Genomic DNA, 119,816 nt, shown 5'->3' on the forward strand with positions numbered 1-119,816 from the left:
AGGGACATGTAAATGCTCCCTGGTGGTCCAAATATAAAAAAAAGGGGTGGCTCAACCTATATACATATATATATATATATATATATATATATATATATATATATATATATATATACACACACACACACGGGTGCTACTCTCAGGTATATCACACCAAGAAGAGTTATCACTGTACACAGCGCGCACCTATAGATCTAAAATTCATATATTATTTCTTTATTTATTGCACTCACGTGATTACAAAATATATAAACACTAGGGCATTAAAAACAATTAAAATAGCTCATACAGAGCAAAGCACAACATGGGAGAGGGGCCATGAACCCCCTCTCTCCACAGACCCCGTCCTCTAATGAATGATATGTTATTGCCGTTCCTCCCAAATACTGACAAATAATGGCATATATGTAAACTCATCAGTAAATAACAAGATACTAATAATTAACCTAATACACTGAGCAAAGGCTTTAAATGGTATAGCAAACCACAAACAGAGGAACAGCAAGATGTAATGGTGCATGGGACGGGAACCTCTGCATTGTTGTCCGTGGCTCTTCAGTTGATTGAGTCTGGCTAAGTAGGCTCAACCAAATGAGCACAGATCAATGTGGTTCTATGGAACTCCATTGATTTGTAGGAGGAGTCTAATGATTCTTCCTAAAAGTATCCTAAGGGGACTAATGAAGTGTAAAAAAAAAAAAGTTAAAAGTAAAAAAAATAAAAAACCATTAACCCCTTCCATATTAAAAGTTTAAATCACCCTCCTTTTCTTATATAAAAAAATTATAAAAATAAACATATTTGGTTATGTTTGTGATCCTGCACTGTGAACGGCATAAACACAAAAAAAATACTAAATGCTAAAATTGCTGATTTTGGTCTACAATGAAAAATTTTGGTACTTCGCTCACCATTTGGCCAAATAGTTTGGACCATCCCACCACGATAAGGTGACCTCATTGGGACGGACCCTACACTATGAATGTGCCTCTGTGCAGTCAGTTACCAGGCATGTAAGGTCTGAGACATCCAGCACCTTATAAGATGGGGGGGAGTGGCTACCTCCATTTTGGTTCCTGCACCCCACCCATCTTATAAGGTGCTGGATGTCTCAGACCTTACAAGCCTCGTAACTGACTGCACAGCGGCGCATTCATAGTATAGGGTCCGTCCCAATGAGGTCACCTTATCGCGGTGGGATGGTCCAAAATATTTGACCAAATAATGAGTGAAGCACCTCAGTTTTTCATTGTAGCAATATAGCATTTCATGTTTTATCTGTATCTTTGTGCTAGCAGTGTGCTGCTGTATTCTCCTGCTTGTGTGTATTTAGCCTAGCAGCGTGCACCTGTACGCCAGGTCCATGTAATAGTGTGGTATCAGTATGTGCTGGCCAACTAATCCATTTTTTTGTTATATATCTCAAAGTATTTGTATGTTTTAGCACCACTTCTGAAGACTTGGTTCACATAATTTTTTATATGTCAAATAAAAATATAGTACAGTTTAGGTATGTCCAGATACGGACAATCTCTGCAGCCCGAGAGTAAATTGGCACAGTTAGATCATATTTTACCATTATGTTGTTTAGATCTTCAGGACAATCACTACATGTTAGAGATGACTGACCACTCTGTGGGTGAACCTGACTGCTTGTCAGAAGAGGAAGAAGACTTCATGGCTGGAGGAGACTTGGGTGAGGGCTTCGGGAGGAAACCTGGTGGACTCTATGAGGGTCCGGATGAGACTATGAAGAAAGCCTTCAGAGTAAGGAAAGGATCCAGGTCTCTTCAGTATCACCTTCTCAAGAAGGGAGAAGATGATAGTAACACAAGACATCATTCTGGGAAAAATTGCCTGTCCGAGGAAAGAGAGACCGTGAGGCCTGCTAAGGAGGGTTACACCCGGTGCAGACAAAACAGCATAGGTAAGATGGACAGACTTGGATATAGCCTATGACAGATTATGGTGGATCCCCTTCTCTTTTCTGTGGTATAAGGACGTCATTTCTGCCAGAGATCTTGTGGCGCTGCTAGGACCACACAGGCTGCATTGCTGTCCTCATAGACGGCAATGCATTTCTTTTGGCGGATCTGCTCATAAATGCATTGCCATGTATGAGGACAGCAATGCAGTCTGTGTGATCCTAGTGCCGCCCGCAGGATCTCTGACCGAAATTAAGTCTGGAGATCCCGGCCTAAGAGTCTGACAACTGATCAGGTTAGAACCCTTACCATCCAGCACGCTAACTTGTCTTAAGCTGGGTTTACACTACAAAATTTCTGACTGGAATTGCGCTCTGGAATTTAAGTCGGAACGTCCTCTGCTAAAGAATTTGTTTTGGCAGAATTTCTGTCAGAAAATTCTGATCGAACAATTCCACTAGAACATTAACCCTGCTCAATGTTTTGATGGAATCCACGGTGCAGACATTGCTGTCTATTGGGACGGCAATGTCCGTGTGGTCCTAGCGCCGCTTGTGCACTCAGGATCTCCGGCCAGAAATTTTCCGCCCGTGGATTCTGTAGTAAGCACCCGGCCTTACTCTTCTTGTTCAGAACTAAAGGCAGAGAAGATACCATCATCTTTCTACGATTTTGGAGTGAATTTATCATTGGTTTTTGGTGGCAAAAAGTTGTTAGGCTCATGAAAAGAAACAACTGATGTTTTTGCAGCGGTTGGAGATTTTGTCTACTTCTACACTACTTTACTATTTATTTTGCACCTCTTTGATAAATGTGGGGGAAGTACACATGACATACGCCCAGGCAAATGGGGGGAGTCAATTTACATTGAATTTACACATTGGGGAAGATTTATCAAACTGTGTGAGAGAAAAACTCAAGAGATTTTTCCACAACAACCAATCACAGCTCAGCTTTCACTTTACCTCAGCTCTTTAGCTGTGATTGGTTGCTGTATAAAATCTCTCCAGTTTTTCTCTCACACAGTTTGATAAATGTGGACCATTGTTGCAAATTCTTGCAGCAAGAAACACATTGGGGGAGATTTATCAAAGGATTTAGACTGTTTTTTCCCGTCTAAATTTGTCGCACAGAAAGTCACAGTCTAAATATGTGCGACTTTTCTGAGACTTTTGCTTTAGAGGATTTTTAGAACATGATGCATGCAAGTCTATTTTAGATGGAAAAATGCATTGGTGCTGAATTTATCAAAAGCAACTTTCCACCGACAAGTCGCATCGGCTGAAAGTACGCCGAAATGTCAGACCATACTGGAGCAGGTTTGAATACAGTCTAAAGCATAGATCCCCAAGTCCGTGCACAGAATTTATCAAGAGCCATGCGCCTTTTGATAAGTTAAGCGTACAATAGACTGGCCTAACACTCTGTAGTTTGGTCTATATTGATGCGGGACATAGACAACTTTGATAAATCTCCCCCATTGTGTTTTATTATTATTATTATTATTTTTAATTTACATGATCTAAACACAAAGCTACAACAAATCTAATAATTAGGTGTAGATATGCTGCTGCTTGTCCTATCCTCACCCTCTTGCCCATCTCTAATCATTGTAATTACATGTATCAATATAGGAATGCAATCTATGGGAATTTTTTTTGCAGTTGGACATTTGGTGAAATATTCATACATTGGCCCTCATTTACTTAGAAAATCGGGTTGTAAGTCTATGTTGCTCTCGTACCCGACTGCTTTTTTCCCTTGGTATTTATTATTATGTCGCATCCTGTTTGTCGCACGTGGATTTTGTTGGTTTTGGTTTCCAACTCCTCTGAGTTGTCAGGAAAAAATCCACAACAATTCAACCTATTCGGGTTGGAAACCTTTATAAATACGTGGGAAAGCTCAGAAATGTCGGGTTACGCCCCTTTTTCGGGTTTGGGAGAATCCACATCGGGTCCGTCGGGAAAAAATGACGCATTGTGTCGCAGACTGGCGCACGATGTCTGCAGACTGGCGCACGATGTCTGCGACATGGCGCAGACAAAGATGCGACAGAAAAACCCGATTCGGGTTTAGAATAGTAAATGAGGGCCATTAACTTTCAAAGTAATTTCATTGATGTCCAAGCTCTACTCTGTGTGGACAGCAGTCCAGTAGTTTATCCTTTTGCTCTTTCTATTCTTGCAGATGCCAGCTCTGAAATCTCGAATGAAGATCTGAGGCAACGTCTCCAGGACTTATCTGAGGTCGGAGTACTTTCTAGTATAGCCCCAGCTATGTGTTATGTACAATATGTCTGTACCTCCTGCAGTGTGCTTTTTGTAGTAAAGTCCTCTTAAAACCTTTCATACCCTTGTGCTACATTTCTGTGTTTTTTTTTTTTTTTTTCACACTTTAAATGTGTAAGTCTGGTGTCGGATTGTACTTAACCAGTTTTGCAAGTTCCTCAACATAAATGCATTAGTGACAGTGAGAACGAGGATGCAGAAGTTCTTCTTGTTTCTAGTGGTAGACTCCCACAGATTTGAGCTATTAGAGTTAAACCCAAATGTAATGATCAGAAGATATGATATAGTTCAGCAGAGGCTGTACATTTGGACAGCCACCAATTTTCGAAATAAATGAGTCCTGACAGGCTCAGAGTGCTAAACATATCAGGGGTTTCAACAGCTGGAAATCTTTGGCACAATATTCTAAGTACAGTGATCCCTCAACTTCCAATGGCCTCAACATACAATAGTTTCAACATACAATGGTCTTTTCTGGACCATTGTAAGTTGAAACCAGACTCAACATACAATGCTACGGACAGTCCAGATCTGTGAAACGTGTCAATAGCCGGAAGAACTGATCAATCAGAATGGACATTTTACTGGTAAAACCCCTGTATTACTGAAGCGTATGCACTGCCTGATGTCTGGTAGCGCCTCCTACAGTACAGGCAGATACTACATGTTCTGTACACTTTACCTGTACCAGGGTTATCTCCTTTGGACACCAGGTGAGGGCGACTCCATGTTACTTTTTTAGGACATTGCCTGTACTGTACAGGACCCTGAAGAAGATCCTGTCCTCTACATAGACCAGTGTTTCCCAAGCATGGTGCCCCCAGCTGTTGCAAAACTACAACTCCCATCATGCCCGGACAGCCTTTGGCTGTCCGGGCATGCTGGGAGTTGTAGTTTTGCAACAGCTGGGGGCACCCTGCTTGGGTAACACTGACATAGACAGTGATTACAGCTCCCAGCAGCTCTTTATTACTTTTATATGTAAGGATTTGCTTTATCTCTATTAGTTATCTATTTATTTTTCTTTAATTCTCACTTTTTCCTAGTTTTGGATGACATTTTGGGTCTTCAGAACCAATTACCAGGTTTCCATAGAGTTATGGTCTCAACACACAATGGTTTCAACATACAATGGTCTTCCTGGAACCAATTAATATTGTAACTTGAGGGACCACTGTATACGTTCACATGGTATAAAGGGTGAATGTTTGCTATGATTTTTTATCTTATTGTTGTCAAAGCTTATTTATTTACGGTCGTTTTTCATACTGTTTTGCTGCGCAGTGTACATTTTTCTTTTTGGTGGGTTATTGTCCTAGCGTTAGGTCTGGGTCTGAAAACTCAGATCCCGACCAAGCAAAACTTCTTATGTGTCTGAATTTTTGAAAAGTGACAGATACACTTTAATCACAACTACTCTAATTTCAGGAAGTGGAAATTCTAAGAGTGGAGCTTGAAGCTTCTCAAAGACAACTTGACGGAAAGGATGAAGCACTGAGGATTTTACAAAACATGGTACATTAAGGGGCGGGATTTGCTTGAGCGGCATGAAGGTCGCAGTGTCACATTGCATCTCACTGTTCTCAATGTAGCCACGTTGTGACTTTAGACATACCACCCAACACTCGCCCCAAATCCAAATTTGATGATTTTTTTACTGTAAGTCTTTGCCAGCATTGACCCCAATGCATATCATGTGCAGCGCAGACCTGCTTTCAATTTTTCTGTGATTTGGCTTTTTTTTTTTTCTAATAAATCTAAAATAGCTGTAATAAAGTTGATTAACACCAAGTTGCAGACAAATTGCATTAATATTTCAGTCATGTAGTCTGGATGCGTGTTGTTGTGTGACCAAAGTCACGCTGTAGCTCTGGCCTGTCTGAACTGACCAATCCCTGTTTATACTCTTTTAGACCATATGGAGCTGATAGAGGGTCAGGTTTTACCCCCTTGATATTCAAAAATGTACTGTTGATTGAAAAGGCTGTTTTTAAAGTTTACAAAAAAGAAGGTTGCAGCAGCGCTCTTGGTAAAAAAAAAAAAAAAAAAAAAAATGGAGGATCTTAGCGCACTTTTTGATCAAAACGTGTCCCCCATCCACCACACGGAGATGGCTCCATTTCGGATGGGACCCTAACAATCATTTCACTCACCTCTGCTGGGCATATGGCCTCTGACTGGGTGACATGCTGGATCCAATATCAATTTATAAAACCTCCTGTGAACAGGGAGGGGTGCACGGCTACAGAGGGTGCCACTCCCCCTAAATTGCGCAACAAAAAGAAAAATAGCCAGCACAACTACCTAATACACGGGTGCACACTGCTGTGGCAAATAGGAAGTATACAAAAAAGAAGGTTACAGCAGTTGGACAAAGAGTGCTGCTGCAACCTTCTTTTTTGTATGCTCAGTATTTGCCACAGCAGCGTGCACCCGTGTATTAGGTAGTTGTGCTGGCATAGGATCTGGTCCACAGAGGCCAACAACATAGTTAGGTTTTATTGACAAGCTGTGAAGGCAACATTTTAGATAAGGTTTCTATGTACTTGTCCATAGCAACTTTGACTTTTGGATGGAAAGTAGAAATTTTGTCTCCAATACCCCATCTTTTTTTCCAAAATGAATGCTATGAGACTCTATACATACAAACCTACAATGCTCCCATAAGTGGCATTTTGGGTCAGTGGCAGTTTTTCAGAGTGTGCCCTAGTTATGTTTTGTTTGTTTTTTCACCTAGTTTATGGCATTTTTCTCCCATAGACCTCTATTGGTTAAGGGCTAAAAACATGTAAATGTGTGCATTTTTTTTCTTTTTTTCCCCTCACATTCTTTAAAGGGGTTATCCAGGCAAAAACTTTTTTATATATCAACTGGCTCCAGAAAGTTAAACAGATTTGTAAATTACTTCTATTAAAAAATCGTAATCCTTTTCAGTACTTATGAGATTCTGAAGTTAAGTTGTTCTTTTCTGTCCAAGTCCTCTCTGATGACACCTGTCTCGGGAAACGCCCAGTTTAGAAGCAAATCCCCATAGCAAACCTCTTCTAAACTGGGCCTTTCCCGAGACAGGTGTCATCAGAGAGCACTTAGACAGAAAAGAACAACCTTAACTTCAGAAGCTCATAAGTACTGAAAGGATTAAAAAAATTTAATAGAAGTAATTTACAAATCTGTTTAACTTTCTGGAGCCAGTTGTTATATATATATATATATTAAAAAAAAAGTTTTTGCCTGGAATACCTCTTTAATAAAAATCCTAAGACCACCTGACTTGTAAATAACATACTATACAAATACAATTTACATTTTTTTAAATTATTTTTTTTTGGGTGGGGGAGGGACACAAAAACTATATTATGGAGAAAAAAAGTTCAGTGAAAGGGGCATTTGTTTGTTTTTTTAGAGCAAAAAAAAAAAAACTGCCTCTATTTACCTTTCTCGCTGTTCTCCCAAAGCTAGTCCCGTGGCACAGCTCTTACTGTGTTGGGGGTCAGCGTGTGCACTGCCTGCCCTGCCAATTCATGGGCGCAGTGGTGTCCCACAACCAGCCACTGATTGGCTGAGCAGACAGTGCCCACACTGATACCAATCAAAGCTGAGCACATGAAAAAAGGATACAAAACACTGAGTATCCCTTTAAGTGACTTTACTGTATTATTTATCAAGCATTGTTGTTACCAGAATACAGATAATGATAGTAAGATGATGGGATACAATGGGATATGAAAGCATTGTGTGGTTTGTAATGCTGACACACAGATCTGTTGTATTGTCTACCATAGGCTGTGTTTGATAAAGCCACAAGTCACACTAAGGTCATGCTTCAGAAAGCAGAAGATCAGCGCAGAGCCATGGAAAAGGTCAGTGACAAACACACACATGCTACGTTATTGTCTGCCTCTTAGAAGAGCAGTGCAGATGATTTTGATCCCTTTTCCTGTAAACCTAAAGGTCTGCCTCTATACTGCCATCTGTAGTAGCATGAACCCGCTTTTGTAATGTTGTTTAAAGGGGTATTCCAATATCAGAAAATAGTTTTTAAATAAGACTCACCCCAAGACATTTAACTTAATAATATCGTGTTATCACAAATTGTACTAGCTTCAGCATATTTTTGTTTGATTCACCCCTGAAAGGAAGTTGTGTAGTCCTTTAATTTTCAGTGTAGTGTCAGCAGTTCTTTGGCTTCTCCATCCTGAGATGATACATCATCCTTTGCTGTCTTAAGAGGCTTGGCTGGATCTTGTCTCTGAGCATAATCCCCACCCTCTGAGTGATGGATTCGCTTCTACCTATATATATCTTTATTAGGAAGAAAATAAGCTGTCTCGTGACAAACAATGCCACAGGCAGAGGAACAGACAGGGAATGAATGTATCAGGTGCTGAAGAGTGCAGAACAATCTTGCACACAGTGATTATCTGACATAGGAAGAGAGCCACAGACACACAAGATTTTTAGAGGAATTTTTTTCCTGATGTTGGAGTACCCCTTAAAGTGTTATTTAGACATCCTATTTTATCTGTTTGAAGAGCTAAGTGACAATCAGCTATCACTTGTACAACTTTAGGTTTTCAGCTTTCTTGGGCTCCTGAATGGCAAATTTGCCTGGTGATGCAGCGCAACATCCCTGGCTTAGGTCTGCCTATCAGCCGGAAAAAGTGTCATTGCCGAGGCACCCACCTAATGCCCAGAGAGCATTGTGCATAGTCCCATTTATTAGGATAGGACATGTGAACAATACTTGCTGTGCTCAGGCAGTATCTTTGACAACCAGACCACCCAGCATGCAACTGTATGTCCCCATGCCTGATAACAGAGGGGACTAGGACAGTATGTTGAGCATGCCCTTTGAAGCACTTATATTTATTAATTTAAGGTAAAATATTATTTAAATGGTACTATCAATAATACTGCCAGAAAATAAAAAGTGACAGTGAGAGATTTTGCGGTCCAGTTGCTAAGGCAACCATATGATGTTGCCCAAGCATCCAGGCCTTGTACTATTAATTAAAAAATTTTGGCAGAAGACACAATGGGCCGAATAATTGGAGGTAACCGTAACAGGGGTTACCACTTGGAATCTGCACCTCTATTAACCAGAGTGTAAATCCTCTGCAAAGACCGATAGAAGATGCAGCTGGTCAAACATGAATAGCCAATTCATTCCAGTAGACTCCATTGAATACCTATGCTTGGATAATCGCCAGTTTTTGCCCATCCATAACAGCTGAACGCAGGTTCCCAGTAGTGGGACCTCCCAGGATCCATTGTTTTTAGGATCAGGAAAGTTATGTTATAAGGAGTTTTTAGAGCGAGACAACCCTGTTTTATAAAAGATTTTGCCAATACAGCCTTATGAGATCAGCTACCCCCTATGCATATGCCACCCCAAGTCCTGATCCAATGCTTAATGAAATTCACTTCCTAGAACACTAAATAATGGACTGTAGCTGTATACACAGATTTATTTTGCATTCTTAGCTTGTTGGTAGCACATTTATGGTTTACTTTGGCATAGAAGTCAAGTGGTTAATTGTTTAAAGACGTCACTGTAAGAGGTTGCGGAGGTAGCCTTGCATTGACTGCTCCAGGTGTTCTCCGTTCAGCTCCTGGGACAGGGCGACCACATTCACTTTTTTGACCTTCCAGGATTGTTCTCATGAGAGTCTCTTTTTTTACTTAACCACAAGACATGTCTCACATACCATAAACATGGCAGGACCGTCACCAATACATCATTTATCAAAGTTCACACTTTGCTGTATAGTCAATGAATAAAGAAAGCAAACAATAAATCTGTAGAATGCTGTGTGAAATATTAGAGTATAATAGACATTACTGAAGTATGACGTTTCAATATTTAATCTTTCCCATGTCTTTACATTCAGGAGATAAATGTTCTGCAGTGGGAAATTGAGTTTGATCAGGTGAGGCTTAAGAACATGGAGGAGTCCTGGAAGGAGAAGTATGAACGGTACGTCTGTAATGTGTCCACCATGTGAGATTAGAGAAGAAGTGATAAAACCAGCTTACACCCTGCATCCGTAAGGTTACATTATGAGAAGTGATTGGTGGGTTTGTTAGAATGAAGGGGTAAGACCCCCTAAATAAGCTTTAATAGGGTGTCTGGCTATGAGAACAATGTGCAATATACACTGGTCAGCCATAACACTAAAACCTAATATAGTGTAGCCCCCCCCCCCATTGTGCTGACAGAACAGCTCTGACGTGTGGAGACATGGACTCTGAAGATGTCCTGTGAAATCTGGCATCAAGACATTTGAATTAGATCCTTTAGGTCCTGTAAGTTAAAAGGTTGTGGCCTCCAATGATCTTGTTTTTCTAGGGAATTTGGATGCCAAGTGAAACCCTTGAACTCTTGGTCAAAAGAAAGACTCTGAAAATATTTGCAGTTTGATATAATGTAGATAATACCATTATATTTGTAATATACATTGATTAATTTTTATTTATATTTTTGGGTGGAAAATGCTGTCCCTGTAGCTATTGCCTGTAAGTCTCTCTAAGGAGTCAAAATATAGGATGTGACACAGAGCCCCGCTTGTTGTCAGTGCACAGAGCCCCGCTTGTCCACCCACACTTTCTGTATTTGGTCTCCTCACAGAGACACACAGGCAATAGCTGTAGAGACACAAATATTCCTATTTTTATTTATTTTTACAAATATACATATAATGGTATTATCTACATTGTATTAAAAGTTTTTGTAAATGACAGGTACACTTTCAGTTTTTCGTGACTTGAAAGAGTCACCTTCTATACAGTATATGTGTTGAGATATACAGTATATGTGTGTGTATATAATTTATATGGAAATTGACTTGACAAGTCATTTTTTTTTCTTAGCGTGCAGTGTGAAAATTCAGCCCTGAAGGAAAGTCTAGAGCAGCAGACAAATGAAGTGAAGATTCTGAAGTCTGAAAATACAAGTAAGAATTAAATGTGATACTGTAAATGAGAGTAGCCATACTGTAAGCTCGGACAGCATTAACCTATGAAATTATTGGTAGCAGTTGGCTTATGTTATTCTTGGCAGTCTCATGTATGACTTTAAAGAGAGCCTGTCATTACTTTCATGCTGCCTGAGTCATCAAGGTTATCCCCCTCAAGGGGCTTCTGCCTGCTCCACCAGCCTTGATTGATACATCTCCCTATACCCAAGTGGGAGTCATAAAAATCCATGCTAGTGGAGTTGGGGGGAGGGGGGGGTGGAGCTGCTGGGTACCACCCTGATGACTGATGGTTCAGGTAGCATAAGTGATAACCGGTTCCTTCCACTATGTATTCAGGTTCTTTCAAATTGGCACCTAACAAAAAGCTGGACAGATTTGCCCAGATTAACCACTTAAGGACCCAGGGCGTACCTGTGTGTGAAATCATTCAGCAGGCACCCCATGCAAACCCCTGGGGGGGTCCTGAGTCCCCCATGTCGTCGATCGCCGCAAATCGCTGGTTAATTCAGACCGGCGATCTGCGGCGATTCCGGGTCATACAGGTCTCCGCTGACCTGGAGAATAAGGGTGATCGAGGGTGTTTAAGACACCCCTGATTCCCCTGAAGGGATAGGAGTGAGGTGGCAGGGGTGCCACCCCTCCTATCCCTTCTAATGGTCGGTCAGAAGCAACCGACCAATAGCTGATCGGGGGCAGGGGGGTTGTTAAAGTTCAGTTCCCTGCTCTGCCCACCCACTGTAGTCCGGGTAGAGCGGGTGACCGGCGCCAGAGATGACTTACCGGCGGCATTGGGCGGCGAGGACGTGCGGCCATCCTACGGAAGCCGGTGAGTTGTTGCCTAGCAACGTCTGGAGGGCTACAGTTTGGAGACCACTATACAGTAGTCTCTAAACTGTAGCACTCCAGATGTTGCAAAACTACAACTCCCAGAATCCCCATACAGCTGTTTGGGCATGCTGGGATTTGTAGTTTTGCAAGATTTATAGAGGGGTACAGTTTTTAGATCACTGTGCAGTGGTCTCTAAACTGTGGCCTTCTAGATCTTGCAAAACTACAACTCCCAGCATGCCCAGACAGCTCTCTCTCCCCCAAAAATTTTTCATTTACACATCCAACTTTAACGAAAAGTCTTCAAACACCTGTGAGGTGTTAAGGCTCACTGTTCCCCTTGTTACATGCCTTGAGGGGTGTAGTTTCCAAAATAGTATGCCATGGTTTTTTTTTCTTTTTTTTTTGCTGTTCTGGCACCATAGGGGCTTTCTAAATGGGACATGCCCCCAAAGACCATTTCAGCGAAATTCTCTCTCCAAAAGCCATATGTGACTCCTTCTCTTCTGAGCATTGTAGTGCACCAGCAGAGCAAATGACGTCCACATATGGGGTATTTCCATACTCAGATGAAATGGGGTTAAACATTTTGGGGGGCATTTTCTCCTAATACCTCTTGTAAAAATGGTAAATTTGGGGGGAAAAAAAGCATTTTAGTGAAAAAGAAAAAAAAATGTATTTACACATCTGAATTTACCAAAAAGTCGTCAAACAACTGTGTTTAGGCTCACTGGACCCCCTGTTATTTTCCTTGAGAGGTGTAGTTTCCAAAATAGTATGCCATGTGGAGGTTTTTTTTTTTCTGTTCTGGCACCATAGGGGCTTCCTAAATGTGACATTTCCCCCCCCCCCCCCCCAAAAACCATTTCAGCTAAATTCACTCTCCAAAATCCCATCGTCAATCCGTCCCTTCTGAGCCCTCTACTGGGCCTGCAGAACACGTTGCGTACACATATAAGGTGTTTCCTTACTCGAGAGAAATGGAATTACAAATTTTGAGGGGCTTTTTCTCTTTTTACCCCTTACCCAAAAACTGGGTCTACAAGAACATGCGAGTGTAAAAAACGAAGATTATGAATTTTCTCCTTCACTTTGCTACTATTCCTGTGAAACACCTAAAGGGTTAACAACTTTCTGAATGTCATGTTGAATACTTTGAGGGGTGCAGTTATTATAATGGGGTAATTTCTAATATGAAGTCCTTTCAAATCCACGTCAAAACTGAACTGGTCCCTGAAAAATTCTGATTTTGAAAATGTTGTGAAAAATTGGAAAATTGCTGCTGAAGTCCTCTGATGTCTTCCAAAAGTAAAAACATATTAACTTTATGATGCAGATATAAAATAGACATATTGTATTTGTGAATCAATATATAATTTATTTGCTATGTCTATTTTCCTTAAAAGCAGGACGAAAATTTACCACTATGTTAAAGTAGAATGTGTCACGAAAAAAACAATCTCGGAATCAAATTCATAATTAAAAGCATCCCAGAGTTATCAATTCTTAAAGGGACAGTGGTCAGATGTGCAAAAAATTCTCTGGTCCTTAAGGTGAAAATGGGCTGGGTCCTTAAGGGGTTAAAGAAATGTGGTATCCTAAGATCAACAATTATCTCTTATTCATTTGCCAGGGGATAACTAGCTGTTCAAAGGTTGGGGGGGGGGGCCCTCAATGCTTGGACCCTCACTGATCACAACGGTTTGGAGTGAATCGAGTGGCAGTGTGCATGGTCTTCCATTACTCCCTTTATTCTCTTTGGGACTTGTAAACGAGGGCAGATCTTGGCAATATGCAGAAATTCCATGGACAGTGAATGCAGTGGAGGCCATGCATGCACATATTGGGGGAATGTTGACCTCCTTTCTTAGATCTGTGGGGGTCTCAAGAGTTGGACCCTCACTCTGAACAGTAAATTCTAATCTTGGAATAACTCCTTTGCATTTAGTTTATCCTGCATGTTGTATTAATCCATGATTCTCCACTTTTATATAGTTATAAACCATCAATGCCAGGAGCTGCTAGCAATGCTTGACGTGAAGCAGCAGAAGATGTTCCAGGATAATGTGTCCCTAGATAAGAGCAGTCTGACGGAAGTCACAGCTCTTGAAGTAAGTATATTATTATGGTGGCTATGACATGTTCCACTAGGCTGACATCCACAGACCCACCTTTTAAGGTGGATCTAATCTTACTTTTTCTTATCCTTCTACATGTTTTATTGGGAACCAAAGTATTACATAAAAGTGATGGTTATTAGAATCTCCTGCTGCAGAAGGCACAGTAAAGTGTTCAGTGAGGTAGATGGAATTATAGGATTGTGGGTACTTCACGGCTGTGATAAGATTGCTGGGTCATTGTGGTTGATAACCGAGAGCGGACAAGTTATAGGCTGTGGGAGGCCTCAATGTGGTCTTCAGACTACCTGTGTTAACAATACAGCTAAAGATCAAGATGCTTCGGATAGGTCAGGCACTTTTGGGGAATACTACCTTACCATAGTCTATGTTGGTGAAACAGTAAAGAATAACTAAGTGTTGTGTAATACGGAAGCTGCAATCATGAAAGGCTGATTCTGAAGTGTCCCCAAGACCTGCTGCAATCTGTAGGGATACCTAGCAGTATGTTTTTAGTTTCCCTACGTCATCCCCACAGGGATCAGTATTACACAGTGCACATTCATTATCACCATCCTATGCTTGTTTTGTGATGCTCTGATTTAGATCCATAGGGATCTCGATTTACATGGTCTGAGATAGTGGACACTCCAGAAATTGCAGTCCAACTCAGCCACCTTTTAATCCTCATTCACAGCAAAACTATTCGGTCAACACTGTGCACGGTATACAATGCAAATACCTGCTCAACTGAGCTCTGGAGAAAGAATGTACGGAGGGTCCAGCACTTCGTTGCAAGCAGCTTTATTGAAGATACATCACACCATAAAAACGACAGTCAGTCAGACCTAATTCGAGCACAAGCGCTCTTCCTCGGGGAAGAGCGCTTGCGCTCAAAACATGTCTGACTGACTGTCGTTTTTATGGTGTGATGTATCTTTAATAAAGCTGCTTGCAACGAAGTGCTGGACCCTCCGTACATTCTTTCTCCAATATTGGATGCCTTGCCGGGCACTGGTCCAAGCACCGTACATCAGGGAAGGTGAGCTTGATCACTCATTTGTTTGTCAACTGAGCTCTGCCTGAAACTGAGCTTTACCTAAACTATTCATTGACAGCATCTCTAGCTGTCTGAATGAGCCTAGAGCTCAATGCTATCAACGTCACATGTCACATACCAGAAAGTCTCCCACCAGTCTTTCTCTTGGCTCCTGCAGGCTTTGCAATGACTGTGTCTTCTCACACTGAGAGCCCCATTCTTGCACACCTAAGTGAGCCCAGTAACGATATTGCCTCCAGCAGCTATAACGTTAGAAGCTTACCTAATAATCTGGACTGGCCAGTAGGAGAATGAATGGCCCCACTACCAAACCTGCCTGTCAATCCATAAAAGTCAGGCCCACAAACAGTACTTGCCAAGGGTGCACTACCTCTGCCTGGAGGGAAAAAAATCCTAGTTTCCACGGGTGACAAGCCACATTTACCATGAGAATCTGTGTAACACACTACCTAAAAAGGGACTGTTAATAGCAAAAACACTTCAGGGCTTTAAAACAGGGTAAAATACATTCTTAGAACAAAATAACATTAATGCATATGCAGAAATATAGAATCATATCTCCACCCCTTCATCCACCCATACCCCTTCCCTTCAGCTTCCTACTTGCTGGGCATTTATTTGAATATTTATTTATTCAGCCAACTAACTATGTAACAACATATAGGGGGATATTTATGAAAAACATGTGCTGAGAAAAAGTTCCCCTTAGCAACCAATCAGATCGCTTCTTTCATTTTGCAGAGGCCTTGTTAAAAATTAAAGAAGCTAGTTGATTGGTTGCTATGGGCAACTGCACCACTCCTCCTCTCTGCAGGTTTTGATAAATCTCCCCCATAATGTTCTTCCAAACATTGGAGTACCCCTTTAATTAAGCTTTTAATATGAGTAAAGAAGTCATCATGTAATTCAAAAGCCATTTCCGATAAGACGAGCAAAGTACTGGTAAAATCTTTTAAATTGCTATTTATAAGTGCTTTTCTACTTTTAGACGGCACAGAGAACAAATAAATGTGTGAACCTTGTGTGGACCATAATGTTCTATTATGAGACTTGGTGTAATTGTGTTTAGCTTGCAGTCCTTGGAGCCTGTACGTGTTGTCCTGGAGGAGATCCCTGCTCGTGTGCTAAAATGTCAGCTGCTACTCGGAAACAGCTCCTTCAGCTCCGGCAAGAGGTAAATTATAGTAATTATGGTAATTCACTAGTCTATTCTTCACATTCTATCACATGAAACAGAGATGACCAAAATGACTACACAGATGTATTATCATTGCCACTTCTTAATTTGCTTACTTTACACTAATATTTTGTGGCTAAATAGTGGAGAACACCATTAATGAATATGGGGCAATTTTCCTCAAACACTTTGAAACTGTAGTGAGGTATGAAAAATAATGCTTACAGAGTTTGTACCCATTTTTTGTATGTACGTGAGCCAGAGTTCTGGTCTGGGTACACTCATTGGGAAAGAAAAATATATACCCAAAAATGTTGGAATGCTGCAAATTCTGACATACAGTTATATTATAGGCAGATTGGTAAATGCTTACAGGTGTGGTCTGATTAGACACTGGGTCTTACCACAAAACATTATCCACTGCTCAAAAAAATTAAGGGAACACTTAAACAACACAATGTAACTCCAAGTCAATGACACTTCTGTGAAATCACACTGTCCACTCAGGAAGCAACACTGATTGACAATCAATTTCACATGCTGTTGTGCAAATGGAACAGACAACAGGTTGAAATTATAGGCAATTAGCCAGACACCCCCAATAAAGGAATAGTTCTGCAGGTGGTGACCACAGACCACTTCTCAGTTCCTATACTTCCTAGCTGATGTTTTGGTCACTTTTGAATGCCGGCAGTGCTTTCACTCTAGTGGTAGCATGAGACGGAGTCTACAACCCACACAAGTGGCTCAGGTAGTGCAGCTCATTCAAGATGGCACATCAGTGCGAGCTGTGGCAAGGTTTGCTGTGTCTGTCAGCGTATTGTCCAGTGCATGAAGGCGCTACCAGGAGACAGGCCAGTACATCAGGAGACGTGGAGGAACAACTTAGCAGCAGGACCGCTACCTCCGCCTTTGTGCAAGGAGGAGCACTGCCAGAGCCCTGCAAAATGACCTCCAGCAGGCCACAAATGTGCATGTGTCCACTCAAATGGTCAGAAACAGACTCCATGAGGGTGGTATGAGGGCCCGATGTCCACAGGTAGGGGTTGTGCTTACAGTCCAACACTGTGCAGGGCATTTGGAACACCAAGATTGGCAAATTCACCACTGGCGCTATGTGCTCTTCACAGATGAAAGCAGGTTCACACTGAGCACTTGTGACAGAGTCTGTAGACGCCATGGAGAACGTTCTGCTGCCTGCAACATCCTCCAGCATGACCAGATTGGCGGTGGGTCAGTAATGGTGTGGTCTGGCATTTCTTTGGGGGGCCGCACAGCCCTCTATGTGCTTGCCAGAGGAAGCCTGACTGCTATTAGGTACCGAGATGAGATCCTCAGACCCCTTGTGAGACCACATGCTGGTGTGGTTGGCCCTGGGTTCCTCCTAATGCAAGACAATGCTAGACCTCATGTGGCTGGAGTGTGTTTCAGCAGTCCCTGCAAGAGGAAGGCATTGATGCTATGGACTGGACCACCCAGTCCCCAGACCTGAAACCGATTGAGCACATCTGGGACATCATGTCTCGCTCCATCCACCAAGGCCACGTTGCACCACAGACTTCCAGGAGTTGGCGGATGCTTTAGTCTGGGTCTGGGAGGACATCCCTCAGGAGACCATCCGCCACCTCATCAGGAGCATGCCCAGGCATTTTAGGGGGGGTCATACAGGCACATGGAGGCCACACACACTACTGAGCCTCATTTTGACTTGTTTTAAGGACATTACATCAAAGTTGGATCAGCCTGTAGTGTGGTTTTCCACTTTGAGTTTGAGTGTGACTCCATATCCAGACCTTCATGGGTTAATAAATTTGATTTCCATTGATAATTATGACTGAGGTGTGGGGAGCAATGGTTACACGAGGACATGCATACAGTGCTCTGAAAAAGTATTTGCCTCTTTCCTGATTTCTTATTTCACAAATGTTTCAGATCATCAAACTCATTTTGATATTACCCATATTACCCAAGTAAACACAAAATGCAATTTTAAACTGATTATTTCATTTTTTATGCAAAGAAGCTATCAGAACTTTTATGGTGCTATGTGAAAAGCTTATTACCCCTAATAACTGGTTCTGCCACCCTCAGCAGAAACGTCAAAAACACTTGATTGCAGTCAACTATCAATGAGTCCTGTATTAATTCTCCTTCAGGATTTTTTGGTAGAGAGCTGAATTCATGGTTCCATCATCAGCACCAGATCACCACACTACCCCCACCATATTTGACTGCTGGTATGAGACCGTACATTTTTGTCTTATCAGTCCACAGAAGAAATTTTCACAGCACTGTACATTGTGAAAAGGCTCTAGACAGATTGTTTGATCCACAGATAAGCACGAACAGCTCCCATAGTTTCCTTTTTCACCATCCAGACACAGTAGGCACCTTCAGTATGCACCTCTGTTTCTGCCCAGACCATTTCCAGGTGCTTAGCAGAAGGAAATTTAGTGTCATATCGCCTATTATGTCAGGGAATATCTTTGACACTGGGGCCTAATTATGTAGGAGACATCATCTCGGCAAGGCCTCCATAATGTCAGAAGAATAATATATCGCCATTATGAATTATTTACTATGGTCAACAAATATCTAAAATTATATTATCATCATGAATTGCCAAAAATGTACAAACAATGCAATTCACTTTATCTGGGCCTGCCTATTTACATAGATACGTTCTTTAGTGTCAGTAGTTCTACAAAGTACAATATAATATAACAGAAACAAAAAACTGAACTGTACCCTCTGTTATGGTAATGACAGCCTAGCTAGTTTATACGTTTGCCTGCAAGTGCTACAAAATAACTTTTGCAATATAATAAAATAACAGTTATTATAGAAATATGCAGGTTAATTGGGTATAATTGATTAACATAAAAGAGTATATGAACACACCATGATATATACAGTACAGACCAAAAGTCTGGACACACCTTCTCATTCAGAGTTTTCTTTATTTTCATTACTATGAAAACTGTAGATTCACACTGAAGGCATCAAAACTATGAATTAACACATGTGGTATTATATACATAACAAAAAAAGTGTGAAAATATGTCATATTCTAGGTTCTAGCCACCTTTTGCTTTGATTACTGCTTTGCACACTCTTGGCATTCTCTTGATGAGCTTCAAGAGGTAGTCACCTGAAATGGTCTTCCAACAGTCTTGAAGGAGTTCCCAGACATGCTTAGCACTTGTTGGCTCTTTTTGCCTTCACTCTGCGGTCCAGCTAACCCCAAACCATCTCGATTGGGTTCAGGTCCGGTGACTGTGGAGGCCAGGTCATCTGGCGCAGCACCCCATCACTCTCCTTCTTGGTCAAATAGCCCTTACACAGCCTGGAGGTGTGTTTGGGGTCATTGTCCTGTTGAAAAATAAATGATGGTCCAACTAAACACAAACCGGATGGAACAGCATGCCGCTGCAAGATGCTGTGGTAGCCATGCTGATTCAGTATGCCTTCAATTTTGAATAAATCCCCAACAGTGTCACCAGCAAAGCACCCCCGCACCATCACACCTCCTCCTCCACACCAGCACACCTGTGAAGTGAAAACCATTTCAGGTGACTATCTCTTGAATCTCAACAAGAGAATGCAAAGGAGTAATCAAAGTAAAAGGTGGCTACTTTGAAGAACCTAGAATGTGACATATTTTCAGTTGTTTCACACTTTTTTTGTTATGTATATAATTCCACATGTGTTAATTCATAGTTTTAATACCTTCAATGTGAATCTACAATTTTCATAGTCATGAAGATAAAGAAAACTCTGAATGAGAAGGTGTGTCCAAACTTTTGGTCTTTACTGTAGATATGAGTATATATAAAGAATATCAGTGACACAACGTCACATATGAATATATATGAAATCAATAACACATCAATAAGTTTAGTTAGTAACTACATTTTAGTATACCAACATCAAACATCACAGAAGTTGGTTAGTTCAGATATCATTGGTTTTATTCCAAAGAAAAATAAAAAATCACATTAAATGATATTTCATGGGCATCTAATCTCTAGATATATAAAATGAGAGTGAAAAGTAAACACTCCGCCTACTTCTTACTAACCACACATCTATCTTTTGATATTTAGATACAGTACTTAATATATGATCTACAGTACTCAAAGAATTAGGACTAAAAATAAGTCTTCTTGTGGGAATTATTAATATCAAGTAGTGGAGCAGAGAAGGATCTCATGGGCAAAGCTATATGCAACATGTAAATGCATTCATTTGGATAAAACCAGCCCCATTCTTCTGCAGTAGAAGGAGGATTGGCCCATATACTAACTTTTTACATTTCAACATGGAGGTTAAAGTAAGGCCTGTTCTGCTTAACTACATTTAAATGAGGTAAATTAAATAAAATAAGTGTATCTTACCGAAAGTGTACATTGTGGCACTTCTGGATAAAGGATGGCTGTCTGGGGTTCAAGGAAATGCCTTTAGTTGTGGCCAGTGATCAGAGAAATGAACCCTATGGGAAAATAGTTTCCCCCTGACTTTTCATGTCTCTGCCCCTTCAGGTAGGACAGACAATCAGAAATTCACTGTAACGGGTATATAGATATACAAGTTATGTGGCTATCTGTATTATGGCTACTTTATCACCTACATAATAGCCATGGATTCAATTCTCAGCCATCTCAAATAATACTTGAGATTCCGACACTAGTCACTTGACAAATAGAACCCAGTGTCATCTACCCACACGTATCCAGACTAAACCTTAAGTCACTTAGTATGCCATAAGGTATACAGAAGAGTTCTATAGTCATCATAACTAAATATTATCATATGATAATATAGCATTACAATACCAGTGGATACTACTATAAGGAATATAAGAGATCTATTTTAACATTTGCTCATTACCTGCATTCCATGACTAATTTTGAATAAGGCACACTGAGACTACTCATTGTTTACAAAGCAGACATCTCCCTCCCATGGGGTCATGTAACCTTGATAAAACAAAGACTTTCACAATCAGAAAACACATATGAACTCTGGTTTTTGAAACTTCCCTAAACCTGGTGGCTCTTGTGTTAACATACAGACTAACAGTGAAGATTAAAAGTGAGAACATATTTCGTCTTATGTTGGTCCGTAAACCACCTGTTGTTTACCTCAAACATTCCACTCATTATGGCACACTCTATAACCTAGTAGAATTAAATTCAATATTTTTGATTAAAGATGGAAGCTTGACACAATATCGTACTTCTCCTATTTTATCAGTACAAATGGCACAATTGCATATCCTGCCATTGGGATCCAACAGTGGTCAGCTTTGAGTATGGAGGCCTCATGGTGAGAGCTTCAATCCTGTCTTTACTGTGGAGTGACAAACTGCCCCAAATGCTGGTGTGATGACCTTTGAAGCAATTGCGACAGCCCTAGTAGCAATGGACACTAGCAGTTCATCGATATGCACTGGACATCTTGCAGCCTCATGTGTTGCCCCTCATGGCAGGGCTTCTAACTGGTATTTTTCAACAAGCTAATGCTCACTCACAAACGGCAAGGGTTTCCCAGGAATGTTTTCACCAGATTACACCACATCCTTGGTCTGCTTGGTGGCCATATTCATTGAGCATTTACAGCGAGCCAGCTTCCGCAATCTACGTTGGTGTACAGGATTTATAGGCTCAGCTGCAACATCTGTGGTTAACTGTGCCACAGTATGCCATACTGAACCTGTATGCCTCTATGCCCAACCCATATCCAGGCTAGAGGCGCCCAACATGTTTTTGGATACACGTCGTGGGGCCGTTAAGAAGGTTCTGACTCGAGCCCATGCCATACCAGTAGGAGGATGCCGCTTATAGCCGGCATACAGGGGAGGAGAAGGGTTATCATGTAACTATTCGGACCACTGGAGGGCTCACTTCTCCTTCCTTGCCCTTTGTGGGTAGAGCCTGGAGCAGGCTCTACCAACAGAGCGCAGAGTGCACAGATGAGTGAAGTTCAACAGAACTGCATTGATCTGTATGTGTAAATAATAATAAGAATAAGTGTAAAAAATAAGAAAAAAAAAATCTAATAAAAGTTTTACAAATATACACTAACACCTTTTAAAAGTTTTCCTATGTAAATATAAAAATAACCATATTTGGTATCACCGTTAGCAAAATTTTCAGAACTATTAAAATAAAACATTGTTGATCCCATTTTGGTTAATGATTTAAATGTAGAAAATAAGTTAGAGGTCGGAAATGGCAATTAAAAAAATATTTCTAAAAAGTTTTTAAAACAATACTGAAATTATACAAATTGGGCATTGTTGTAATTACACCGACCTAAAGAATCAGGATAACTTGTTAGTTTGAGCACATGGTAAACAACAATTCTTCAGTTTTAGTTACATTTTTTTTTGTTTCGGAACATATGTTATGGACAAATGAAGAAAGTCAAAGTACAATTGTTCCAGAAAAAAATAGAAAAAATGAGCCCTCATATGAGTGTGTAGATAAAAGAAAAAAAATAAGAATGATCAATTAAGAAAAAAACGAAAGTACAAAAACTGGTCCGATCCTTAAAGGGGTACTTCAGTGGAAAACAATTTTTTTTTTAAATCAGCTGGTGCCAGAAAGTTAAACAGATTTGTAAATTCTATTTAAAAATCTTAATTCTTTCAGTACTGATTAGCTGCTGTATGCTCCACAGGAAGTTGTATTTCTATCTGGAATTCTTCAGTCTGACCACAGTGCTCTCTGCTGACACCTCTGTCCATGTCAGGAACTGTCCATGTCAGGAACTGTCCAGAGTAGAATCAAATCCCCATAGCAAACCTCTCCTGCTCTGGACAGTTCCTGATATGGACAGAGTTGTCAGCAGAGAGCACTGTGGTCAGACTGAAGAGAAATTCAAAAAGAAAAGAACTTCCTCTGGAGCATACAGCAGCTGATACGTACTGGAAGGGTTAAGATTTTTAAATAGAAGTAATTTACAAATTTGTTTAACTTTGTGGCACCAGTTGATTTAAAAAAAAAATTTTATTTCCACCGGAGTACCCCTTTAAAGGATTATAGGAGAACTTCCGGGGCGTGGCCTGGCATTTGGTATGAGCAGTCGCATGCTGTTATTGCTCCCGCAGGCTATACTATTGACTGCAAATCCTGGCTTACCGGACCACTAAGCAGAGGGTCAAGACCGGGAAGATGGGCCCTAAAGTGGATCCGAACAGGAATTCCCATAAATTAGCGGCTGAGAAGCTCCGGGAGTTTGCGCGTGCTGATAAACAAAATGGCGCCGGCCCTCATGTGCTGCGCTCCTCTCCTGCACATACAGCGTAGCCTGGCTCCCTGGCTGAAAGTACCAAAGAACCAGAGGAACTTACCCTTAAGGAAGTGAGTGAACTCCTGCTATCCAAGCCTCCAATACTTTTCTGACGGGCAAACTGGAGGAGCTAAAGGTAGATGTGGGCCTACTACGCCATGATCTCCAGACACTGAGGAACTGGGTATTCGAGACTGAACGCCGCATCTCTACAGTGGAGGACACGGTGGCTCCGGTACCTGAATCCCTTGCTACCCTCGAATCCCAGGTGGAATTAGCGAAAAATTATGACCTGGAAAACCGGCTGCGCTGGAACAACCTGCGGGTGACAGGCCTTCCGGAGAGGGCTGAAGGACAAAACCCTAGTGCCTTCATGGAGTGGTGGCTGAAAGAACTTTTCCCTAATGCACTCTTCTCCTCAGCATTTGCAGTGGAGAGGGCACACAGGGTACCTGCCCGGCCCCCTCTACCCGGAGCTCCACCGAGGCCGTTTCTCGCCAGGCTCCTGAATTGTAACGACAGGGATGTGGCACTCTGGGCTGCCCGAAAGATCCCAGATCTCACCTTTGATAATGCACGGGTGTCCATCTTCCCCGACTTCTCCTCAGATCTTCAACGCCGACGTGCCACCGTTGCTGCTGTGAAAAGGTCAGCTGAGATCTAAAGGTATCCTGTACTCTATGGCCTATCCTGCACGGTTACGGATCGTTGATGGCGACCGGACGGTGTTCTTCACCTTCCCACAGGAGGCAGATGAGTGGCTGTCCCGCCGCCGGAGAGGTGACCGACAGATCATGGACCCTGCTCAGTCCTTCGTAACCTACACTTTATTTTTTTCTATTTGGATGGGAGCTGAGAGATCGTCCTGCCGTGCACTGCTGCGGACATGGTCTGTGAGTTCTTTTGAAGTTTGGGACTATTCTGCCCTTTTTGGCCCATGTCCCCCCCCCCCCCCCTTTATCCCAGTGACTTTCCGTGGCTACCCTGTCCCTCTATACCCCCCTGATCTGCTGGACAGAGATTCCTTCCCTCTTCTCTCACCCTGCCCCCTGGACCCGCCACTGCTGCTTTGTTCATTCCCCCCCCCCCCCCCCTCCATTCTTCTGGACTATAACTGGATGGATGGTGTGCTTGTCCATGTTCCTACGTTGGCCTAGTGACTCAGATGTGTCACCGTGAGTTCCTTCATGTACGGGACTGTCCTGCCGGCGAGAATTTTTCCCAGCTCTCGGAGATGGCCCCTCCTCACCCTCATCCCTGATTTTTGCCGCTGTTCTCCTGCCCTTCCATCTGCTGGACTGAGCTCCCTTCCATCTGCTGGACTGAGCTCCCTTCCCAGCCCCCTTCCCCCGCCTCAACACCCTGGACCTTGCTTCTGTTGCTGTTCTCCTGTTCATGCCCTCCCTCAATCCCTTGCCCATTAGGTTCTGATGGACTCCCTACCCAGGGATGCTCTGTGGTTTTAGGGCCCTGGTTATCCTGCTGCATTGACTGCTCCTCAAGCTCCCAGTTTGTGCCTTAGTTAGGTCTTCAGAGTTTATTATTATTGCTGCTGCCCCCCCCCCCCCCACACCCACCCCTCACTCTGATCCCTGTATGCTCCCGCCGACTTCTTCTTTATCTTTGCTCCCCTGAGACTTACTTCCCTTTCCCTTTTTCCCCCACTTCCATACCCTCCTTTTCCACTGCCTCTCTGCTCCCTTTACTCTCCCCTTGTGTCCTGGTCTGGTATAGCCTGTTCTAATGTGTCATAGCAGGTTCACCCCACTAGATGGTGCCATAACTATGTATAAGTTTATTGATCACCTTGTTCATTTTTGGTTTATTTTGTTCCTGCTCTCTCCTACCGTACTGGTTATGCGGTGGGATTTCCCATAATGTGATTTCTCCGTCCGGTCCTGCCTAATCTTTTTGTATGTTCCTTTTCTTCTGTTGCTAACCTGGTCAAGGCTGCCTGTGTTTCCCTTCCCCTCTCTGTCAGTTTGTATCCCCTGTAGTGTTATGTGGTGTTCCCGCTCATGGCTACCCTGAAGCTTATATCATGGAATGTGAGAGGTTTGGGTACCCCTAGAAAAAGGGCGTTAGTGTTTAACCGGATACGTACCTTTAACCCCCACATTGTTTCCCTACAGGAAACCCATCTCACCCTAGATAGGAAACACTTACTCTCCTGCCCGTGGATACAGTGGTCCCTACACTCTTTCTATACGTCATACTCCAGAGGTGTGTCTGTTTTGATTCATAGGTCACTCAGATGGGAGCCCTTAACTACTTGTAGAAACCCCCATGGTAGATATTTGTTTATACATTCTTATATACATAATGTCCCGCATGTTTTACTTTTCCCGCATGTCTTACTTTTTTATGTGCCACCTCCAGCTTCCCTGGACATAATACACATGGCAGTCGTTTTTGCGGCTGACTATCCCACTGCCAGGACAATTTGTCTCGGTGACTTTAACTTACTGATAGACCCCTTCCTAGATAGACATAGTCCACTTGCTCCGGCTTTTACCACACAGACCACACCATTCGCCTCTTTACTGGAGGAGGTGGGTTGGATCGATGTCTTTTGGACCCATCATCCTACTCTTAGAATTTACTCCTGGCCACTCCCCGGGTCGCAATGCCCTCTCTCGTATAGACTTAGGTCTTTGTAATGCTTTGGTTACTTCGTTGGTTTTTGATGTTGCTTATGCTCCTCGTGGTGTTTCTGATCACTCCACACTACAGCTGACGCTATCTGTGGGTTCGGCCTGCGGCCGTCCCCATTGGAATGTTCACCCCTTTTGGTTTGACCTTATTGGCCCCTCAGATAGGATCCCCGATCAGTTACAGATGTTTCTGCAGGCAAAAGTAGTTGATACCCCCTTGACATTGGTATGGGAAACCTTAAAAGCCTATTTGCGGGGCTGAATTAGCGGCCAGGTGCTCTGACTTGGAAGCATTGTATGTGGGGGACCCATTGGAGGCTCGTAAAGTGGCTTGGCTCTCAGCTGGCCACCAGTATATGCTACATTTAAATGAGAAAATGAATAGAAAGTTGTTGTTCACTAAACAACACTATTTTGAGCATGGTAATCAGTCTAGTAAACTATTGGCCCATTTGGTCCGTCAAAATTCTTCTTACTTATTTATTTTGAAACTTAGAGCCTCGGATGGGTCGACCCTTATCGATAATGAAGCAATTTCTAGGCAGTTCTCTTCATTCTATATGGATCTATATAGTTCTAAAGTACACTATGAATTTTTACAGTGGCAGGCCTACCTGGATGGCATCCAGTTCCCCACCCTCTCTGATACTCACCGGGAATTTTTAGATGCCCCTATCTCTCTTGAAGAGTTACAGCAAGCTATCTAGGATATGGCCACAGGTAAGGCGCTGGGACCCGATGGGCTCCCGGTTGAGGTATACCTTTGTTATTCTGAACTCCTTCTTCCGGTTCTGAATGACATGTATACCTCGGCCTTCCGTTCAGGTGCCCTTACCCCCTCTCTATGTGAAGCCACCATAGTGGTTATTTTGAAACCAAACAAGGATCCTATGGATTGTGGCTCCTACCGACCTATTTCCTTGTTAAACCTTGAATACAAAATTCTTACTAAAGTACTGGTCAATAGGTTGAATCAAGTCATTCTTACAATTATCCACCTTGGCCAATCGGGCTTCATGCCTGGCAAATCTACCTCGGACAACATCAGGAGGGTGCAGGTTGCTGTCCAGGCGGGTACTGTACCGCGGGCCTTTGGCGGCACTTGACACAGCCAAGGGGGACGCGTCAGGGGTGCCCACTGTCGCCGCTTCTGTTTGTGGTAGCGTTGGAGCCTCGCGCTCCTCATAAGGCAAGATGTTACATATGTGGGCATGTGTCTGGGAGGCAGGGACGACAGGCAGGGTCTATATGCTGATGATATGGGTTTTATTCATTTCAAGGCCCAAGATTGTTTTACCTTATGTCACTAACTTGATGGATAGGTTGTGTTTTTTCGGGCCTCTGCATCAACTGAGCGAAATCTGTGTTCATGCCTTTTTTGGAGGGGTATTGGCCTTCAGTAGTATGTGGCCTACCGGTTGTCCAATCCTTTAAATACTTAGGTATAATTATTAAAGGGGTATTCCATGAATTTTATTTTATTTGACTATGCTACAGGGGCTGTAAAGTTAGTGTAGTTCATAATATAGTGTCTGTACCTGTGTCATGGTTTTCTCAAAATTCTTCTGTGATTTTCACTCCAATATTTATTTTTACCAGCATACAAAATGACTGTTGTCTCAGATTTTCCCAGGTTGCAATGCGGCCGAGACCTGACTCACTAGTCGGCTGATGACAGGGAGCCTTTCTGCTTCAATGGGTGGAGTGATCGCTTGGTGGTAGAGAGATCAATCTGCAACTAATTCAACAGCTGTAGGCACCCTGATTGAAAACCACAGGTTTTTGAATGGATGCAGCTCAATTATGTTTCAATGGGTGGGGTGGCTGATATGTGGGAGGGAGGAAAATGGAATTGTGGGATTTGTAGTCAAAAAAAGAAAAGTCAAACAGGAAATACCAGTTCACAAAAAGCTAGCCACAGTATTATGGTAATCTCACAACATAGCCATTTAGCCCCAAGACAAGTGCAGATCCTTCCTAAGCATGTCCATTACTGTCTGCCAGGTATGTACTAAAATCACCTTATGGTGGATAACCCCTTTAATCGAGACCCTTCCTTAGATCTCCACTATTTTTCCCCTACTCCCTTTATGTACGTTCCAAATTTAAAATATGGGGTTCTCTCCTAAATCTAATTAAACTAATTATTCTCCCTAAATGTCTATATTGTCTGGAGCATTCTGCTGGCCCTGTTCCTAAGTCCTTTTTCAATTCTCTTCAGTTTCTGATGTCACCATTTATATGGGGTCCGAATAGACGGAAGGTGGCCTTATCGATCTTGCAGCGCCCTAAACAAGAGGCAGGGGCGGCGCTCCCAGACTTCTATGTGTACTACTTGGCCAGTCAATTCTGATACCTCAGGTCATGGGTCTTGCCCGACCCCTTGCCTGGTCCTGAACAAATCCTAGCTATATTTATACATGTCGCCTACCTGCGTCCCCTCTTGGAGTGTTCGACATTGGGTGGGCTGCTCCCTCTTCACCAAATAGCGATACAGGTTTGGAGGGCAGCTAAAGGGAAACATACTTTTACTGATGTGCCATCTGACCTGCCACTGTGGCATAACCCCACCTACCTCAGTTGCTGGGGTCTCTAGATTCCGGCTTCTGAAGTGGGTTGGGCCTTGTTTCTTTGTCTAATCTTTACACTGACGGAGTATTGATGTCCTTTGCCCAGCTGCAAGACTCTTACACTGTGTATAGAAATTCTTTCTACAAATATTTGCAATTGCGTCATGCTCTACAGGAACAGTTTCCTGCGGGATGTCCCCCGATTTCTGATTACCCCTTGATAGGAGTCTTGAAATCCCAGGGTCCCAGAGGCCTGATCTCTGTACTCTACATACACCTCATCTAGGCGAAAATTACTGCTCATCCTATCCCAGCTGAACGGCGCTGGCGAGATCATATACCTGAGATGCCAGCTGAACAGTGGGAGGAGGTTCAGGCATCTCACACCTTGGTATCTCCAGCGGCCAATAATAAATTGATTCAATTATATATTATACATTATAGCTATATTACCCCTGTTAGACTCTTGGCTATGGGTTGTTCAGCCTCAGCGAGATGCCATCGTTGTCATGCGCCTAGGGCGGGTTTTTGGCATCTCATCTAGGACTGTGCCTATGTGGTGCAGTTTTGGACGGAGGTCCTTCAGCTTTTGGTTTCTCTTGTACAACCTATGCCCCCTAGAGACCCTCTTATTTGTCTACTTGGTGTCCTGAATGAGGAGGTTTGGCCACATCATATCAGAATACTCCTCTGGGAGTCTCTGTTCCTAGCACGTAAAACGGTGGACCTCCATTGGATGGATCCCAGACCTCCCACATGTTCTAAATGGAAAAAATTAGTTAATAGAACTCTCCTATTTATGCATATTGTCTATAAGAATAGGAAATGTCCCGATAAGTTCTACGAGGTGCGGGGTGATTGGTACTCCTCCCTTCTCACACAATGTGCACCTGCATGCTCCTTGATACCGTAATTGTAAGCTCCCTTGTCTCTTGCTAGTATCTAAGTGTCTTTCCACAGCACCATTAGGTCTCCCCCCATAGTTCAGGCAGCCTTGACACAGACATCAGTTATGCTATGTACTCTGTTTTGCACGTATTGGGCAAGACTGAGATGATTTGCACTTTTGCAGAACTGCAATGTTATGTTCTATGTTTTTATGTTGTTAACGGAATCTCCTACATATTTCCGAGTATACAATTGGAATGTTTACTTTTATACGTCAATGCATGAACTGTATGCTGTACTTTGTCTGAAGTTGATGCCTTTGTATTGATGGTATCCCTTCTGTAAACCGGTGTTTTTTTATTGTTCCAATAAAATGAATTAAAAAAAAGAACTTCCACAAGTGTTATTTTCTCAGGTAGAACACACTGATGGCCTACCCAAGCACCAAACATTACTATAGTTGTTTAAGCCATGTTTATTTACGTTGGTGAGGATGATGATTTGGATCCACACAATGCTGACTGTTGGAACAGTTTAATACTCATAGGAAGGCAAAGGTAGAGAGTGTTAATATGTCAGTATAAATAGATGGCATGCTGACAGTCTGTGTAATCATTTTGGTATGTAGTTCGAAGTGGAAAAGAAAGGTAAAGAAGAAGCCTATGTGATGGCCGATGCCTTTCGTATTGCTTTTGAGCAACAACTGAAGCGCAGAAACGATGCAACCCTGCCTTTAAGTGAAATTGAGCGACTGTGCAAGAAAGGGAGCAAAAGACTAAACAACTGGAGACATCTTAAAGAGGATGGTAATAATACTTATTGTCTGGAGAGTTTGAAGTTACCCTTTATTATTGCTGTGAATATAACCTCTTAAAGAGGTTGTCCCATCCCTTTCCATCTGCTCTGTCAGTGCCCTGTAAAAGGGGTTATCCAGCCTTAAAAAAATGTATGGTCTAACCTCAAGATTGGCCATCAATATTAGGTCAGCCCCCTGTATCCCCACTGATAATCTATTTTGAAGAGGCCACAGTACTTTTGTGATCGCTGAGACTCCCCAGTGTTTACCTTTGTCCTTTCTTGCAACCACCATACTATTAGTAGCAGCAGTGCATGGTAGTGAAGCGTGGTTCCATTTAAGTGAATGAGCACCCTTGCCCCCTTCAAAATGCATAGAATTGTTGCAACCTACTGCTATTGAGAGCTTGATGCAATTACATATGACATTCCTCAGTCATTTGCTGGAATGGGAACCATGTAGTACTACATATCCCCTTCCACATATACCTGTAATAAAATCCACCAAAGTTATATAACATTTTAGTGAATAGTTAGATACTAAATTAACATTTCTGTATTCCATGTAGACTTGTAGTGAATTGTGCTCTGTTTTTTTAAGAATGTTCTATTTCAAGAGACAAAAAGCGAAGTTTGGGCCAGAAACTGAGAGGCATGATGATATCGGCATCTGATGGCATGACTCTAGATGCTGTGGATGACCCACAAGAAATCTTCAGGCTACTAATTGACCTGGTAAGTGGAAATAAATATCATATGTTATTTATTAAGGAGATAATACATTATATTAAAAGTTACAGTGTTACTGTTATTTAAAACAACAAACTTTTGACAAATTGAGATTGCACTATATCTCACTCCTGAGACCCACTGTAATTGTATATTATAAGCTGGTGAAATGCGCAGTAGCATGCTCCACTCCCCATCCAGCAAATCTGACCTTTTCATTGCATAGACTTATGCAGAGAAAAGGTCAGATTTGATTGACAGCTGGGAAGAGAGGAAGGCAGTGCCACGCATTTCAACCAGCTGTAACTCTGGATCACAGCGGTTCTCAAGTGTGATACCTGGTGTAATCTCAACTTTTTACCTGTCTAGGTAACTTGTCAAAAGTTGTTTTAAATCATGGTAATGCTTTAGGCTAGCAGGAAAGAATAGGCTTATGGCCTGGTCAGGAGAATTATGTAGTAAAGGCTCATAACCGCAATATTCAATAAATTGCCATTCAGTTCACCTGTACCTAATTTTTGCGTAGAGACAGTCCTTTTAAAATGTACTAAAGAGTCAGTGTTGGGCTACATAGTAACCAAAAATTGAATGCATGTTATTTTCTATGATGTAACTTCTGATTATGATGGGTATTGCATGCAATATCCACAATGTCAGGTTAATGCCATAGAGTACAGCAATACACCATTGCCAGACACACGTGACATTGATTCTCACGAGAGCAAAGAAAGGATTAAGCTACTCACAGGATCCAGTAACAATTCTCTAGTATGTATGTATGTATGGCCTGCTTATCTTTTTGTAGTTTGTCATGTAAGTGTATATTTACACAAAAAAAAAAAAATCAGCATGGGAACTGCTGTGTGATTTTTCATGCGGTTTTACATGCAACATAGGAAATAACAAGCTGATTGGTGGGCACCCAACCACTGTGACCCCCACTGATCCCAAGAATGAGGACAACATTGTCCCCGCAATGAATTGAGTGCTGGAACACACCATTCATTCAAGGGACAATTTTGTCTCCATTCTCTGTATCTGTGGGGATACTAGCAGTCAGACCACCACTGATCACCTTGTTATACCCTATCCTTTGAATACCGTATATACTCGAGTTTAAGCCGACCCGAATATAAGCTGAGGCCCCTAATTTCACCCCAAAAACCCAGGAAAAGTTATTGACTCGACTATAAGCCTAGGGTGGGAAATACATCATCCCCCCCCCCCCCTGTCATCATCCAGACCCCCGTCATTAACAACCTCATCATCATCACCCTGTCATCATCCCCTCTTCATCATCACTGCCTGTCATCATCCCCCCCCTGTCATCATCCCCCCCCCTTCATCATCACTGCCTGTCATCATCCCATAAAAAAAGTCGCACGTACTTGCTTAGACTTTTTGATTTTTGCTTATTCCAAAGCACATTTGCTCACGTAGTAATTTTATTTATTTTTTTTTTTTTTTTACTTTGCTGTGGTCATGTATTTATCAAATGTGATAGTCGCTATTTATGAAGAAAAAAAGTTGCATCTCCATTTAAAAGTGGCATATGTATTCCAGGTCCAACCTGGCTTACAGAAAGTGCATACTTCTGCAGAAAAGGACATTAACACCCACTTTAACAACTGTTCTTGTTCTGCTTCATGAAACAAAGCAACTACATTAATGTTAATTATAGAAAAAATTTATTATATAACTAATAACTATTAATTTTAAGGTTGAAAATACACATTGCACACCTTAATAATTTTAGGACATGTACATGCTGGCGTACCCACTAAATTTAAAAATTAATGTTGTGTTAAAATAGAGTAAGGCACAAAATAATTGTGTAAGAATTTTTACAGACTACGTAAATAACCCATATGTGGCACAAAAATTTTTCCTTAAAAAAAAAAAAGAAACATCCATAGTAATACAGCTTCATGCACATTTTGGGGTGGGTAACGTACCGAGCGTTTTTTTTTTTACATTTTTTTATTTTTATTTTTTTTGTGGCTTCACTATTGTTTATGTGCCTGTTGGTGCTGCGCTGTATTTCTTCCTGACATAAACTCTGGCCTCAACGCAGCGACGCAAGACTCCGCCCACCAACGTCACAAAATGTGGGCTCAAAATTAAACAAAAAAGCCTCCAGAGTACGGATATTCATGGTGCGGCATAGTATGTGTTTAATATTTTTTTATTTCTGAGGAGGGTGGATGGGTTGTTGCGGGATAGTTGGAGTACAGCTATTTAGTGCCAGGCCGGCCAGTCAGGGTGTCACCTGATGCGGTACGCTCCCCTCCTCCCTGTCACTCTCTAGCAACGCTACTGGTAATAAAGGATAGCTAAAGAATTTCAGCTATTAGCATAAAGGAAAACTTTTCTGCTTTAAAAAATGCTTTTGTAATCGGGGTTCCCGGTTTTTGCTTACGTGCGATTTATTTATCAAGGTTGTGCAACTATTTGATAAATAGGTTGCATGTAAGCAAAAGTAAGTAAAAAAAAAAAATTGTCATATAAAAGCCATACATTTGAAAAGAATGATAAATCTCCTTCTAGATCTTTACTGGCCTAAACTGGCTGCCAGTGAGACTTTTTGGAAAAATGCCAGGCCATTTACTGCCACAACACTTTGTAACTGGTTAAAAGACACTGCCTCCCATCATAGGATGAATGGATTCTACATTTGTTATTTTGGTTGAAACTGAGAGTCAAAACCGTACCAACCTGTTTTCCTTTTCACTGTTGCCCTCATTCATCCCCTGGTAGAGTTGCACAGTTTGTTGCAATTTAATGTTCCTTGTAAGGTGGATGCATACTAAGTTTTTTTTATATGTACAACTTGCATTTTACATCTTTAAAAAGGCCCAAAAATGTATGCCCCCGGCCCCCTCAATGGGCAAATGTCCCTTAGTTCCTACTCAGATTAGTTTTACATCTGTAATTGCTTTATATGTAAAGGTAAGTGGCAGAGACACCATTTGGGCTGTTTATGTGCCAAAAATATGTCCATATTACAGCAGGTGGTTTAGTAAAAGTCTGGAAAAAAAATGAGAACATGGCTATGAAGTTCTTCAGTGGGGATTTCAGGAAGACAGAAAACAAATATCTGCCCTTTGATCCCTTCTTTATCTCATAGTCCAGCATCAGATGACTTATTTGATGTCAGAATAAAGCAAATTAATTGTAATTTTACAAGTCAAACCAGTTGGCTAGGCACCTATGACTATGTGGCCTTCATATATGGCAACCTACTTAAATGATGTGAATACTAATATTTGTGTTATTTGGATTTACAGCTTAATGATAAGGAGGAGGCTTTAGCCCATCAAAGGAAAGTGAGCTATATGCTTGCACGAACTATAGAAGGGAAATTAGATCCAGCAACATGTGGTAATAGTAATCCTAAGGAAGAGTCTCCTGCCAGAGGCAACGAACACAACTGCTCTGATGTAGGAACAACTGAGGATGCCTGCCTGTGCCCGACAGACAAGGCACCAGAAGGGAGAAGCAGCCAAGAGCAGATTGTGGCTAGGACTCTGGAAACTTCATTTTCTTTGCTGCTAAAAGATGTCTATCCTCAACAAGAAGATAAAGGGGAGACTGCTATAAACCATGAGACTCTTTTGGACATTTCAGAACATCCTCAGACATAGCATTTATAAATCTATATTTTATAAAGTGGTTCTTAATATATAGTTTTTTTTAATCATTTTGTTATAATTTTGAGATGCTTCTTGGACTCTGTTTTAAAAGACCTGCAGCGGTTTATAACTTATCCTCTATCCGCAGGGGATCTTGGGGGATACGACCGCTGGGCCCCCCCCCCCCCCGCACGATTTCCTGTACGGGGCCCCGGCTCTCTCGTGCAGGAGGCGTGTCAGCCGCATCATGACACCGCGTTTCGACACGCTCCCTCCATGTATCTATGTGGGAGAGGTGGAGATGCAGCGTACGTGCATCCCCGCCTCTCCCATAGTGCTGAATGGAGGGGGTCTGTCTGTCAACCTCTTAGTGAGGTTGATGACACAAGCACCAGCCGTGCAGAGCCGCGGCAGTGTTGGGTCCCGTATGGGACCCCTGCGATCAAACATTTATCCCCTTTCCTGCGGATAAGGGATGAGTTATATACCACTGCAGATCTCCTTCAATGATGACTTTCAGCATTTACTAGGCTGCTATGAATGGTTGGTCATATTTATGTGTAATAAAAAAAATAAACACTAAAAATAAATTTTGTCACATTTTACATGTCTCTATATTTATGAAATGAGATTACTTTAATAATTTATATTAATCCTATTGTTTTTTTACAACACTGCGATTGTTAGCACCTGCAGGTAGCGCTTACGATCTACCGCTCACTGCAGGCTGCACCGGGACTCTATTTTTTCAAGCTGCAAGTCTAGGTGCCACCAAGCAGTTAGTGCTAAATCACAAGGGTACCCAAACTGTTGTAGAGTTTTGTTTAAGACAATGGCCCTCATTTACTATTGCAAACCCGACATGTTTTGTCGGTTTGTGCGCCAGATTGTCGCATTGCGCCAGAAATTCTATCTTTGCCAGATGTTGCGCCAGAATTGAAAAAAACCCCACCAACTCTCCATTTTGCTAAGAAAACCCGAAAAGGGGGCGTGACCGCCGGAAAAAAGGGGCGTGTTCCCGACATTTTCACTAAAACCCAACATATTTACTAAGGTTTCCACAAAAAATGTGTTGGATTTGAGCTGAGGAAAACCCGACAGATCAGAACATGTGTAAAAAAAAAAAGCAAAGTGTAGGGAAAGTGGAAAATGTAGGGAAATCTTAGTAAATACCGTGGAAAATAAATTGTAGGGAAGTAAAACCCACAAAGAAACCTACACAACACTCTTAGTAAATAAGGGCCAATGAAATTACAAGTGCAGGTATCACAGATTTGATAAGACTTAAATAGGCATTTAAACAAACTTTGCCTAGATTAATAGTTCAAGCGAATATAAGAAACATTGTAATATATTAGATAAAAAAAAAAAAAAAAAAAAATCTTTCTTCTGTTATCTCTCCCCCTTCACCTGAGAGACTGTAAATCAGCTTAGCTTTGCCCTTTGTCTGCAATACAAGCCAATACAATTCTATGGAAGGGGGAGGAAGGAGCTCTGGGAAAACTGCAAATTATAGATGAAACCTGCAGAGCAGAAATCTGATAAAATATGTCATATACCAGTTATATAATGGCCAGAAATAGTGCTGCTTCTCATGTACACCCATAGGGCAGCTTGGGCTACAAAGTCATCCGAAATGACAGGAATGCTTTAAGAAAAAATGGTCAGTGTGAAAACGACTTGATGACCTGAGATTTTTTTCTAGACATGGATGAATCTACAAAAGCCTACAAAATTATCCCTGAAGGGTGAAAACACATGACTGTATGCGGCCAAAATATGGAAGACAATCATTGCGTGAGTTTGCCAACAAATTCATGGTGATTGGCTGTTATGTTTTAGCCATGTGCATTGTGTTTTTTTTTTTTCATCCAAGGACCTGTGTATACATCCATGTACGGTTAGATAACCTATCTACAAATGTGAAAACTTCAGGACTGCTAATAATCTCTCTAGTTGGGGACAGTCTGTTTGCTGTTAGTGTCTGCACTCAGCGATTCGTTAATCGCCTTGCTGTAACACAGTGGTCTCCAAACTGTGGACCCCCAGCTGTTGCAAAACTAAGACTCCCAGCATGCCCGGACAGCCAGTGCCTGACCAGGGGCAGTATTTAGACTACACTGTGCAATGACTATGGGCAGCATTTGCATTACATTGACTATGGGAAGCATTTACACTACACTGCACTAAATATGAAAAGCATTTACACTGCACTGTGCACTGATCTAGGTAATCTTTACACTACACTGTGCACTGATCTAGGTAATCTTTACACTACACTGTGCACGGATCTGGGTAATCTTTACACTACACTGTGCACTGGTCTAGGTAATCTTTACACTACACTGTGCACTGATCTAGGTAATCTTTACACTACACTGTGCACTGATCTGGGTAATCTTTACACTACACTGCACACTGATCTAGGTAATCTACACTACACTGCGCACTGATCTGGGTAATCTTTACACTACACTGTTCACTGATCTGGGTAATCTTTACACTACACTGCACACTGATCTAGGTAATCTACACTACACTGCGCACTGATCTAGGTAATCTTTACACTACACTGTGCACTGATCTGGGTAATCTTTACACTACACTGTTCACTGATCTAGGTAATCTTTACACTACACTGCACTGGTCTAGGTAATCTTTACACTACACTGTGCACTGGTCTAGGTAATCTTTACACTACACTGTGCACTGGTCTAGGTAATCTTTACACTACACTGTGCACTGATCTAGGTAATCTTTACACTACACTGCACTGGTCTAGGTAATCTTTACACTACACTGTGCACTGGTCTAGGTAATCTTTACACTACACTGTGCACTGGTCTAGGTAATCTTTACACTACACTGTGCACTGATCTAGGTAATCTTTACACTACACTGTGCACTGGTCTAGGTAATCTTTACACTACACTGTGCACTGGTCTAGGTAATCTTTACACTACACTGTGCACTGATCTAGGTAATCTTTACACTACACTGCACTGATCTAGGTAATCTTTACACTACACTGCATGGATCTAGGTAATCTTTACACTACACTGTGCACTGATGTAGGTAATCTTTTTACACTACACTGCACACTGATCTAGGTAATCTACACTACACTGCGCACTGATCTAGGTAATCTTTACACTACACTGTGCACTGGTCTAGGTAATCTTTGCACTATACTGTGCACTGATCTAGGTAATCTTTACACTACACTGTGCACTGATCTAGGTAATCTTTACACTACAATGTGCACTGATCTAGGTAATCTTTACACTGCACTGATCTAGGTAATCTTTACACTACACTGTGCACTGATCTAGGTAATCTTTACACTACACTGCACTGATCTAGGTAATCTTTACACTACACTGCATGGATCTAGGTAATCTTTACACTACACTGTGCACTGATCTAGGTAATCTTTACACTACACTGCACACTGATCTAGGTAATCTACACTACACTGCGCACTGATCTAGGTAATCTTTACACTACACTGTGCACTGATCTAGGTAATCTTTACACTACACTGTTCACTGATCTGGGTAATCTTTACACTACACTGTGCACTGATCTGGGTAATCTTTACACTACACTGTGCACTGATCTAGGTAATCTTTACACTACACTGTGCACTGATCTAGGTAATCTTTACACTACACTGTGCACTGATCTGGGTAATCTTTACACTACACTGTGCACTGATCTAGGTAATCTTTACACTACACTGTGCACTGATCTAGGTAATCTTTACACTACACTGTGCACTGATCTAGGTAATCTTTACACTACACTGTGCGCTGATCTAGGTAATCTTTACACTACACTGTGCACTGATCTGGGTAATCTTTACACTACACTGTGCACGGATCTGGGTAATCTTTACACTACACTGTGCACTGATCTAGGTAATCTTTACACTACAATGTGCATTGATCTAGGTAATTTTTTCGACTACACTGTGCACTAATCAGGGCAGGGTTTACTATAGACTGCAGACTGACTGGAGGCTGTACTTAAACTAGATTAGAGCTTTCCAAACTTTGTTAGTGACACCCTTTTAAGTTGTGCATAGTTTGGTAACACACCTTGCCTTACCGCCAATTGTATGTATCACGGTTCGTGTCCTATGACGCAAGATGTGAGACCAGTATCCGGTATCTGCATTAGAAATATGGCTGCTACCTTCCCCCCCCCCCTGAGCAATTTTGTTCCCCCCCTTCATGACTACTGTGCCATTTTGTCCCTCCTTTATTTCCCCCTGTGCCACTTCATTCTCCCTCTTCATTCCGCCAATGCCACTTCATTCCTCACCCTCTTGAACCTCCCCTGTGCCATTTTATTCCCCCCTTTATCACCCCCCTGTGCCACATGGTTCCCCCCCTTGATCCCACCTGTGCCATTTCATTACCCCCTTTATCTCCCCCTGTGCTATATCAGTCCTCCCCTTTAGCTCTGCATGTGCCATTTCACCCCCTTTGACCCCCCCCCGTGACATTATATTCCCCTCTGATCCCCCTGTGCCATTTAATCCCCCCCCCCTCATTTACCCTCCCCTTATCGCCCTGTGCCATTTCAACCCTCTCTGATTCCCCCCCATGTGCCATTTCAATTCCCTCTGCGCAGCACTGAGGAGTGACGTCCTCCACTCTATGGCATGTCAGGGGTAGTGTTGAGCGGCATAGGCCATATTCGAATTTGCGAATATATGGACGAATATTCGTCATATATTCGCGAATATTCGCATATCCGTAATAATCTCGTTTTATTTTCGCATATGCGAATATTCGCACGTGCGAAAATTTACATATGCGAAAATTTGCATATAAAAAATTAGCATACGCGGAAATTCAAATATGCAAAAATGTGCGTATGCAAATTTTCGCATATGCGAATTTACGCACACCAGTCTCACACAGTAGTATTAGAGCCTTCTTACACCACACAAGCTGGAAGCAGAGAGGGATGATCACTGTGATGTGTACTGTGAAAACAAAAAACAAAAAAAAACGAATATTCGTAATTACGAATATATAGCGCTATATTCGCGAATAAAATTCAAATTGCGAATATTCGCGAGCAACACTAGTCAGGGGCATCACTCCTCAGTACCTGCAGCCACTGCTGTTCACGGATTTAAAGTGGCCAGAGCCCATGCTGCAGATCTTGAACAGGCCGCCGGCCCCGTGGCCACTTTATATTTGTAAGCAGTGAGACCCACTGCGATTAACAATGACATGTCAAAAGTTGCTTTTAATGACTATGATGTTTCAAAATCAATGAAACCTTGCAAAGTAAGGGTTAAATGTCAGGGTTTCATTGTGAGTACAGCTTTGTAGTTTCCCCTCCACATTTACTAAGGCTCAGTTCACACTGCACTTCCATCACAGGTACTGGTCGCTGAGAACAGGATGGCGATATATACATTCATACTGTATACATTTATATATTGGAAAGGGCCGCATGACCTTTATTTCAGTGGCTCTGAGTCACCTAGTGACTCCATTTGTGCCATATACTTTAAGTGTATTTGAAAGCGCGGTCTCCTGTGTTATCCAGTGCAGTTTATTTATTTCCAATAGATTCCCTTTTGGAATCCAAAAAAACCCTAATTTCCAATATACTACTTTATTGTAAATTAAAACTCCCATAAGCTTTATTATATACTACACACTTTTATATTAAAATCAAATAGCGCTGCTGCTCCATTTGCTCTTTTTAGGATTGAATTCCCAATGCAGACTTCTCTGCTACTTTTGTACTTCTTGTTTATAAATGGACAACACTATATGCCTGCAGGTCACACAAGGTTAATTAATAGGAGCAGCAGCGCTATCGTAATTAAAATATCCACTCTGCCCCCCTCAACATGTTTCGCTACGACATAGCGTTATCAAGAGGTAGCGGGCAACCTCTTGATAACGCTACGTCGTAGCGAAACATGTTGAGGGGGGCAGAGTGGATATTTTAATAACGATAGCGCTGCTGCTCCTATTAAAGGGGTACTCCGGTGAAAACTTTTTTTCTTTTAAATCCACTGGTGGCAGAAAGTTAAACATATTTGTATATTACTTCTAATAAAAAAATCTTAATCCTTCCGGTACTTATTAGCTGCTGAATGCTACAGAGGCTATTCCTTTCTTTTTGGAACACTGATGACATCACGAGCACTGTGCTCTCTGCTGACATCTCTGTCCATTTTAGCAACCATGCATAGCAGATGTATGCTAAGGGCAGCATGGTGGCTCAGTGGTTAGCACTGCTGCCTTGCAGTGCTGGGGACTTGGGTTCAAATCCCACTAAGGACAACAATAAATAAAGCGTTACTATTATTATAATAACGTCAACAGAGAGAACTGTGCTCGTGATGTCATCAAAGAGCATTCCAAAAAGAAAAGAATTTCCTCTGTAGTATTCAGCAGCTAATAAGTACAGGAAGGATTAAGATTTTTTAATAGAAGTAATTTTCAAATATGTTTAACTTTCTGCCACCAGTTGAATTAAAAGAAAAAAGGTTTTCACCGGAGTACCCCTCTTAACCTTGTGTGAACTGCAGGCATACAGGGTTGTCCATTTATAAACAAGAAGTACAAAAGTAGCAGAGAAGTCTGCATTGGGAATTCAATACTAAAAAGAGCAAATGGAGCAACAGCGCTATTTGATTTTAATATAAAAGTGTGTAGTATATAATAAAGCTTATGGGAATTTTAATTTACAATAAAGAAGTATATGGGAAATTAGTTTTTTTTTTGGGATTCCCAAAAGGGAATCTATTGGAAATAAATAAACGAAATTAACCCTCCATATACTGGTCTATACCAGTTATGGTGTATCCAGTGCAGTTTAACACAACATGTACAGCCATAATGGAGTCACTAAATAAATAGGCTGCAGTATATGTCGCCATCCTGTTCTCTGGGCCATACTAATGGATACCTGTGACAAAAGCATTAAACTCAGTGTGAACCTAGCCCAGTGTTTCCCAACCAGTGCGCCTTCAGCTGTTGCAAAACTACAACTCCCAGCATGCCCGGACAGCCATGCTGGAAGTTGTAGTTTTGCAACCTAGCCTTACAGTGCTTAGGTCAGAACCTGTGTGTTTCTTTTTGCAGACGCTCCCTTATCTGCAATTTTTATATATAAAATTTGTAGAGGGCTGGACGCTGCACATCACAGGAGTAGGAGGACTACAAGCTCCAGCAAGGCTCCACTCACTCTATAAAACAGTGTTACCCAACCAGGGTTCCTCCAGCTGTTGCAAAACTACAACTCCCAGCATGCTTGGAGTTGTAGTTTTGCAACAGCTGGAGGCACCCTGGTTGGAAAACAGTGCTATAAAGGGATTATGCGCCGCAGCAGCTCAGCGTGACGTGCTCACGCTGACAACACAAAGTCAAGGGGATCACATGACCCACAGCGACCACGTGACTACTACGTCGTCCACTCACATGACTGAGGGGCGGGCAGTCGTGACGTCAGAGGTGAAAGGTCCCCCGAGAGGCAGAAGCGCAGATAGAGGGGCAGGATGAGGCCGGGGTGACCCAGCAGGTGAGCGGGGCTTGTCTGTCAGGTGAAGCGCTCGGTGCCATCTCCATAAAGCCAATAAACTCCTTCCCCTAGACATGGGTGCGTGTGTATGCGAGTCTGTGTGTGCGAACAAGAACGTATGGGGAAGCCGGAGAAGAGTAGTCATTACCCCCCTCCCCTCAGGTGTGAGGGTATTTATACCAGGCTCTGACGTCACAGGGCTCAGTGCCCCCATAATAATGTTCTCACACAGGTAGCTCACTATGTGCTATGGTTGCCAGGGCAACAGCACAGCGCCTGACGCCCCCCATAAGCTACATTTTAGTTTTCGGAGAAGAAAATGTTCAATTAACCCCTTCTTGATGCAACCACTTTTTCATAAATTCTTCCTTTACTTTTAACCCCTCAAGGAGATGTTTTCATTTTTGTGTTTCTTGTTCTTTTTGTATCTCCTCGCCTTGTAAGGCTGGGATCGCACCACGTTTTTGTAATACAGTTCCCGTATCAGGTTTTTGATGAAAAACGGATTCCTCAAAACCTGATTAAACTGTGTCAAAAAGTGTGTACAAATTTTAATCCATATACGGTTGAAAACCGTATACGGTTGGAAAAATGACATCTAGCTGCATCCGTTTTTTAAGAAAAAAACGTATAAGTTTTTTACTTTTCACTCCATTTTGAATAAAGTTCTACTTGTTTGATTGAAATTCCAAGAAAAAAAACTGTGCAAAGTCAAAAACCGTATGGTGAAAACCAGATGGAACCGTAAGCATATACGGTTCTGTACGGTTCCCATTGACTCCCATGTTAAAAAAAAAATAATAATAATTTATATGGTTTTAATACAGTTTTTCACCCAGACCAAAAAAACGTGGTAGACTACGGTTTTGGGTACGGGTAAAAAAAAAACCCAGACAAAATCGTATAAGACACAAAACTGACTAAACCGGATGATGCGTTTGACATACGGTTTACAATGTTAAGTCAATGCATACGGTTTTCTATATGGTTCCATACGGTTTCCGTATACGGGAACTGTATAACAAAAACGTGGTGTGCATGCAGCCTTAGAGCCATAACTCTTTATTTTTTCATCCACAAACCCATATGAGGGCTTGTTTTATGCACAACCAATTGTACTTTGTAATGACACCTTTCATTTAAATGGGCACTGTCATTAAAACTAACGCAGCCTTATCCAATCAGAGCTCATCTCACACACCAGTGTTTCCCAACCAGGGTGCCTCCAGCTGTTGCAAAACTACAACTCCCAGCATGCCCGGACAGCCGAAGGCTGTCCGGGCATGCTGATAGTTTTAGTTTTGCAACAGCTGGAGGCACCCTGGTTTGGAAACACTGTCATACACTGAACTGTTCTGGGCTGTGTGTAGCAGAGTGAGGGAGGAAGTTCTCCCCTGTATGGCTCCAGATGATGTCAGAACAGTCAGACTTTGCAGAAAATACAGAGCAATATCAAGGTAGAAAACTAAAAAAATAATAAAAATAAGGGGGGGTTATCATGATGGGGGCAGTGAACTGGGAGGATTATAACATTTTACATGGTCGTGACAGGTACTCTTTATCCATAAAATAAAAATAGTATGAAATAGCACATAGTCACAGAAACTGAGCACTCACCCAGTCCAAAGATAATCATGCAGGAGTAGCTTTATTTCATACCGATAAGGTACAACACTTGGAGGTGGACAGATGTGACAGGTGGGGGTGTATAGATGGCGGGAGATGGTCCGTATCACGTTTTCCATGCTTCGTCAGGCCCTGACGGACTGTATGTTCTAAATAAAATCCCAGAAGTCACCAAGTATATTTAGGAAAAAGCTTATCCTTCAAATCAAACAGGACGTGTGTCGGCGGTAGCCTTCCTCTGCTGACAGCCAAAATCAGCAGTTGTTAGAGGGCATTAGGGGTGTGGCCTTACAACATAGTATACCTACTTTCCTGCCTTTTAGCACTTCAGTCTGTCCCTAAATGCTCCCCTCTGTCTTTTTTTAGGAATTCCAAGTGATTGTATGAGGACATAGGATATGTAATGAATTTATCTTTCCTGTTTTTGTCTGAAACATTGGTAGAGGTGTTGGCGGCTCTGTTTTTCTGTTCATCTGCTCTGTCATTGGAACAGAAGAATGAAAAAAATTGGAGCTTGTAGACCCACTGCATGACAGACACCAACGGAGCCCGGGACAGAGGTAAACATAACCTAAACATCAACTATTTGGGTTGCATTTGTGCTGCATGATGCAAAATGACAAGCAGTGCCATAGTTGGTCCTTTTGTGTTAATACTTAAGAGTACCTGTCATGATCTTGTTAAATGTTATAATCCTCCCAGTTCACTGCCCCCATCATGATAAACCACCCTCTGCCTTTATTTTTATTGTTTGTTAGTTTTCTACCTTGGTATTGCTCTGTATTTTCTGCTCAGTCTCAGGGGGCATTACCCAGCAGGTATGACATCATCTGAAGCCATACAGGGGAGAACTTCCTCCCTCACTCTGCTACACACAGGCCAAATTAGCTCAGTGTGTGAGATGAGCTATGATTGGCTAAGGCTGCTCACCCCCCCCCCCCCCCTCCAGCACTCCAGACTGCATTTCCTGATTTTTGGACTACAGCCAGGCCAGCAGGAGTCCAAAGTTTGTGCAAGAGATGGGCAAAAATGTGCTCTGGACAAGTAGGGAGACACCTAGTGGCAGCTTTTTTTTTTTTTTTTAACACAAATACAACATTTTTTTCTAAAGCAAAGTACATTAGAAAGATTTTGTCCAGAGTGCAATAGCAAATGAGTTTTAATAACAGTGCCCATTCAAAGAGGTTATCCAGTATCTAAAAATGTATCCTCCCATAGGGCGCCCGCTCTCTTCAATGGAGGCGTGGCATACATGCCATGTATCTCTATGGGAGAGCCGGAGATACAGTGTTTGGGTGTCTGTCATAGAGATGGAAGGAGAGGGGGTGTCAGCTACAGCTTTATGCTGTGGTTGACACACTCCATTAATACATAGAGCCGGGGTCCCGGTTACATTCAGAATTATAAATGTACTGTTTTATTTTATTAGGTATGATCATGAGTAGTCATTTTATTAGAAACCGTAAGTCTGTAAAATATTGTTGTCTCATTGCACCTCTCCTACATTGTATGAAGCAGAAGCTGATCACATGGCTGCGTAGCTGGTCTATTGGATGATACGGCTGTATAATTATGGCTGCTGTATGGAGTGAAGTAGAGGACACCCTGTTCACTTGTAAGCCACAGCCAACAGAGAGAGGGTGTGAAAGAATTTTCATTAAAAATGATTTACAGTACAAACTTTGATGGGAATATTCAGTAAATCTGTTTTCATTTTAAAATCCCCTTTTATTTCAGGTGCTAAAGAAAACTCATTTTGAATCCGTAGGAAGATGGACACCTACTTTCAGGCAGCGGTTGTTGATTTGGATAAACTTCTAGATGACTTTGAGCATAGTACAGGTGAGTTCTGGGATCATGGTCAAATGAATTTAACATATATGTAGTCAGAAAGCCTGATGCCCAGTCAATAGAATATTTCACAATTAACTCCTGGGCCGCGACCCCCATTTGATTCCCTTCCTAAAGTTGACCTTTTCGTTATGACATAATAAAAATGAAGATGCTCGAAATGAGTTAAAAATATGATCCTGTGATTTATCTTCCTCTACATTAAGGGGAATGTTATAGCATATGGTGCATACATCCCTATTGACCCGTGATATGGCAGAGTCTGCAGTTCTCTGCTAAATATACAAAACACAGTAACGCCTAAAACATATGATCATTTTACCTTATCTGTTTCAACTTCTAGATAGGTTTTCTGGATTGTCTGGACTTCGGTTAAATGTCACGAAATCTGAGGCTCTCTGTTGTAATGTTCCCCTTCCGACTCAACATCTTCTATCTTAAAATTTTGGCTTTCACAATTCTTCTTCTGGCCTGCCCTACCTAGGTGTTAAAGGACATCTGCAGCGATAACAACTTATCCCCTATTCACAGGGTAGGGGATAAGTGTTTGATCGCGGGGGTCCGACCGCTGGGACCCCCCGCAATCTCCCAAATGGGCCGTGGCATTGCCGCTCTGTGAGAGTGGTTAATGCGCGTGAGGTTGACGGTACATCCCCTCCTCATACAGCTCTATGGGAGAGGCATGGAGGCATGAATGCTGCAGAACTACATGGAGGAGGCGTGAGCCGTGGCCCGTGCAGGAGATCACAGGGGTGTCCCAGCGTTTGGACCCCACGTGATCAGACACTTATCCCCTATCCTGTGGATAGGGGACAAGTTGTTTTTGCTACAGATTTCCTTTAAACTTACCTCCACCCTTTCTACGTTGTATAGGGTGAATTATGCTCCCCTCAATAGTTAAATTTGGTCTGACTTAAAGAAATGGCACCTCCAGCGGGCGGGAGTATTAAAATGGTCATATTGCCACATTTACTCTATCTCTTTAGGTCAAATCCAATCCCAATACCTAAGCAGGACCTGGTCCTGTAAACGGACTCTCATTTCTAGAGCTATCATGTGTTATCATAAATGGATGGGTGGTGTTTCTGTACCTACTTTTCTTAAATATTATTATTACTATGCAGCCAGAGTAGCCCAACTCGCTCTTATTCATGTACGGAACAATGCCCCTAGGTGGGTGGGCTTGGAAGATTCAATGATTTCCTCCTTTTCTTAGGCTGGGTTCACACTACGTTTTTCAACTAAGGTTCCCGCATACGTTTTCTATCAAAAACCGTATGGGGAAAAAAACGGATGGAACAGTATGGGAAAAAGTAAACCGTATGGGTTTTTAAACAGTATACTGTTTTTAAAAGTGCATACTGTTCCGTCCGTTTTTGTAGAAAAAAACCCATACGTTTTTGAAAATTTTGTCCATTTTTAATGGGAGGGGTCTTGGGTGGGGACTTTAGGATTCAAATGCGCATGTGCAAAGTAAAAACGTATACGTTTTTCCCGTATGGAACCGTATACATGTGCGTTTCCCATTGACGTCCATGTTAAAAAAAACGTATGCAGTTGCAGTACGGTTTTTAAACCGGAGTCAAAACCGTGGTTGACCACGATTTTGTCTCCGGTTTAAAAACCGTACTGCAACCGCATACGTTTTTTTTAACATGGATGTCAATGGGAAACGCACATGTATACGGTTCCATACGGGAAAAACGTATACGTTTTTACTTTGCACATGCGCATTTGAATCCTAAAGTCCCCACCCAAGACCCCTCCCATTAAAAATGGACAAAATTTTCAAAAACGTATGGGTTTTTTTTCTACAAAAACGGACGGAACAGTATGCACTTTTAAAAACAGTATACTGTTTAAAAACCCATACGGTTTACTTTTTCCCATACTGTTCCATCCGTTTTTTCCCCATACGGTTTTTGATAGAAAACGTATGCGGGAACCTTAGTTGAAAAACGTAGTGTGAACCCAGCCTTATACAGCTCTTATGTTGTCTTCTTCACATCTGAACTCTTAGCAAATTGTCCTTTATTATGTCTTTGTGGTGTCTGGTGTGATTCAAGTTCTCTCTACAGTCACATGTTCACCCTAACCTCTGTTTTCTTTCTAATCCTCTTTTTTCTCCTGGTCTTATACCCTTGTGATTTCTCTGGTGGTCGGGGGCTAAACTTACATGTCTGAAGGACTTCCTCTGCAGAAAGAAGTTGATGATTATGGAAGCTTTACGCTCTAGGCACACTATAACTGCAGAGGAACACTATATGGCCCTTCAGATCCTATCTTTTTATGCATTACAGGCTCTGTGGGGATATGTGGTCCATACAACTTTCTTAGAGGCTTTTACACTCTACACCCCAGGTTCCCTAGGTCTCCTATATATCATTTATTCCCATGATACCTACTCTCCTAAGGATAAGAAGCTTTGGAGAGTGACATCCAGTATTCTCTCCTTACCTCAGTGGTGGGACTGCTTTAATGTACTTAGGATTGTTGCTAGAGACGTTACTCAAGATTCTCCATAGGATTTACATGGTCCCGACCCATCTACAAGCCATTTATCCTACAGTATCTCCTCTGTGTTTCGTAGGCTGCACTCTGAGAGGTACTATGTTCCATATTTGGTGGAGTTGCCCTGTGGTTGCAGCTTTCTGAATGCAGATTTTACATATGATGGACAGAATATTGTCTTATCAGATGCCTAGGACACCTGCTGTCTGTCTTTTAGGCTATAAACCCACTAGAATGAGGTACCGTATGTTCCTCCTTCATCAGCATGTTTTGCTAGTGGCCAGTATTTATGTAGCCTCCCAATGGAAAACTGCTGTTCTGACTGTTACACATTTGGTGTTAACCTCATTATGTTGTATGAGAAGCATAAAGGAGGACACAGTGGAACATTATAATGCTGTTTGGGAGCCTTGGGTGTCGTCCCCTCATTGCCCTGATGTACGCCACTATGTCATTGTATTAACCTTCCCTGTGTTACCTTTTATTTTTTGTTTCCTGTCAGGCTGGTCGTCATATTGTTTTATGTGTTTTGATGCTATATGATACTTTTAGTCCACAATTTTTGCATATCAACAACACTCTTATGTACCTTTTTATGTATGTAGATATCCGCCTTTACTGTTTTCAATTTGCCCTATAGGGCTCTGTTGTACTGGCTATCTTGTGAGACACAATCACATGTTTTAGGTGTTACTGTGTTTTGTAGTTTTAGATGCAGTATTATGGGTCAATAGGGATGTAAATCCCAAATACTATAACGTTCCCCCCCCCCTACAGTACTGTATAATACACACTTGAGCTGCTGAAGAACCTTTTCTTACAAAGCGACCTAACACAACAACTCGGCACAAGAGGAGAGACTTCCTTCAAAAATCAATCTGACATTTTTCTTCTGCAGGAAGGAAGCACCTTTCAGCTCTGTGTAATCTTTTCCTCCCTTAAGAATTTAAAGAATTTATAAAACTGGTTATTGCAGAAAATTTCCATTGACTTTTATTATAATAAATTGTAGAATACAAAATGTTTTGATTCTAAAATGGCAAATCAGTAGACTATTGCTAAAATATCTAAGGCTTGCATGTAGTGTGCAGTGTTATAGGGCCTGACATTACATGAGTAGCAGGAGCACAGAGGGGTTTACACTTCAATATTCTCTGTGTGTAATATAAATATATATACACACAAACACAGACACATAACACTCTTTTTGAGGCTTAAAAAAGTTACTTTCTTACTTTCTTTGTACAGATGAGTTGGAAACCTACCCATCACGTGATGCACCTCTCAACCCAAACCAAAGTGCTTTTTTCTCAGGGGACTTCTACTTGCAACCAGACTTGTCATCTCCGAGAAAACAGTCCTATGGCAGTAGTCCTGAAGAACCCCCGTCTCCTGTCCGTCTGAATGAAGAAGAGTTTAAAAATGTTACTCCTGTCTCTCAGGGTGAAAGAAATGTCACTGGGCCAGATCTCTTATCTTGTGTAGAGGAAGGAAAATCCAATGAAAATGAATCAAGCAATGGGAGGAGTAGTGTTCCTATATGTGACCTGATCAGTGACACTGGCAGCTTGCTTCATACAGCAAGTAGCAATGAGTCACTGATTCCTGATACTCTCCAGCCAAGTGCAAGTGCTGTCTCTGACCTGGAATTGCTTTCTGACCCAGCTTTCTTTACAGCTCCAGCTTCAGATCTGTCAATTTCATTAGGAAATGAAGAACTACATAGCGCAGAGGTCTCTACAAGTGAATCAGACTGGTTACCTGACACTGGATCAAATCTACTTGATCTAAGCCCTGAGGCTAGTAGTGCAAATATCAACATCACCACAGATCTTACGGGCAACATGGATGATGCAAGAGATGCTTCTGACATTGCGTCTAGTATTGACTCCTCTAGTACTTCAAGTTCCTCTAGCACTGATGGCTATGTAAGCGATGATATGTGTTATGAGACATTGCCTGAAGATCAGACTGCCCTGCAGTCAAAAGTACATGAGGTGGAACTGGACAGTGCATTAAGACCAACAAGTTTAGATGTTCTAATGTTATCTACTGAAAATCCAGACTTGGGATTAAATAGTGAAATTTATAGTAATTTAGGTGCATGCCAAAATGAATGTCTGTCTGCGGAGAAGCAAGAGATCAGGAGCGTGATCACCACCGAGTGCAGTGATGGCATATCTAAGGCTTCCACACCATTAGCACACATTGAGCAGACTGCTCACCCCGAATCTCTACCTTGTGCTGAGGGAGATTGTACTACACAAGATAGCGATTTGACTATGAAAGACAATTCAATGGAGCTTGATAACCAGGCCTCCGGTGAAAATCAAGCAAATGTCTCTCAAAATGATTTTGAGGTTCCAAGTTATAAAAATGCATCTTTACAACCCACACCTTTGTTATCTGTACCCACAGAGAAATGCCTAGCTAACGAAAATAAGTCAGTTGAGAAAGATTTCCCACCACAACCTGTTACGGAATTACCTGTAGTAGAAAAAAGCATGAACATTACCCCGACCCTGACCCGTCCAGACAATATTTATAGCCCGAATTTTGAAAATGCCATATTATCTGATTTCATAAGTGACCATAATGACCTGCTGTTAAGTGACACATACATCACTGATGAGGAGCTTAATGCTTTTCTTAGAGAAGAAGGTGTTCCTTTGGATAAAGAAGGCACTTTGGAAAACCTTGCAGTCTGTGATGCACCGTGGGTTGAATCAAGTGGGACCGGTGCTGTTAGAGATGACTTACAGTCTCAAGAAATAGATCAAGGCAAAGCACAAAGCAGCACAGTGGAAGTCTCAGAGAACCAACCTCTCTCTTATCCTCCAAACCAAGGAAATCTTACTGGTGCTACTGTGGCTTCTCATATTGGAGGTGCGAGACCAAAACAGCCACCAAAGTCTCTGAATCTCGGCCAACATGATAAGCTAAATAACCGGATTCCAGAAAGAACTCTTTCTGACCAAATGGCTGAAGAATCTGGATCAAACATCTTGCATTCACCCAATGTTTTACATGGATCAGTAAATGAAGAAACTGATGACAGTCCTGAGCTCAGTGTGAGGGAAGCAATGCAAAGACCTGACAACATGGCATTGGAAAATCCTGTGCTTGGTCAGAGGCAGCCAACCTGGATTCCTGATTCCGAAGCTCCGAACTGTATGAACTGCAGCACTAGATTCACGTTCACTAAGCGGAGGCACCATTGTAGAGCTTGTGGAAAGGTGAGTCGGCCATATAGAATGGTTAACCACACTATAGAATTGGAATTCTGCCCTCAAGGCACTTGGCTGCCCAAAATATTAACTGCATACATGGCAGTCTGTATACTAATTCTAAATGTATGTGCTTGTAAAATGTGTTTATAGTTCAGTCTCCTACCTATATACTGTAAGGATTTCCTCATTTCAATGCATTAATACATATGTACATACTTTTATTTCATAATCACTCAGATGGGGCACAAACACTGCTATAAAAACCTTTATGTAGTGTGTATAGCAGTGTTTCCCAACCAGGGTTCCTCCAGCAGTTGCAAAACTACAACTTCAAGCATGCCTGGACAGTCGTTGGCTGTACTGGCATGCTGGGAGTTGTAGTTTTGCAACAGCTGGAGGCCCCCTGGCTGGGAAACATTGGTGTATAGTGTCTATAGGTCAGTATATTTGTTTCCTACATAAGCCATGGATTGACAGATCAGTTGCACAATGGACACTTACAGTTGTCTTGTAATGGAATCTGTCAAGGTGTCCATTACATTGATGGTAATAACAATGGTGCATGTCGTACTGCTCTTAGCATCAACTTTGAAGGTATCTAATAGGTTCTTAAAGGGGGTACTACGGTGATAAACATTTATTTATTTATTTTTTTAAATGAACTGGTGCCAGAAAGTTAAACAGATTTGTAAATTACTTCTATAAAAAATTCTTAATCCTTCTAGCACTTATTAGATGCTGAATACCACAGAGGAAATTGTTTTCTTTTTGAATTTTTCTGTCTGACCACCCTGCTCTCTGCTGACACCTCTGTCTGTGTCAGGAACTGTCCAGTGCAGCATATTGCTATGGGGATTTTCTCCTGTTCTAGACAGTTCCTGATATGGACAGAGGTGGCAGCAGAGAGCACTGTGGACAGACTGAAAAGAAATCCAAAAAGAAAAGAATTTCCTCTGTAGTATACAACAGCTGATAAGTACTGAATGGATTAAGATTTTTTTTAATAGAAGTAATTTACAAATCTGTTTTCTTTCTGGCACCATTTGATTTAAAAAAAAAAAAAAAAAAAAAAAAAAAAAAAGAGTCCACCGGAGTACCTCTTTAATTACAGAACTCTCCATAAGAACCATATACGTAGAATAGTGGGACCTTTTTAAGGCTATGAACAGACACGACTTTTGCTTGATGTTTTCTTTGGCCTGAAAAAAAAGTCACAAAAATCTGCCCCCTCATTTTCTTTTCCATGATAGTTTTTTTTTTCCTAAAAAGTGTATTAGCCAAACAAAGAACTCAGTATAACAAACAGCTATGTATGGTAAAGAGACTAAATTATCATACTACATCTCTGTTGTATTCCAAGCTAATAGTAAGGATCATACAAACTCTGCCGTAATGCAATATAGAAAATACAAAACCTTCAAAAAAAACTAATTATGGCAGCAAAAAATCTAATAAAAATATGTACTTTTATTGAAATCCATAAAAAAGCCGTAGGCAAAAAAGACAATTGCAAGACATACAAACAAATAACAGATGGCAACAACTGGAACACAGGGGTGGTCCTCGCTAATACTGATAAAGTGCTATATAATGTGAAGTGAAAGTGCCTCTCAAAACTGTACAGATACACATGGGACATATAATGAGGTACAGGCTGAAAGTGTAAGCTCCAAAAGTACGGTAACTGGGGGAGATTTATCAAAAACTGTCCAGAGGAAAAGTTGCTCAGATCAGATTGCTTCTTTTATTTTTCAGATGCCTTTTCAAAAATGAAAGAAGTAATCTGATTGGTTGCTATGGGAAACTCAAAAACTTTTCCTTTTGGGCAGGTTTTGATAAATCTTCCTCACTGACCATATAGCAAAATAATCAACAAATACCCACATAGGAGAAGCAATCTGGAAAAGCCTCAGTACGCCCACCCCTACGTTTTGGATAACTTCCTTCTTCCGACTCTCAGAAGAAGGAAAGGGGAAAAAATGCTACAATTTCATGAAAAATTAACCATACTCGGCATGTTTCGATTTTGAAAAACACTGAATATTTTAAAAAAAGGCCATGTAGGTGTGGCGTTTTACATTTCCCCTTTTGACTCCCAGCCAACATGTGGCCACGGTATTTTTGACTCCAGTTTCCAGCCTAAGGGTGCGTTCACACGCTATTTGTTTTTGCAGGTTTTCCTTTGCGTATTTGAAAGTGGGCGGGCTCTTCTCGGCTGTCCATAGCAGATTTTCCACGTTGGAATTTACGCTGCAGAATATCCACCGCAGTCTCTACTGACTTCAATGGGGTTTGTGGTGGGTTTTCCGCAGCGTAAATTCCTCCGTGGAAAATCTGCTGCAGACAGCCGAGAAGAACCCGTCCCCTTTCAAATACGCAGCGGAAAATCCGCAAAAATGAATAGCGTGTGAACGCACCCTAATAAAGACTTTTTGAATTGGGACAATAAGAAACTGGATACGAAAAAAAATAAAAAAAAAATTATATATAGTCTTGTCACTATTTGTGGGAAAATTAAAGGTGCCTGCATCAAAAGAGAGGGAAATTATGAACCTCTTTAAAGGTATTTAGACGTAAGAGTGCTGGGCGTAGGTCCAGTTTAGTCATTGGGTAAATCATGTGCATGTATTTATAGATCAGAGGTGTGTAATCCCGTAAAACACATCCTCATTCACTATGTATTTGTTTACTTAGGTTTTTTGTGCAGTCTGCTGTAGTCAGAAGTGCCGTCTGCAGTACCTGGATAAAGAAGCAAGAGTATGTGTGGTTTGCTATGACTTTATCACTAAAGGTAAGAGACCTTTTGTACTTGGCATCACCATGTGACCACATCTATTACTTGTGGTTTCCCCAAGCCATTAGGCATGATAAACCACCAGTAGTTGTGGCATAGATAGATGCTCTAGTATTCCATTTCATTCTTTACTAACCTTTTGTCCTACTTACTGACGTCCTAAAATTACAGCATGAATCGGGCCAATGTGATGTATGTGCCGCATACACTGAGCTGCACGCCAGGTAGCAGACCTGTACATTTCAATCTCTTATGCTTCAATCCTTTCAGTTATTACTTTATTGATCTATTGCTTATGAAAACTGCAGTTATATTCTGGAAGCAAATCTGAAAATCTGACCATATTTGTATTGCAAAGAGCAATACTATTTTATACACCTAAAAAAAAAAAAAAAAAAAAAAAACATTCGGGGGACGTTATCACTTCTCCATAGCTGGGTGTAATATCTAGACCTGGGATTTGTGATGATGCTGTTGTCCACTTATGGATGTCAGTCAGTATGAGCTGTTCCTTTAGAACTCTGCATCTGTTTTCTACCCACTTTCCTCAGAAACATCTGTTTCCCCCCCCTGATACTAAAGTGGTTTTACCTTCTCATAAAGCAGTGTTTCCCAACCAGGGTGCCTCCAGATGTTGCAAAACTACAATTCCCAGCATGCCCAGACAGTCCGGCCATGCTGGGAGTTGTAGTTTTGTAACACCTGGAGGCACCCTGGTTGGGAAACACTGTTATACAGTGATAGGATATGCCATCCCTTTAAGATTAGTGGGGGTCAGACCTTTTGGGACACTCACAGATTTGTATGTTTTTCCCTACACAGCTTCTGGCTACCTGACTCTGCAGGTACTGCCATCAGTCTTATTAATTTAAAGGGGTATTCCGGCTTTATACATCTTGTCCATTCATGTCTATGGAGGCCGACACGCCCCATCCCATAGACATGAATGGAGGGGGCGTGGTGTGACCCCTACAATCATAAATCTCATACCCATCCTTTGGATAGGCATGACCCCTATGATCATACATCTTATCCCCTATCCTTTGGATAGGGGATAAGATGTATAAAGCTGGAATACCCCTTTAAATGGGTCTGCATTGGGGTACCCTGCATGGGGGATAACTGGGGTGCTGTTGTGTAGAGAGTTGTAGTTTTGCAACTCCTGGAGGCACCCTGGTTGGGAAACACTGTCATAAAGTGATAGGATATGCCATCCCTTTAAGATTAGTGGGGTTCAGGCCTTTGGGACACACAGATTTGTGCGTTTTTCCCTACACAGCTTCTGGCTACCTGACTCTGCAGGTAGTGCCATCAGCCTTATTCATTTAAAGGCATATTCCAGCTTTATACATCTTATCCCCTATCCGCTTGGTACCCCTGCGATCTTGGTGCAGTACCCAGCATTCTGTGTCGGGCGCTGCCTCTGAGATGGGGATGTGACCTGACAGCCACACCCCCCCTAGTGACGCCCCCCCCCCCTCCATTCATGTCTATGGAGGCCGCCACGCCCTCTCCCATAGACATGAATGGAGGGGGCGTGGTGTGACCCCCTACAATCATAAATCTTATCCCCATTCTTTGGATAGGCATGACCCCTACGATCATACATCTTATCCCCTATCCTTTGGATAGGGGATAAGATGTATAAAGCTGGAATACCCCTTAAAATGGGTCTGCGTTGTGGTACCCTGCATGGGTGATAACTGGGGTGCCGTTGTGTAGAGAGAAACCAGTGAAGAGGATGCGGCACTACATCAGCACTGCATACCATTTATTTCTACTATCAGTGAGTGCCTAAAAGTTCTACCCCTATCCTAGCTCTACGCTATCATTTTAGGAGATAGGAAAACCCATTTAATCTTCTTCCTCCTGATACTTCCGCCTTTTCTCTTGGGTGAGGTTCTCTTCCTTTTCCACAGATCTTTTGTGCATCTAGACTGCAGCCAGTGAGTGCATCCCTATGAAAAGTGTTTTGTTCTGTTTCGCTTCCTTTAGTACAGGCCATTAAGAGGATGATGAGCCCAACTGCTCCTAGTCCAAATCCCACTGCCCCCCCTGAGTACTGTTCCATCATCCCTCCTTTGGTGCAGGCACAGGCAGCAGGTACAATTAACTCTCCGCCACCCACTATTTTGGTGCCTGGCTCAGTACTTAAGCAACCAGGAGCTGAAGGTAAATCAGAGCTGATGAATAGATAGAAAATAAATGGTTGGGGAACATGAGCACCTACAGATTCAAAGGAGAAACATGCACTTAAATATCTTATATTCCTTATTATATACTATACAAACACATATGAGCGGTCAGTGAGGAAACTCCCGTTAAAGGGAAACTCCAGGCAAAACTGATGAAGGCTGTGTTCTAAGATTTTTAGGAAGTAAAATTGCCTAAAAATTTGTTTGAAATTTAAAAAGAAAATACATTTTTGATGCTTCAATAACAACTGTATTTTACAGCTGAAAAAAAGTCCTAAAAGCAGAAAACTGTATGAAGATTTTAGACGTTTTATTTTTTTCTGCTTACGGATTTGTTCACACGTACAGGATCTGCTGCATAAATGCAGCTGGTTATGCTACCCATTAACTTCAATGGGTTGCAAAATCAGCTGCAGAGAATATTCAGCCGATCCTGTACGTGTGAAGGTACCCCTAAACCAGTGTTTCCCAACCGGGGTGCCTCCAGCTGTTGCAAAACTACAACTCCCAGCATGCCCGGACAGCCAAAGGCTGTCCGGGCATGCTGGGAGTTGTAGTTTTGCAACAGCTGGAGGCGCCCCGGTTGGGAAACACTGCCTTAAGGGTTCCTTCACATGTACAGGATTTTCTGCTGCAGATTTCAATGTAAACTTAATGAATGAGCACAGCTTCAAATCCTGCACATCAAATCTGCGCAGGATCCTGTATGTGAACATACCCTAAAAAGGATTGTTTCAGCCCCTAAATACAGTATAAAAATGTTGTCTGCCATTACTGTCATTTTTCCTGAAGTGTTTATTTAAGATGAGCTTGTGCAAGAAGTTTGTTTGCAGAGCTTTTAATGCTTGCTTTGTCCTATGTATATGTTAGACTTTAAAATCACTGATGGTCAATAGAGATAAGTGAAGTTACAGTCATTCGATTCGTCATGAACTTCTCAGCTCGGCAGTTGCTGACTTTAGCCTGCATAAATGAGTTCAGCTTTCAGGTGTTCCGGTGGGCTGGAGACTCTCTCCTAGGACTGTATCCACCTTTTCCAGCCCACCGGAGCACCTGAAAGCTGAACTAATTTATGCAGGATAAAGTCAGCAACTGCAGAGCCGAGAAGTTCATGATGAATCAAATCATTGTAACTTCGCTCATCTCTAATGGTCAACTTTAAGTACTCACATGTGGTCAGACAGTGAATGTAAATTGTGGCCACTACACAAGTATATGTGTGGTTGCAAGAAAATCCGTTTGACCAATCGTCATTCTAAAGCTTTTGATGCCATTGCCTGTCGACCTTTTTTCTTTAAATCAACTGGTGCCAGAAAGTTAAACAGATTTGTAAATTACTTCTATTAAAAAATCTTTAATCCTTCCAGTACTTTTTAGGGGCTGTATACTAAAGAGAAATCCAAAAAAGAAATGCATTTCCTCTGATGTCTTGACCACAGTGCTCTCTGCTGACATCTCTGTCCATTTTAGGAACTGTCCAGAGCAGCATATGTTTGCTATGGGGATTTTCTCCTGTTCTGGACAGTTCCTAAAATGGACAGCAGAGGTCAGCAGAGAGCACTGTGGTCAAGACATCAGAGGAAATGCATTTCTTTTTTGGATTTCTCTTTAGTATACAGCCCCTAAAAAGTACTGGAAGGATTAAGATTTTTTTAATAGAAGTGATTTACAAATCTGTTTAACTTTCTGGCACCAGTTGATTTAAACAAAAAAAGTTTTCCATGGGAGTACCCCTTTAACCTTCTGGTATGCTAAATAAAATAGTGTTTGTGGAATTCCAGCAGCAAGTTAATAAATGATTGAATGCCTCTGCATAAAAACATAGAGTAAAGATTGCTCCCCATAGTTCTATAAGAATTCTATGTGCTACTCATCATCTCTGTAACTGACACAGTAGCAGTAATGTATAGTAACAGTATAAAGCTGGGCATAATGGTCCACTACTGCCCATTTGCATCTGACTGTAGCATGACAAAGCCAAGCTTTAAGGGGTACTCCACCCCTAGACAGCTTAAAGAGGTACTCTGTCCCTAGACATCTTATCCCCTATCCAAAGATAGGGGACAAGATGTCTGATTGCAGGGTCCCGCTTCTGGGGACCCCCACGATTTCTCCTGCAGCCCCCTGAGTCATCAGCCACGGAGCAAACTTAGCTCTGTAGAGCTGATGACTTGGGGGGCTGCAGGAGAGATCGAGGGGGTCCCGCTGCTGGGTCCTATCTGTGGATAGGGGTTAAGATGTCTAGGGGTGGAGGACATCTTTAAGAGAGGCCAGGCCCACATAACAAATGTGGTGCACAGTAGAGACCTGGACTGTGTTCCTTCTCCCGCTCCTGCTGGATTTCTGACCCATTTTCACCCGCACCCACAAGTTGTGTCTTTCACTCCCACAACATGTGTGTCCAATCCTGCCCACTCCCACGAACATTTTGTCACCGCTTTTAGAAATAGTACCCCCCGTGCCATTTCATCAGCTCCCTGTGGCAGTTCAGAGATATAACGGATTTTGCTGAACCGGCTGTATGTTGTGTGACTGTCCGCATCAACTCATTATTTTTTCATGTAAACTGTTCCATAATTCTTGTGCATTTTCAAAAATGTGTGTAGATCAGTGTTTCCCAACCAGGGTGCCTCCAGCTGTTGCAAAACTACAACTCCCAGCATGCCCGGACAGCCAACAGCTGTCCGGGCATGCTGGGAGTTGTAGTTTTGCAACAGCTGGAGGCACCCTGGTTGGGAAACACTGGTGTAGAGTATGGTAACGTTTTTAAGGAAGTTAAATAAACTTGCTGTTTTGAGCAGCACTGATCAAAAGGTCCCAGTATGTGGTTCTTTTCTGTGAATGGGAAGACATTGGCACTTAGATATGACGGTTTATTCATACCTTGCATTTTTGCCACCATTTTCACACAACCAAGTGTTTTTTTTTTTTTTTCCCCTATGAAACCTAAGTATGACTATACCATAAAATTGGAGGTGTGTGTGACTTATCCCCAGAAATCATCAGTGATTTACAGCATAAAGCTATGTAAAGTCTGCAAGCTCTGGGCATTGGATTAAAGATATTTAAATGCTTTTGATCCTTTGATGTCATGTGCTTATGCTCATTCATATTCACAAGATATTGTCTGTGTTTGCTTTACATTATCCTTGACTGTTCACTTGCTTCTGTAGACCTTTTTATTTGCAGATATCCATTCACACATCTCTAGTATTTCATTACAATTGAGAATGTCCTTCATTGACTGATTATTACAGGAGGATCGCAGTAGAATTCAGTAAATGCCCATTCTGTCTTCAGTACCAAAAGCTACTGGATGCAGTGCCAGGCCCTCTGCTTTTAGTAGTAGGGGAGGGGACCTTGCAAGGTACCTCTCCATTTGCGAAACAAAATCTAAAATACCAATCAAACCTATGATTACTTTCCTTTAAAGAGTACCTATCATCAAAAGTTTTTTTTATATTTTATAGTTATATATATTAACTTTGTAATTGGATTCTATAAAAAGAAAAAAATGTTTCCTTTCATGTGTATTTTCAGTTTGAAAGTTTGATCACTAGGGGTCTCCCTAGGAGCCCCTGTCCGCCAGCTTTTTCAGTGAGTCCGAAATTGCATACTCAGTGCAGTTCCCCACCTGTCAAACAGACAGGCGAGCGCTGTGCGCGTATTCCTGCATGGCATGGCAGCTCTGTCCTACGATGTTCCTCCTCTCTGTATGGCAGGTGTATAGCCAAACAGAGAGGAGGAGACTCTGAGGCTACTGTCCCTACCCTGTACTCAGCCTGTATGCGCGCTGTATTCTCCCAAGAGGGAGCGCAGCATTCAGGAAGAAGGGTGGAAGCCGGCCCTGGCAGGCATCAGATTATGTTGCGCCAGCCGGGCCACGCCCACTTCCTCCCATTGTACACATAGAGGGAAAAGAGGTATTTACAGGGCATTTTAACTAGAAATAATCACAGGGATAGAGATGGTTAGAGTCAGGGACAAATGGGGAGGGGGATTAGGAAAGTTTAGTTGATGATAGGTACTCTTTAAAGGAACTTTCCACCCAGTTTGATGGTCTATTTGCAGAAGAGTCCACCAATATTAGATCAGCGGGAGTCCAACTCCTGGCACCCGCAGTGTTTGCACACATGCTGCATTCTCTTATTTGTCTCTGCTTGTCGATGCGGTTATATTAGTATCAGTGATGGCAGGAACTTCAGTGTGACATTGATGGGGCTGCAGTACCATGCACTACTGCTGCTAATATTTCGGTAATGTGTGATAGAGAAGAGATTAACATTGAAAAGACGCTCACGCAAGCACCACGGCCCCTCAAACAACTAGTAGATGGGCTGCCAGGAATTGAACAAACGATTGACTGATTTTTACAGCCTGGATATCTCTTCTATGTATATATATTTTTGTACCTAAAGAGGACATGTTTACTTTCCTGACATGTCTGTTGTATTAAATATGTGTTATTCCCATTAAATAATAATTCTAGTGTATGTTCACATCGACAAAGCCCACAGTTTTTTTTTATGTGAAATCTGTGTCAATTTCTCCATCAGAAGTCATGCAGTCTCATTTTAGAAAACCCTTCTTAGGGTGCATTCACTAAAAACTGTTTATTGGTATATGGGTAAATGCTACCCCACCTTTTGGTAGGGCATACATAGAGTATAATAATTGTATCATATAAGTGGCATGCGATACAGTGACCTTTTTGTGCATGATGTAGAGGATATAGCATCTGGCTGCTGTATATTTTAGGCTGCACTAGGGTACTTACCCTCCCTTTCTTGGGATTCACATTTCTACATTTGGGTGACATTTTAACATATACCAATAAACTTAGTTTTTAGGCACTTCCCTTTCTTAGTTTACTTTGAATAGCTGGGAATTATTATTATTATCTGGTCAGCATATAAACCAAAATTTGTATGTAATTTGTAATTAAGGTGCATTCACACCACGTTTTTGCAATACAGTTCCCGTATACGTTTTCAATTTGAAAACCATAGGGAACCATATTGAAAACCATATGCATTGAAATCTGTATACCAAACGATGCATCCGGCTGCATCCATTTTGCGTCTTATACAGTTTTGTCCTTTTTTTTTTTCCTTCCAGGCCCAAAACCGTAGCCTACCACGGTTTTTGGTCCAGGTGAAAAACCGTATTGAAACCGTATACGTTTTTTTTTTTAACATGGGAGTCGATGGGAACCGTAGAGAACCGTATGTGCATACGGTTCCATACGGTTTTTGACTTTGCACATTTTTTTTTCTTGGAATTTCAATCAAACAAGCAAAACTTTATTCATAATGTGAGTGAAAAGTTAAAAACTGATAAGTTTTTTTCTTTAAAAAATGAATGCAACTGGACATCATTTTTCAAACAGGTTAAAATTTGTACGCACGTTTTGATACAGTTTATTCCGTTTTGAGGAATCCGTTTTTCAACAAAAACCTGATACGGGAACTGTATTGCAAAAACATGGTGTGAATGCAGCCTTACAATGACTTCAGTGTGAGACAAAGAACCACAGAGAAAACAACGGACATGTCGTTCACTGTGTTCATTGAATCAATAGGAACTTTACAGCACAGAAAAAAGCACTGCAATGAAAACACACGCAGGTTGTTTCCCATGTGGACCCACCCCGTTCTTATTCCTCCCAGAATTGTATAGACCAACTTTTAGGAGCTGCCATTCTCCTTCTTCATAGGGCTTCCTACAGATACTGTGAGAATTGTTTGGAAAGTGTCAGACCGTGTACACCCTTCAGAGAAGGAGAATGGCAAGATCCCCTCAGCATCAATTTGTTCCTACATTTACAAGAGAAAAAAACAGAAGAATAGCAAAACACTGAGCTGTTAGAAAAGATGCTCCAGAATGTATTACTTCATGGCGATTTACTAAGCATTTAATAAGATAGAGATGTCAGAAGAGTTGACAGGTCCTCTTTTAAAGGGGTACTCCAGTGGAAAACATTTATTTATTTTTTATTTTTATTTTTTTTACATCAACTGGTGCAAGAAAGGTTAACAGATTTGTAAATGTCTTCTATTAAAAAATCTTTACCCTTCCAGTACTTTTTAGCAGCTGTATGCTACAGCTGAAATTCTTTTCTTTTTGTATTTCTTTTTTCTCTCTTCTCCACAGTGCTCTCTGCTGACACCTCTGTCTGTGTCAGGAACTGTCCAGACCAGCATAGGTTTGATATGAGGATTTTCTCCTTCTCTGGACAGTTCCTGACACGGACAGAGGTGTCAGCAGAGAGCACTGTGGAGAAGAGAGAAAAAAGAAATTCAAAAAGAAAAGAATTTCCTCTGTAGCATATAGCTGCTAAAACATACTGGAAGGGTATAGATTTTTAATAGAAGTAATTTTCAAATCTGTATAACGTTCTGGCACCAGTTGATTTAAAAAAAAATAGTTTTCCACCGAAGTACCCCTTTAAAGGAAAGTGACCCAAGTGTTTTTCTTATATCATAGTATAATGTTTTCTTTGTTTTAGAGCTGTGTTGTGCTTTTTAGTCACATTTTAGGACAGTTATTCCCGACCAGGGTGCCTCCAGTTGTTGCAAAACTACAACTCCCAACATGCCCGGACAGCCTTTGACTTTCTGGGTATGTTGGGAGTTGTAGTTTTGCAACAGCTTGAGGCACACTGGTTTATGACAACCTTGGTTATGTTGTTCTGGGTATGTAATTATTTATCCACTTACGGTACTAACCGGCTACAAGCAGATCTCACTGACTACCCCAGACCTAATCCTGATCCAGGTTTATTGTAAACAGGCGCGGTTCCTGTCACATGAGCTGGGGACATTTCATACAGCTTAAATTCAAGCAGTCTCTGCAGTATTTTCACTGTGCGGAGTATATCTTCATATAGATCTTATAGTAACTCGAATATTTGTAAAAAAGAAAAGAGGTATAAAACAAGTATGTTTGTCATCATTTTAGTAAGCATGAGTGATCTTCTGTTGAATAGTTTGACAGTATGTTTTGAGCTATTGCATTTCGATGCAATAGCTCTAATGATGAACTAATAGAGTATGTGATTTGTACATGGTTTTCACAGTGTTCCATCATGTCTCCAGGAATGAACCCAAAGGAACAGAAGAGAGTATGGTTTGCCGATGGCTTGTTACCTAATGGAGAAGTTGCAGACACTAGTAAACTTGCTGCTGTTGGCAGGAAGACTCCTCAAGACTCTAGTCCAGTATCTCCAATTTCACCAGATGCTGCCATGGTGAGATTTTTTGGAATAATAAATGTAATTTACTATTGTGCTCAACAGGATCCATAAGCTGGTCCTTAAGTGGGCACTGTCATAAAATTTTTTTTTTTGCTATTGCACTCCTTATCTATCTATCTATCTATCTATCTATCTATATATATATATATATATATATATAACTCAATGGCCCTTATTTACTAAGAGTGGAGTGTAGGTTTCTTTGGGTTTTAATTCCCTACGATTTTTTTTCTCCACGGTATTTAACCTCTTAAAGGGGTACTCCGCCCCCCCCTAGACATCTTATCTCCTATCCAAAGGATAGGGGATAAGATGTCAGATCGCCAGGGTCCCGCTGCTGGGGACCCTCTGGATCTACCATGCAGCACCCACATGTAGCGGCTTCCGGAACCGCTGGAGGTCCTCAGGCTGAGTCCATCTCGACCACCAACACGGAAGATCGTGACGTCACGACTCCGCACCCGTGTGATGGTACACTCCGCCCCTCAATGCAAGTCTATGGGAGGGGGGGGGGTGAGGGTTTTCTAGTCAGTTTGCAGTCATTCATTATGAACACCTTCATTGTTGTCTTGCAGAGCATGAAAGTCTGTCCTGGTCATGTCTTAATACTTATCGTGGTCATGTCTTAATACTTATCGAACGGCTTAGTATAGGACTTATTTAGGTGGGTGCAAAAGCCTTTTGGGACCAGACTCTCAAGAACCCATCTTTTACATCCAAATAAACAGAACTTAAATTTCTCTATCGGCTCCATTGGAGGACACAGACCGTGGGTGTATGCTGCTGTCTCTAGGAGGTGTGACACTATGGTAATAAAAAAAGTCGGCTCCTCCCTACAGGATATACCCGCCTTCAGGCCCTGAGCTAATCAGTTTAAGCTTAGTGTCTGAAGGAGGTGGACATGGTCTGGAATTCTCCAGACCAGGTCTTCTGATTTTTTGTTTTCCTAGTATAGGGACGTGTTAGTTTTTTTAAATTCCTTTTTCTTTTCTGTTTTCAGGTGGGGACTCAGGGACTCCGGTTCCCTGTTTCCCCATTGCGAGTAAGGGGGCACAGACATTGCCTATATGCGCTGTTCACCCCCCCCCCCCCCTCGCCAACGGTCAGCGCCTGGGTTGGTACCTCATGGGTCCGGGTCCCCCTATTTCCCTGCTCGCCTCGCTCGCGCATAACAGCCAGGCGTGATGCAGGTGACAAAAGCTGACTGAAGACTTCACTGAAGACTCCATTAGGTAAGTTCTTCTGACCGAGGTAAGTACTTCCCCCCCCCCCCCCCCCTTTTCTCCTTAGGTGCGGACTTGCAACCTCTGGAGACCCCCTGTTTTTGGCCCACCTTTTCAGGTTATGGGGCTGGCTTATACTGGGGCTGGACTTTTATTTTGGGGGAGCAGTGGCATCTGAGGGGGCATGTACTCTATGTTTTCACTGTGTGTGTGTGTGTGTGTGTGTGTGGGGTTACTGTGACTACTACCGCAGCGCCTGACAGCCGCGGCGCTGGTACGGGGCGGGCCTTCTCCGCGCCGGCTTACTTTTGCTTTCTCTAGCGCCTTATATAAGGCTGACAGCCGCGGCGCTGGTACGGGCCGGGCGCTCTCTGTGCTGGCTTACTTTCACTTTCTCAGGCAGTCTCTCTCTGTTCCCCTGAGCGCATATGCGGCTGACATGTGTGCTCAGGACAAGGAGCGGGGCGCCATTACAGCTTGTTTTCGGCCTGTCTTTAGCTCCGCCCACAGGGCTGTTGGAGCTCTTCAGAGGCGCGAAGTAGCCTCCAATCAGCGCCGTGGGCGTGATTTTCAGTCAGAAGGGGGCCAATTAGTTAGTGCGTCTGCTTCAGGCACGCCCTCCTCTACTATTGGCTGGCCTGTTTCTCACACTAGCTGCACAGAGCCGTTCTCCTCACTGCAGCTGCCAGGGGACACAGACTAGGGTGAGAAAGTTCCTGTCTTTTTTCTCATAATGTCCGTACCCAGAGCTGTTCCTCCCTCTAAACAGAAACCTTGAACGTCAGTGACTTATTTTGTTTGTAAGCACTGTAGTAGCAAGATGCTTGGCTCTACCGAGCCCACTTGCCCTGCCTGCTCCACTGCTCCCCCAGAACCCCTGGTACCCCCTGATGCCCTTTCGGTTCCGGTGGGTTCAGCCGCTCCACCAGCCTGGGTTTCTTCCCTGACCCAGTATATGGCTGACTTGACCCAAGTCTCCCATTCGGTGGCTGAGGCCTCCTGGGAAGTGGTGTCCGCCTTGAAGGTGTCTTCCCTGCGCAGGGCCTCTGAGAGGGCCCGCTCCTCGTCTCCATACTTCACGCTCTCACAAGCGTACTAGGGGTGCCTCGTCTGACTCTTACATTGAGTCTTCAGATAGACGTGAGCGTTCCCCTCGTGGGTCCCGCCCCCCCCCACTGTCATCTGGGCACAAACGTCGCTCCTCCAGAGGACGTTCTCGGAGTCGCCGCTCTGCCACGCCAGAGCCGCGTACCCGGTCAGGGTCGCCCCCCCCTCCAGGACTGCCTCTACTTGTTCACATTCTCCTGGTGAACTGGTGGACGAGGCTTCCGAGCCGGCATCTGACTCAGAGGACCGCTCGGACTCAATTGAAACGGTGAACTCATTGGTGGCAGCAATAAGAGACACCTTTCACTTAGAGGACCCAGGATCTTCGGATGTCACTCCAGGAGTATCCTTTCATCGTGCTAAGCCAGCACCTCAAAGTTTCAGCTCTCACGCTCACTTTGACGACATTCTGGAATCTGCATGGAAACATCCAGACAAGAGGTTCCCGGGAATCAAGACTATTCAAGAACGTTATCCATTTGACAAGGACTTTGTCACTAAGGTGGTTTCCCCTCCCTCAGTGGATCCACTAATCTCCCAGATCTCTAAGGCGACTACACTGCCTCTGGCAGATGCCGCTGCCTTCAAGGATCCCACGGACAAGAAGGTAGAATCCTTAGCGAAGTTTGCGTCTGGAGCAGCTGGCTATTCTCTTCTTCCCATCTTCGCCTCGACATGGGTGTCAAAGGCCCTGTCGGAGTGGTGCCAAAAGCTTCATCAGGATATCTTAGCGGGATCCCCCCCCAGAGGATCTATCTGCTCTGGCTCTCCGATGCTCTAAAGCTGGGGACTTCCTGTGCGCAGCTTCCATGCAGTCAGCCTTTGCTGTGAGTCACCTAGCGGCTCTCCGCAGCTTGATGTGGCTTAAAGCTTGGAATGCGGATGCCGCTTCCAAAAGGTCTCTCGCTGAGCTCCCTTTTACGGGTGGCCGTCTTTTTGGCAAACGCCTTGATGAGATTATCTATGAGGCAACGGGAGGTAAGAGTTCCTTGTTGCCTCAAAATAAGGCTCGCCCTACTTCCCAAAGGAAGTCCTTTTCCTTTCGGGCCTTTCGGACCTCTGGCTCCAGCAAAGGGTCCGGGCAGGCACCCTCGCGGGACAAGAAGGCTCCGTCTTGGAAGTCGGACTCCAACCGGTCCGGCCGTTTTGCGCCCAAATCAGGCAACCGCAAACCCACTTCTGCATGAAGTGAGGCCCACACCTGCGTTTTTTTTTTTTCTCGGGTAGGAGGTCGTCTCTTACGTTTTCGAGACATCTAGACCTCACACATTCAGGACTCTTGGGTCAGGGACGTGGTGTACAACGGTTACCGAATCGAATTCGAAATCGCTTTTTTCGATCCCGGGTGCCCTGGTCTCCTTCTCTGGCGAAGCAATTTCGAGTGGCTCTCCAGTCTCTGCTTCTCCAGGGGGTTATCGTTCCCGTTCTTCCAGGGGAACGGTTTCTGGGTTTCTATTCCAATCTTTTCGTGGTTCCCAAGAAGGACGGTTCTGTGCAACCAATCCTAGACCTCAAGCGTCTCAACCGTCCTCTTCTTATCTGCCACTTCCGAATGGAATCTCTCCGTTCGGTGGTGGCGTCCCTGGAACAAGGGGAGTTCCTTTCATCGGTGGATATCAAGGATGCCTACCTCCATGTGCCAATATTTCCAGGCCATCATCGGTACCTCCGCTTTGCGGTTCCGGAGGGGCATTTTCAATTCATAGCCCTCCCCTTTGGTCTAGCCACGGCTCCTCGGGTCTTTACAAAGATCCTTGCGCCAGTGATGGGCCTGTTACGGTCAAGGGGAATCTCGGTGATACCCTACCTGGACGACCTTCTCATCAAGGCTCCAACCAGAGCCCAGACTCTGGAGAATCTGGACGTCACTCTCCACACTCTGGATCGCTTCTGGTGGATGGTCAACCGGGACAAGTCAGTCCTCCGTCCTACCCAGTCTCTAACCTTCTTGGGACTTCGATTCGACTTGGCCTCTGCCCGGATTTGCCTCCTGCCGGACAAACGTCGGCCGCTTCTGTTGGGGGTCCGCTCCCTTCGGACCCAGGTCTCAGTCCCCATCCGCACTTGTATGGAAGTCCTGGGTCGGATGGTGGCAATTATGGAGGCCGTACCCTTTGCCCAGTTTCATTACCGCCCCCTTCAACTGGCGATTCTCTCTCGATGGAACAGGTCTCCTCTGTCCCTTGATCGTCAGATTGTTCTCCCTCGCAGGGTCAGTCAGTCTCTGCTCTGGTGGCTCCGCTCCCCCCCTTCTTCTCCAAGGGCGGTCATTTCTTCCCCTTCATTGGCAGGTAGTTACAACGGATGCCAGCCTGTCGGGCTGGGGCGGCGTGTTCAGGGATTGGACGGTTCAGGGACTCTGGTCTCCCCGAGACTTATTGGAATTACGGGCGATTCTTCTTTGTCTTCTTCATTGGGAGTCCGTCTTCAGTCCCGTCCTGTCCGCGTCCAGTCGGACAACGCCACGGCCGTGGCGTACATAAATCGACAGGGTGGCACTCGCAGCTCGGCAGCCATGGCTGAGGTGACCAAGATTCTCACCTGGGCGGAAAGCAAGGTTCCGGCCATTTTGGCGATTCACATTCCGGGAGTGCTCAACTGGGAAGCGGACTTCCTCAGTCGGTCCTCACCCGACCCCGGCGAGTGGTCTCTACAACCAGAGGTCTTAGCTCAACTCTGCGACCGCTGGGGCATTCCGGACGTGGACCTCTTCGCATCCCGGCACAACCGGAAGATCCTTCCTTTTGTGTCCAAGTCCCGGGACCCTCAGGCTCTGGTCGTGGACGCCCTAGTGATTCCTTGGGCAGGGTTTACCCTACCCTATCTGTTCCCTCCCTTTCGGCTCCTTTCTAGGGTGCTGAGGAAGCTCAAAACAGAGGACGTCCCCGCCATTCTGGTAACTCCAGATTGGCCCCGAAGGTCGTGGTACGCCGACGTAGTCAGGTTCCTGGATGACGCCCCACTGCGCCTTCCGCTCCGTCCGGAACTGCTCTCTCAGGGTCCTCTTTGCCACCACAATTTACAGTCGCTGCATTTGACGGCGTGGCGGTTGAGGCCGCGGTTTTGAGGGCCCACGGGTTCTCTTCCCAAGTCATTCACACCATGCTCAGGGCTCGTAAGCCCTCCTCCGCAAGAATTTACCACCGTATTTGGCGGTCTTATTTTCGTTGGTGTGAAGCTCAGGACTTGTCCCCAGTAACCTTCTCGGTTCCCCGTCTTCTCTCCTTTTTGCAGTCGGGGTTGGAACTGGGGTTGTCTCTCAGTTCACTTAAAGGTCAGGTTTCGGCCCTTGCTATTCTCTTCCAGCGGCCTCTGGCTTCTAATTCTCATGTCCGGACCTTCCTTCAAGGAGTGGCGCATGCTATTCCTCCTTATCGGTCACCCTCTCCCCCTTGGGACTTGAATTCGGTTCTGAGTGCCCTCCCAGGGTGAACCCTTTGAGCCCCTTAGAGAGGTGTCTCTCCGCCTTCTTTCTTGGAAAGTGGGGTTTCTTGTTGCTATCACCTCCATCCGGAGGGTGTCAGAATTGGCAGCTCTCTCCTGCCGTTCTCCGTTTCTGGTGATCCACCAGGACAAGGTTGTTTTCCGGCCAGACCCTTCCTTTTTGCCTAAGGTGGTTTCGGCCTTTCATCTCAATAAGGACATCGTCCTCCCGTCCTGCTCCTTCTCATCCTAAGGAGCGCTTACTACACAAGCTGGATGTAGTTCGGGCTGTTCGGTCTTATCTCTCCATCAATTCTTTGTTTCGTCAGTGTGATTCCTTTTTCGTCCTTACGGAAGGTCGTCGTAAGGGACAACCTGCTTCCAAGGCCACCATTTCTCGGTGGATTCGGTCAGCCATTTCGGAAGCCTATCGCTGTAAGGGGAAGATTCCTCCTTTCAGCGTTGTGGCTCATTCTACCCGTTCTGTTGGGCCATCCTTTGCTCTCCAGAATAGGGCCTTGGCCTCGCAGCTACCTGGTCGTCTTTGCACACTTTCTTGATGTTCTACCGAGTTCATACCTTCGCATCGGCTGATGCTAGTCTGGGTCGTAAAGTGTTGCAGGCGGCAGTGGATCGGCCGTCTGCCTGACTGCTTATCTGCCCACCCAAGGGACGGCTTTGGTACGTCCCACGGTCTGTGTCCCCCAATGGAGCCGATAGAGAAAAGGAGATTTTTGTTTACTTACCATAAAATCTCTTTCTCGGAGGATCCATTGGGGGACACAGCTCCTTGCCCTTTTTGGGGTTTCTATTGGTTCTCTGTCCGAGGGTGTGTTCGGTTATGTTTTTTTTCTTCTGGTTCTTGGACAGTTTGGTTTTTTTCTTGACCTGTTGGTCTCCTCCTATTGCTCTGGAGCTTAAACTGATTAGCTCAGGGCCTGAAGGCGGGTATATCCTGCTAGGAGAAGCCGACTTTTTTTTATTACCATAGTGTCACACCTCCTAGAGATAGCAGCATACACCCACAGTCTGTGTCCCCCAATGGATCCTCCGAGAAAGAGATTTTACGGTAAGTAAACAAAAATCTTTTTTCAACAAAGTGTATTCATCCATGCTCAGAACACAGCTCTAATGACGCCACTGTATCTGTAACAAGCCGTTTATTAATGTGTCTTTCACACGACCAGTGCAGATGTTCTTCCTCTGGAAGTTAGTAATAAAGGTTTGTATTAAAGGAAACCTGTCAGCCTGTTCATCCACACTAAACCCAATACACTGGGTTATAGTGTGGGTGAATAGGAGTGCAACCAGGGGTCACTTACTTAAATGTCCTGTGATATGTCCCCCAGACAATTCTCTGCTTAATTCAGTGAATCGCGCACAGGAGGTGGGGCTCAGCCCACTCCCCGCAACCCCTCCCTCTCCCCCTAGACATCTTATACCCTATCCCCTCCCTGCTGCACCCAGCGTTCGTTTAGAGCATCGGATGCAGCGTTGGAGACTCGAGACATCACAGCCACACCCCCTCAATGCAAGTCTATGGGAGGGGGCGTGGTGACCGTCACGCCCCCTCCCATAGACTTGCATTGAGGGAGCGGGCGTGATCATGACGCCAGTCATCCCGACATGGAGCGAAGTTCGCTCTGTGCACCGGATGTCTAGGGTGCCGCAGCTGAGATCACGGCGGGACCCCCACGATCAGACATCTTATCCCCTATCCTTTGGATAGGGATAAAATGTCTAGTGGCGGAGTACCCCTTTAAAAGGGATCATCCTAAGATTGCATTTTATCCACAGGACAGGTCACGAGTGTCTGATTTTTGGGGACCTGTGTATGCCTCCTTGGGTCATTAGAACAGAGGTCCAGTGTCCACCTGTGAGATTGGAATATCGGAATTTTTGAAAATAGGTTCTACTGAATGAAGGCGCTGGTCCCCAAATGTTAAGAAAAGGTTTTATTAGCAACGCGTTTTGATCCCGAATAGGGAGCAGTAGCAGTAGTAGTAGTAGTAGTAGTAGTAGTAGCAGTAGCAGTAGCAGTAGCAGTAGCAGTAGCAGTAGCAGTAGCAGTAGCAGTAGTAGTAGTAGTAGTAGCAGTAGAAGTAGTAGTCGTCAGAATCAAAAAAGTTTTATAGATTGTACATTTTGGCAAAACATTTCCCTTTTTAATACACTTCATGAAAAGAATTTGAGTTCCTTTTTGAAGAAATCATGGCTTATAAAAAAGAAAAAAAAAGAAAAAAGAACTACTAGGGTCCCCATACCCTCCAAAACATAGGGGGAGATTTATCAAAACCTGTGCAGAGGAAAAGTTGCTTCATTTATTTTTCAGAGGGCTTTTAAAAATAAAGAAGCAATCTGTACCGGATTTGATAAATTTTCCCTTATAATCTTGTCTGGCTGCAGCATTATTTGGTCCCAGTTGAAGTACATGTAGGGAAAAAAATCCACTTTCTTAGGGTGAGTTTAGCACTCCTCTGTGCTTACTCCTGACAGTCATGCTCCCTCAGACAGCAGCATGAAGGAGGGGCTTACAGAGCAGCCTGCAATGATTGGATGAAGAGATCCATCACAGCAGACTCAGGGAGGAAGTGAATGCAAGGTGAGGGCAAGCTCATTACTTGCTTAGAACATGCCCCTTTCTGAGCAATGGGTGTCAGAATAAGTGAACAGCAGAACAGAGGGATTTGTGAGCCAAAAACAGAAGCTAGACACATAAAGAATATAAGCATTATTAATTTCAGTATTTCAGTGATATGAAAGGTATGCCTTAATATACTCAGTCCAGTAAACTTTTTATTTTTTTGTGTGTATATGTATTGTTTAGTTGCACTTTTTGTTACTGACATTGAGTTGGAAATAATGTATTTAATAATGGTCAAATCTGTAAATGTTAATTTTCTTTCCACAGGCCATTGGATCTTTTCAGGACCAGCCAAAGCAGTCTGATAACACAGAAAAACCAGCGATCCTACATGAAGTGTCCAAAGCACAAGTATCCGCAGCTGAAGAAACAACTAGTACCTTCAAAGTGTCTTCTGCATCAGACTATACAATGCTTTGCTGCATTGAGAAATCTGTGAGCCGAGAACTATGTCTTATTCCAGATGACGAAATGGGTCTGCCGCCACTGTTAATGACTATTGGAGGAAGTGAAGGTAGATTCAATGCAATTTAGCACCTAATGCTGGTAGATAGATGTAGAGTCTGTATATTTTTCAGGGACAGTAATAAAGATGTAATTTGTATTTTTTTCCCCTAATGTTCATTGTGCTCTGTTTTTCGCAACCATTAAAAACAATCGGACACAGTAGTGCAAGTCATACCAATGCATTTGGGCTATGTTCAATAGTATGCTGCTAATGGTTTAGATCAGTGTTTCCCAAACAGGGTGCATCCAGCTGTTGCATAACTACAACTCCCAGCATGCCCGGACAGCCTTTGACTGTCCGGGCATGATGGGAGTTGTAGTTTTGCAACAGCTGGAGGCACTCTGGTTGGGGAAACACTGGTTTAGATTGTTATTTAGGCTTGTCACATATGCTCCTATATGTTTTAAGACTATTAAACGTTTCTACATTTTATGTCATTCAGATGCTGTGGTGGAAGACAGACCGACTCACGCAGGAGTCATGTTGCTTTTGGAAGAAGATGGCACTAATCCAATCACATTTATCCTAAACGCTAATTTGCTTGTTAATGTCAAGTTAGTAACTTGTAAGTAAAATCACAGTCTGTATTAAATGTACAGATAACGTCAAATGCTTTTTTATTTGCCTGTTAAACACATAAAATTATACTTAACACAATTATTTTGTATTCCCTTCAGATGCTTCTGAAAAATGCTGGTTTTTCGCAACTAATGGATTACATAGCTTGGGTCAAGCAGAGATTGTAGTAATATTGAATTGCTTGCCAAATGAAGACACTGTTCCAAAGGATGTATTTAAACTAATGTTAAACATCTACAAGGATGCACAGAAAGGTACAGTGTGACTACAGCTTTTGGATCTGCTACTCTGGTCTGTTACGGTTCTTTTACACCGGTCAGTTATCCGGTAAATGAGTGTTCCTAGGAATGCTTGTTCTCAATAGTTGGCCAGCAGTTGGCTGACGAACGAGCAAAGGCAGCTGATAGCATCTTTTGTGTGGCCAATAAAATCAATGTTATTGGCCACACATTTCCCTATGTAAACAGGTGATGTGCAGCTTATTATGGGGATTTTGACCATATAATTGATCTGAGATAGATGTTCATTTACTGATGCAAACCAGCCTGTGTAGAAGGACCCTTACATCAGATTCATTTCTTTTTGTAATTCTGTGGTTAATTTGACAAATTCCTCATGTATTTCTTGCTGATTTCGCTGTAGATTTCACCCTTGCTATAATTAAAGTGTTAGAGTACCTGCCATCAACTAAACTGTCCCTAGTCTCCCCCACCCACCTGTCCCTGTCACTCACTGATTCCTTCCCTGTATTAATTTTTTTTCTAAAACCCCAAATAAATACCTTTTTACTATTCACATATTCTGCTCAGGCTCCTGCTGTGAGCGAGGGAGGGAAGGGGGTGTGGCCCAGCAGGTGTGACTTCATCTGAGGCCTGCCAGGGCTAGCTTCCGCCCTTCTTCATGTATGCAACGATCTCTTTCGGGAGCTCGCATAGCGCCACACCCCACGGCAGGGACGGCAGCTCCCGAGTCTCCTCCTCTCTGTTTTGAATTTCACGTGCAATACAGAGAGGAGCAAGATCCGAGGACAGAGCTGCCGTGCCCTGCAGGACTAAGTATACTAAGTATAGTACTCCAGTATAGGCGCTTCTGGCCATGAAAAGTGTATGTGAGAGGCGGGAGGACATCAGGCAGGGGGGCGGTGGGAGCGCTTCTGTCCGTGAAAACTGAATGTGAGGGGCTGGGGGACACCAGGCAGGGGGGCCAGTGGTTATCTCTGTGTTCACAGAGCCCTGTGCGTGCCACGCACAGCACTCGCTCCCGCCTGCATGATTGACAGGAAGGGAGCGAGAGATGAGCAGAGCCACGCTCAAGTTCCGCCCACCTGCACTTCCAGAAATTGGACCAGTGCACGTCCGGCACTTGTCCGTAAGCTATGCAGAACACCATACGAGAGAGACCCCTAGTGGCCAGGTAAAAACTGCTGGAAATATTGTTTCTTTTTATTGAAGATATATTGCAATAAGGCTTCATTTTTCATAAGGAAGACGATATAAAATGTTTTACTTGATAACAGGTACTCTTTAAATCTGCTTTAAAATCTGCCTGCAGTGTGGAGTTGTCCTTGTGTGGTTCCCTTTTGGCAGTGATGAGGTTTTTGGCTGATCATCTGGACTTTCCCCTTGCTTTTAACCCTGAGGTTTGCCTGCTGGGGCTGATCAATGGGCTTGAATTGGGCTCTCATAGACCGCTCCTTTTCTGATTCCTTTTGTTTTGAGCCCGCAAGGCTGTGATTATGGCTTGGAAGGTTACTTTTCCTCCCCCTGTAACCCGCTGGTTTCATTTGATTAACAAGTATGTCCCACTTTATCAAAACCTATATGTTCCGTTCAGAGTGTGTGGGCTCTCCTCAGTAAATGGAGGACGCTATAGTATGTTGGAAGTGGACAGAGGGTGTTCCGGGGTGTATGCTTGCGGTGTGTTTGTGGTTGTGTCTTTGTTTGTCATTGGCCGTTCTGCTCCTGGAGCTTCGTCCTTGACCTGATGTCTGATTGGTCAACCTGTTTTCCACATGGACTCTCCTTATTTGATGCTGCTTAGTTTGTACCCCTATATATGTCTTGTGGACTTATACCGAGTATGTACTGAACACTCTTGCGGAGCTACCTGGAGCATTGTTGTATTTTTTTTATTAAATTTTTGTTTTTTCTCTAAAATTATAAATCTACTACAGAGTTAGCATGCTTCGGTTTTGTTAATATGGGCTCATATTTTGCCATGGAAAATGTCTTCAGCATGTGGATGATGCCCCTGTTTTGGAGGTGCTGTCTTTGGGTAGATGAAGGGAAAAACAGTCACGCTCTCATTTTTAAATTACGTCTAATCTATGTGCCATTTAAATGGGAACTCTCATTAAAACAAATTTTTGCTATTGCACTCCTTATGGTAAATGAAAAATATTTCTAATATACTTTGTTTAAAAAAAATGAAGTTTTCTATGTTTGTGCTTAAAAAAGCTCAAGAGCACATTTTCCCCCGACTCCTACACAGACTTTGGACCAAAGTCCAAACACAGGAAGTGCCGCCTGGAGTGCTGGGGGGGGGGGGGGTCCAACCAACAGCATATGGCAGTTATGTATGAGAGGAGCTATGATTGGATGAGGCTGGACACCCCCCCCCCCCCCCCTTAGCACTCCAGGCGGCACTTCCTGTGTTTGGACTTTGGTCCAAAGTCTGTGTAGGAGTCGGGGGAAAATGTGCTCTTGAGCTTTTTTAAGCACAAACATAGAAAACTTCATTTTTTTTAAACAAAGTATATTAGAAATATTTTTCATTTACCATAAGGAGTGCAATAGCAAAAATTTGTTTTAATGATAGTGACCCTTTAAGATTGGAGAACATTTTTAAAGTGTAGGTTCAGGCTGGCGGACACGTCGCCCATTCTGCATCTTTAGCAATAAATTAGAAACCTATTTAGTACTTGTAAATGTTGAGAAAATAACACTTGCTAAGGGTGCATGCACACCACGTTTTTGCTGTACAGTTCCCGTATACGGGTTCAAGTTAAAAACCGTATGGAACTGTATAGAAAACTGTGTGCATTGACTTAACATTGTAAACCGTATGTCAAACACATCATCCGGTTTTGTCTGTTTTTTTACCCGTACCCAAAAAAACTGTATCAAACCGTATGGTTTTTTTTTAACATGGGAGTCAATGGGAACCGTACAGAACTGAATGTGCGTACGGTTCCATACGGTTTTCACCATACGGTTTTTGACTTTGCACAGTTTTTTTTTTCTTGGAATTTCAATCAAACAAGTGAAACTTGATTCAAAATGTGAAAAGTTAAAAATGTATACGTTTTTTTCTTAAAAAACTGATTCAACCAGACATCATTTTTCAAACCATATACGGGTTTCAACCGTTTATGGGTTAAAATTTGTACACACGTTTTGATTCAGTTTAGTCAGGTTTTAAGGAATCCGTTTTTCATCAAAAACCTGATACGGGAACAGTATTGCAAAAACGTGTTGTGCATGCACCCTTAGGCAGCTTACATATTGGCAATTAGTCTGGGGGAAATTTTAGTCTGGCAGAGTTAGGTGTACTGCAGTCTTAGACGCTTATGCCCTATCCGATTGTCTGCAGTCTTAGACGCTTATCCCCTATCAGATTGTCACACACAGCTTTCCAAGCCTCCTGATCTGCTTAGTACTGAAATATTTCTGGCCATTAAGGAGCCTGGGAAGGCTGTGTGTGGCAGTCAGACCCTATAATGACTCTTGGCCCTGTAATGATAACAGAGTCTGACTGTGACACACACACATCTTTTCCAAGCTCCTGACTGGCCAGAAATGTGTCAGTACTAAGCAGATCACATGCCATTCAGGAGTCTGGGAAAGCTGTGTGAGACAGTCAGGCTCTGTTATCATTACAGGGCCGTGAGTCATTACAGGGCATAACTGTAACACACAGCTTTACCAGGTTACTTAATTATTAAAAACGTTTCAGTACAATGCATATCACTTGCCCTTGAGGAGCCTGGGAAAGGCATGTGTGAGAGCTACGCTCAGTATAAAGTCTGCATGTGTCTCTGTACTGAGCGTGCGTGCGTCACTGACTTTGTCTGTCCCTTACTGGGTCACTGCAGACTGACTGTAGGGGGAGATGTTTACACTAGACTGTGAACCATGGAATAGATCTGTTAAAATGTCATCCACTGGTATTGTAATATGCTGCATCTACAGAAGATTCTTCATCCATATATATATATATATATATATATATATATATATATATATACTAGCTGAATACCCGGCGTTGCCCGGTTTTTCCTTCCTAATCCTTGTTGGGGAGGAAAATAAAGGAGGAAGCTTTTGACTTCATATCCCATCCTCATATATTGTTGTCATATCCCAACCCCATATCCTGACCTCCTATCCCGTCATCATATCCCATCCTCACATCTCGTCCTCCTATCCCGACCTCCTATCCCGACCCTGCGTCTCGACACATCAGAAGTTGAGCAGCACGGACCCGGGGAGCCAACAGGTTTGTATACTTTATTTTTTGTTTTAGCGCCATACTAAAAAAATTCCTTGGAAAATCCCTGTAAGCCATAACCTGGTATGTGGGGTGGGGGGGGAATATCATTAAAATAATTCACAGCAGTTAAGTCACATACGAAATCATAACAAACATGGTTTTTGGGAAGATGTATAAGGTCTGCATTTAGTCTAGTCACACCTTGCCTATGATTGTGCAGGGATCATATAATGGGAGACTGAGGACATCTTATTTGATATTATTTTACATTTTGTTGTCTCCCATATTTTATCTAACTGAAGTTTGCTTTTCTTAACAGGAAAATATATAAGCAACTTGGAAAACATTACATTCACTGAAAGCTTTCTGGGTAGTAAGGATCATGGCGGCTTCCTGTTTTTTACACCTACTTTTCAGGATCTCAGCGGACTGCCTGTACCAAATAGTCCTTTCTTGCATGGGGTTATTATCCTGAAAATGGAAGTACCATGGGCAAAGGTTTTTCCAATTCGTTTAATGCTGACATTGGGAGCTGAAAGTGGTGGTAAGTTGTTTCATATTCTAAGTCCAGTAATAACCTCCTTAAAGGGTAGTCCGGGCAAAAACATCTTCTCCCCTAACAGCACTACTTATAATATCCTCAGTTTGTGTGTGGGATCTCAGTTCCATTAAAGGAATTGAGAAAAGCTGTAATATCAAGGGTGTTGCCGTTTTTAGACGTAGATAGTTCTGTTTTTCTAATCCTGATAACCCCTGTAAGGCTGATTTCAACAAAGTTATTTTATGTAAATGTGCATGTTTTGTGGCATTTTGATTTATGCCTTTGTGGGGAGGGGTCGGGGGCAGATACTTTTTCCATGGCCTTCTCTATAGGACTTTAAAGAATGACAAAAAAAGATGCATGTTTAAAGCAATCTTTTTTTTTTTTTTTTTTTAAAAGGCCTAAAAATAGATTTATTTTTCTCTGTTTCATTTACTTTAAGGGTAGGATCACACATGCTGCATTGAAGTCAATGGGTAGCAAAATACACAGCTGATTTTGCTACTCATTGACTTCAATAGGTAGGAAAATACGCAGCAAAATACGGCATGTGTGACCCTACCCTAAAATCAAAATTGAACCTTGTGTGAAGAGGTCCTAAGGGTTCTTCAGAAGAAAGGTGCTGAAGTGCTAGCTGAGTGCTGTGACTTGTACACACTTGTATAACAACACTCCCAGCCACCAGCTGAACAGGCTTTCTTATAATTCCAGTAAGACTAACTGGGAGAGGACAGTATGGCCCGGCAAGTACATGACTAAGGCAGTGTCTATTCAGGCAGTGGAGGGACGTGACCGTAACACCCGGAGAGAGGTTGATACCGGTGGTGCGATGTCCGCATGAGACTCTATATATGGTACACAAACAGAAAACAGGACAGCACTCACCCTTCAACGCGGCTTTATTCAAGCATTCAGGTGATGACAAGCAGGTGCAGTGGTGGAGGCGGGGGGCAGGACCGGGACAGACTGTTTCACGCTCTCACAGCGGTTCCTCAAGCCTGTATGCGACTTCCGCCTCCAGCGTGAGGTCGTAAGAAGGCGCCCCATCCGGAGAAGTCATCGCAGGGCGTCAAAACAAAGAAAACACGTGACAAATATACCAAACATGTGATGCAGCATCATGTGGCATAAAACAAAAACAAATATAGAGATACTGGCTTACTGTTATGAATAAGACAACATACATGTCAAAGGCCAATCACAGGTAGGTAATGTCGGTTGCCGCCTCGCGGGAGTGACTTAACCCTCTCGAGGCCGGCGATGTGCAAGTGATCCCGGTGTTCTAAAACTCGCTGGCCTCGAGTGTTAAATCACTCCCGTGAGGCGGCGACCGACATGCTGTATTGCTACGCAGAGAAGGCAACTGGATAATCAAACTCGAAGCTGCTGGAGTTCTAGGTCTTAATTAACGTGTCAAGTTTTTACCATTCCTATAATTCTCTGCATTAGCAAAACAACATTACCTACCTGTGATTGGCCTTTGACATGTACGTTGTCTTTTTCATAACTTATTCTATATTTGTTTTATTTATGTCACATGAGGTTGCATCACATGTTTGGTATATTTGTCTCGTGTTTTCTTTGTTTTGAAGCCCTGCGATGACTTCTCTGGACTTCTCTGGACTTCTTGTGATGCCACGCCAGAGGCGGAAGTCGCATACTGGCTTAAGGAAGCGCTGTGAGAGCATGAAACAGTCTGTCCCTGTCCTGCCCCCCGCCTCCACCACTGCACCTGCTGTCCTGTCCTCGGTTTGTATTTCTTTTACTTCCCTCCATTCCTACAGTGGATGGCCATGAGTTATGTAAAGCAGGAGAAATGCTATAAACTCTATACCTTCAGTTTGAGGATTCACAGGGGTCTTACTGGTTGGCCCCCCATGCCATATCCTAGTGCAGCGTTTCCCAACCATGGTGCCTCCAGCTGTTCCAAAACTACAACTCCAAGCATGCCCAAACTGTCTAGACATGCTGGGAAGTGTAGTTTTGCAACAGCTGGAGGCACCCTGGTTGGGAAACATTGTCCTAGTGAAAGCTGTAATATTATAAGATTGCAACACCCCATCAATATTTTGTAAATACTGACATGTCAAAAGTTTGGTCATGGGTGTTCAGACATCCTCCCACTGATCGCTAGAAGGAGCCAAGAGATGCGCGTGGCTGAGCTCTTCTCTTCCCGACTTGCTGCAGGAGATGAATACTATAGAAGTCTGTGGAGCCCGTCTCCCTACTTGTTCGAGTAATCAAAACTTTTGACATGTCTGTATGACATGTGCATTTTCTTAAACAATAGTACATCTTTAAAGGTCTCCTTGTTGCTTTAACATTCTTTTTATAATGGTATATGATGTATGCAAAATAGACCATTATCACAATATTTTAAAATAAACTTCAAAGAGTTGTCCCAAGATCCACAGGATAGAGGATGACTGGTTTGAGAAGAGATGAAATTGTTCATAAGCCCTGTTCAGTTTGAATGACTTGCTGGCGATTCCATTTACTCAAAAAAACAATTGCAAGTCATTTTCACAGTCACTGGTTGTCCTTGCAGTTGGACCCCCATTGATAAACTTAGTTATTCCCTATCCTGTGGATCTTGGGAAAATTCTGTTAAATGGGCACTGTCACCAAACTTTTTTTTTTGATATGTTGTAGTACTTATGTACTACAACATATCTCTAATATACATTAATTATTTTTTTTAATTAACATTATGTATTTTACATTTGAAAACCGGCCACTAGGGGTCTCCCTCCCTAGCTGGCAATCGGTCCGAATTCATTTAGCCTGCGCTCGCTCCCTGCCTGTCAATCAGGCATTCGGGAGTGAGTGCTGAGAGCGCATTGGCTCCCTGACTTCACACGCTAGCACGCCGGGCACTCCTCCCTAACACGCCGCTGTTGCTGCCCATGCATGCCGCTGCTGCACTCTGCACTATGTGCAGTATGTATTTTTTTTGGGAGAGCAGGGATCAGGGTTTCCAACACAGGGGGGGGGGGGGGGGATTGGAGGAGGTGTAGGAACGGGATAGTGCCGCAGTCATGTCGTGGCCCTAACTTATTCTTTTCAGCACAGGGTGCCTCCAGCTGTTTCACCACTACAACTCCCAGCATGCCCTGACAGCCAATAGATGTTAGGGCAAGCTGGGAGTTGTAGTGGTGAAACAGCTGGAGGCACCCGGTGTAGATGAACTAAGGGCGAAAGTCGGCCCCCCAGGAGGCATCAGTCTGCACTACCAGGCAGACAAAAAAGCATTTTTAATATAGAAAAAAAATAAAGGCAGGGAGGGGGATAGGGATAGATTGGCAATAGGCAGGGATGGGAAAAAAAAAAGATGGTGGGAGCTACTTTTTAAAGATTTCCTGCCTGGATATATGGGCTGCCTAACAAACAGAACCCTTTACTCAACTCGTTGACTCTTATTTGCATGATTTTTATTTGATTGTTTTTTTTTTTTGTTTTTTTTAAAGAAAATTACTGCTCATGATATCTGCTATCAATTGCAGCTATATAGTGAAAGATGACAAGCTTGAAGTAACAGCACCCTACATTTCCTGCAGGCATGCTTAGGCAGGACCCTTATGAGCAAGTCTACGTGTTCTACTCCATAAACTTGTTTAGTAAATTGGTTATAAAACAAACTATGAAACTGAATTCTAAAAAACATAAAATAATTGTAGAAAATCAATCAATAAATACACTTTAAAGGAGTACTCCGGGATATGGAAACTTATCTCCTTCCCTAAGGATAGGGGATAAGTTTCAGATCGCGGGGGTCCGACTGCTAGGGCCCCCCCACGATCTCCCATACGGGCCCTCGTTTTTCTGCCGAAATAGCGCGAAGCGTTGCAGCCGACACGCCCCCTCAATACATTTCTATGGCAGAGGCGGAGACTGCCGAATACAGCGCTCCAGCTCTCCCATAGAGATGTCGGATGCCGCGTCATGCGGTGGTTGTACATGCTCCCATGCTGCTGACTGCTGGGGCTCCGCATGGGAGATCACGGAGGTCTTTGTCAATGACTGTGGATGTGACCTAGATTGACCAGCACCTTAGTTAATTCTGACTATGTCTATGTTTAATTCCTCAAGTATATCCATCTCCTGTAACAAGCCGCAGACATCGAAAATCTGTATTTGGAGAGATTGGACATACTATTATAAACTTATTGACTGTAAGTATTTTAAGATCTAACATGAAACTGAGCAAAACTAGGGAAAATGAGCCTTCGATCAGTGTTGTGGAGCTCCTCTTATACTTATATACTGTGCCTTTTAAGGTTCTGTTCACACGTACAGTATTCTGCGCAGATTTGATGCGCAGGATTTGAAGCTGTGTTCAGTCATTGGGGTTTACATTGAAATCTGCAACAGAAAATCCTGCAGATCAAATCTGCGCAGAATACTGTACATGTGAATAGACCCTAAAGGGGTATTCCAATCGTAGCATGTTATCCCAATGGGTTTTGCGTTCCATTTATTCTACGGGACGATTCAGATCTGTTCTACAAATGTTGACGGTCCTACCACTAGGATAGGACTGTGAATCGGGGATAACACCTGAGATTGGAATACCCATTTTAAACTATTCTGGACAAGCTGAAACTCTGGTGGAAACCCTTACTTACTCACTCAATTTGCTTAGGCCTCAGCAGTCACGTGTATGTTCAGGAAGATACCTTTTACGTCAGGGCAGTGTTTCCCAACCAGGGTGCCTCCAGGTGTTGCAAAACTACAACTCTCAGCATGCCTGGACAGCCAAAGGCTATAGCATCACATGCTCAATACACAGTGGCATCATCTTAGTGAGAGTGGTGTTGGATTGGGTGGGAAAAGTTATTATTGTTTCATTCCGGTCCCTGCCTGTAGGGAAAAATGCCAGAAAACTCTTATACATAGGTCACCTGGTGAAATTTTTGCAGGTTTCTCCTGAATCCTCCATCACTTTGTTTTCTAGTTATAGTTGTCTTGGGTCACTTGGGAGTTGGCACAAATAAATAATTCTGTGTGCACATAAAGTTGTGGGTTTTTTTTTGTGTGCGACCTATGGCAACCACCACAGATAGAAGAAACCCAGGTCATATTGGCATTACCTGGGTGTGTGTAACACAGGGGTGTGGGGTAAAGCTCCTACACTCTGGTCAAAAGCTTATTGACTTTTTTTGCCTAAAGTTTCACTCTGCATGCATACCTGCTACAAAAATGATTGTAAAGCATTATCTCAGTTGTTATTTTTATTTATTTTTTTGTACACTTTTTGTGTGTGTTTTTTTTGTGCAGGATCTCAGAAATTACCAGTATACCATTCCTCATGTAGATGGTTTGGTAATTCACATGGAAATGGGCAAAAGCTGCATAAAGATTCCCTCAAAGCGACATAATGAGGTGAGCAAGGTCCTCAAGTTGGATTTTCCTTGGCAGAATGTGCCAGAATCCTTATGATGCTGTACCTTTTTATTAGTATTGCTTTTATCTATCCTACTTCAGGAGATTTATAAACAATAGTTAAGGGAAGTGGTTGATTTGTGTAGTAAATAAGTATTTTATCAGTTTATTATACTGTGGCTTATTAATAGTTTGAATTGTCTACAGACTAAAAATGTAACTCATAAATGTTTTATTCTTGCATGAATAACAACAAAAAACAATGGTGTTGATCTCTGCCTTTCTGTATTGTGTATCTTTTTGTTTAATAGTTACCTTTATTTCAAAAGAAAACTATTAACTTTTCTATTTAATAGATACTTAAAGTCATTCATTCTTGCAATGAACATGTCATCAGCATCGGTGCTAGCTTCAGTTTGGATGCGGATTCTCATCTAGTCTGTGTGCAAAATAGTGATGGAATCTATCAGACACAAGCCAACAGTGCTGCTGGACAGCCCCGGAAAGGTGATGAACTATTACTTGTACTGGAATTACTGTTTATGTCAGTTGTGCTCTATATTCTCTCTAACAGTGAATGGATTGTTGTCTACATAAATTAATTCTGCTTAAAGAGGTTATCCAGGAATAGATAACAGTGCCATGTCTGTCCCAGGTTGTGTGTGGTATTAAAGGGGTTATCCACATAAGGTGATTTTAGTACGTACCTGGCAGGCAGTAATAGACATGCTTAGGAAGGATCTGCGCTTGTCTTGGGGCTAAATGACTATGTTGTGAGATTACCATAAAACTGTGGCTAGCTTTTTGTGAACTGGTATATCCTGTTTGAGTTTCCTTCTTTGCCCACAAATCCCATAATTCCATTTTCCTCCCTCCTACACCCATTGAAACATAAATGAGCTACATCCATTCAAAAGACCTGTGTTTTCCAATCAGGGTGCCTACAGCTGTTGCAAATTGATCTCTCTCCCACCAATCAATCGCTCCACCCATTGAAGCAGGCAGGCTCCCTGTCATCAGCTGACTAGTCAGGTCTCGGCCGCATTGCATCCTGGGAAAAAACTGAGACAAGTCATTTTGTATGCTGTTAAAAATAAATATTGGGGTGAAAATCACATAAGAATTGTGAGAAAACCGTCACACACAGGTACAGACACTATAATATGAACTACACTAACTTTACAGCCCCTGTAGCATAGTCAAGTAAAAAAAAATTCCTTGAATACCCCTTCAAAACTTGGCTCCGGTCACTTCAATAGAACTAAGCTGCAATACCTCACACTAATCCTGGCTAACACCTTTAAGGTTTCTCTTTAGGCCGCTTTCACATGTGCGTAATGTGGACATGGATTTTGTGCTCATGTTATGTTTGCAAGTGCTGGTCTGTCTGTGTGCTTGGAGACACTGACTGATGGATGTGACGCACTACTTTGCTATGAAATTACATGATAATGATCACATGGCCATGTGGCTGAATCTTTGCGCAGAGCCCTAGAATATTTCAAAGCAGTTGTTTTTTTGTATAAATAAAGCTCATTTTAGAAGATGAGGTGTGTGTGTGTGTGTGTATATATATATATATATATGTATATGTAATTGTGGCAAAAGTTTATTACAGACCTTTCAAATAGGGCAATAAAGATGGATATTGGACCAAGAAAAGTTTTGATCCCTAGGTTAATAAATTTCAGTTAGTACTAGAATGAAATGTGTTCAGGTAATAGACCGGTATGCCATTAGTCACATCACATAGAATCTGGGCCACTATTTTAATGCATGTGACCTAATTCCAGAAGCAAATGTTCTTTCTGTTCACGTGCATTGAATGATTCACACGGAAATACTTTTTATCATAAGTTTATAATAACATTGTAGGCAGTATGGTGCTGTGTGATTGCTACTCTGAGCTATCAGGGAATAGTCTTGGTACAGCAGTGTTTCCCAAACAGGGTGCCTCCAGAGGTTGCAAAACTACAACTCCCAGCATGCCCGGACAGCCAACGGCTGTCCGGGCATGCTGGGAGTTGTAGTTTTGCAACACCCGGAGGCACCCTGGTTAGGAAACACTGGTACAGATTATCCACTATATGTATTAGGTACTTTTGTTGTTAGTGACCGGATAATTTTGTGTAATTTAATAGTTCTAGGGAATCTGTCAGCTTTATGTCCGGCTCAGAGCTGCAGACATCACCTGTTTCTTAGCTAATACCTGTCTACAAAGTTATAAAGTCCAAATGGAGAGAACCGTCACTGTGAAAAAAGAGCTTATAGCTCAAAGTGGGTGCTCTGCTCCTCAGGTCTTGACTCCAAAACCCCATGTCCAAGCAAATCAAAGTAGTAGAAGCGGCACTCCAAAATAAATAGTAAGAATTACTTTATTCTCCCATTAAAGTGCAAGGTGTCACGTTTCAGCCTCACAACGAGGCCTTTCTCAAGCCGTTGTTGTCTACAAAGTTGTAATGTCAATATTTACTTCTAAAGGGGCATTCCGATCTCAACAAACCCATTAAGACTGGGTTCACACCATGTTTTTGCAATACAGTTCCCGTATCAGATTTTTGATGAAAAAACAGATTCCTGAAAACCTGACTAAACTGTATCAAAACGTGTGTACAAATTTTAATCCGTATACGGTTTGAAAAATGATGTCCGGTTGCATCTGTTTTTTTAAGAAAAAAAGTATATGTTTTTAACTTTTCACTCCATTATGAATAAAGTTTCACTTGGTTTATTGAAATTCAGAGAAAAAACTGTGCAAAGTCAAAAACTGTATGGTGAAAACCGGATGGAACCGTACGCCCATACGGTTCTCTACAGTTCCCATCGACTCCGATGTTAAAAAAGAAAAAATTTAAATGTATACGTTTCAATACGGTTTTTTACCCGGACCATAAACTGTGGTAGGCTATGGTTTTGGGTACAGGAAAGAAATTGACTAAACCAAACAGGATGCAAAATTTACACAACCTGATGCATCTTTTGGAATACGGTTTTCAATGGAGAGTCAATGCATACGGTTCAGTACGGTTTCCAAATTGAAAACTTATATGGGAACTTTATTGCAAAAACATGGTGTGAACCCAGCCTAACACTTGCAAAGTTAAAAATATTTTTTGCAAACTTGCTGCCTACTCCTGATATACCTTCCCTCCCCATGTTAACAGCCCTTGTAGTGGGGGTTGTGATGACTTTTTTTTTCCCCCTTGTCAGAAACAGATGGGTATTCCCAGTGGAGTGCTTATGGCTTATAAATCTCCACACACCTCTATGGTGCTCTCTATTACCTCATTGACCCACACATTATACATATACAGTATACACTCCTCCTCTGTATGGTTGTTGGTGCCAGACGGGCTGAGTATAAGTAGAAACTGCTGATGTACTTAGATTTTCATGCACAACCATCTCTAGGGTTTACAGAGAATGGTCCGAAAAATAAAAAATATCCAGTGTGCCACAGTTGTGTTGCCAAAAATGCCTTGTTATTGTCAGAAGAGAATGGCCAGACTGGTTCATGATAAGACAGGCAAAAGTAGCAATAGTAAATCAGATAGCCACTTGTAACACCCACGGTATGCTGCTGAATACATCTCTGAAGGCAATACATGTCCAATCTTTTAAGAAGATGGGCAAACACAGGAGAAGACCACACCGGGTGCCACTCCTGTCAGCTAAGAGCAGGAAACTAGAGCTACAATTTTCACAGTCTCAACAAAATTGGACAATGGAAGACAGGAACATTGCTTGGTCTGATGAGTCTCGGCTTGTCATTCAGATGGCATTCAGAATTTGTAAACAACATGAAAGCATGGATCCATTCTGCCTTGTATAAGTGATTCAGGCTTGAAGGATTGGTGTGATGGTAGGGGGGGGACTTTTATTATTTTTTTTTTTTGGCCCCTCAGGATTTTATAACATTGCATACAGCCATCAGCCAGGAGACAAGTCTAATTTGTTTTATCAGCTATCTGCACCTCAGAGCAATATATAGAGCTGTTGGTCTACTGCCGATGATCTCTTTAATGATCAGAGTGTAGGAGTCGGCGAAATCCATATTAGGGGTGGTGGAACATACTCTGTTTACTCTACTGTGGAAAAATCACAGATTACCAGAGATTTTTCGTTTGGAGGGATTTTCACCATGGGCTGTAAAGGGGGTTGGTAAGTTGACTGACGAATTGAAGGACGGGTCTCTTTTACCCATTGCTGATATTCAAGAAGCTTTTGAGCTCCCACACAGGGTTTTTTTTTACCAGTATCTCTAGCTCTCACACCCTTTGTTGTCTGGGGCAATTGGTCACCTCTAGCCATCCACATTTGATTAAAGGTGGGGGAAAAGGGGACACAGCCTAACTCCTCAGTGATTCTCTCTCTTCGTACCCACTTACAGTTCAGAAGTGGGCTGTTGAACTTGGCTCTCTGTCTGACTCTTGGTGGTCAGATGTCTTGGATAATGTCCCGCTTCTGTCCCTTAGTGAAGCAATTCATCTCTCCCAACTCTTCTTCTTACGTCTTGATTCTTTATGTCCCAGGTCCAGACAGAGGGTGCAGGCATATTATTTATATTTTGGGAGTGTACGGAGCTGTAGGACTACTGACGGGGGATCCTTCATCTAATACTAGCAGTGTACACAGTGTCTCTAACTTTGTCCCCTAAGGTTTGCATATTGGGTTGCCTTGAGCAGGATCTTGCTGATGAATATGCTTACCTTTGTATCCAACGTCTGCTATACCAGGAACGTAAGACCATTGCTTCACATTGGATACACTGAGCTCCTTCAGCTCCCCACTTCCACCACCCACCCACCCAATACACTGCAGGAATTCAAAAATAGGAGGAATACTGTAATAAGGTTGGAGAAAATGTCTAAGTTTGAGTGAGTCTGGTGGAGATGGGTGGATGCCCCTGGGGTTCCTAATTCTATCCTTGTACAGATTTGTTGAAATCCCCTTCAACTTCTTGCTGGTTCGAGTGCCCGTTAGTTAATTATGTGATATTTGATACATGCAGAGAGGACGTACAGATATGCTGGTTGGCAGTGTCCCCTGGAGACTCCTTATGTGCACACAATTTTTCCCAATATAAATTAATGCCCAACAATTGTTTCTTTACTATAACCTTTTGTTTTTTGTTGATTGATAGCTAATACAATTGTCTGACCTATTGGTTGGTACCGTGTTGGTTATTTACTGGTACGAGCTATGTCGCGCGGTACCTTGGTTTTCTTTGATTTCTATGTATATTTTGTATTCAAAATAATTTTAATAGAAATTACCTGATTTAATCAAAATAGAGCTGACCGTCTCTTAAAGTATTTTATACAGTCGCCAAATAAAGTGTCACCTCATGCTTAATGTATGACACTGTAATATAAAATATGTGAGTTTTTTTTATTTAATGTTGTTTTCTAGTTACTGGCGCAAGTTTTGTTGTCTTCAATGGTGCACTGAAAACGTCGTCTGGATTTCTAGCCAAGTCAAGCATAGTAGAAGGTATGTGTAAATGTATCTATATTCCTTTATCAAAATTATCATGGTTATTACTATTATTAGAGCTATAACAATTGTTTTTCTACCTGCAAATGGCATAATTTCGTGATTAAAAAAATGCAATACCATTTAACCCCTTAACGACAATGGACATAAATGTATGTCATGGTGCGGTGGTACTTAGCGCATCATGACGTACATTTACGTCATGTACATGACCGCGAGCATCGGACTGGTGCTCGCATCATGCACGGCAGGTCCTGGCTGCTGTCATCAGCCAGGGACCCCTGCCGGTAATGGCGGACATCCCCCATTAACCCCTCAGATGCCGTGATAAATACAGATCATGGCAGTGCGGCACTTAAAATGGATGATCGGATCGCCAGCAGCACTGCCACAGGGATCCAATCATCCAGCATGGCAGCCAGAGGTCCCCTCACCTGCCTCCAGCCTGCTCCAGGGGTCTTCTGCTCTGATCTGAGATCAAGCAGAACAAAGCAGAAGATTGCCGATAACAATGATCAGTGCTATGCCCTATGCATAGCACTGAACAATATTAGCAATCAAATGATTGGACGTAATGTAAAAAAATATATAAAATTTGAAAAATCCCCTCCCCCCCAATAAAAATGTAAATCGTCCAATAAACATATTTGGTATTGCAGCGTGCATACATGTCCAAACTATCAAAATATAATGTTAATTATACCGTATTGTGAATGGTGTAAACGTAAAAAAAAAAATGTTCAAAATTGCTGCTGTTTTTTGTCACATTTTATTTCCCAAAAAAATGTATGTGATTAAAAAGTTAAATATAAGCAAAAGTGGTACCGATAAAAACTACAGATCACAGCGTAAAAAATGAGCCCTCATAATGCCCCGTATATGGAAAAATTATGAAATAGGTGGGGAAAATAGGGCAATTGTAAACATACTAATTTTGTTTAAATAGTTTGAGGTTTTTTTTAAGCGGTACAATTATAAAAAAGCATATAACATGGGTATCATTTTAATTGTATTGACCCACAGAATAAAGAAAACTTGTCATTTTTACCGTAAAGTGTACAGCGTGAAAACAAAACCTTCCAAAATGTCATAAATTTCTTTTCAATTTCCCCACATAAAAAATATTTTTTGGGTTGCTCCGTACATTTTATGGTAAAAATGAGTGAAGTCATTACAAAGTAAAATTGATGACGCAATCATATGGATATGTGGATGGAAATATAAAAGAGTTATGATTTTTAGAATGTAAGGAGGAAAAAACGAAAATACAAATATAAAATGGGCCTTGTCCTTAAGGGGTTAAAGGGGTACTCTGGTGGAATATTTTATTTTTTTATTAAATCAACTGGTGCCAGAAAGTTTACCCCTTAATGACTTTGGACGTAAATATATGTCCTGGTGCGGTGGTTCTTAATGCACCAGGATGTACATTAATATCCTATACATGAGACGAGCACCGGATCGGTGCTCGAATCATGCACGGCGGGTTGCGGCTGCTATAAGCAGCCAAGGACCCGCTGGCAATGGCGGACATCAGCGATAACGCTGATGTCCACCATTAACTCCTCATATGCCGTGATCAATACAGATCACGGCATCTGAGGCGGTGCGGAACTCTGAACGGGTGATCAGATCGCCCCCAGCGGGGATCCGATCACCCAAGATGGTGGGCAGAGGTCTCCTCACCTGCCTCCCGCCATCATCCTGGTGTCTTCTGCTCTGGTCTGCAGTCGAGCAGACCAGAGCAGTAGATAATAAGCCATATAATGCTGTTCAGTGCTATGCCTATGCATAGCACTGAACAGTATTATCTCTCAAGTGATTGCTATAAATAGCCCCCAATAAAAAGTGATTTTTATTAATAGTCATAAAGTACCACCAGTTGATCAAGAAAAAAACCAGTGCTTGAGGTGCCTAAAACATAACATTTTAATATATTTACGTAAAATCAGAAACTCAAATAAGGTGTATTTGTAATGGTATATGTCCCACAAATAATAGAGCTGTTAAAAGAAAATGACTGGGATCAAGGGTGCTCTCTATTTATCACCAGCACATCCTAGATCACCTGAGAGTATCTATATCTAAAATTACTCCCATAGCCACTTATTTTTTGTATAATTTGTATGATTTGCATGCCTTGAGGATTTCTGATTTTCGGTCGTGTACAGGACCTTACAATTGTTGTGCGGTATTACATTTTATAAATAGTCCCCTATAAAAAGGGATTGCTATAAATAGTCCCCTATAAAATGTGATTTTTATAAATAGTCCCCTATAAAAAGGCATTGCTATAAATAGTCCCCTATAAAATTTGATTTTTATAAATAGTCCCCTATAAAATTTGATTTTTATAAATAGTCCCTTATAAAAGGGATTGCCATAAATATTCCCCATATAAGTGTAAGAAAAGTAGGGGAAAAAAGTAAAAAAAAAAATGTGAATAAGCCTTTCCCCAATAAAAATTTAAATTCCCCCTTTTCCCTTTTTTACAACAAAAAAAGTGTAAATAAATGAACATATCTGGTATCGCTGTAAATGCCCAAACTATTAAAATATAATTTTAATGATCCTGTATGGTGAACGGCATAAACGTAAAGAAAAAATTTAAAGGTCAGAAATTGCTGCATTTTGGTTACATCACATCCCAGAAAAATTTTATTAAAAGGTGGTACCAATAAAAACTACAGATTATGGTAGAAAACATTAGCCCTCATACAGCCCTGTATACGAAAAAGTTAGCTATCGTGGTCATAATAGGGCGACCAAAAACGTACAAATTTTGTTTAAAAAAGTTTGAGATTTTTTTTAATTGATACAATAATAGTAAAGCGTGTATCATTTTAATCATATTGACCCACAGAATATATAGAACATTTCATTTTTACCGTAACGATACCCTCCAAAAGTTGCAAAATTGTGGTTTTCTTTTTAGTTTCCCCACAAAATAAATACATTTTTTTTGGTTACTCCGTACATTTTATGGTAAAATAAAAGGTGTCATTACAAAGTACAATTGGACACACAAAAAACAAGCCCTCATATAGGTCTGTGGATGGAGAAATAAAAAAGTTATGGATTTTAGAAGGTGAGAAGGAAAAAAACTAAAGTCCTTAAGGCTCAAAATGGACTAAGTCCTTAAGGGGTTAAACAGATTTGTAAATTACTTCTATTTAAAAATCTTAATCCTGCCAGTACTAATCAGCTGCTGTATGGTACAGAGGAAGTTCTTTTCTTTTTTAATTTACTTTGTCTGACCACAGTGCTCTCTGCTGACACCTCTGTCCATGTCAGGAACTGTCCAGAGTAGGAGCAAATCCCCATAGCAAACCTATCCTGCTCTGGCGTGGACAGAGGTGTCAGCAGAGAGCACTGTGGACAGACAGAAAATAAATTCCTCTGTAGTATACAGCAGCTGATAAGTACTGGAAGGATTAATATTTTTAAATAGAAGTAATTTACAAATCTATTTAACCTTCTGGCACCAGTTGATTTAAAAAAAAATGTTTTTTTTACTTTGGAGTGCCCCTTTTATCCCCTGTCACTTTGGCACCTCTGGCCTATGGTCCCCCTGCCAGATTTTATAATGTTCTACTAGCCCTCGCTGGCAGCATCTGTCTACCTACATTTAGTGCATCCATGCACAGGCAATTGATACAATGTTCACTTTAACACATTTGTTGTAGTGATTTGTAAAACTCAGAATCTATCCTATATCTCTCTAAGGATTAGATATGCAACATGTAGATGGATTGTTCCAAACACTTATTCAGCTGTATGGGGCAGCTGCAAATAATTATGCCAAATATCTACTATGTGTTTACATTTCCATTTGCCATGATCCAAGAGGACAAAACTGGTACTTCAGAGTGCAAACACTTATTTATTTATTTTGGCTCATTTTAGTTTGATGCACTTTTTGATCCCCTCCCCCCATCATTTTTGGGTATGTTTTTATGAGGTAGATTCGCAGGCAGAAAACCTGCTGTATGTTACAGTAGCAGCAGAGTGGATAAAATTTGTAGAAATCTCGTCCACCTGCTCCAAAAAAAATATGCAAGAAAATAGACATGTGGTACTTACCTTTACTCCATCCAGTAAATGGGCAGAAAACCGCTGATAGACTCCCCTGGCAGTGAATTATCTCTAGCTGAGATAATTGGCTGATCCTTCTCTGTCAGGGACAGTTACTAGGTCCCATACACATTAGATGGCCAAATGATTCTGATACAATTTGTCAGTTCAGCACACTTTCTTTCAATATGTGTGGTCAGGTTAACCATTAGTTAGTGTAGATTGTATTGCTTGTATATGCATAAAATTCCTTTGCAGGACTTTTTATCTTGCTTTTAAATAGTACGTTAAAAATGTTCTCCTTATTCACAGTCATGGCTTTATGTTTTTATCAGATGGGATGATGGTCCAAATAACGCAGGAAATGATGGAAGCTCTCCGGCAAGCTCTGAGGGACAAAAAAGACTTTAGGATAACATGTGGAAAGATAGATTCAGGAGACCTGTCTGAAGAAGTGACCATTCAATGGGTGGAGACTGTAGACCGTAAAAATAAAGGGTAAAAAGAAAAGTGTGGATATACAAATGGTGTGTTTGTGTGTATGTATTATATATGTGTATGTGTGTATATATATATATATATATATATATATATATATTTATTTATTTATTTATTTATTTATTTATTTATTATTTTTTTTTTTTTTTTTCCAGTGCTAATACTAATTTTTTATTTTGGCCAAGCTTCTTCCCCTCCTGATACACTGTCTTCCTTTCTGAAAATCAGCAAAGTTTTGTCCCATGTCTGCTCAATGTTTGTCCTGTAGCTCACTCAGGGATAATTACAAGCCATACAAGTCTATGGAGGGGGAGAAGGGAGATGGAAAGGGGGGGGGGGGGGGGGGAGATGTTGCCTATAAGCACATACTGGCCGTAGAGACACAACAGAGTCAATCCTGTGAGAGATCTCAGCACAGGGCTTTATATACAGTTTGGCTCTGGCTGCTTCTCTTTAGACTGTGTATAAAGACATAGAAGTGCAGGATGATCTCCTCTATGTGTGTACAGTGTATGGCAGACACCAAAGACATGATGCTTTGCCCACCAGCTCTGAGAGAACTGAAAAATATGAATGAAGCCTGCAGAGCATAAATCTGCTTAAAAAAAAACCCTGCCATGTACAAGTTATCTATTGGCCATAAATAGTGCTGCTCTTCATGTACACACACAGGGCCGATTATCCTGAAAAGTAACCTAAAATGACAGGTATGCTTTAAAGGGGTACTCCGGTGTAAAACTTTTTTTTTTTTTAAATCAACTGGTGCCAGCAAGTTAAACAAATTTGTAAATTACCACAAAACAAGGTAAGAAAATGGGGAGAGCACTCAAGGGGCTATATCACCTTATACTGCGGGCAGCAAGGTCCTCGGTGACCTTTCATCAGTCTCCTGCCGGATCACGGCATAGGCGCCCCATGTGGAGCTCGGAGGCTATGCCGGCAGTTTTGCACGTAAGTGCGTGCTTCTTCCGACCTTATTTGCGAAACTGCCGGTGTAGCCTACGAGCGCCACACTTCACCAGCGCCTATGCCGTAATCCGGCGTCCCGTCATCTGACTTCCAGACCCGACAGTCTCTGCTTTGCGATGAGTGCACCTACGTGTTCTTTGGTTGTTTCAGATTTGCAAATTACTTATATTAAAAAATATTAATCCTTCCAGTACTTATTAGCTGCTGAATACTACAGAGGAAATTCTTTTCTTTTTGGAACACAGAGCTCTCTGCTGACATCACGAGCACAGTGCTCTCTGCTGACATCTCTGTCAATTTTAAGAACTGTCCAGAGTAGAAGAAAATATCCATAGAAAATATATGCTGCTCTGGAGAGTTCCTAAAATGGACAGAGATGTCAGCAGAGAGCACCGTGTTCCAAAAAGAAAATAATTTTCTCTGTAGTATTCAGCAGCCAATAAGTACTAGAAGGATTAAGATATTTTAATAGAAGTAATTTACAAATCTGTTTAACTTTCTGGAACCAGTTGATTTAAAAAAAAAAAAGTTTTCCACCGGAGTACCCCTTTAAGGGTGGATTCACACGGAGTACATTCACATCATGCTGCGGCCGGGTAACTCTGTGTATCCGATTTGTGGAGGCTGGTTTCCCACTATTGAATAAGTGCCGGCTGGTAGCAGATGCGCAGTGAGAAATCCGCTGCTACGAGTGGACACACAGAGCGTCCCGGCTACAGCAGGAAGCTCGCTCTTGTGACTGCCGTCAGCGAGTGTAGTGTGAAATACGCTGCGGATGCGCTCTGTGTGACCCTGCCCCGAATAGGAAAAGCTGTCAGTCATCCTGTGTGGGTAGGAGAATACTAGTTATAATCATATATATATATATATATATATATACTTACAGCCCTTATCTTTTTCTAAATTCTAGGATCATAAGCCCCATTGATGGACAATCAATGGAAGGAATTCCAAGCGAAAGGATTTCCCAGGATACTGATTTTGAAGCACATGATAAGACTGTGAAATGCACAGAGGTAAGTGCTTCTTCCAAACTGTGAGTCAGCAGCTACATTTTTCTGGTGTCATGCTAAAGAGCAGAGCAGTATTTTAACACCTTCCTTTCTGCAGAAGAAAGCAGTACATGAGCATATAACTTGCTTGCTTGTCTTGAGCACCAATATAAAGTCACTGCTTGTTTTCTTTTATTTACATGTCAATTTTCAGGAGCGGTTTTACCAGATAATTGAACTCGCGATTGTTTGTTTAACCCCTTAATGACCCAGCTTCTTTTGAACTTGAGGATGCAGCCAATTTGTATTTTTGCACTTTCGTTTTTCCTCATTGCCTTCTAAGAACCATAATTTTTTTTGTCCCTTCTCCATCTACAGAGCCATATAAGGGCTTGTTATTTGTTGGTCCGATTGCACTCTGTAGGGATGCCTTTCATTTTACCATAAAATGTACGGTGGAACTGACAAAATATTTGTGGGGGGAAATTAAAGATGTAGGTTCATATGATTACAACAAAACACCATTTATGTAAATTTTGTTTTATTATACTACTAGGAGTTTTTGATTAGTTTTGAATATTTTATTTTTTTAAATGTGACCAAAACTGGCAATTCTGGATTTTTTTTCCCTTTATACCATTCACCTTATGGGATTAATAATTTTAATGCAAAACAAACAAAGGTTTCCAGCTGGCCAGATTGCTTAAAACTATTGGCTTTATTTCAAATCTTTAAAAGCTTGTTCCATACAAAGAGAGACTTGTTAAGATCTCTAACGCATTTCAACCATGGTGGCCTTTGTTATAGATGTATAGAACAAAAAGTCCCGGCACTCACCAAGTTGCAAGCCAATTTGTATTTATTGTATGCGGGTAAACAGAGATGTGCAGTCAGCTATTTAAAAGCAAAAAAGATCACATGACCACTACGTCACTTCCTGTTACAAATTCCTAGAAAAACGCATGACACACCAATCCAATGTGAACAGTGACTAATATTCCACAAATATTTACAATAACAAATATATATAATGTTACAAAGATTGGTAATAGCATGTATTGGTAGTATTACCAATCTTTGTAACATTACATTTAAGTTATTGTAAATATTTGTGGAATATTAGTTACTGTTCACATTGGATTGGCGTTTTTCTAGGAATTTGTAACAGGAAGTGACGTAGTGGTCATGTGATATTTTTTGCTTTTAAATAGCTGATGACACCTCTCTGTTACATCTATGACTAAGACCACAGAGATCTTAACATGTCTCTCTTTATGGAACAAGCTTTTAAAGATATAAAATAAAGCCTATTGTTTTAAGGAATCTGGCCAGCTGGAAACCTTCATTTGTCTTGCATTGCTGCTGTGGTCTTGCTGCAGGCAGATTTCCTATTCCCGGGTGAGAGCTGGTTTAGCACTGGAGTGCTATAGAACTTTCTATGATATTTTCTTAGTTTGGACAATTCTGACTGTGGGGTGATATAAATTTTTTAAAGGGGGTGGGAGGGGGGCCTTTTAAAATTTTTTTTGTATTTTTTTATTTTTAAGTAGCTATAGGAGACTTTTAGAAGCAACCATAAGATTGCGTCTGTATTAGCACCTCATACTATGGGAGGCACCATGGTAAACCATCGGCACCTTGTTAATATGTTCAGGGATTTCGACTGGGCACCTAGGAGGCACCACTCCTGTCAAGCCACTTCTTAAATCTCGATATAGCTTGTGGCATTTACAGAATTAAAATGTCCAACATCAGTGGTCTACAGCCATCGCTCACTGTCTCAGCTTGTGAGCTCATTTCACAGAATATTGCCAACAACATGACGTACATTTTCATCAACCCCTCTACTTACGTTGCTGTCATGAGTATTTGCTTATTTGTCGGCTGATAGCTGGGATATTTATATGGACTGATGATCAGGAATATTAGTTTGCCAGATCGTCAGCCCATCTAAAAGGGCCTCTGGCAGGCCATACTCCTTAGATAACGTTTGGCCAAAACAATTTGTTATAACCTTTCGCCCATATAGTGTTAATCTATTTAGGCAGCACGCCTCCAATACATAAGACTAGAAATGCCTGAGGCCAGACACCAGTGGTACTCGTCTGAGCCATCAGTAATTCTGCAATAAGAAAGGAGGAGTCTGCACACCAGGAAGTGAGTCTACAATAAATGTGAATATTTATTTTCCATACGTTGTAGTATTTATAAAGCAGTGTTGTGGGCATGAGTACAGTGCAGAGCGCACAGTCTTGAATATACTTTCATAGGAATATATTGTGAATAGGTAACATTATATAAAATGATTTCAATTGCTGCACCCTGGTAATGACCATCTTTATACAGTCATGAAAAGTCCACCTCAGAGGGTACATATGTAGGAGATTTATCAAAACTTGTGCAGAGGAAAGTGGAGATCTTGGCCATAACAACCAATCAGATCACTTCTTTCATTTTTAAAAAGACTTCTGAAAAATTAAAGAAGCAATCTGACTGGTTGCTATGGGCAAATGTACTGTTTTTTCCCCATTCTCAAGCCCCCCCCCCCCCCCCCCCCCCCAAAAAAAAAAAAAAAAAAAAAAGAAAAAACAGTGCTTGGTAATGAAAACTAATAGTAGAAACTTGGTTAACTGTACAAACAATGGTTTTCTAATGTCTCTTCTAGGTGTTTTATTTGCTTAGAGATCGTGAACCAGCGAGTGCCACAGCTCACCTTCAGTTTGCTAAAGAAATAGCAACAGCATGCGGAGCTGCTCTCTGTCCACATCTCAAGACCCTGAAGAACAGTGGAATGAATAAGATAGGACTGCGAGTCTCCATGGATATCGACATGGTAACAGTTCTATCTCTTGATAATGTATTGATGTTGTAATAATTGTATAGGTATGCAAATATATTTGATTCTGGATTTATACTTTAAATATCTCTTTAACGTTGACTTGTTTTCAGGTCGAGTATCGTGCTGGGTCAGGTGGACAGCCTCTCCCTCAACTGTACTTGAATGACCTGGACAGTGCTCTCATCCCAGTCATCCACAACCGGACCTCAGACACCAGCATTTTACCTCTGGTAATGGAACTGGTCTTCTTCTTGATAGAGAGCCTTAGTTAGTGTCTTCCTATGTATTCTGCTCATTGATCTTTTGAAGGCATGGGCTCTCACTGGTTCTTTCACCAGCTCGATTGTGAAGCCTACAGCATTTTTTGAACATCAAGTGCTTTTTTACAGAGAAATCCATGGTATACAACCAATGCAGAAGCAATTACTCTGTGATGCCCTCTATCATAATGGTGCCAGAATGACCAGTGCCCATTTTAGTGCAAGCAAATGGGGAGAATTCTAACCAAATTATGATTTGTAGCTGTTTTCCAAAACCACTCTGGTGTTTAAGTATTCGAGACCCAGGGCTATTCTTCTGCATGTTTCGTGCGCTTGCTTGTTTCATTCTAACTGTGGTATCACTGATGCTTTCTCCTTATAAATGTCTCTTAGTAGCTGACATTTACAATACCATTGTGTTTAAGTCAAGCTGATAGAAATATACAGATGACAGAACTTTTGTGGCACCAACCAAAGTAAATAAATCTCATATTATTGTAACATACATTAAAACGGTTCCCTGATTGACGAGGGTAGGGGTACACCACTGGAAAACATTTTCTTTTAAATCAACTGGTGCCAGAAAGTTAAACAGATTTGTAAATTACTTTTATTAAAAAATCTTAATCCTTTCAGTACTTATCAGCCGCTGTATACTACAGAGGAAGTTCTTTTTGAACTTCCTTTCTGTCTGACCACAGTGCTCTCTGCTGACACCTCTGTCCATTTTAGGAACTGTCTCAATAGGAGTAAATCCCCATGGTAAACATATCCTGCTCTGAACAGTTCCAGACATGGAGAGGGGTGTCAGCAGAGAGCACTGCTGTTAGATAGAAAAGAAATTAAAAAAGAAAAGAACTTCCTCTGAAGTATACAGTAGCTGATAGTACTGGCAGGATTAAGATTTTTTAATAGAAGTAATTTATAAATCTGTTTAACTTTCTAGCACCAGTTGATTTAAAAGAAAATGTTTTCCAGTGGAGTACCCCTTTAATAAGAGTTTCTGCCTGGGCTGATTTTACAGCCTTTGTATGAAGGGTTACTGGGTGAACTGTAAAACCAACTTTATTAGTAATATAGGCATCACCAGTAATAAAAGTTCAGGATATAACCAAGCAGTGGAGGTGTTAACTACTTTGCTCTGAGCGTTCCCCTACAATGAGAGTAGAGATTTTCACTCTGATAGTCCAGCTGAAGATGCTGTCCCTAATAATAGGCTCACCAATAAAGGGACGCTGCATCACCTTCACTTTCATATGTCATCACTTTATATTATATCCGTTTAAATATGCCTTTGAAACGAATATGCACCTATACATAGAAACTCCTAAGGATCAACTCTTTGGCCAAGTGCACTTGATTGTAGGAAAACTTGACTTTTTGTTGGGACATTCAGTGGGCAAGATAGGTTCACCACTATGCAGCCGTATCAGACATGTAGTCATTGCCGTAAATGTTGGCACCCCTGAAATTTTTCTAGAAAATGAAGTATTTCTCACAGAAAAGGATTGCAGCAACACATGTTTTGCTATTCACATGTTTATTTCTTTTGTGTATATTGGAAGTAAACCAAAAAAGAAAGTAAAAAAAAAGCAAATTGGACACAATGTCACACCAAACTTCAAAAATGGGCTGGACAAAATTATTGGCACCCCTAACTTAATATTTGGTTGCACACCCTTTGGAAAAAATAACTGAAATCAGTCTCTTTCTATAACAATCAATAAGCTTCTTACACCTCTCAGCCGGAAATTTGGACCACTCTTCCTTTGCAAACTGCTACAAATCTCTCTTATTGGAAGGCGCCTTTTTCCAACACCAATTTTAATATCTCTCCACAGATGTTCAATGGCATTTAGATCTGGACTCCTTGCTGCCACTTCACAACTCTCCAGTGCTTTGTTGCCATCCATTTCTGGGTGGTTTTTTACTTATGTTTGGGGTCATTGTTCTGCTGGAAGACCCAAGATCTCTGATGCAAACCCAGCTTTCTGACACTGGGCTGTGCAGTGCGACCCAAAATCCATTGGTAATCCTCAGATTTCATGAGGCTTTGCACACATTCAAGGCACCCAGTGCCAGAGGCAGCAAAACAACCCCAAAACATCATTGAACCTCCATCATATTTCACTGTAGGTACTGTGTTCTTCTCTTTGTAGGCCTCATTCCGTTTTCGGTAAACAGTAGAATTATGTTCTTTACCAAAAAGCTCTATCTTGGTCTCATCTGTCCACAAGACATTTTCCCAGAAGGATTTTGGCTTACTCATTTTGGCAAAATGTAGTCTTGCTTTTTTATGTCTTTGTGTACGCAGCGGGGACCTCCCGGGTCTCCTGCCATAACATTTTATTTCATTTAAATGTTGACAGACAGTTCGTGCTGACACTTATGCTCCCTGAGCCTGCAGGAAAGCTTGAATATCTTTGGAACTTGTTTGGGGCTGCTTATCCACCATCCGGACTATCCTACATTGACACCTTTCATCAATTTTTCTCTTCAGTCCACACCCAGGGAGATTAGCTACAGTGCCATGGGTTGCAAACTTCTTGATAATGTTGCGCACTGTGGACAAAGGCAAATCTAGATCTCTGGAGATGGACTTGTAACCTTGAGATTTTTGATATTTTTCCACAATTTTGGTTCTCAAGTCCTCAGACAGTTCTCTTCTCCTCTTTCTGTTGTCCATGCTTAGTGTGGAACACACAGACACACAATGCAAAGACTAAGTGAACTTCTCTCCTTTTTAGCTGCTTTCAGGTGTGATTTTTATATTGCCCACACCTGTTACTTGCCCCAGGTGAGTTTAAAGGAGCACCACATGCTTGAAACAATCTTATTTTCCCACAATTTTGAAAGGGTGCCAATAATTTGGAGTTTGCTGGGACATTATGTCCAATTAGCTTTTTTTCCCCTCCTTTTTTTGGTTTAGTTCCAATACACACAAAGGGAATAAACATGTGTATAGCAAAACATGTGTTACTGCAATTCTTTTCTGTGAGAAATATTTCAATTTCTAGAACAATTTCAGAGGTGCCAACATTTACGGCCATGACAGTAACTATAATGTTTCCTTAAGGACATCCTCAATTTTTTTTCCTTAGTGTCTACTGCTTGACCTTTTAATTATTAAGTTTTAGTGAAACAAGAAAAGTTTGATTTACATTAAACTATAATCTCAAAATACTGAAAAATACCGTGTTTACAGGTAAGCACAATTTGTAAGCTGTGTGTAAGGCATTACCACCATAACATACGGACATTGTATACCTGATAGAAATACATTTCCTGTAGCTCTTCTCAAATAGAACATTGTCTGTAGCAAGTGCCTGTCGTAGGCAAACAAGGATAATACATAACGCAGGTGACACACTGAAGTCACAACACTAAATCGTCATAAAAAGCGCATACTATTGTATCTCTAGCTTATGTTTGACTATAAGGTGTTGCTCTAAAGCAGTGTTTCCCAACCAGTGTGCCTCCAGCTGTTGCAAAACTACAACGTCCAGCATGCCCGGACAGCCGAAGGCTGTCCGGGCATGCTGGGCGTTGTAGTTTTGCAACAGCTGGAGGCACACTGGTTGGGAAACACCTCTCTAAAGGAACAGCTAAGGGATAGGACTTGACTATAGAGGTCTTGCCGTTTGGCCATTTGAGATTAGCTATTTCAGCAATCCTGATGGTACAGTATATATTATGTAGATGAGCTTTCCTGAATCATATAAAGTTCTGCCCTTTTAATAATACTGCTGGATCAGTTCTTCATATTAAATAAGATTAATTAGGGCTAGTTTTTCAGGCTACACATTTATTGCATGAAGAAATTCCATGTGTTGTCATTTCCAAGGCTCTTCTGGATTTCATTCTCTCAATTTAATGTTGATATGTACACATGTATACCGTCTGTATCAGAGTAAAATACACCGTCTGCAGGGCTTATAAGGTTCATCGTCATGCCTTTATATTCGAGAAGCTATATTTAGATACAACATTACAGCACGAAAAGGAATAATTTAATTTACTTTGTATATTTATAACTACACAAGCAATAATTTAGAAAAGGCACGCATATATTTTTCTATTGCATTTATTTTCATTGCATTGTGTCTCTAGCACATTTAAGTCATGTGTAATAATAATAATAAAAAAAACATTCATATGCAAAAACTTCTAAAGTTTCTGAAGTGGGTAATTGAAATGTAGCATTCCTTGCCAATGATGGCTTCTTTTTTTTTTTTTTTGATTTGCACATTGTCTGATACTATTTTCATGCACTATATTAAGTTATTGGTCGCTGAAATACCCCATTAATTTAAAGGGGTACTCCACTGAAAAACACACACACACACACACACACACACACACACACACACACACACACACACATATATATATATATATATATATATATATATATATATATATATATATATATATATATATAATATAATGTGTGTGTTATTTTTTTTTTTTTTATAAAGTTAAGCAGATTTGTAAATGACTTCTATTTAAAAATCTTAATCCTTCCAGTACTTATCAGCTGCTGTATGCTCCACAGGAAGTTCTTTTCTTTTTGAATTTCCTTTCTCTCTGACCACACTGATCTCTGCTGACACCTCTGTCAATTTTAGGAACTGTCCAGAGCAGGATAGGTTTGCTATGGGGATTTTCTCCTACTCTTGACAGTTCCTGAAATGGACAGAGGTGTCAGCAGAGAGCACTGTGGTCAGAGAGAAAGGAAATTCCAAAAGAAAATAACTTCCTGTGAAGCCTATAGCAGCTGATAAGTACTGGAAGGATTAAGATTTTTAAATAGAAGTAATTTACAAATCTGTTTAACTTTCTGGCACCAGTTGGTTTAAAAAAAAAATAAAAAATTCAGTGGAGTGCCCCTTTAACCCCTATCCACAAGATAGTACAGTGCTCTTATCCACTATCTGTGGCAGCTCATAGAGAATGAATGGAGCGGTGGAGCGTAAGCTCTTCTCTTTGCTCCATCTAGGAGAGTCAGGTCCACATTCAGGAGATAGCAGGGGTCCCAGTGGTTGGATCCCCCCACGATCAGACAGTTATCCTATATTCTGGGGCTAGGGTATAAGTTAATGGCCACTGGAATACCCCTTTAAATAAGATTCTGGCCAAAAAGTAAGTTTTGACCTACCTCCTCCTGTGATTAGATTCACAGTGCACTTTATATCAGTATGACAGACCCTGGGGAGGGGTCTTGCAACAGTTTTCTTCCTATTTAAATAAAAAATAAAAAGAAAGCATGCTAGACTGAGTGTACAAGCTTATGACAAAGTTGGGAGAAATAGATGTCAGCCAAATGAGTATTTTACCAACCTAACTTTCCAGTGTTTGGTCAGCTTTAGGGTACAGTCCCATGTAGTGCTCACTCAACATATTTCACGCTGTGCAGAGGGAAAATACGCTACATATCCTCTGAGCATATTAAGTGAGGTTAATGCTCAGAGGGATGTTTGAAATCTTTGCTCTTTCTATGCTTTAGAGTCTAGTGGGTGGTCCTAATCAGTGACTGACACCTATCTGTCTATTAATGCTCCTGCAGAGAAGATTATGAAACACCCACTGGGTTCAGGAGTACTTCGCTCCTCGACATCTTATTCCCTATGCAAAGGATAGGGGATAAGATGTCTGATCATGGGGGTCCGGCTGCTGGGAACCCCCACGATCTCGGGGATGGCACTTCCGCATTCTGAACATTATATTTAGAATGCCGTCTTCAGGCGGTCTTGGTTGCATCCGGACCCCTGTGATCAGACATCTTATCACCAATCCTTTGGATAGGGGATAAGATATCTACGGGCAGAGAGTACCATTTTAAGCCTAGAAACAGCAAATCACATTACAAGTTTATACCAAATCATTTACACACCATAATATATCAATCTGCCCATCTCCTTCTGCTCTATAACATGATGCTGGTAGATTAGATGCTTATAATGACAGATTTCCTGTTTCATCAGGGATAATCCATTTCACATTTACCTGATTCCGCTGGTCTTGGCCCTTCCACACAGCAGGGAAGCTGACCCTTTTAGGGTGGTGGGTGGAAAAGTAGTAAGCTGGCCATACACATTACATTTTTGGATCCCGCCAATCTGATGTCTGTGAGAAAAGACATCACTTTTCATTGAAAACAAGGATCAGAGAGGTTGGTCTTTTACAGTAGAATTAAAAAGCTAATTTTGCCTGTTTAAAGGGGTACTCCACTGGAAAACATTTTCTTTTAAATCAACTGGTGCCAGAAAGTTAAATAGATATATGTAAATCACCTCTATTAAAAAAAATCTTAATCCTTCCAGTACTTATCAGCTGCTGTATACTACAGAGAAAGTTTCTCTGACCACAGTGCTCTCTGCTGACACCTTTGTCCATTTTAGGAACTGTCCAGAGTAGGAGCAATTCCCCATAGCAAACCTATCCTGCTGTGGACAGTTCCTGACATGGACAGAGGAGTCACCAGAGAGCACTGTGGTCAGACTGAAAGGAAATTCAAAAAAAGAAAGGAATCTCCTCTGTAGAATACAGCAGCTGATAAGTACTGGAAGGATTAAGATTTTTTTTAATCAAAGTAATTTACCAATCTGTTTAACTTTCTGGCTCCAAATGATTTAAAAGAAAAGGTTTTCCAGCGGAGTACCCCTTTAATGAAGTCAATGACCTAGTAAAAATGTTATTCAACTTGTTGGGTACTTGTGTCTATGAGGAGCTTTAACATAAGTAATATTCATGAAGCCTGATATCATGGCCGTAATTGTTGACCCCTGAAATTTTTCTAGAAAATGAAGTATTTCTCACAGAAAAGGATTGCAGTAACACATGTTTTGCTATTCACATGTTTATTTCTTTTGTGTATATTGGAACTAAACCAAAAAAGGAGGAGAAAAAGCAAATTGGACATAATGTCACACCAAACTCCAAAAAATGGTCTGGACAAAATTATTGGCACCCTAAACTTAATATTTGGTTGCACACCCTTTAGAAAAAATAACTGAAATTAGTCGCTTCCTATAACCATCAATAAGCCTCTAACACCTCTCAGCTGGAATGTTAGGCCACTCTAACTTTGCAAACTGCTACAAGTCTCTCTTATTGGAAGGGCGCCTTTCCCCAACAGCAATTTTAAAGGGGTTATCCAAGATATTTTTATATATATATATATATATATATATATATATATATATATATATAATATATATATATATATACATCAACTGGCTACAGAAAGTTAAACAGATTTGTAAATTACTTCTATTAAAAAATATTAATCCTTTCAGTACTTATGAGCTGCTGAAGTTGAGTTGTTCTTTTCTGAAGTGCTCTCTGATGACACCTGTCCAGAGTAGAAGCAAATCCCCTCTTCTACTCTGTGCAGTTCCCGAGCCAAGCAGATCTCAGCAGAGAACACTGTTGCCAGACAGAAAAGAACAACTCAACTTCAGCAGCTGATAATTATTGGAAGTAATTTACAAATCTGTTTGACTTTCTGGAGCCAGGTGAAAAAAAAGTTTTTACCTGGAATACCCCTCTCTCCACAGGTGTTTTTGATTTATGTTTGGGGTCATTGTCCTGCTGGAAGACCCAATATCTCGGACGGATCCAAGCTTTCTGACACTGGGCTGTACAGTTCGACCCAAAATCCGTTGGTAATCCTCAGATTTCATGATATCTTGCACACATTCAAGGCACCCAGTGCCAGAGGCAGCAAAACAACCCCAAAACATCACTAAAGGGGTTATCCAGGAAAAAACTTTTTTTTTATATATCAACTGGCTCCAGAAAGTTAAACAGATTTGTACATTACTTCTATTAAAAAATCTTAATCCTTTCAGTACTTATGAGCTTCTGAAGTTAAGGTTGTTCTTTTCTGTCTAAGTGCTCTCTGATGACACGTGTCTCGGGAAATGCCCAGTTTAGAAGCAAATCCCCATAGCAAACCTCTTCTAAACTGGGCATTTCCCGAGACAGGTGTAATCAGAGAGAACTTAGACAGAAAAGAACCTTAACTTTAGAAGCTCATAAGTACTGAAAGGATTAAGATTTTTTAATAGAAGTAATGTACAAATCTCTTTAACTTTCTGGAGCCAATTGATATATAAAAAAAGTCTTTTTCCTGGAATACCCCTTTAAACCTCCCCCATATTTCACTGTAGGTACTGTGTTCTTTTCTTTGTAGACCTCATTCCTTTTTCAGAAAACAGTGCTTTACCAAAAAGCTCCATCTTGGTCTCATCTGTCCACAAGACGTTTTCCCAGAAGGATTTTGGCTTACTCAAGTTCATTTTGGCAAAATTAAGTCTTGCTTTTTTATGTCTCTGTGTCAGCAGTGGGGTCCTCCTGGGTCTCCTGCCATAGCGTTTCATTTCATTTAAGTGTCGACGAATAGTTTGCGCCGACACGTAGGACAGCTTGAATATCTTTGGAACTTGTTTTGGGATGCTTATCCACCATCCGGACTATCCTGCATTGACACCTTTTAATCAATTTTGCCAGGTACATTAGCTACAGTGTCATGGGTTGCAAACTTCTTGATAATGTTGCGCGCTGTGGACAAAGGCAAATCTAGATCTCTGGAGATGGACTTGTAACCTTGAGATTGTTGATATTTTTCCACAATTTGGGTTCTCAAGTCCTCAGACAGTTCTCTTCTCCTCTTTCTGTTGTCCATGCTAAGTGTGGCACACACAGAAACACAATGCAAAGAATAAATGGACTTCTCTCCTTTTTATCTGCTTTCAGATGTGATTTTTATATTGCCCACATCTTTTACTTGCCCCAGGTGAGTTTAAAGTAGCATCACATGCTTGAAACAATCTTATTTTTCCACAATTTTAAAAGGGTGCCAATAATTTTGTCCAGTCCATTTTTGGAGGTTGCTGTGACATTATGTCCAATCTGCATTTTTTCCTCCCTTTTTTGGTTTAGTTCCAATACACTCAAATTGAATAAATGTGTATAGCAAAACATGTGTTAGGCTGCATTCACATCTCGTTTTTGCAATACGGTCCCCGTATCCAGTTTCATTGTAAAAAATGCATGGAACCGTATTGCAAACCGTATGTATAGACATGTTATTGAAAACCGTATACCAAACGTAGCATCCGGTTGTGTATGTTTTGCACCATTTACGGTTTTATCCGTTTTTTTTTCTCGTACACAAAACCGTAGTCTACTACGGTTTTATGTCCGGGTGAAAAACCGGATACAACCCGTTTACGTTTTTTTTTAAATGGTGGTCAATGGGAACCGTACAGAACCGTATGTGCGTATGGTTCCATCCGGTTTGCACAATACGGTTTTGCAGTTTGGACATGCGCAGTCCACGCTGAAAGTTCTTCCCACAAATAGAACAAGAAGAAATGTATTTAATTAAGGACAAACCTAAATCCATATCCGTTTTTTTTTTTCTTCAATAAACATATTAAACCGTATGCAACCGGACATTCGTTTTCAAACCGTATAAGGTTTAAAACCGTACAGAGGTATATACGGTTGTGTTCGGTTCGGTTTTGAGACAAATGTTCTTTTACAAAAAAAATCTCATACTGGAACCGTATTGCAAAAACAAGATGTGAATGCAGCCTTACTGCAATCCTTTTCTGTGAGAAATACTTCATTTTCTTGAAAAATTTTCGGGGTGCCAACATTTACAACCATGACTGTAAAAAGATTGCCTTGTCACCAGGGTGCACAATCTTTATAAATTCTGTCAAAATGTATTACACTGAATTGACTGACATTGACTGATGGTTGAATCATCCTGTATATGTGGAATAGATTATGTTATCATCCAGATGTAAAGAAGTATGATGCCCGCTCCAGCAGTCTCTGAGATCAGCATTAGCAAAACAGCTAATTTCTTTAAAAAACTGCAGGTTTTGTGTGGTATTAAAGGTGATGTCCGGCGCAGACTTTTTCTATTCCGTCCTGCCCGGGCTGCAAAAAAAGACAGAACAAACTTTCACTTGCCTCCATATGTTCTCCTGGAGCTCCGCAACAGCTGATCGGTCGGCCGGGCTGTTTACTTCCTTTAGCCCGGTACGTCACACGGCGCTTCAGCCAAATACCGGCCGAGACGGGACATCGCTGTGGCCGGTGATAGGCTGAAGAGCCGTGTGACGTACCGGGCTAAAGGAAGTAGGAAGTAAACAGCCCAGCAGACCGATCAGCTGTTGCGGAGCTCCGGGAGAACATATGGAGGCAAGTGAAAGTTTGTTTTGTCTTTTTTTGCAGCCCGGGCAGGACGGAATAGAAAAAGTCTGCGCCGGACATCTCCTTTAAATTGGGTCTGTCCACATAGAAAACAAAGAATAGATTTGAAAAGAAAAGTCTTCTTATCCTTTCCTTTTGATATGTGTCCTGCATTTGTAATCTGTTCTCGGCTTTGTATTTAATAATTGCAATTAAAAACCTGAACATATAATTGGACTCGCCCAAGATTTCCACTCAAGGGCTGGTCCTGCAGGACACCTGCTAATGGGAACAGTGTTCCTGCTGTGGAAAAAGTGCAGGAACTCCATTCTCATGCATTCCTGCTTGACTTGAGCCTGCATGTAATGTACTTGTTCACCATGTGCCTTGCATTTCAGTGATGTCATAAATCCCTCCATTTTGTGTGGACAAGTAAGTTTTATGACTGATTTCTTTTAACTTTTTTTTTAATGTAAACTTTAATCATTGAATAATAAAATATTTAGCAGTTTTCCATATATGTGCCTTCAGTTCATCACAATTTTTAAGATCTTTACTAGCTGTCCGCAAATATAAATATTCCTGTTATACATTGAGAGGCTGAAAACACATGCATAACTAGGACCAGAGAGCTTACTTAAATTTATATTGCCTTTATGGCAACAAATTTATTTTGTCATCTACATATATCTGCATCATAAATTCATCATCCCTGCTGATCATTTGCTACAATGTATCAGTGCAGGTAACACCTGTTATTCTGCACTTTGTTCCCACAGCTTAAAGTAAGCTATAGCAGTATAATCCGGTCCATACTGGATTTTAGACAAGTGTGCATCCATTCACTGACGGGAAACATAGATCTTGAGAATTGTAATGAATGAAACATTGATTAAAGGACAAGTCTTATGCCCGATATTACAGAAAAACTTTTATATTGCGGGCGGTCCAAGTGCTGTGGCCCCCCGCGATGATCTGTACGGAGCGCCGGCTCTCCCTCAGAGTGGCGCGTCACGACCCCCGCACGAAGCGTGGCCCGCCACACCCCCTCCATATATCTCTATGGTAGAGCCGTTCAGCAATCTTCATCTCTCCCATAGAGATATATGGAGGGGGCGTGGCAGCTCCCGCTTCGGGCGGGGGTCGTGAAGCGCCACTCTGTGGTAGAGCCGGGCCTCCATACAGTCGATCGCGGGGGCCACAGCGCTCGGACCACCCGCTATCTGCGGATAGGGGATACATTTTTCTGTATTGTCAGGCATGAGACTTCTTTAAGCTTAATTTATGTAACTGCTTTTAGATCCCAAACATTATACAGGTTGAGTTTTGGCCATAGTTACCTCCTCTTCTTCTATAAGTGGCTCAGCAGAGTGGGTATTTGTTATGCAGATTCCTGGTCAGCTCATGGCAATTCATTTCAATAGCCATGCTACCAGGCAGAATAGGTTTTGGGGCTGAACCCCTAATAGGTAAGGAATGGGAGCAGGGGTTATTTTTGATCACAAGAAACATTTGTTATTTATTTGAAATGTAATTTATTTGAGGTTCTGTAAATCTGTCCACACTTTAGGGTTCTGACTCATGGAATGCTCTTTTTCTGAAAATCGACCCACGTAAAAGTGCCAGCGATCAGCAGACGAACGAGCAAGAGCTTGTTTCTCGGCTGATTTGATATGTTGTGTGTACTTTTACTGCTATTGACAGCACATCACTCTGTGTAAACAGGTGATGTACGACCGACAGTGATGGATTTAGTGGGGAACACAAACAATCCAGCTTTCCAAATGATAGATTAAGCCTTGTGAAGGCTCAGCAGATCGACGCTCATTGTCTGCCTCCCATCGACCATATAAAAAGGCCTTTAGTCCCATTCCGCATACCAGACAGATGGGCAGATTTACTAATCCTGGGCAACCCTTTAAAGTCAGTATTCCAACCAGAATTAAGCATTATGGAGGATGGGGAGCTTTTTCTTCACTGAAATTGTTTAGTTAACAAACAACTGAAACAGGTAAAAAAAATTACTTTTTTAAGGTGGTTTCACACACAATGTGCCAGATTTATCAAACTGTGTGACAGAAAATATATGGAGAGTTTTTTCCACAACAACCAATCACAGCTCAGCTTTCACTTTACCAGAGCTCGTTACCTGAGCTGTGATTGGTTGTTGTGAGAAAATCTCTCCACTTTTTCTCTCACACAGTTTGATAAATCTGGGCCAATGCTTTTTATTGAAATTTATTTTTTCCCTTTGTTTTTTTTTAGCCAAATCCAGAAATGGACCAAGAGGGAATGAGAAGTACAGGTGCTTCCTTTATATTCCTCATTCCCTTTTCCATTTCTGCTTTTGACTCCGAAAACTAAAAGAACAACTGTGCAATTTATCCAACTGTGTGTGACCCCAACCTTATAGTTGCATGTTCTTTAGACTATTGATTCAAATATGTAATAGAAAATTGTTGAAATTCATAGAGACCTGAGTGAACAATAAATGCTGATATTTTATCTTAGATGTGATGGATCTGATATATACTGTAGCAGTCTAAATCTTTCACTCTTTATCTGTCATTCTCACAAGGTACAGTTAGCCAATCCACGCTGCACTGAATTGTCTGTGATTGTTTCCTATCCAGAAGTGCAATCACACCACATTTGTGAGATCTGGCTGCCAGATCCAGTTGGGAAGTTTTTGCCCCTGAAAACAGCAGCATGATACAGCTTTTAGTCCACTCACAAAACCAGATATGGGGCAAAAATGAGCCGACTGGAGTCACTATCTGGCTCCATTCGGCACATTTAAATGAATGAGATTCGGCACCGGTCCAGCTGGGCCTGTTTTGAAATTTCCCAGCCGGATCGGGCAGCGGGATCTTGCAAACGTGGTGTGAATGCACCCTTATTCTACATTCACATGAATTCATAGTAGTAGCTTGGCATGGATTAAAGCTAGAAAAGAAATGCTAGAGTTAATGTAAGAAGGGAAGAACAATACATTATACTGATGCTCTTGAAAAATAGCAAATTTCAACCTATGCAAATTTTTGGATAAATAAAACCAATAGATTTACTGAGCTGCTGGCAGTCCATAGCTTTTTAGTAGTTTAAAGGCGTTGTTTCATTGTGTTGCTGATGCAGGAATAGCAGTAAAAAAAAAAAAAATATAGGAGAATGAAAAAGACACTCCTGCATTCACAATTCTGCTGGTCAGCTTTGAAACACTTGACAAGCTTGTGGTCAGCTTCATCCCTAACATCTTAGGCTTGGCTCCTGTGATGCTCTGAGCCAGATAAGTAGAGTACCTGGTGTAAAGAGGACATTTTTGAGGCTTGGTCCATACTACAGAATGTGCTACCAATGGGATTCCGCTACATAGTGCGAATTATGGAATTTCTGCAGTAGAGCTTTTCCGGCTGAAATCCCACCGCTAATAGAATGATCCCGCTCATTCTTTTGGTGGAATCCACACAGTATACATTGCCGTCGGTTGGGATGACATTATCCGTACAGTCCTAGTGCCAACTGATTGTTGACACCGGCCGCCCTTAGAATCTCCGGCTGGTGCCCAGCCTTAAAATGCAGAAGGCTGTGAGCCAGCAAGGAATGCAGGCCGAAGAATTGTAAATGGAGCTCGAAACCATAATGTGGGTTTCACACTTTGAGTTTTTGTTGCGTTTTTAACGTGCATTATTTTGTTTTGGTTTGTTGACAGACCAGGATAGAAAAGGCATGTTACAAATGCACAGTGTGAACCCAGCCAGATATAAGGACAGTGACTTGTAATAAGTACTATATGATGCAACATATTTACACAATTAGGTTCTGTTCCTATTGGTGTCATGGCTCTCGCTTTAGGGCTATGTCTGCTATGATGGATCTTCTTTTAAATGGATCATGATTTAATGTATTTACTACAGATACTAAGTCATGCAGATTATATGTAAACTGTAAATAGTGATTTAAAGTACACATATTTTTATATCCAGCTTTGTCCCAGAACACAGAGTATGTGTGTGTGTGTTACTCCCTGTAAATTCTAATAAACATAAGTGTCCCACAAATATAAGCACCTTTATATACTGTCATCCTGACTGTTCATATACTTAGTCCTCAATATGGAAATCACAGAGACAAACTCCATAACTATTGAATACTACAGAGAAATACCAGGGTTCATATGCTCATAAAAAACATAGGCCCAGATTTATCAAACTGTGTGAGAGAAAAAGTGGAGGGATTTTCCACAGCAACCAATCACAGCTCAGCTAAAGAGCTGAGGTAAAGTGAAACCTGAGCTGTGATTGGTTGCTGTGGGAAAATCACTCCACTTTTTCTCTCTCTGTTTGATAAATCTAGGCCATAATCTTTATTATATATCACTAAAATGCGTACAATAAATGGCAGGTGAGATCTAATGTAAAAGAAAAACCAGAAAGGGCGACAAAAATATATCAGTATCCTGTAAAGACTATCGCACTTATGCCCATATACAAAAATATATAAAATAACCCTGTCTACCTGCCACATAAAACACTGCCCACAACCACCGGACCGTAACCTAAAGTTATAATAAACAACGGTGCAGGGCTGGTTAGCAGGATAATATAAAGAGTATTGGTGACTATGCTAATGATGACCGTGCAGGAATCAAATCGGTGTAATATCACAAGAGCATAAGGTGCAATAAGTATACATACCCATGTGCGCTGATTCAGTGCCACGTACCCCTACGTACGTTTCGGCGGTGCCTTTCTCAAGGATACTTTTTAGATTTTTGTCTTTACAGAATACTGATTTATTTTTGTGCCTTTCTGTTTTTTTTTCCTTCACAATAGATTTCACCTACCATTTATTGTATGTATTTTTAGCGATATATAATGAAGATTAAATTTTTATGAGCATATGAACTATGGTATTTCTTTATAGTATTCCCTGTAAATTCTAGAAGTCTTCTGTAAAAAGGCCTTCATGTGATTTCAACATACGTGCAGGACCCGAATGTAGTCACTAGCTGATTGACTGACTAGTCCAGTGTTTCGCAACTAGGGTGCCTCCAGCTGTTGCTAAACTACAACTCCCAGCATGCCCGGACAGCCTTTGGCTGTCCGGGCATGCTGGGAGTTGTAGTTTTGCAACAGCTGGAGGCACCCTGGTTGCAAAACACTGAACTAGTTGTTTGCCTCATATACATAGAACGTATTGCACAATTGTGACAGCCCGCTCAAATGAATGTTCTGGCTACATCCTAGCGAGGTTTATTATCTATATGTTAAGAATTATTAAAAGCCTCCCCCCCCACAAATGTTCTTTTTATGGTCCATTTTTAACCCTTTTCTGTCTGCCACACATTTAATACATTAATGTTTCAGTTTAAAAAAATATATATAAATTCGGTTGTGCTGACCCACAGAGTAAAAATACAACATCATTTTTACTGCACGGCGTACGGTGTAAAAATTGAACCCTCCACAACTTGCAGAATTATGGTTTTGTGTATTTTCAAATTTACTCCACAAGATATACTGTATATAGATTTTTGCTCCGGTGAAAACTTTTTTTTTTTCTTTTAAATTAACTGGTGCAAGAAAGTTAAACAGATTTGTAAATTACTACTTCTATTTAAAAATCTCAATCCTTTCAGAACTTATTAGCAGCTGTATGCTACAGAGGAATTTCTTTTCTTTTTGAATTTCTTTTTTGTCTTGTCCACAGTGCTCTCTGCTGACACCTCTGTACGTGTCAGGAACTGTCCAGAGCAGCATAGGTTTGCTATGGGGATTTTCTCCTGCTCTGGACAGTTCCTGATATGGGCATCAGATGTCAGCAGAGAGCACTGTGATCAGACAGAAAAGAAATTCCTCTGTAGCATACAGCTGCTAATAAGTACTGGAAGGGTAAAGATTTTTTAATAGAAGTAATTTACGAATCTGTTTAACTTTCTGGCACCAGTTGATAAAAAAAATGCTACCCCTTTTAAGCATGCCATGAAAAAGCACACTAGGCCCTACACAAAACCTCCCCTGGTATGACTCTCTCAATGTAAAAATAAGAGTTATGGCCTGAAAAATAAAAAGGAAAATTGGCCTGGTCCTGAAGGAGGTTTAAGCATGATACCATTAAACAAAACACCATATTCGGACACCTTTATAGAAGGCTTTAAATGACAGTCCATATGAATGCATTGGTATCCAAAGTGCTTGTCACCCTGCTGCCATCTTGGACTGTTAGGCCGGGTTCACTCTGTTCAGAACAATTCCGGACGGAGAATCGGAGTGTAGCCAGGCAGTGCACTCCGAATATCTCTGGCGCGGAAACTGACAGATCATTAAGAATTAGTGTTCTGGCGAATAATTATTTTTTTTTTTTTATGTATTTATTTCAAACAAAATAAACTGAAATCATTTTTTGACGGAAATTCCACCCAGAAACCTTTGTGTAAATGAATTAACAGAAAACCCATTAACCTGCATTTTACCTTCAGGCAGTGACCTTAAATTCTGTAGTGTGAACCCGGCCTCACTAAGCAGGATGGCGCTGCTGAGCAACACACAGTGAAGATTGTATGGTATGAATTCCTTATCGGGGAGAAATGCCTTATTATTAAAGTATTTGGACAAGTAAATCCTTATTCCTGGAAATTTGGCAGCTATACTACCTATATTTATTTTTTATGTTAGGCCATGTTCACATGTTAGAAAAATGTGCGGAATGTCCACCCGGCAATCACGGACAGAAATTCTGCACATTTGAAAGCCTGGCGGACTCTAGGACCATTCGGAAATGTGCCCTCTCCTAGACTGCAATGCATTTCCGAGCAAAATCTGCAGAAAAATTAGACGCCGGAATCAGGATTCCCATCACGATGCCGTTTCTTTAGCTTATTTTTGATATATACATATATTTAAAGGAAAAAAATTATATAATTTTTTATTTTATTTAATACATATATTATGTAGCATTCAAAAAAGTTCACACATCAGCTGAACCTCCACATCAGGGATAGCTCAGGATTTCTGCAGGTGATATATATATATATTTTACCATTGCAAATATATCAGTAACTCCATCACTGATACATCTGGGTTAACATAGAGCTGTGAGGATATGGTGAAGTTTATTATTTCATTATACAACCTCCAGCACATCTTGTGCTCATTTTACTATTTCATGTAAAGCTGCATTTACACAGCTGGAACAGAAATCTGTTTTCTCATTTTGTATTCCCAAAAGGCTTTTTTTTGTTTTTTTCTTTTTTTTACAATTTTGTTCTGGAATGCAGAAGAGAAACACAGAAGGGGACACCATCTTTAAAGAAGTATTACAGTTTCTGCTAGCATAACTTTTTCCTTTGTACTGAATAAATAAAATTGACACACTTTCCCAAACTTTTTTTATTTTTAATTTTTTTTACAATTTTTCAAGATCTCTGCTTGCATTGATACAATGGAGCCTAAGTCATATCACATGATCAGGACATATTGAAGAGTGGTCTCCAATCTATGGACTTCCAGCTGTTGCAAAACTACAACTCCCAGCATGCCTGGACAGCCGTTGGCTGTTCGGGCATGCTGGGAGTTGTAGTTTGGCAACAGCTGGAGGTTCACAGTTTAAAGACCACTGCACTAGAAGTAAGCAATTAAGGGTCCTATTAAATACTAGCAAGCAGAGATCCTGAAAATCCATCTTTTGACAAAGAGCGCATGCGCTCGAAACGCGTCAAGAAACCTCAGAACATGTGAAGTGCTATAGTCTTGTACTATTTTAAGAGGATTACAAAATAAAGCTTGCTGTTTTCCAAGTGCTGGATCACTTCGTTTTTCTTCAGAGATCCTGAAAACCATGATAAATTAATAAAGTATAATGAAAAAAGGTTCAACTTTTTGTTATGCAAAGAATAGCCTTTATTTGCAGAAACTGTAATATATCCCTTTATGGCTGAGCTGTGTACGTGATGATCATTTTCTATGACTTTGTGTTGGTTTCTTTCTGATATTTATACAGGTTGTTTTTTTTTTTTTCAAGGTTTTGATATATTGACTCTATGGTAATAAATCCAAATTTTTTGAAACACTTATACATTTGTGCGTTTTGTTATTATTTTATGTATCTGTGTCAGGTTTGAGAAACCGTGACCCTAATTGTTGCCAGATGTTAATCTGTTAACCATTGTCCTATATAAAACAAAAATGACCGATCGCCATATAAAAACATTGTTACATTGAGCTCTTTTTATGCAAAAATCATATTAAAATAAAGGCACACAACTGTCCTAGCGGTAACGCTTGATATAGGAATATTTCTATATATGATAATCCCCTGTACTTTATAAAGGTTGGTAAACAATTTTGTCCTATTTAAAAAATTCCTTTTGTTGCATTTGTCTTGATTTTTAGATAATTTGTAATGTGTTAATTCATTGTATAATAAAGCAATTTGTATTTAATAAACTACAAATAAATGTTATTCAGTCCAGTTATGTCCGTGTGTATTTGAGCTCTGTTGCTGTAATTCAGTATAGTAATGTAAATGGTGTAAAGTATGGTGCCACCATGAGGAACTGTATTTTCTCTAGAGCACTTCTAGCAGAGCGTATCTCTCAGGCCCTGAGCATTAGGCTAGGTTCACACACTGGAATATCCTCAAAGAAAATCTGTGCGGACATTCCAGAGACTGCAGGTGCAGGTGAAGTGAAAAAAACTGTGACCCGTAGCCAAATGTGACTTTAGCTCAGCTCTTCTCAATGCTGATCGCTGTTATGGGTAAGGATTAGGGTTAGGGGTAAATGTTTAGATTAGGGGTAAGGATTAGGCATTAGGATTAAATGCCATTTGCAGCCCTTTAACACTTATCCCTAATCCACCGGATAGGGGATAAGTGTTAGATCGCATGGGGTCCAACCGCCCGCAGTCTCCGGAATGCCTGCATGGAGATTTACGAGTAAACAAAATAAATTTTCACTGTGCCACAAAAAATAATACATTTCATAACCAATAGATTATTAATAAAATACACCTTTGAAAATACAAAAAGTGTACCAGATTTGGTAAACTCTAGTATCTGAATATAAAGTGCATGTGCAAATAACACCTAATAACTATTAACCCCTTCCTGACCCGTACCTTTCTATAATGCGGGGCCATAGCAGGTCGGGCCCGGCACCTAGCAACGGCCAGGACCCGTGGCTAATAGTGCGCGGCACTGATCAGTGTGCCCTTAAGATGCGGCATTCAAAGTTGATCGCCGCGTCTAAAGTGAAAGCTAATAAGTGCCAGTAAGCTCAGTGGGCTGTTCGGGACCGTCGCAGCGCCCTGGACAGCTGGATGACATGAGAAGGGCCCCTTATCTTCCTCCTCCGTGTCTGATCGCCGAATGACTGCTCTGTGCCTGAGATCCAGGCAGGAGCAGTCAAGCGGCAGAAACACTGATCAATGCTAGCATATCATCATAGCATAGCATTGAACAATATGAGAGATCAATGTACTGCATGTTATAGTCCCCTATGGGAGCTATAACATTGCAAAAAAAAAAGTTAATAAATATAATTTAACCCCTTCCCTAATAAAAGTAAGAATCACCCCCCTTTTCCCATAAAAAAAAAAAAAAAAACTGTGTAAATAAAAATAAACATATGTGGTATCGCCGCATGCAGAAATGTCTGAATTATAAAAATTTATAGTTAATTAAACCGCTCGGTCAATGGCGAACGTGCCCAAAAATTCCAAAGTCCAAAATAGCGTATTGTTGGTCACTTTTTATATCATGAAAAAATGAATAAAAAGCGATCAAAAAGTCCAATCAATAAAAAAATTGGTACCGCTGAAAACTTCAGATCACAGCGCAAAAATTTAGCCCTCATACCGCCCCGTACACGGAAAAATAAAAAAGTTATAGGGGTCAGAAGATGACAATTTTAAACATATAAATTTTCCTGCATGTAGTTATGCTTTTTTTCCAGAAGTACGACAAAATCAAACCTATATAAGTAGGGTATCATTTTAATCGTATGGACCTACAGAATAAAGAGGTGTAATTTTTTCCGAAAAATGTACTGCGTAGAAAAGGAAGCACCCAAAATTTACTAAATGGTGTTTTTTCTTCAATTTTGTCGCACAATGATTTTTTTTTCTCATTTCGCCGTAAATATTTGGCTAAAATGACTGATGTCATTACAAAGTAGAATTGGTGGTACAAAAGAGTTATGATTTTTAAAATGTAAGGAGGAAAAAGCGAAAGTGGAAAAACCCCAGGTCATGAAGGGGTTAAGGCTTAGTGGTATAATAAATCAAAGTATAGTTAAAGAGATTTAAAGAAAGTTAAACAGATTTGTAACTTACTTGTATTTAAAAATCTTAATCCTTTCAGTACTTATCAACTGCTGTATAATACAGAGGAAGTTCTTTTCTTTTTGAATTTCTTTTCTGCCTGATGATAGTGCTCTCTGCTGACACCTCTGTCTATGTCAGGAACTGTCCAGAGCAGGAGAGGTTTGCTATGGGGATTTGCTCCTGTTCTGGACAATTCCGGACATGGACAGAGGTGTCAGCAGAGAGCACTGTGGTCAGACTGGAAAGAAATTCAATAAGGACTGCTCATGCTCAATTGGGTGATCTGGCTCTTCATAGG

General features: G+C 41.6%; 2 protein-coding genes across 12 annotated transcripts in view; both read left to right on the forward strand.

Moving 5' to 3' along the window:
• CCDC125 (coiled-coil domain containing 125) overlaps positions 1-35,528 on the forward strand; it is a 37,372-nt gene extending 1,844 nt beyond the window's left edge. For both annotated transcript variants that reach the window (XM_056539277.1, XM_056539269.1), the window contains exons 2-12: positions 1,592-1,927; positions 4,116-4,174; positions 5,645-5,731; positions 7,999-8,076; positions 10,108-10,193; positions 11,087-11,169; positions 14,017-14,132; positions 16,268-16,372; positions 30,412-30,589; positions 31,180-31,313; positions 34,595-35,528. In XM_056539277.1, the coding sequence (XP_056395252.1) occupies positions 1,612-1,927; positions 4,116-4,174; positions 5,645-5,731; positions 7,999-8,076; positions 10,108-10,193; positions 11,087-11,169; positions 14,017-14,132; positions 16,268-16,372; positions 30,412-30,589; positions 31,180-31,313; positions 34,595-34,951 (1,599 nt within the window). In that variant the 5' untranslated portion in view covers positions 1,592-1,611 and the 3' untranslated portion in view covers positions 34,952-35,528. The remainder of the gene's footprint in view (positions 1-1,591; positions 1,928-4,115; positions 4,175-5,644; positions 5,732-7,998; positions 8,077-10,107; positions 10,194-11,086; positions 11,170-14,016; positions 14,133-16,267; positions 16,373-30,411; positions 30,590-31,179; positions 31,314-34,594) is intronic.
• Positions 35,529-42,365: 6,837 nt separating this feature from the next.
• ZFYVE16 (zinc finger FYVE-type containing 16) lies at positions 42,366-117,659 on the forward strand. Of its 10 annotated transcripts, XM_056539186.1 has the most exons (20): positions 42,424-42,499; positions 44,569-44,685; positions 45,644-45,765; positions 45,863-45,967; positions 49,736-51,723; positions 54,412-54,508; positions 56,507-56,683; positions 63,804-63,955; positions 72,626-72,872; positions 73,309-73,431; positions 73,544-73,699; positions 78,253-78,477; positions 82,564-82,646; positions 83,752-83,856; positions 84,213-84,363; positions 89,269-89,349; positions 93,762-93,924; positions 95,804-95,909; positions 98,551-98,718; positions 98,835-99,567. In XM_056539186.1, the coding sequence occupies exons 4-20, from the start codon at positions 45,898-45,900 to the stop codon at positions 98,994-98,996; spliced, it is 4,254 nt and encodes a 1,417-aa protein (XP_056395161.1). In that variant the 5' UTR covers positions 42,424-42,499; positions 44,569-44,685; positions 45,644-45,765; positions 45,863-45,897; the 3' UTR covers positions 98,997-99,567. The 10 variants fall into 10 exon arrangements, with proteins under 10 accessions (XP_056395193.1, XP_056395140.1, XP_056395201.1 ...); XM_056539218.1 differs by lacking the exons at positions 44,569-44,685; positions 45,644-45,765 and adding an exon at positions 115,871-117,659 and having other exon boundaries at positions 42,366-42,499; positions 98,835-98,954; XM_056539190.1 differs by lacking the exon at positions 44,569-44,685 and having other exon boundaries at positions 42,407-42,499.
• Positions 117,660-119,816: the final 2,157 nt, after the last annotated feature.

Source organism: Hyla sarda, chromosome 1 (genome assembly GCF_029499605.1).
Source record: "Hyla sarda isolate aHylSar1 chromosome 1, aHylSar1.hap1, whole genome shotgun sequence".
Lineage (NCBI taxonomy): Eukaryota > Metazoa > Chordata > Amphibia > Anura > Hylidae > Hyla > Hyla sarda.

Excerpts from the sequence above, each read along its gene's own strand:
- ZFYVE16 (XM_056539165.1), top strand. The coding sequence starts at position 45,898 with ATGGACACCTACTTTCAGGCAGCGGTTGTTGATTTGGATAAACTTCTA. Across the intron at positions 73,432-73,543 it reads TAATGTCAAGTTAGTAACTT|ATGCTTCTGAAAAATGCTGG; the intron begins GTAAGTAAAATC and ends TATTCCCTTCAG. Across the intron at positions 73,700-78,252 it reads CTACAAGGATGCACAGAAAG|GAAAATATATAAGCAACTTG; the intron begins GTACAGTGTGAC and ends TTTTCTTAACAG.